Genomic DNA, 118,550 nt, shown 5'->3' on the forward strand with positions numbered 1-118,550 from the left:
CAAACTTGCGACATAGGGCAAAACTCAATATGTATAAATTAATAACAATACGTAATAACCGTTTGTTCCTAAGTGGAGTAACTCATAAAAAAAAACCTCATGAATGATAGCCACACTACTCAGAAGTGGGACACCTATAGCAAGAGCAGACATGGGTCTATTGGAAACTATAGATTAAAAGTGCAATATGACACATTACAATCCATTCAAAAGATGATTGTATTGCAAGACAAAGGTTGCATAGTTTGCCTCAGGACTAAGTAAAATAATATTCTGAAAATGTTAGTTGTGTGCAGCTAAAATGTTTACGCATTAGATATGAGAGAATGTTATAACTCAAGTAAATTTTGACCCAATAAAAATGTCTTGAATGTCCAAAAATCTAAATTTTATTATAATTAAGTTATCCTCAATACACTGAGATAATTTGAAGAGAAATCAAATTTTTTGTCATGGGCACTTTATATTATGGGCAAAAATACTAGAATGCAGCGCAACTAAATACCACTTGAGATTTGGAGAATGTAAACAGTTTTTTTTTTTTACTTCTAGCCTTCCATACTTTGCATGGGGCTCCTTGGCTTGCATATTGAGTGGTTTATATGCTTTGTTTATCAAGGGATACTTAGATTTTTGGCTAGTTAGTTATTCAACTATTATTAAACAGTGATAACATTATGGGTGGAATAAGTCATTTACAGTAGTCTTTTTTGACACTCGAAAGAGCTAATAAGCCACTTGAAAACCCTTTCTAATTAAAAAAGTGACATTATTACTAGAGTAAACCAATAGAAGCTTGCCTTGAGCATAGCTTGTTACTTATTCTTTTCTTTTGTGTGCTTAGAATTGTTATGAGAAAACTACAAAAATTATAGATGGCATAATAACCATCTACCTTGAGTCCTCAATTGTCTATTTTTACACTTCTAATTTACATTACCTTCACATTTATATAAAAAATATATATTTCCTTCGTTATAAATAACTTGCAATTCTAAGTATTAAAGTCTGCTGTTTTCTCTAAAATATGAGTTGTTGAATATAATTCCAAGATAAGAAAAGAAGAGGTTCAATTTACTATAGTTGTCTTCAACCTCTAACAAAAAAAAAATAATAATAATTACAGAACCTCTTAAATTATTATAGTTCAATATATACCTTTGAACTTTTTTTATTATTCACATAAAGTTTCTAAACTAAGAAAAAATTTCATATAGATTTTTCAGCTAAGATAAAAAAAGAATTATGTGAATTCTATCGAGTTTTTTTATCAAATCAGACCTTTTTTTTTTAACCAAAATAGACTCTCTCTCAAATTTATTACCAAATGGAGTCTAATTTATTATAGCCCTAATAAAAACGCTAACCTAATCAGTATTTTAAAAATACTAATTAGTTCAATATTTTTATTATTAGGTAATTTTTACTCTTAACTGTTGAAAGATTAAGTTAAAATAATTTATATATATAAAACACTGAACCGGCGTTTTAAGACTAGACAAAAATGCTAAAATAATTAGTATTTTTACTTAGAGATAAATACTAATTAATTTAGCATTTTTATTAGGGCTACAGTAAATTAGATCTCATTTGTATTAGTTCGAGAAGTAGTCGGTAAAAATAATTTAGAACATGGCTCGTTTAGTAAAAAATTTAATTTTGTCGACCAAAATTTTTATATTTTAGGTCAGGGATCTAGATGGTAAAAGAAACTTTTGGAGGTGTTTATAGAAAATGACGGTACTTCAAAAATAGAAAACAAAATCTCTCGAGCTCATCCGACCGTTCTTCTCCTCACGTCCCAAGAAAGAGGGGCAACCCCGCTTCCTAGTCGACCACTGTGGCGTTCACAGACATGGCGCTGCAGGCTCGTTGCTGGAATCGTCTCGCCGCCTCGCCGCTTCTCCATCGTCTCTTCGCCGCCAGATCCTACCACCAGCCCCCGTACGAAGGTACGCTTTCATCCTTTCTTCTCACCCAAAGATTTTGACAATCAGTCCCCTAGGGCTTTTCTAGGGTTTATGAGGGGCTTTTTCATCTCTGGGTGGGTACCGCAGTCAAGGTGGGGATCCCGGAGTTCCTTAATGGTGTCGGGAAGGGGGTGGAGGCCCACGTGGCCAAGCTGGAGACGGAGATCGGCGACTTCGAGAAGCTACTCGTCACCCGAACCCTTCGCCTCAAGAAACTCGGCGTCCCTTGCAAGCATGTACGCCATTCCGCACTCCCTTTTTAGGTTTCTCGTCCTTGCAACTAATCCTTCATAGATTTTTTTTTCTTTTATTAGTATAGATTCTGAAGCTTAATTGATCCGCAATTTTTCATTGGTGGATGGTTCGATTTAGTTCAACTATAAAAATTGGGTCCTGGTACTAATCTCGTAATCGTGTATCTTAGTGATTCCACTTGTCTGTTGAACACTTGAACTGCGAATCTTCTTTCAGTTCTCGCTAATTTGCCCATCAAGTTACTCTCATTGTCTTTATAACCGACAAGTTTACCCTTCTTATCTGGTTTGACATGTAAGTAATCTTATAGGTGCAAAAAGTAGCTATGTTTATTTTCTTCTAATGCCAAGGGGCTGGGATTTCACTAATTCAAACTTTTGAATTGATTTTCGAACAACTTGGAAAAGATCAAATAATCACAGAAGAACAGCAATTTAAAATTAAATTGCAAGGACACGTGATTTTATAAGGGCATGTTTCATTGGATGTATATATATTTCTGCTTCCATTTCTAAAGAGGTTGAATCCATGGCTTGAACCTGTTATCAGATAGTGAATGGTGGTAAGCCTTGCCATCATACTGATTTGGTCCAGTTCCTTATTTTTCATGATTGAGTCTGTAGCTTTCATTTTGAGCTTCATCAGAAAACATTGTTCCATTGCTTCTTTTCATGGCTCTACATAGGAATGAAAAAATTTGGATGGCAATGTTAATAGTTCAGGATCCTATACTTGTAGATTTTACCTTTGCCTCTATTGCATTTGCTGCATAATATGTAACCTTTCATCCCATCAGTTTTTCTCCAATTGTTAGAGCTAGATGCCTTAATTTCTGAATGGTTCTCTTCGGTATTGTGCATTGCCACCGTTTTTTCTACATTCGCTTGGTTTTATGGGGTTAGTCAGAACAGAAGTTAAGAATTAGCCCGGAACATTATGCCATGTGGATGGAATCATTTTTCTAATGAAGAATGGCGATGAAGAGCTCTAAGTAATTGAACTCTACCCCATTTAAGAGTTTCATTGGATTTTTGTAATATTTGAAGTTCAATTCTCATTACTTACTTTTGGTAGTTGCAAGATTCAATGGAACTTAAATGAACCATTATTTGGTACTTGCAAGATTCAATGGAACTTAAATGAACCATTATTTGGTACTTGCAAGATACCATAGAACTAAAATGAATCATTGTTTGGTAGTTTCAACATTCCATGAAGCTTAAATGAATTGTTGTTTGGTAATTGCGGGATTCCATGGAACTAAAATGAAAACTTATGGACCTTAATATTGGACTCAAATCAACTAGCACAGCATGCTTTTTATTTGGCTTTTGGAAATTGTTGGATTTGCTTTTCTGTCAAAAAACTAGATGTGTGGAACCATAGGGAATATATTATGTATAGACAGTAAATATAGCTCAAGGGAGACTTATCATGCTCCTGGTCCTGATTACTATCATCCAAAATATAAAATATTAATGTGAAGTTCATTATTCTGTTCATAAGTTACTTGATTATCCATATAATTATTTATTGGATTTCTGTACATAGGTGCATGAGTATGTGTTCTTGTTGATTTTGAATTCATGTTATATATTTAGATGAGTATACTCAATGCATGGGTGTTTTGATATTCCAAGTCCCAATAACAGCATTTATTTGGGAATGACCTTTTTAGAAAATTTTATGATCATCTGTAGGAGCCTGGCTAATTTGATTTATAAAGGCACAGCTTGTAGACTAGCTTATTATCATATTGGATTCTGCATTATTCTTCTTATCTCAAATTTTAACATATCATGCGAGCCAAAAGACCCTCAAGTTTAGCAGGGGGCACGTAAAAGAGTAAAAGACCCTCAAAATTTAACATGTTCTATTTCAATGAGTTCTATTTTGGTGTTCCAGTTGCATCACAATATCTCTTATGTCTTTGGGGTTTTATATTAGGCTATTAGCTCTCTGCCAGATTCTATTTCCCTTTATGGCATTTTAATTTAAATATAGAGAAAGAACGGTTAGGTTGGGCAGATATTGGTTGGGAATTAGAGTCTTTATCCTTCATAGATAAAAGAAATATAGCAGCCTCGATTTCTTTAAGAAAAATGGTTCATGCTCAATTTTATGCTGGAGTGCTTTTCAAAAGTGAATAAATTATTTACATTACTTTGTAATGTGTAACAATCTTTGTAGTGAATTGTGTTGCTATTCTACACTGGAGTATTGTTAAAGGTGAACTAATGCGTTAAGATTTGATGCATACAGTTACTCTATAGTATTCCTCTGTATAGAATTATGTTCCTATGTTGATAACTTAAGTTATTACTAGGTGCAGTATTTGGAGCTTTTTGAATATAAATTCATTTTTCCGGCTGGTATTTGATTGGTGCAGAGGAAGTTGATTCTGAAATACACTCACAAGTATAGGCTTGGACTTTGGAGGCCGCGGGCTGAACCTCAGAAGTTGCGATCTGCATAACTTGTCAGTTGAAGAAATCAACTACAAAGTGATGCATTTGATTAGATCATGTGAGACATACGAGGCATTAGATTGTCCCCATGATACTCTCTGGTTTTCTTTTTCTTTTTTCTTTTGTTGAGAGAAGTGAAAACTTAATGATATTCTAATTAAACCAATGTGTTAGGATTTGAATTCAGTAATGCTTTGTACAACATGAGCTGCTTCAATAAATTGAGCACTATCCTATTGGCCATATAGTAAGTCTCTGTTGTCCTTCATAATGCTCTCTAGATATCTTCCATTGGATGACCTTGATAAGAGAAGTTAAAATGCCATAAGACAGATGGTGGCTGAGGATGCTAATATGTGCTTACTTGAAACACTCTGGCAGGTGAATAGTAGTTTGTGTTCTGCAACTAGGCCATGTTTAACACCTGTTAACTGGTGGAATAGGTAATAAGCTTATTATATGATAAGTCTCTTTATATAGCTGTTGTAACTAAACAACTTATCGAAATTTGGTATAATAATTCATCATCCTCTCTTTATCTTATTTCATACCACTTTTAAAAATTAATTTAATAATAACTCATAATTATTATTTTACTTTTAGATTAGATAACACTTAGTTACACATCACCTTAATTATTTAAAAAAAATTTCACTATCTCTTTTGTTAAATATTGGTCATCTTAGCTATAGTTTAGGTTTTCTATTGTATTCTCTTCTTTATTTCTTCTAGTGCATAGTTATTTTATATAGAGTGAGGCTTATAACCTCATATTACCCTATAGTGTCTCTTTATATTCTCTATTGCATAATTATTTTATATTCTCTAATATCTCTTTATATCCTCTAATGTATGATTATTTTATATAAAGTATTGGCTTATAACTCTACATTACTCGATAGTGCCTCTTTATTTTCTCTAGTGCATAGTTATTTTACATAGAGCCTGAGTTTATAATCCTATATTATCTTGTAGTGCCTCTTTATATCATTTAGTGTATAATTATTTTACATAAAATACAGACTTATAATCTCATATTTTCCCGTAGTGTCTATTTATATTATCTAATCCACAGTTATTTTACATAGTATAAGGAATTTTTAACAATAGCTAAGGTGATATGTAATTAAGTATTATCTAATCTAGAGACAAAATAATAATTATGAGTTATTAAATTATTATTTTTAAGTTGTACGAAATAATATGAGAGAGAATAATGAATTACTATACGAGAATAAAATAAGTTATTTATTTACACTAAAATAAGTAAGCTTATTCCAAAATAAATATATTCATATTTCATAAGTGATCGGAGGCTTAAATTCTCGCAGAAAAATGAGTCACAACATAAGAATATTAAACATAAAAATCACGCGTTGTCTAATTAGTAAATGAAAATTAATGAGTAAAATTACCTAAAGTATAGAAGTTAAAGAGATTAAACATCTCATATAGGCAGGGAAATCATAAACACAAAATTTACAGAATAATGGATTGAATTTCCTGAGTAAAGAAATACATAAATCCCACTCGGTGCCAAAGGAGGGGAGAAAATTAGAGCAAAATTGCTTGATGATCTATTGCTAGTTTAACGATTTACATAACCTTCTGTCATCAAGATATCGAATGGATAAAAGAATTAACACTCCCACCCTCGCAAGAATAATGAAAACATACAAGAATGCTTATTTTAGCATTAAAAATATGGGACATCCTTCCAAACATCGCCACCAACTAACCCTTATGTCTTTGCACTGTCTGAGATTCATTTAGAAAAAATGAAGATTGGCGCAGTAGAATTACGCATCTTGAAAAGGTCATGGTAGAAAAAATTTCAGAATCTTCATTCAATTTTACTTTGTAAGCGTTACTTTAAGTTCATGCCCATAGAAGCCCATCAAATCCAATTTCAAAATTCGAAACAGGACTTGCGTCGATATCCTGACACAGTACTTGGTTATCTTCATGTAAGTCTACATATGGTTCCAGTAAATCCGATGACCTCTCGGATGGAATTCCATAATCCTTGAGAATACATGGTGAGGCAGCAGCAGCTGCTTCTCGTTCCAAAACGGCGAGTAAATTGTCTTCGAATTCAAATATCAAGTACTTGTCCTTACAGGCTACACAGAAACAAATAATGATAATGTATACATTGATTGAATATCTGAAAAGAAGTCCTATATTGTATATATTGCATAGCAGAACTTACAGTCAACAAGATGAGCAAGATGACGGATATTTTTTATCGCAGTTCCATTGAACTTGATAACCTGCTTGCAATATTAGTTCATGAAAGTTACTATAAATAAATTAGCATATCAGAGTATGGTTACAAAGGTAAGTAGGAAGATTTACTTGCTGATTGCTCATATCCTCATACCCAATGTTAACTTCATTTGCTAGCACCTAAAAATGAACAGGAAAGAAATTAAGGAATAAAGAAAGCAGAGCTGAATAAAAAACTAGAAGAAAAAGGAAAACAGAAAACTTGGAATATATCAACCCCAGAATAGGCAAAAATATTTTACACTAATCTGTTATAGCGTGGATACATGGTAAGTTGGATAAGACTTAGCTTCACCTCGGTTCATGAGAAAATTTGGAAATGCTATCTTCTGAAAGAACGATTTCTCATTTAATTGCATATTTGGCTACATCTTGGAACATGTGTGCCTGATATCTGCATAACTTTCGGTGGTTGTATCGTAATAGGACTAAGTGTACAACTAACCTGTGATAGAATGACAATTTCTTCTCCCTTGAATCTTGCTAACGAATAACGTGCCTTCGCCAGTAATTTTAACTGCCATAGTACAATTTTAATCACTTTAAGTGTAACAGCAGCAAAGATTCTTGGCATAGAAACATAAATTTGGAAGCATCAAAATAACAGAGGAAAAAAAATTTGTATTATTTAACTCACCCCTATTGAATCTTCGCATTCCTCGCTGTCATTGACACAGCAAAATAACAATAAAAAAAAGTAAATTCATAAATGATAAGGTTTCTGGTGCTTGAAATTTGAAAATATAACATGTAGATAGATGATCGAGTAGAAACCATGAATAACGGGTGATCCACTACTTACTCTATCAAGGGTTCTGACAATGGAGTGAAAACAAGGCCTGCAATTATCAAATATGAAGGTTGCCCTCCTTCAATATGATACGGCACCTTGTCAAGGGAAAAGGAAACCATTAAGGAAATTGGATAGTTAAATCAATAAAAAGAGTAACATCTACTTTAATTACACCAAAAAGTGGCCATGGAGCCTCACCAGATGCACCCTTGGCTGCACAACAGTTTGAACTGTCATGTAGGCACCTTCTCGGATGATACCAAGTTCTGCAACATCACCAGAAAATCTGACGAACCAATACAATTAGAAAGGTCAATTCCTTTTCCTACTTCATGGGGCAACAAAGTGTTATCAAGTATCAACTACCAACCATGGGAGTTTTCTTTAATACAGCTCCAAATCAATTAGTATATGTTCTTAAAAAGGAAACTTTATAGGAAAAAAGTGAAACAAGGATTTGTAATGTGATCAAGTAATAGGACATATAAGGAACATGGCGAGTAAAAACACTCAGAAAATTCTTCAATCACAAAGATATGTTTCTGAAAATTGTAGGACAGAAAAAACTCAGTTCAGCATTGTTACAAAATGGTGTCTCTTCTCTGCATAAACACATAAAGAAGCAGCCATTGACAAATAAACTTAAAGTTCACATATAATAAAACATAGCGAAATAGAAAAATCATATGGGTGAGATCTTGGACTCATACTGCCCAGAATCAACAAAGTTGGAAAAGGTCAGGAGGGCGCCTTACTTTTGACTTATGAGGTAGCGGAAAGCAATTCGCTCTGTGGACCTAAATGGGACAGTTCCTTCGCTCCCTACATGAACACCGTCAAAGCTTACAATGACATCACCCTGGAGAAAAGGAAACCAAACATCTAAATATTATCCGAAATAGTACGCTGGCATTGTTCAGTTCATTCAAATCAAGTTAGTAAACCTGGAATACCAGATGGTAATTGGCAAGTGAAACAGTCAAACTTATACTAAGCTTAAAGAAAAGACAACACCAAACAGGCAAACATGCATAAAGAAGATTTTGATCTCTGATGCAGCAAAGATAGGAAGTCAACCAACTGAACAACTAAAGGCATTTATCAGACATTTTCTATGGATGAGTATTCAAAGATTCACTGCAATACAGAAGATAGAGCTACACGGTCTGATAGAGCTCATGGGATTATAAACTTGCTCATTTAATACCTTTCTAACAAACAAAAAGTACTTTCTTTCAACAAGCTCCTTTATCATAGACTAAAATGAAAAGGATATCAAGCTTCTGTGCTTTACATATATGTGGATGAATATGATACTGCTTGTTTAGCACCATGAGGATGATGAGATGGTTTTGTTTGGTAATCAAAACACAAGTTCAAAAGATGGTTTTACTCAATGAGGATGATGAGATGGAAAGTAGTGTAACTAGAAAGTGGAGAAAAGAGGACAATTAAGTTAGGGTCAACTTGAAGAGTTAATTGAAGATAAATATGTCAAGTATCATTTAAGATGTTTTCACATGTTTGAACAAAGGCTACACAGGGTTTTGGTTATGAGAGGTGATTTATTTCAGGCAGAAGATACTGAAAAGAAAAGGGGATAAAACAAAAGGGAGAAAAGTATGCCACTACCATCATGTTGACATCTAGGCAGAGCTAAATGAATAAAAACTTGAGAAATGCTAGACTACTTTATTGTTATTCAGATTGTTTTAATTGCAACATTTGTCTAATTTACCTTCTCAGGCATAGTCGGCATACAACCTCTGTATATTTCCAGTCTTATAGAGTGCTAACATCATTAACAAAAAAAGCACAACCAGATGATAAAGTAAAACCTCTCTTAAAACAACCCATTAGATAAATAACAGTAATAGGAATATATGGAGTTACAGAAGGCAATTTTTATAGGTTAAGTCAAACTGGCTTGAATTGACTCTGTAAATATTCCCAAGTATACATAGTAAATAAAAACAATAAGCCTATAACTGCTTCATAAATGGCCATAAGAACTGAAAAGGACTTAGAGGTGTCAAGCTTGGCTAGCAACCTAATAAGATCAATGCTGAATATTGAGATTTGCAGGTATAAAAGTATCTTTTATCTGTGGAAAAGAGCCTGTACAGTGTACAGTGTACAGTATCAGCAAGTGTGGCATATACTTATAACTTGGTCTAAACAGACCAGATTTTTTTTTCTACCATTTTATTATTCTACGAATCTACTAAAACTTCATTAGTCAATCGATAGTATTTTTTCTACAAATGCTATCTTGAGACTCTATTTCAATGAGATGGCACCCCATCTAAATGGCCAATCCTGACAATTTTTTCTAAAAATACTATCAGCAAGTTCTTCCACGCACCTTCTCTGGTATAACACAGCAACAAAAATAGAAGTACATAGAATATGGAGTAAACTAGAGAAATTGAAATGAAGCAAGACAAGCTTAACTTTCAGTACAGTTAGCTATGAAGAAATGTCCTCAATAAAAACATAAGAGAATAATTCAGTACCATACAGAATGGTATCAAATGAGATTAATGAATCAGTTTACCTTTTTAAGAACATTGTTAGCTGGAGAAGTAGGTTCTACTCTACGGACCAGTATACCCTTCATGAAGAAAAAATAGTAATCAGAAAAAAGTATAGCAAACTCAGTTTATACACAAAAAAGAAATGAAATGATAATTCAAAACATATAAAAAATAATAATTATAGAAGAAGTATGAAAAGCCTGGTTCTCATGGAATATCTCAGTATACTAAGACAAAAGGTCAAATCTTAGAGAATTAATGGTGTAGAAGGTCCCTGATAATCTGACATATTAATAATATTGAAGTGAAAACTCAGCAAATAACAAGCAGAATTAGTAACCAACTAGAAAAACTTACAAAAAGGAGCATAGGAAGGCATACAACACAGTTTCAGTTACAGCTGAGAAATTAACTGTCCATAATTTTGATAATCTCTCTCTCCAACTCTCTACTCCACTGAGACTAAATAATGATTACCGACCAAAACCATCAAAGATGGTCATGCTGGTCGGGACTATTAGCACCTAGCACGGGATGTGCCAGTGGCACAGCCCCGTACAGAGGTGTGCCGACCAGCATAAGTGCGTGCTGAACTATGCTAGTAGGCACGTTTCGTTTTTAGACTTTAAAACTAATTTAGGACATACAAATGCTAGATCTATTATTTGTAAGCGTCTTCTACATAAATGTAGCATTTTGGTACTAGATCTTGTGAAAATACTATTTAATATGTAGGAATCAAAAGAAAATTTGATTTCCCTCAAAAATAAATAAAAAATCAAAATTAATATGTCAAATTCATTAAAATTAGGTAAAAATTAGTATATGAACATATAAGATTAACTCTATATGAGTTGATTTGAACTCAAATAATTTATGATTGATGTCATTTTCTCATTGGAAGTGGATTAGGTACCTCCTTTTTTTTTTGTCGACATGTTTCCTTGTCCCTAGGCCACATCAATTACTGAATATGCTTTCTTTGCATGAGGATCAATGTCCACAAATGATCGGGTTCTTATGCTGTCCCTACTCCCTAGGCCAAGCACTCCAACCTAAGTTATACCTTAAGAAAATAGAGGCTAATACTAAATTGACAGAAAGATGCCCTACTTATAATGGGATGAACAGTGGATCCATCTAAATCGTGAATAATACTATATAAGATATGTTTTTTTCTAGAAAAAGGTAAGATGCCTTCACAAGAATTCCAAAGAACCATAAATTAAGAGACCATTCAAGAATTGAGATACTTATCATCTCCAAGACAATTTTACATTAGCCAATATTATGGGTCCTAACCCAATGGAGCTCCCTCTATTGCCTACAGAACATAAGTGTTCTTTCCATTTTCATTTCCCTTTCGGTTCTAGGGCAAGCAAGAGGTCTCCTAAGAAACCATTGTTGCACCTTATATAAGGCTGATATTCTCTTATTTGTTTCTTTTCTCCTGTCTCAGCCAGCCATACTGTTCAACTCCTCTTAATTTGAGCCAACGATTGTTGTACAAAATACAAATGGCATGGAAAGTGTCAGTTACACGTTAGCTCATTAATGCACAAGGACATAAAGAAAAGAAGATGGAATTCATCTATCATTTACACTGGCAGGTTACAAGAGGAGCAGAACATACCTCATTGGATGATACTCTTAAGCATGCACGCAATGCTGGATTCTCCAACTTTTGAAGTAGGACCCCAAGGCAAGGAAATCCTATATGATATTAAAAAGGGACGACATGGTAAATTCGGAAGAAGATGTGTCACAGCAAAGAAGTACTATCTATGAATACAATCATTACTTCCATCTTTTTGTCTGTGTTAAGTAGTCATACATGGAAAGGAAAACATATGATGAACTTTCTACTTGCAGACTACACAATAAATAAAAAAGAAGGTCAACAACTGCAGAATGGATTAGAATCAAATAATGAGTATCTTATGTTTCACAGCAAAAAGAAATATTAGTCAAAACATCCAGTAAGATAGGTCAAACTTGGTATTGAAGAAAGAGGAAAGAATCAAAAAGAGGATGATATAGGAAAAAATTGCATACATGATGTTAATCTAAATGGGAGATAAATTAAAAGCAAGAAGCGACATCTATTTACCATCTTACCAGTGTATTTCCCATTTCTTTCATAGTCATTCAAAAAATGAGACACAACGGTAGTGGGAATCACATATCCAATATTTTCAGCTTCATCAGATCTGAAGACCTAAACAAAATTCTTATTAAGAAAAAAAAAACAGATAATGACAAGAAAAAAATATTATTAACTTAGTGTATGTTCAAGTTGCAACAAGTTTAGCAGCATTCCATAGTAATAGAAAATATAAAAGGAACACAATATGAACTTATATACATGTTGTAAACTAGCAAAGCATCAAGATGATGAAAAAGATATGAAAGGCTTCCAGTTCAAAATAGATAAGTTTGTCACACATGTATCTTAGTATTATACAACTTTGATTATATCATCCTCTCACTAATCTACTAGCTAAATTTTGTGTGATCCCAACACACAGGTGATCATCAAAAGCACACCTGCATATGTTCAGGCTCTGCAGAACAAGAAAATGTTTCTTGTTGCTTCCTAATCAACATGTCTCAGACCATTTGATAGCTTTTAAATTTCCTAACCAAATATTAATGGACCATCTCAATGACCAATCAAATGCGGTTACCTTATTCAAGCCCTGGGCAAAATTTGGCCATGGATTGACACAAACTGATAACTCTACTTCCCAAACAGTCACATTGATTATGGACCAACTCAATTCAAGCATTAATAGTTCAGTAATGGTGTGTTGTCAGAGAAATAATATTCTTCCCTCCCCCATTAAACCCTTTACATCTATTCATTGTAGTCTGATATTGGCTAGTCAGTTTTACTACTCTATTTCCAATGTTCCTCATATTTTAGATTTTCAGCTAAGTTGATATTCTTTTCATTATCCATCTATCTCTTTTACTTTTTTCAAGATTATTTTTCTTTTGTTTACGTTTTCTTGCTTATAACATGACTTCCTCATCAAAAACAGATGCAAAGTTAAATAGGACTAGGCATTGTCTGCACTGCATATGCCATTTATAAATACATGGAGGAAAGGAGTGGAACTGATTTCCCTTAAGTGGCCGGTAAATAAAATAGAGTACACTCTAAGTCTCTAACAAAGAAAATCTAGATCAATTTAACCTATTACCTATCATTAAGTCGAAGAAGATAGTATAGGTGTACTCCAATACATATGGCTGCAATTAAAGCAACTTCTTGCCCAAGGTCAGACCAAATTCAATCTGTACTTCTGAACTAGCAATAGTTGGCATTTTCAGGAAAATAAAATGTTTATACAACTATGAGTTAGTCGGCTACTTGAGTAATATAATAAGGACGAAGTACCTGAAACGCTACTCCAATACATTCTCCCTGGTCATTAAAGGCAGGCCCTCCACTATTTCCTGCAGGAAAAGAAGTATAATATATAGCCTCATCAGATGCTGAAAAATACTAGCTTACAAGATTGAGCTAATATGCTCATAAGATAGAGAGGAAAAAGTTAATAACGTATTTCGGAACTGAAAACAGTATATTTAGCCATACCTGGATTTATAGCTGCATCAATTTGAATGCCAAGCAGATCAGATGCTCCATGAGCATATGAAGTAACCTGAGACAGTTAGGAGGACAAGGGTGTAATCACAAGTTTATCAGATTTAAGAACAGCTACATCTGTATAAGTTACACCTGATTGATGGGAATCTAAAGAGCTTTAAACTGGAACAATTAAAAAACAAATCAATGTTTTGTGATAAAAATATAAAATTGAGCATTAAAACTTTTGTTATTAGATCACAAAGAAATAAGATGTATTCTTGTGAGGGCCAATGTTATGAAAAGCGCCCGTATTATGTGGGTAGTAATGCAATTCTATAGCGCATATGCGGTATACGGCTGGCAATGTGATCGTATAGCACATATACGGCATGCAGACACATATGCGTTATTCCAGTGCGCATGCAGTCTAGCAATAAATATGCTACAAAAAACTTATATGCTACAAGATCAATTGGCATCAGAGTTGCTATATTGCACATTCAACAATCCGGCTAAGAATAATTAATTGTGATAGATGAAAGTATCATACGGCCACTTGTCTTTCATCCCTTAGCTAATTAGCCAGGGCAACCAACCAAGTGACCCAAAGGATAAAATGATATGGAACACCACTAAAATTTGATATCACAAACATGAGAGGATCCAATCAAGCAGACAAGACCACAAACAGCCACATGAATCTCAAGCCAACTGTTTGATTTCCAACAAGCCTGAATTATTAAACTATTTCAAGGATGTCAGAAAACAGAGTACTGATACTAAATAGGCAGAGTAGTGTGGTATGCATACAATAATATACAAACAAGTCCTACTTTAGAATAAATTTTTTTCTCTAAAAAACTTGACTGCGAAGCTCCTAAATGAGAAAGCATCTTCTAGTTTGATTCTGAAAGAAAAAAAAAACAATAGAGCAAAATAATGAGAAAATGATATATCTGTTTTCTCGAAAAGATATCAGCAAGTACTATTTCTACTTAGTTTTAAGGGGTTCCTAATCCTATTGAGTGATTCTGCCATAGTTTTTAATTTTTATTATTCTCAACAAAGGATGGAGAAGACATGCATTTTGATTACTGGTGCTTTGGACGTCTCTCTCATCCTCTCTCCCTCTTGCTTTCTCTTGGAAGGACTAGCAATAACGGCCACCATAGGAGAGAGCAACATCCAGAAGTCTGCTGTGACTACTCCTTGGCAGCGGCAACATCTGTCATTGCCTCCATTCAAGGAGCAGTGACAAGTTCTCTTGTAGATATATATGAATATTGTGATGTTATGTAGCTTCTGCATAATAAGGCTGCATTAGTTCTAGGCACCCGCCTAGCACCTAGATGCTGGGCCAACCCCTTGACCGCCCACCTACTGCCTACAGTTTTTGAATCATTGGTCATTGACTAGTCAACGAAAGAAAAAGGGGTCAACCATGCAAGTAGAAAATAATGTAAGTGTAAGAACCTCATTCAATGTCATTCCCTGAAAGGGATTCCATTATCAATATAGGGGCAATAATAGACTTCAAAAAATGAGAACATTTGGATTAGAATCAAGTAAGATCAAACCTCAATACGTGATACAACACCCTTTGTTACCGAAATTGTATCTCCACCAAATGGATATCCCACAACAGTTACTGCATCCTGCAAATAATGACTAACTATTTTAAACAAAGATGAGAGAATAATAAGCTTAGCAGATGATGTGAAAAGGAATGTGGTGCTCCAAAAAATTGTCAAGTGCCCCAGATACAGATTTACTGAGCATATGCAGTTTACAAATAGAGAAAGCGTAATGCCAATTGATCTTGCTCAATCCATTTTCTAGCGATAAATGACTGTTAGCCAATCAAGGTATCTCCAAATCCCATCCAGCGACAACTCATAGAATAAACCTTTGTAGATCTATTAGAAGTAGAATCTACAGAAAAATAATTTAATTGGAAACCAAAACCAAGAAGACATTATTCCATTTCTAAGAATCAGTTAACGACTTTGCATAAGTTCAGTTAGAATGGCCTCTCATTCTAGTGAAACTTGATGACTTAAGTGGGATTCCTCCAACAGTCAGAATTTAGGTATCTGAACTTCAAATATTTATGTGGATTTAATATATATTATAAGTGAAAAAAGTACAACTTCACTAAAAGCTGACAAGCAACACAAAAAATTTAGTGCACTATCCAAAGTGTTATTGCAATCAAATTTAGGAGTTCTGTCCAATCTAATTTAGCATAAATAATTAAATGTTACTTTTAAAAAAAAAAGATTAAAATCATTGCAACATAACCCAAGAAGAGGCAGGGTTTAAATGAAAATAGATTCAGCTTATTTACATATATGAGCTGAATCTATTTTGAAGAGGCAGGGTTTAAAGCAATATATATTATTTCAAACAGAGTTTAGGTTGAAGCACAAAATCACCTGAAGGCATGGCAAACGCCCAAAGCGTAGCGGCTCAGCTCCTCGCCAGAACTCTTCACTCTCCACTGAGAGCAAAGCAATGTCGCATTCTACACCTCTAGCTAAAACCTGTTAATTAGGTCCCTGAGGAACTTTATTAGCCAAGATATAACGAGAATGTTTTCAGAATATTTAAGATACTTTAAATGAAAAGGAAAAAGTTGCAACTATCCTAAATGACTAAGAATAATAGAGGTCATCATACAGAAGAGATAAAGATATTATGGAATCACTAAAGCAAATATATGCAGATCATCAGTGAAGAACCTGTAAGTGGACTAGAAAGAATGTCAAGACACAAATAAGTGTAAAAGGAGAGCAGGGGACAGAGTATCTAGCATCTATCGTGTCCAACTTACTAATCACAATCATAAACGCAAAACCATATATGTATTAACTACTAAGAGTTCAGTTCAGTACACTGTACATGAATTCATGATAGACAGAATGGTTAGCCAGCAGAGGAAACTTGCAGAAATATCAAAAAGAAAGATCATTTGCAAGTGAAAAAACAAGGATGAATACCAGGAACAAACATGGAACATATTGTTTGTGTACTCTAACATAAACATGGTTCATAGTAGTTAAAATTACAGTAATATACCATCTCATAAATCTCACATTAGATAACAAAAACCCCATAGAATAGAACAGTTTTTAACAATTGAAGAAACGGGGATGAATACCAGGTACAAACATGGAACATATTGTTTGCGTACTCCAACATAAACATGGTTCATAATAGCATATTTTAAACAGGTTTTAGTTGCATAGAAATTATATTGCAGTAATATACCATCTCATTAATCTTGCATTTGATAACAAAAACTTCATAGAATAGAACAGTTTTTGAATAGTAAGTTATATAAAGTACCTTAGCTACATACTTGGTGTCATCTCCCCTTCTCTTCACTTTGACCTGTTTCAAAGAAAAATTAGTCGAAGTCATGGAAAGACTGCTTCGGGAATGGGACCAATGGCCGAATTTGGATCAAAATCGAAAGCAAAATTGACCATGGAAATAGAGAAATTGGAAAACAGTGATTGACGGGCGAAGGAGATGTTTTTTGAGTACTGGTGGTACTGGACAAGCTTTGGGGAGGGAGCGCTTTTCTGTCTAGAAGAAGGATTTCCTTTTTTCAATCATAAATGCCTCAGCAGGATAAATTCACATATTTGACACAATTCTAATGGTCATCACGTCTCCTCTTTACGTTATATATTCCTATATGTGATGATGGAGATGGAATACTTGGCATCAGCAGAATTCTCAAACTATGAAACCAATTGGTTTCACACCAGGGAAACAAGATCCAGAGCTACAACCCTAACAGTTTGGAAGATGTCTCGAGAAAAGGTTTTAGCACCACTGCCTCCTATATGTACTCCAGTTTATTCGAAGTATCCCAATGGAAGTTTTAAATTTGAGACATAAATACTGTTATCCAATAATGTAAGAAACATGTGGTTAAAACAAAGAAAATATGAAAATGTCGAGGCTAATTAAAATATTCTATTTCAGCTACTCCACAAATAGACAAATGAGGAGTTAACAAAGCATAACCAATTTGCTTCCCATTTTGAAATACCAAAAAGCACCACAGTTGCTAGAGCTTTCTGGTTTCAAATATAACCTTACAGAACAATGAAAGCTTTCAAGGAAAAATGTTGTCTATAACTAACTGGTGCTTGTGGAAATACCTGCTTAGTTATTCTTTTGTTTCAAATTCTTTGCAACCTTTCAGAAATCAGAACTATTTTCAACATGAACAAGTGCAAAACTTGATCAATGGAACTCCTTTCAAAAGATGTCTATCCTGGGTTCAATTTTCATAGGGTAAAGCAATCCTTTCCTTTTATTTAATGTACAAGGTGACTCAACAAATTACGCAAATTTTGCTTAAAGTGTGAAACATCTTTAAAAGTTTTGGCCATGCTTCTTTTTCATGAAAGCAATTCAGACATGACTTTCCCTTCTGCAAACTCCCAAAGCAAGGGCTTTTCAATTTGTGGACCCATATAAATTGCCTTAAGAAATCCAAATCTTTATTCTTTGAGAAATTTATATTTTCTACATATTTGAATTCTCAATAAAGAACTTCATTGCAAATTACTTAGCCAACCCAACTGTAATGTGGGAATATAAGGTTTTCTTACTTAAACAAAGTAATATACGAGTTCAATATATCAATAAATATGCAACCTATCTCATAAAAGTATAAAACATTCCCAAAGATAAAACAAAAACCAAGCCTCTAACCCAACTATTTGAGTTCAGCCGTATTGGATTGTTTGTCTCCATATTATCTGTTTAGTGCATCACTTTGTGCCAGATTAAGTGCTATGCCTATAAAATATATTCTCTTACCGATTGCCCCCCATGTTAACTTGGTCTATCCTGCCTCTTAAGGAACCCTATATTTGAAGGCACTCCCAGAGACGAATTAGGATTTTGAGACAAAGGTTATCAATAGAAAAGAAGTAACAACATAGATACCAAAAAAATGTGCAATTAAAACACCGTGTTTATATGTACCTGTGTATGATGCTCAACACAATGTGCATTTGTCAGGACCTTCCCATCACCAATCATGAAAGCACTGCAAATTAAGAAATAGTTGTGCAAATTAAGAAACAAATGTGCTTCCGTAAGAGTTAAAAGTTTTTTAAAAAAAGTACTGTTGTGTTATTGACAATATTTCAGCTATATCAATTAAAACATGCCTTCCTGTACTTGTGAATTGCCTTTGTTTTTGCCAAGGAAGTGAGTAATCAGGTGCAGTATGCGTGCAGTAAACCTGAATATTAAAAGTGAGAGATAGATAAAGACTTCAAAGTGCTGACGTAGTAGCAAATTTATCAGCTAAAACAAGATAAGATGCATTAAGTTGCTTCTATAAGTATTAGTAAGATTGAAAAGAATAATAAAGGAAGACAATTAGGAAAACAATGTGCTGCCAGACACAGAACAGCAATTTTTTAGCAGTACTACTATCACATGCACCATAATAGCGACGACAAAGACAAGCTGTATATGCATGGTTCACTTTAAAGTTCCATTTGATTTATATGATACTTTTACCATCCTAAATTCAATTCAATTTTTCACCAGTACTATATAGTAAATTTTCTCTATATTTATAGTTTTCTATTTTTCTATTTTCGTTTTTTTAGATTATCTTAAATTTAAATATCAAATCTAAACTGTCAAAATCAAACTCATAATTGTTAAAATGATTCATTTAGCAGGAACTAAAAACCTAAGCTAAAACCGAGATCCAGAACCATGTTCCTCAATTCCAGCATGTATTCACTACCACCTTGAGTTTGATTAGTAGGTTTAAACTCTAATGTAAAGCTGAACATTTAGCATCTACATAACCATAGATATTTAAATAGAGATTTTCTGGAGAAGAATTTAAGAATTTTACTCGTCCAAGGCTACATTACACCTGACATTAGGATGGAGGGATCTTCCAGTCCATCACGAACCTCATTGTGACATTTAGAGGCAGTTAGTTATGAAAAAACAAATAATTGCATTAAGTCAAGGAGCTAACTCTCTTGAATGACCAAGTACTGAATCACATATCAGCAATTGTGACGTCTTGAATGACGCTAACTTAATTTGGTGTCATGTCGTAAAATTGTAATATTTTGTATATTAGATTTAATTTAAATTAGAAGAATAAAAATAACACCTATTAACTCAATTTTTCGCAATCCATCTGAGATGTAGCTCAAACTCTCCATTTCTTTAACCAAAATGTATCCTTATTTCCTTGAAATTTATGCTCCGGCTTAATGATCTCCAACAATTTCACAGCATTCTAAATTTTGCTAGATTTACCTGAAAAGGCAAGTCTATGCACTTAATTATTATTCACTTCCAACTTATCACTAACTCAATCATGTCCTGGGACCAAGTAAATATAGATTTAAACACCAACGCATTATTTTCATAATGCAAACAACAATGCACCATAGAAAGCCAACTCTCCAGATGTATTGTATCAAAATTTTGTGTTTTCCATTTGTTCTACTATAGGTGAAGTTAGAGGGCATCATTTCGTGTGATGGTAAAGCTTGCCCCTTATATCCAAGAGGTCATGGGTCCAAATCTTGAAACTAAGCTCCTCAGAAATGAGGATAAAATTGTGCACATCTCCTCTCCTATATAACCGAGTCCTATTTCACTTGGAAGTTGTGACTCTTATTCTTACCCTAATCTTAATAGGACTCATATATGACAAAATATAATCTATTTGATGGAATTCCTGCCGCTGAAGTTTGGTCACAAAATAAAATCTCCAAATACCTTATTTTATAGTGAAAAAAAAAAACTAAAAGTATTATTGCAGTTCTACCTAAAGAGGAACAAGCTCATTTGTTCACTTAATAGCTTAGCTGCACCAAAACAGAGATAACACAGATAAGACTGTTCTAGTCTCTTCTTCAATCACACGGGAAGGAAACCACCCACACAAATTATTAATTAGAATAAAAGCTTACCTTGACAACAGCATTAAGAAACGTTGTATCTTGAAGATTCCTGGTGTCACCAGCCTGATGAATGAATTTGTTAGTATTCACTCATCTTATAGTCATCAATCCCATGCTTAGTAAGATGCAATATTGACACAGAAATATTAAGCTACCCTGCATCTACCAAGTGGCAATTCCACGATGCCATTAAAATGTGTTTGACTATTAGCAATAAAAGAATTTACTGAATTTCCTACCATCCTAGAATGTTCCGAAACTTCACTTATCTAAGTAGTGGAATGCTTCCAAATTTGATATAACAAAAGAACCGCCCCTTGTAATTTAAGTGATGAAGCCACAGAGAGATCCGATTACTTTGGCATAGAAAGATTCCTTGAGTTTTGAGACTATTTGCTTTTTTATTCCTTTTGTTTTCGGTTCCATTCAAACAGGAGGGAAGAAAACATTAAATGGGCGGCAAAGCATAGAAGAATTGAACAAGGATTGAACAAGTCAACAAATCACCAAATGCCCATACCTGCTGATCCTTGAGATCATATACGAAGCCCCTGTCCTTCTTCTGCACCCCGGCCGACTTGAAGACGGCCGATTGTGACTTCCCAGCGTCTCCTCTGACACCATCGGGCGGCAAACACGACCTCTCATCCTTACCTCTCCCGGGAACCCTCTTCTGTGACACGCTTTCAATCTAAAAAAAAAAAAAAAACAACAAAATGGCGATAATAGCGTCAAAAGTTTTAGGAAAAATCGAATCTTTTCGGGCTCACAACAAGGTATGAGATCAAACGCAGTGGATGTACGAAGAAAACGAGATGTGCGTTCTTGTCTTTGGGTTACCTCGTCCATGTTTTCGCGTGAAAAGGCGCCCTTTTGGAGAGCATTCCTCCGCGAGTGGGGTTGCTTGGTGGAGCAGGAGAAGGTCGGTCTGCGAAAGGAGGTGGAGTAGGAGAAGGAGAGGAAGGGAGAGGAGTGGGAAGGAGAGGCGAAGAGTGCGGTTACGGCCGCCATCTGAGAGGAGAGAAGAGAGAAGAGAGAGGAGAGAGAGGAGAGAGAGGAGAGCAAGGGAATGGGAAGCGAAAGAGAGTGTTGGGGAGTTCTCTTTGTATTTTGAGGTCTCACTCCTTATCCTCTCCTTTTGCTACCCCCTGCTGCTGTTAAAAATCTACAGAAGGCTATGATCCGACGTGGAGCACGTGCACTTCACGTGACAGAAAATCCAATGCTTTTTTAAGAGTTCTTCTTTTCTTTTTTTTTTACTAAACTAGCTCTATTTTAAAATTCATTTACTAAAAAAAGATAACACATAAACTTAAATGAGCAATGAAATGATTTGATACTAACCAATTAGTTATTAAAAATAATTTTCATCCCTCGATAAATTAAAAGGTATATAAGACATTTTATATATGTGATTAGATTAATCGATAAAAAATAAGAATTTAAGTATTTTCTTATTGCTTATCCTTATAACTGTTTCCTTAATAATATGAGGTTCAACTTCTACTAAGTTTTTATTATTTTTATTTTTTATTAAAAAAATAGATAGATAAGAGAGAGAAATAAAATATGACTAATTTATCCTTATAATTTAGAAAAATGATCGGTACTTCCAATTCATATGATCGGTACTTTCGGTTATTTTTATTTAGTATGATTTAATCTCAATAGTTCGATGAGAAGAGAGAAATTAATAGTTCTTATTGAATCATTTGCCAACTTAAATATCAAATGAGGTCTATTTTATCTAAAGCGTTTCAATAAAAAAGCTGATAAGATTAGCGTTTTATTTAAGAAAATACTTATCTTATAAGTGTTTAAGTAAAATGCTTAGCAGTTAAACGTTTAACTTAAAGCTACAGCAAAATAGACATATTTTAATATGTAAATTTGGGGGTAATCTATTTTAATAAATAAAATTTTAAAAAATATATCTATTTTGATCAACAACTCTTTTTTAACTAGATTTTTATGAACCTCTAAACTATTTTTTCATCACAATATCATTCTTAAAATATAGATTCAATTCAATTGCCCCTTCTGTACTGAACTCATTGTATTCATATTGATTAAGTTAAATAACTATATTCATGTTGATAATAAATAAAGTTGAATGAATTGTGTTTAAACAATTCATATAACTTCAAACACAGCAATATAAATCAAATTCAAAATCACAAGATCCATTTGTAGATAATGTAAATGAAGGAAAATAATACTGAGAAAACTCAAGTCATCTATAATCATATAGCAAAAACAAAATATAATTGCAATTTCCACAACTGTTGATAAATACTACTACCAAGCAAGCTCAAATCACCTATAGTATATAAGAAAAACAAAATATAATTATAGTCCCCACAACCATTGATAGATAGATTGTACTACTAAGTAAGCTCCAATCACTAGAGCCATACAACAAAAATAAAATATAATTGCAGTTTTACCCACAATCATTGTTACATAATACTATTAAGTAAGCTTCAATCATTCCTGACCATATAACAGAAATAAAATATAATTGTAGTTTCCAACCATTAATAAGATAATACTGCTGAGCAAGCTCCAAACATAGGAACTAGCTCAAAAATGTTTTATGAGTGCATGCACAAATAACTCATGAGTTCACCATTTAATAGAAACCATACAAAACAGCAGTTTTCTACTGAATTGTTAAGTTAGTACAAGCATAAGTAAGTTTATAGTTTTGTTCAAATGAATATTGCTTTTATCCTTATATTATTTTTCTTTAAACACTTTACTAAAATTAACATACATATGCTTCTTATAATATTCGTGTTTAACATTAGACAACAATTGTTCAGATGCTTGAATCAAATCTAATAATAATTAAAAAAAAAAAAGATAAAATATATCGCAAATAAAGGAGGTCTTGATATCAGATCCTTAGAGTTTGTCCATCAAGCTCTCATATTCAAGAACAACTAAAAGCCAAATATCTTACCAATGTCTCCTTTGAAAGGTTCCTCATAAATCTAACTCTTCTTGTACATGGCAAAGCATTCTAAATTGCAAAAGCAAGCTGGAGCAATTTATTATTTGGGAGATTCACTCGGGTGCTTCAATCTCTATATTGCATGATCGATGGATACGCAATTTGGATCTGTCATCCTATCGACTGCCTGAAGGTGTCACCACTGTCAATCATCTCCTCCACTTTAATGGCACATAGAATATGGATCTTTTGCATTCCTATTTCCCCCCTGATGTTGTATCCCACATTGTTTCTATCTACGTTTCTGCGGCATTTTTAAACGAAAGAGACAAGCTCCTTTGGACTCCAACTAAGAATAGACAATTCTCTTGCAAATTGGCATACCATACTCCAGCGAGTAGTATTTATGATGCATCTCCTTCCAGCTCTCACGTACGCAAGCTTTGGAGCTCAGTAGGGAGTTCTAAAAAAATTTCCCTCGTACGCAAACCTTCCTTTGGAGATTTCTTTAGGATGCACTTCCTTCTAAATTGACGCTGCACTCTCGTCTACCTTAAGTAGATCCTTGTTGTCTACATTGCCCTGAACTGCAAGAATATACCTTTCATTTATTAGTCGAATGTGCTTATGCTCATGCGATTTGGTTTAGATTTGGCTACAGATGGGTGAGGAATGCATCTAATTTCTTCCAATGGTACTCAAACATTATATTATCTGAACAACAACCATATAATCTTGCTCACATTATTATTGTATTATGGAGTATCTGGAAAGCTAGGAATTCTGCTGTTCTTCGTAATATCACACTTCATCCTGAACAGGTTTCGGGTCGAATTTATGTAGACATGGTACCGCTAGACCTACTACACCAACTCCATTCCAATGAAATTACTACCATTCCTTCTAGATTGGATAATTCTATCATATACGAGAATTACAATATTTGTGGGGTAGTTGCTACTTGGAAAAAGAATTCAGATGGAGGTATTGGTCTTTATTTTTGCTCAAGTACCCTACGTATTTCGATTAAGCAATTTCTTTATCTACCGCATTGCTCTTCGGCACTCGAATAATTATTTTTTCTAATTGCCTTCACTCAATTAAATCTATTCAGAATTGTTCGAACAACAACATCGACTGGACTATTCGTCCGATTATCAATCTAGTTCGGCTTTTGTTCACAGGAGGTGAGAATAATCGAACTTCTCATGATCTTGCTGCTTTAGCTTTATCTTTAAAGCTTTCTTCATTGATGTATGATCTTTTAAGTTCTAACTCTTCATCTGAATAAAATAATTACAATCATTTTCTTGAAAATAAAAAAAATTGAAACTATTAATAACTTTAATGAGATTTTCTAAGAATCATATCCAATTACTTTTGCATTCAATCTCTAACACAGCAATAGCTAAATGCTACATCCCATTATTTGCTTATCTTCTAATAACATTGATAAATTGACTTGTATATAACTTTGTAGATAACAAGCGTCTAGACCAGTTATAGGTATGCACCTTTACAAATTATTTCATATATGTGTCATATGTACAAAATAATCTTCAAAAAATTAGTAAGAAACTCCCAAAGGTAATCTAGAATTATCATTTTTAGTTCTAATTACATAATTAGTAAAGATTTTTATGCTACACATATGCATTTTCAATGTTTTCTTCTAATCTTCAAAAAAAAATTTATTAAGAAACTCCCAAAGGTAATCTAGAATTATCATTCTAGTTCTAATTACATAATTAGTAAAGATTTTTATGCTACACATATGCATCTTCAATATTTTCTTCTTACCTCTGTACACTTACATTATAGATACATTCAATATTTATTCTCTTCTAATTACTTTTTGCATTAATTTAACACTACAATCAATATTATAATTCAACTTGCCAAAATAATTGTTGGATAGCCATAAAGATGACATATTCTTATTGTAATATACTCTCCCACAAATATGAAGTGCATGCAAACTTATGATTTAAAATGATTTGAATCTGCACTATTGATGCATGTAGTCTAAAACCATAATTTTTTTTGTAAACAATTATATTTTTATTGTTTTATTTTTTATATACTTTAATGACTCTCTAAAAGCTAACATAGTTCGATAAACCATTCATTATAGCTTAAGTTTATGACTTTTTAATACTTCGTCGTGGTACTATTAAACTCTTATCCTTTCATTATTTAAGAAATGACTGGTGCTACACTATTATTTTTTCTTTGTATGTTTCTTCCTCTGTTTTTGAACTATTTCTTCGTCTTTTTTAGATAAGCTATCAATTAATCTGCAACTGTTTTTTAACGAGATGTTATCCATTTTTCATCGCTTTATTTATTGTTATTATTATAAAAATTTACTTCCTTAATATAATTTTTTTTCCTTTTTTTTCATCTTTATTTTGTGGGCTTTGAACAACATTAATATGTATGTCATTGCTGTCATCTTTTGCTACTTCATGCGTTTATTCATCGATAAGCATAACTCGTTACTTCAAATGATTGTTTATCTACATTGTAACTTTCTTATCTTATTTTTTTTACCACTTTAAATAAATTTAAATAAATTTAAATAATAATTGTGAGTTTATGTTGATTAAATATTAGCAGCATATCACTATCTGAATGTACTTTAGATAAAATTACCAACATTTATCTAGGATACATGTAATATATTTTAATTGTGGTTTAATAAATATTATTAAATTTGGAATCAACATCACATTACTTCGATGTAATGCTTAAAGAGTGTTTCAATAAAATCTTCCATCATAATGTATAACCAAAAGTGTGACTATAGTCATATATCTATTTGCAACATTATAGTACTGATAAACATTAATTAGTCATTAACATTATATCTTAAATTAGTAGCCAATAAATAAAATAAGAAATATATTCTAATACATGACTAATTTGAAACACGATATTTAATAAATCATAAAAGATTATTTTAGCCATTTATAAGTTTATAAAATAATTTTAAAACTATTTAATGTTACTTGATACGATAACGCATGATAAAATAATTATCCAAATATGTAATACTTTTATGACACAAACTATGATACTCTAAAAACTATGTGAAATAAGGTATTTTGATCACTTAGATATATTTGTTAACTCAACCTTCCATAGGAATAATCTATAAATATTTATTTAATATAAGCCATAATAATATTTCTAAAATGGTACAAAATAATATCAATGACAATTATATATTTTCTAGACTCCCAATGGCTAGAAAAGGGGATAAGTGTCAAATCACTCAACCATCCACTATAAATTAATAACATTAATATTTTAGTTTTACATAGAAATACTAACAAGCTCAACAAATTAGTGAAATAAAATGTTAATCTTATTAGCGACTTATATATATAACGGTAGACTTATCACAGTAGTTTATTTAAAACTGTTTAGGTAAAACATTGATAGATTCAGTTGAGTCTATGTCTTAGTTTGTTTTGTTTAGATATAAATTGTTGATCGCTATCAACATCTTATATATAAGAAAAAAGACGCTGAAATTATTAGTATTTTTAAAAAATAAAAATATTAATAAAATTAAGTTTTACTCATAGAGAAAGGAGGCCTTGAGGGCTAGTTTGGTAAATAAAACTCAACCTCTACTGTTTGCACAACTCTTCTCTTCCCGTTCATCATAGACTCTCTCTTTTACTATTTTGCCGCCGTCCCCAAAATCATCCCTGCGCCCAAATTCTCTCTCTCTCTCTCTCTCTCTCTCTCTCTCTCTCTCTCTCTCCAGCATGTATACCCCCAAACAAGTAAGTCTTTCTTCCATCTTTCTCCTCTTCTCTCCTCTCCTCCCCTCTCCTCTCCTCCGATTACAGCCTAGGGTTCTGGCGATAGTGGCCAAGCTCTTCATTTTTCTCCCTCGCCATCTCGCATGCTTACCTTTGGATTTTAGTGTTCTCTCCCTCGCATTTGCCGCCATTCTTCTCCCTTTTACTCCATCAGGAGGTTTTAGATTTTTCTTTTTTCTTTTTATTTTCTCATTTTTATTTTTGTGTTGTTGTCTTAATCCGTGGAATTTTGTTTCTCTATGGAATAGTCGCTTCTGTGGTTTCGGGTTTTGGTTAAGAGGTAGAACTTTTAGAGTCATTTGATCTCTGTGGTCGTGCGTCTACTTTGAGAAATAATTTTTCCGAAAAGTTTTTGTTAACTTGGGAAGTGATCATTCTGCTTTTGACGTCTTTTGGCTCTGTTTGATACTTTTGATCTCGTAAGAAGTTGAGTTACTCGCTAGTTACTTGTTTTTGAGGGCATCTGCAGAACTGATGGTTGATCGGGATTTTATTCTTGTGTTGTTGCCCATTGTTTTAGAAAACTTCTGTCTTAACGCCTAGGCTCCCGGCTTAGATAGAATATAACTAGGTCCCGCTTAGCTGACCGCCTTAGGTATCATATTTCTAATATATACATTACTCTGAAATTCAAAATTATTCTACTTGTTGATGAATTAGTGGATTCTAATAGCTTACTGTAGTTCTTAACAACAATGCATTGGTATATTGTTCAGACTGTATACATTAATTTTAACTTCTACTCTAATTATTATTTCTTTTTATTTGTTTATTTTTTAACTGTTTTGAATTCTAGGTGACCGTCTAGCATCTAGGCGCCACATGATCCCTTCTCTGCCCGTCTACCGGTTACAGTCTTTTAAAATCTTGCTATTGCCTGCATTCGTAAAGGGTTGCAATATTGGTTCCTTTTTGGCTTTTTTCAAAACAATGAGGAGTTTCCTTTTTCTTATTTATTCTGTTGTAACCAAAGTTGGTGGTTAATAAAATACTATAAGTGCTCCTAATTCCATTTTTAGTAAGAATCTAAAATTGTTGATCTTGTTTGCAGATTCAAAACTGCGTGTCCTCATTGACCTGCTGTATGCCTATAGGTGAAATGGTGAGAAAGTGTGCTATTCATCATTGTTTTCATTATAATTGATGTTCTTGTACCTTCTGCTTGAAAACCTTCTCTATTTTATAGTTTGTTTGGATTTATTTTGTATTTCCTATTTGTAAATTTTCAATTTGAAACATCGGAGGCTTTGAGTCTTATCTTGCTCATTATATAGCAGCGAGGAATCTTATTTGACTTTGCTTGGTTGTGCATGTACCTACTTTCTATGTACAACACACATATACCCACTGTGAGCGAGGAGGTTGGGACCTAGGTTGTGGATTTCTACCTAGATTAGAAACTCATAATCTAATACCAAAAATAGTTCTACAATAGGATCATATTTTAGTTTCCATATGGTGTAGCTTTTGGGACCCCATTCCTCACCACCTTCAGGAAGAACATTTTCTATAAGGAAACATTTTCACTATCAAATACAGAGAATCTTTCTAATATTGCACTAATTATTACTCTTTTATGTAGTTAGTAGTGATTAAATGTGATAGTTAGTGGTGATTAAGTGTGATAGTTAGTAATTATTCAGATTATTCAGATTGGGTCATAATTAGTGTAAGAACATGCGACACCATATCTGTTGATTTGAACCCAAATTTTTTTGAGTTAAAATTTTTGGTGGTAAAATTTCTTTGACAAATTTGGGTCATAAAATTTCAACCCAAATTTGTCAATTTTTACAATTTGGCAGTACACTTGTGTAAATAACTTAATATTAGGACATGGAACATCTTATAGAAGTGAGTATATAATTAGTTATTCTATACAACACTTTCTTCAGGTTCTTCTATGATGGAGATAAACAACTATGACTATGTTATTATTAACCTTCATTGCTTGCACACAATCCTTCATTTTATGAATACTTTAAAAATTCATAATAAACTAAGATTAACAACTATCTTAGAATGCTTCAACTATCTCATGACCAAAAAAGGCAAATGCTCAACTATGTACAACCGAGAATCTTACTTTGCTAATGTAAGACATAGACTAGTGTCTCGGACTACTCTTGTCATTATAGCAGGCATGCAACAAGGATGTATCAATCAATGCCAAGGAACTGCTTTTACACACACTCTCTCTCTCTCTCTCTCTCTCTCTCTCTCTCTCTGTAATTTTAGGAAATCTAAGTCAATTAGTAAACATATTATAATTGATTATGATTTTAAGTAGGCGAGATAGAGATTTTAGGAATTCTAAACCAATTAGGTAGAATATCCTAATTAATTGGGATTTAAATATCTTAACCAATTAGAAAACTTATCCTTATTAATTGTGATTTAAATGAGCACGGGTAAAATTCTGGGGTGTTACATTCTACCCCTGTTAAAGTGATTCCATCTCAAAACTTGTTGTATCTTATATTATTTTTTCATTATTACATCTAGAGTTTTTATTTTGCAGCATTGACTATTGACAAAATTTTAGATGAAGTTTATATTTCTAGGTAAGTTACTACTTCTTGCTTTATTTAAGTCCTGGTAGCTCGTACCATGTGTAATTTAATAATTATCTTTTTATCTCTAGGGTTTTTTCCATAATTGCCATATATCATAAGTGCAACTAAAATATTTTGATTCTTATACCGTAAGTGCCACTAAAATCTTTTGATTATTTTAGAATTGCCATTCTGTTTGTTTTTTAACTGAATATTCCTAACAAATCTTGACTAAAATACCCATCTTTCTTAACGTTGTGTAAAATATTTAGCAACATTTTTTGTCTCACATAAAAGAAGATATTTTTAATTGTACTATGATATTGGGTAAAATATTAGATGGCTTTTATACCATTTAAAATTTTATATGAAAGGGCAAAATAACCTTTTTAAATCCATGTTAAGTTTTAATCATGATTAATTAGATTTAACTAGTGGAGCGACATTTTTGGAAGAGCACAATAATTTCGGTGGCAATTATGATGTTGAAAATTGTAGTGGTAATTATGATATTTTGAAAGCTTTTAGTGTAAATTATGTAAAAATACATTATCTGTAAGGTAAGTTGTTAGTGGATTGCATATGTATTATCTTATAAAATGTGGTTCTATGTCCAATATGACCACATGCAAAACAAGATGACTTTCTTTTTTAATGTAAAGTCTTTAGACTAGATTCATTAAGGCACTAGGTTATAAATTTGATCCAGATCAGATCCAGTCCAAGTTTTACAAGATAGGCTTTTGATAGCAAATTGCGCTAGAGTATGAGCCCTATCGTTGTTTCCTGTACTGGTGTAGCATATTTGAATTTGAGGATGAACATTCAAAATCTCCGTAACCTTGTCCATGATAGGGGTGGATTTGTCAATTAACCTCGTCCGCAAACATCAAATGGTTAATGGCTAGGACACCTCGAGTTGGCTTGATTCCTTTCTTGGTTTCATGGTCTAGCAAATAGGAAAGGACGTCAGTGCCAAGAATAAATAGATAGGTGAAAGAGGACAACCTTGCTGTAATCCTCAAGTGGGGAAAACGAATCCACTCAAGTTTTTGTTAACCTCTACCATAATACTCGTTGAGGAGATGCATTCTATGACTAGATTTGTGTATTCCTTAAAAAAACCAAGATTCAGACAATATTTGATAAAAGATCGTTCCCTTCGATCAAAGGCCTTCGAGAGATCGGCTTTAAGCATAAATGAGCCACACTTACTTCTTGACGCCTTAAGAAAGAAAAGGAGTTCATGTGCCATAATCTGGTTGTTCATGATTTGTTGCCTTGACGCTAATGCAATGCATTCTAAGCTGCAAAAAAAAAAAAAAGAGTTCAGAATGGGCTTCATTCGATTTGCTAGGAATTTTGAGATTAGCTTATAAATGGTATTGCATAAATTTATTGGCTTGTACTCACCCACTCTAGACGAGTTATCAGTTTTAGGAATGAGGATGAACATCGTCCTATTGAAGCTTCAATCCATCTTTCTTGTAATGAAAAAAAACTGCATTGCCTCACAATCCTAGGTTTAAGGTCTAGCTAGAGAGCTTGGAAGAGCCGCATTGTTAAGCCATCCACACCGAGAGATTTGTGAGGTGGCTACAGGTGTGAAAATATTTTTGCAATGTTTTGGTAGCTACAGATGGCGGGCAGTTACCAATTGCCCTAGCATTTCTAATATAAAAAAATAAACATATATCATATAAATATATAAAACATATATATAATATACATTATACACTTATATGTAAGTTGTAACCAAAATAGTATATACAAAAAATTTAATAGTGCACTACACTAAAATACTAAATAAATAATCACAATTCACAATTCACAACCACAATAACACGTTCACAATTATAATGTTCACAAGAAATAACATAAATACATAATTAAAGATTCACAACCATAAGTTCCTAGAATAAGTTTAATCATAACAAATATTATGATAAAAAATATCAAAGCTATAACAAATAACATGATCAAAATTATCAAGTTTATAACAAGTTCATAACTGTAACATAAATGCCCTATTCTAATCTTCTTCACAATTTATGGGAGGAGCTTTGTCTACTCATCATCAAACTCTAGCTCAACCTTATCCTCGTTGTCTGTTTCTTCATCCGACTCAATTAATTGTTCATTTAGAGAAGTGGAAGGAGTGCTACTAATAGTAGCTTGAGTAGATTTAGTGCTCATTGATTTTAAAATTCTTTGGCTTCGATTCTTTCTGTCACTATCTCCCAAGTTAACCATATCACTTGGAAAAATCTCTTGCTCGAGATGATCATTATTCAATCATTTTCTTGCATTATTTCTTTCCTTTGAAGCAACTAAATCCTTCTCTTTCATTATCTTTGGTCCTTCTTTCTTGCATTAAAATTGTATATAAACAAGATCATTCAACTTCTTCACTTCTAATTTATTTCTCTTCTTTGAATGAATTTGAAATTAAAGACCAAAACAATTTGACAATAAAATCCATCAGTTTAGCATAGTCAATACAATAATTAATGATATATTACTCATTCAAAGGAGCTCCAATTCCTTTCACATCCTGAGGAGCTATATGCTAAATTAAAATTTTTAATTGCCATGTTTTTTAAGTAGAGGGCACTGGCTCTATATACACTCCACAATGAGCTAAGTACATTAACACTCTATCTCTTTGTTCTTTTGCAAAAGTTTCTTCTATGTTTGTCCCTATCATCTTTCCTTGCTCTTTAATTGCAACTTCGATCAATAGAGGTGTATTTATCCAAGTGACCTCTACTCCTTGGTTTTTTACTTCTAGCATATAAAATTTTTAGACATTTTTTTCTCCAAATATGTTTACTTTTGCCCTCAATTTTGTTGCCTCTCTTGATTTATTCTCATTTATCTTTTTATTTCTCTATAATGCTCTTTAATAGCCTTTTTTGCCTCATTATTAGCTTTTGGACAAGGTGCAACATCGCTTCTAACATAGAGTAATGTACTTCTTAAATCTACTAACACAATGAAATGTATATTTTATGGGAACGTCACCAAGAGAGGAATTAGTGGATTCATGAAGCATATTGCTAAAGAGGCAATACTGCGGCTTGTCCAAAAGCTAATGATAAGATAAAAAAGCTATACTAGAGGAGAAATCAAGTGAGGTTGTAGAATTGAGGGTAAAAATAAACATATTTGGAAAGGGAGAAGATTTAGAAATTTTAATTGTTAGAAGTACATACCAAAGAGTAGAGGTCCTTTGGACAAATAGATCTCTAGTGATCCATAACTTGTAGTTAGAAAGCGGGGAAAGATGATACAAATAAACATAAAGGATACTTTTGTAAAAGAATAGTAATAAGTAATTACTATTAAGTAATAATATATTAATATAATAATGATTGTTATACTAGAGGGGCACTTTATTTACTTTGGAATGTTAGAGGGAATATTTTAGGCAACTGTCTTTAATTAGCAAAATCCTCTATTATCAGAGCGCTTGTTCACAGATAGACCGCCCTTACAATGCAACCAAATGATGGCCCAATCTTATGAGGAAAACTTTGGCTTGAGATATTATGAGGTTGTGCACACATCTTAAAATATATTCTTGAGATTCTCACATATCATTGCCCTGAAAGTATTCTTTTGTTCCCTTAGTTTGTGTAGTTTAACAAAGTTTCAGAATCTAGAGTAACATCAATGATGCAGTTGTGCCAATGAAACAACGTCTATAATTAGCTCATTGTTGGAATAATGCTTAAAGCTTCACTATATGAATACTAGCATATTATTATAGGAAAACATAATTTTTATATTGTGTTCATTGTTCATGAGCTTATCCTTAGTGTAATTGCAATTTGCAAGCCATTTTGAAATAACAAATGTGGGAGAGTTTTGTGGCCATGAAAATTTTCTGCTATTTAAAACTTATTATGGATTTATTTCTTCCGTTTGATTTTTTGCTTATTCTTTTTTATTTTTGAACTATTGAGGTGCTATTCGAGTCTTCGACGTGTGTTCAGAGGCAAAGCTCTATTCAATTTTTACTGTTGCTCTAGTGGCTTGAATCTAATTATGCCATACAGTCCTACTTTTGAATAGAAAGAAACTCATCGCCAAGTTTGTGTCATTATAGAAAGATAGTTCATATGTTGGCCTCATGTTCTTTTTTTCTTGAAATATTTGAATGATGAAATGTCAGAAAAATTTGAATAAGTTAACAAAAATAAGAATGGGATGGTTTTAGCTTGAGTTATATTTTGAGTGTCTTTTTAATATGCTAAGGCTCAAGTAGGCATTTATAAATTTGGATTTGCAAATAATTTTAGTTGTTCTTACTTGGTAGGTTATTTACACATTTATGAACATTGGTTACAACTTCTCCATAAAGTCTAGTACTGATTAGTTTATTTTATCGGTTAGAACTTGGAAGCAAAGTTTGAATAACCATGTTTTCTATACTATATGCAGGTTATTGAATGTTTCAGTGTGTTTGATGTGGTTGTGTGACAATTTTTTCACCTATATCATCAGAGCCTGGCAGCCTGGTATCTTTTGAGTGGTTCAGATAATAAATTGGGCGGTGAAGGCTCCTAAGGTGTGCGTTCTTCCTTCACATATGGTTTGTGCATGGAAGCAAAGATGAGGATATTTTCTAGCTTCCTATGATCGAAATATCTCACATGAAGGTATTTGGGCGATTCCTCTTGTAGTTTGTGATGGAGTGCAACAAGGAAGAGGCCATCAGAGCCAAGGATATTGCCGAAAGAAAGATGCAAAACAAAGATTTTGTTGCAGCACAGAAGATTGCTCTCAAGGCTCAACAGCTTTTCCCAGATCTTGACAATATTTCTCATATGTTGACTGTTTGTGAAGTGCATTGTGCTGCTGGGCTGAAGGTCAATGGGGAGACAGATTGGTATGGTATTCTTCAAGTAGAGGCGACAGCAGATGATTCATTGATAAGAAAGCAATATCGGAAGCTTGCTCTTTTACTTCATCCTGATAAAAATAAGTTTGCTGGTGCAGAAGCTGCCTTTAAGTTAATTGGAGAAGCACATGTGATATTGTCTGACCGAGCAAAGCGTATGCTTTATGATATCAAAAGAAACACTATCATCAGAACTGCTTCACATAGGCAGGCTTCTCAGCAGTCAAAGAAAAGTCATTCAAATGGGAATTGTTCTAACCGAAGCTTTAACGGTTTGAAGCCACAGCAACAGCAGCCATCGGCTTTTGCTGGAACCCAGACATTCTGGACCACATGCCCTACTTGTAGCATGCGATATCAATACTACCGTAGTATATTAAACAAATCTCTCCGCTGTCAGAACTGTTTGAAACCTTTTGTTGCATACGATCTAAATGGACAAGCTGTTCCTTCTGGGTCAAATTCACATGCATGGACTAGTTCTGGGTTTCCACAGAAGCAGTTTCCTAATAAGCATGCTCATGCTGCCAGCCAGAAAACACAGTTTGGAAATTCTGCTTCTAACATAGGATCTCAGTGGAATGTGGGTGGAACATCAAGGTTAAACACTGAGAGTAGAGATGAATGTATGAAGGGTGAAAGTAAGGATGCTAAAGTGGAGGTTGAAGTGGCAGTAGGTGCTGAGGTAAATTCTGAAAAAGTTAAGGATGCAGAAATGAACAAGAGAAAGCAGGAAACAAAACCTTCAACGGTGAATTCTGCTAAGTTATCAACATCAAATGCAAGCCAGAAGAGGGATAGAAGAGTGATAATAGATTCTAGTGATTCAGATACCGATGATAATGAGGACTTAATTATTGAAGATTTTCCTTCAGAACATAAAGCTGGGGACATGGACAGCCATTCTCCACGAAGATCAAGCAGGAAGAAACAAAATGTCACCTATAAGGAAGGTGGAGGTGACGGTGATGATAATGATGACTTTACACCTTCTAGAAGTAAAAGGTCAAGGAATAGTGCATCATCTTTTCATGCTGACCGAAGCAATCAAGAAATGTCTGATGGAGATGGGAATGGGCTTAATATAGGATCCAGCGGGGCTGATGCTTCTAACAAAACATACAATGAACAGAAAGGAAGCACCCCGTGTGAAGAGAAATTCCCAAATGGAAACAAACAAACAAACAAGGATACAATGCATGAAAGCAAGCAGGAATTTGGTGAGAAAGAGGAGAATTATATAGATGTTTCTGATGCTGATGCTGAGTCAATATCCAAGGAAGCTCCTAATCTTGGCTCATTTTCCTACCCTGATCCAGAATTTTGTGATTTTGAGAAGTACAGGGATGTAAGTCAATTTGCAGTTGGTCAGATCTGGGCACTTTATGATAATCTTGATGGTATGCCTAGATTCTATGCTCGGATCACGCATATCTATTCTCCTGACTTTAAGCTGCGGTTTACTTGGTTAGAGCATGATCCTGCAAATGAAGCAGAGATGGCGTGGTCTGATGAGGACTTGCCTGTTGCATGTGGAAACTTCAGACTAGGAAAGTCAGAAATAACTCAAGATAGGCTGATGTTCTCTCATATTATTCCTTGGAAAAAAGGAAGGAAAAGAAATACTTATGACATATATCCTAGAAAAGGTGAGGTTTGGGCCCTTTACAGAGACTGGGATATTCAATGGAGCTCAGATGCAGATAATCATAGAATTTATGAATATGAAATTGCAGAAGTCCTTTCAGATTACACAGTGCAAGCTGGCATTACTGTCATCCCGCTAGTAAAGATAAAAGGTTTTGTGAGCTTGTTCATGAGATCAAAAGACAATGCATCATATGTCATACCTCAAAATGAACTACTAAAGTTTTCACACTATGTCCTTTCTTATAGGATGACTGGAACTGAAAGAGAGGGCATCCCAGAAGGTTCCTTTGAACTCGATTCTGCATCTCTTCCTAGTAATTTGGAAGCGCGTTTTTCTTCTGTTACTCTTGACAATAATATGATGGAACCTGGAAAATTGGACAGTGAGTGCAATGGTTTCTCTGATAAAACTGTGACTGATAAAGAGAGGACTGGAACCTGTAAAGTTAAGGCTACTGAGAACCTGAGAGCTCAGTATCTTTCTCCAGACGATGAGAATAAAGCAACAACACGTTCGGATGTGGTTATGGGGAATCAGCAGCATTTAGAAAATGATACAATATCGCCTGTAGGAACTGTTAATGAAGAAGGTAACACAGATAATGAGAACGAAGCAAGGAAAAGTTCGGATGTGGTTATGGAGAATCAGCAGCATCTAGGAAATGATGCAATGTCACCCATAGGAACTGTTAATGAAGACGGTAACACAGATGATGAGAATGAAGCAAGGAAAAGATCAGATGTCGTTATGGAGAATCAGCAGCATCTAGGAAATGACGCAATGCCACCCATGGGAACTGTTAATAAAGAAGGTAACACAGATGCATGGGAAAACAATACTAATGAGTATTATAGTTCTCAGCCTGCTTCTCCAATCCCCACTTTCTATGAATATCCTGATTCAGAGTTCTACAATTTTGAAGATCAGAGATCACCTGAAAAGTTCCATCGCGGTCAGATTTGGGCACTCTACAGTGACTTGGATAAGTTTCCTAAGTACTATGGTTGGATAAGAAAAGTTGAAGTGGAAAATTTCAGAGTGCATGTGATATGGCTGGAGGGTTGCCCTCAGGGAGAAGAGGAGATAAGGTGGCTGCAAGAAGACCTCCCTCTTGGATGTGGAACATTTAAAATTGCCAAACAGAACATCACATATGATAACTCTGATGCCTTTTCCCATGTGGTACTTGCCAGACCATTCGGTAGGAAAAATCAATATAAAATCCTTCCTGGGGTTGGTGAGATCTGGGCCATCTACAAAAACTGGAGAGTAGGATGGACTGTTTTAGATCTTGAGAATTGTGATTTTGATATCGTGGAGATCTGTCAAAGGACTAATAGTGGCACCAAAGTTTCTTTTTTAACCAAGGTCAGCGGTTATAGGGCGGTTTTTATGCCTGATAGGAAAAGAAATGTTACAGGCACGATGGACATACCTGAGGATGAGTATTTGAGATTCTCTCATCAAATTCCTTCTTTCCAGCTGACAGATGAAAGATGTGGCAAGCTTCGAGGCTATTGGGAGCTTGATCCTGCATCTGTGCCAGAGATCTTTCTATTCACAAACTCGGTATGAAAATATCAAAGTGTTTAGTCAGCTCTTTTGCGGCTGTAACTTCTATCATAACCTTCGACTTCAGTGACGTCCTAATGGGAATGCTGTCCATGTTTTGCTTGGTCTTTTCATCTTTCAATCTATACATATCTAACCAACTAAGGTTTTATGTGGAAGGCCACTGAGACTACATTCCAAATTTTGATTCAGAAATTGATGCAACACTGTGTTTATCTTGGTTATTGTGGCGAGCGTCCCCTGCTGCCACATATTCGCATTGACAACTTATTAATCAAGTGATTGATATCCAACTCGTAACACACTATGGTGGAAGTTTTCTGCGTATTGCTGCTGTTGTCACTGCTGGTCTATGTAGCCTGCTACTGCAAGCACCCCTTCTCAACAATTGTAATATAGCATGTTTTCTCCTGTTCAGGTTAGGAATCTGCTGCAGTTGGTCATTCAGACAATGAAATTTATAGAAGCTTTCATCAGACTTGTATCTAATCTCTGAAATGCTTATAGCGCATGAGTATATAATCAATTCTGCATTTCATTCTTCTCGCAGTTTGTTTGAATTCGGATATATTTCATGGTGCATGATATGTCTGGTTGATTATTTTGCTTTTACTTTGGTGTTAGATTTTCCAATTGATGTCAAGTTTTTGACTCAGATATCGCCTTCTATTTTCTGTAGTGTCTAATGAGGCTTCATCTTTTCTGCCATTTTGTATTCGTTATCAATATCTCTCTTGTGCTTTTTTATTTTTTTCGTAATCTTGTAATGTTAAGAGTGGAGCCAGCTCGCTTTGGGTACTATAATTAGCCTAATTAAACTAGCTTGGCCTGCCAAACTGATTGCGGTTTGGATTGCCAAGCCTTAATGTGTACTTCGAGATCATCACAACTTTGTTTGGTAAACCTAGAACTTTTTCTCTATAAAACCCTAGCATCCTCTCCTCCTCACTTGGCAGCCACTTTATATGGTGACTTGAGTTTATCTGAATCTAGGTAAACAGATCACTGTGGATTGATTAGAAAATAGTTCTAGGTTAGATCGAAAAAATGATGATTCTAATCTCTCAATAATTAGAGAAAAAAATAATTACTGGTACCTTTTGGTGATTGTAATTAGATTAGTCTCATATTAAGTTTTGAAGTGACACGGAAAATAAATATCTGGGAGGTCTAATTTGATCAAAAACTCTATTTAGGCAACCAAATACTTTTCTTGCTAAATTATACTTTGACCTTCTAAAGTATGACTCAGTATTGTTTATATCCTTGCTTTTTGCCTTTCTTTATGTTGAAGTTGCCCTCATCACCCTAAACTAAACTTTTTAAAGATATTTATACTATCTCCCTCTCGATCTTTTGTTAATCCTCTCCCTCTCCTCTTATCTCAACATTTTTCTCTCCTAATTGCTATTACTCTGCTTTCTCTCAGACTTTCTCAATTTCCCAGCTCCTTCCCAGCCTCATGTTTCTCTCTCCCAGTCTTATATCGCTTAGGATGTCTCTTCTTCCTCGCAATATCTACTAATTTCTCTCCCTCAAACAATTTCTATCAAAACTTCCTCCCTTCTACAACCAAAATGTACATATGGGCAGATGATAATTTTGGTAAAATCAACTTCGTTAATGGCTAACACTATATCTCCACGATAGTTTAGGGATCTTGGTGTCATCCTATTTCTCGGGAGATATCCGTGATATTAAACTATAGTTCAAGAGGTCTAAGTATAATGCTGATGTAAGAAACTTTCATTTCTTAATCACTCAAATGTTTATTATTATTTAGTGGAAGGAGTTCGCGTAAGTTTAATCTTAATTTCTATAAGTGTAATTATCTAGTGTGTTAAATAAAAATTTAGTTTAGTTATAATCTCTAGACGCCGATTTGGTGCTTCTGTCCGATTTAGTTGATTGCATCGATCTAATAACCTTGATCGCGTTGAGAAAAACTAAGAATAGATTTGAGCGAGCAAAATCTAAGCCGTTAGAGAGGTATAATTAATGCATTTACAATGAGTCCGAATAGATAACCCTGTATTTCTTATAAGAAAAATACAATATTTTTTGAATGATAAATTTTCTTAACTTAGGGGTTGCTTCATGTAAATTTCACAAAATAATACAAATATTAAAGAAGGTGTTGATGTTAAGCAAAATTGCTGGTCCCCTCTCCATTTACGCTTAGCCAACCTGCTTCCTCTAAAAACTTTCCCCCAATCTCTCCACACCTCTATTCCTCATCTGTGGCCATCGCCGCTCTGAGTTTAGGATCCTCTTCTAACCTGATTCAATAACTAATTTTTTTTATATCTAATCAAATTTACTCTTTACAAAATTAAAACTAAAAAATAAGACTAACTAATAGAGCTAGAAATTTAGCCTCAAACTAAACAAAAAATACAATTTTTTTAAAAAAAATAATAAATTCTCTAAACTTAGGGAAATAATGGAAATATTAAAGAAGGTTCTGATGTTACCTCTCTATTTACCCTCGCCGACTCGCTCGTTCCCTCCAAAACTTCCCCCCAATCTCTCCACACCTCTATTCCTCATCCCGACCGCCGCCGCTTCCAGTCTCTTCCCCCGATTCACCAGACCAAGATCGAATTTTGATACCACCAGTTGATTGTCCTCTTCCTTCCTGACCCGAGCGCAGTTTTTCATCTCCCTGGATCGTCATTTCGTTCATCTTTGGCCTTTTATTTTCCCCGCCGCTGCTCCATTTCTTGGATGGGTAACCTCTAATTTACCACTCCTATCGTCTTGAATCCTGTTGGGTTTTCGGTTCGATATGTTTTGAATCCATCCCAATGGTCGGCCCCGTCGATAACCAAGAGACCCAAGTTTTGGACACCGATTCCCCTCCATTGGAAGGTAATTTGCCTTCTCATTTACTGTGTGTTCTCGTTTTATTTGGATAGTCATTGAAAAGGTGGTGACTTTTTTTTTTTCCTGGCTCATTCTTGATGGTGGGTATGATCCTAATTGTCGAGTTTTTTTTGTTCATGGGTTTGATCCGCTTTCTTAATTTTAGATACAGGCACCCAATGTGATGGTTCTGAGACCGAAAATGCCGATGACAGGGAGCTCGTAAAGAAAGTTAGTGTCTTGTATGGTGAGACCGAAGCGTTGGAAGATCCGGAGAGTCCTACCATCTTGTCTCATGGGGGAACTGGTGATTGGGGCAAGACACAATTGATCGATGATTGTGAGGAAATGGTCGATGATGATGGCGCTGATGAAGGGACTGAAAGGACTGAGGTTCTGAGTGGGGATGAAGATTTATCTGATGACGGGACTACTCCTTGCGAAGATAAAAAGGATGCGGAAGTCGTAGTATTGGAGGGTCGGGGTGGTGAAGAAAACATAAATACCAGAGAACATGAGGAGAATGAGACTTTGGTAGATTCTGATGCTACGACTGATGAAGAGAGTGATGGAGGTTTGTTACTTGGCTGTGGAGTAAAATAACTTCAACACCTTATATTTCTTTAAAATGATGTTGGCTCTTAATTTACACATTTTTGCTATTTATTTACCTATTTGTGTTCAAACTTCAAAGTTCTCGTAAAATCTATGCATGCTTTAGATCTTTCTAGTATGGTGCTTGCTAGAATGTTTTGAGGACGGAGCTTCTTAAATTCCTTTCTTTTAAATCTCTGTTTAGATGTCTGAAATATTTGCTAAGTTGGTTCTTCTTGCAATATAGACAGATTGCTTGATGTATTAACTATTAAGTTGGTTATGGTGCAGTGGTCATTACTATCTGGATGTTTCTGGTGATTTACCGTAAAGTAAAAGCAACTTTGTTTGTTGCTATAATTGGAGAAGTCGTGGCATATATCTCTAGTTATGATAGGATCATATTGAAATAATCCAGCATCAGATTTTGTTTTATGGCCCCGTTTCATTCATGATAAAAGTAACCATAGTTTGAAATCAGGCTGATTTTGGTATTTCCAATCTGTTCAAACTCGTTCCCTTTGTGAAATGGGTAAGCACTCTGCCAACCATTCTGATCTTGTTCTCTTTTCTCCCTTGTTCTTGCTCCCTCCTTTTACTTTCCTTTATTTTCCTTCTAACATCTTTTCATTATGAGCATATGCTCTCTCACTTTATCTCTTTCCATGGCGATCAACTCACTGTAATTGAAGGCATGTTTTGCTAAAGAGAAAGAAAGAAAACTAACATAGAGTGACAATTGGCTTTCTCTCTTTCCGTAACATTCCCCTACTTAATCTTGAGTAAGGACATGATTATCTTTTCCAACTTGCGCTCAGTCTGTTGCTTCTTAAATCTCTTTTAAGGAAAACTGCTTTATTTGTTATTATCCACTGATCCATGTCATACTGACCAGCAGTAACCCTATTACCTCGTCCTGTCTAGAAGTGAAGAGGTGAAGGAATAAGTATGAGTCGATTGATTGAGCTTCTTCTCCTCATTGATAGTTGCATGTGCTTCTAGGATGCTTAATGTTTACTGAAAGTATAATTACTTGAACAAGGAATGCAAATAGAGTGTGAGCTAGACTTTGAAGTACTTATTTAAGTATATTAGTTACTTGTGGCTTGGACCATACTATATTGTCTCATTTATTCAAAATATTTTCTTTTGAAATGGCAATATGCTAAAAGAATCAGGACAAATGGAAGGTACCTTTGAAAAGGAAGAGAACCTTCTGCAGGGGCATTGATGTTAAATCTGGTTTTCAGTCAAAATCTGGCAGTGTATGTATTAAAGAGAAGGAGGTGGGACTTGGGAGATTGTTGCAGTAGTAATCTCATCAAGTCATGAATATCAATAGTTACTGATAGCAATTTGGAGAAGTAGATTTTTTTAGGGTTCTGGGACACTTTTCACTTTGTTGTGGTGACAGGAAAGTTTTCTTCATGTGCACCTATTTGTGATGAGGCTGTTGCATCCACACATGCCAGGGTTTGCAGAGGTTGCATGGTATGTGTCACAATGAAGGTATATTAGCAAGGAGATAGAAGATTTACACCTTTGCACTCCTTATCCTATTGTTTGACATCCTATAACATGGATTACATTGTACCTCTCTTTTATGATCCAGAGGATTTAAGGCTTCTCTTGATGGTTGTTTTGATAGCAAATATTTTTTTTACCTTCTCTAGTGAGTTATATAAGTTTTTCCAAGTTACTATTAATTTCAGCTATTTAATATTTTTCTGAATTCTATATCAAATTTATGGATTTGTGTACACATTAGAGGTACCAAAATTTTTTAACTCCAAAATTTAAAACCTAGATGGACAAAATGATCAATAATTTTGTTTATCCATGGGAGGAAACAACAAAAAATCTGAAACTTGATTACCAAAGTTGAAACACTCGAATCTAGAACCTAGATTGGCAGAACAATATTTTTTGTTTTTCAGGAGAGGAAACAACCTCAGATCTGAAACTTAGAACCTCGCCAATCATTTTCACTACTCCTTTTCATAGCATTAATAGTTATCAAGGAATGGCATACATTATTGTTTTGTTAGATTGTTATGCAACAGTTTAAGCTTTTGGGTAACTGTTATTTAATGTTCTATCTAAATTAGTTTTCCTGGAGATCTTGAGATCAAATCTTGTCGAGATATTTTCTATTATTTATTGTGGTGTGGTGGGAGGGTCTACACATCCTCTTCTCAATCATATTTTTCCCATGTGATGTACTGGCGATGCATGTGAGGGGGCACATTAAGACATGGTATACATTGTTAGTTTGTTAACCACTTAAGTTTTTTACTACTAGCTATCTAACAATAACATTGAATATCTCCTCTTAATATAAATTTTTTTCTATAAAATATTTTATTCTATTTATGTCCAGAACATTCTCTTTTAGGTTCTATGTACATCTTTACTGAACCTAATTATATTTTCTGCCTTTCTAGTGGACTAATCTGTAATCAGAATTATTAATCTCTCTAGAGTTTTCTCCTACCACTTGGTTCCTTGTAAATAAATTAATAAAGTATGTTGATTCTCCCCAAAATCATTATGGCTACTGACTCCATTCCTGAAAAAATTCCTGTTCATTGATGTAAGCTTCGCTCCCCTGGTAGCTTCTATGCTTGTAATTTAATGGTTGAGAAGCCTTATTACGCCCGGTCACATTTGATGACCTACACAAGGTATTCTACCATTTGCTTTTTGCTACATTTAGATAGTGGAGATGCAACAGTCTCATATACACGACGACCTTATTGACTTTACTAATTTTCTAAGGAACTGCTGTTAAATTATCATGTCTGAGATAGTTGGATATCATTAAACAGTAATCGCAATTTAGCTTGGAACTGTAAACTTACTCTGACATACATATTTTGCAACTTCGTCTATAGGGTCTGTACCGAGGAAATTCACTTCAGTTCGTGTGGCATCAATAAGGTCTTCTGCCCTTGCTGCTGCTCGCAATTACACTTCTAAGACCACTAGTAGTATTTCAAAATTTACTCTTGGCGATGATCAATACAGTAAGATTGACTGTGTTGTTGCAGATAGAGGGACAAGTACTTTGGCCATTGGAATGCATACATTGCCAAGTAGCAGAAAAGATATCACGTCTTGCAGAACCTTAGTTGACAAATTTATAGGACACGAGAATGAAAACAGCCATGGGTGCACACAGAACTTCCACAAGGATGGCACTAAAAACAGAAGTAACAATAGAAGGGTAAAGAAACTTTTCAATGACGTGACACCTGAGAAGGATGGAAACAGAGGTGTAATAGACTCAGGTCATCTTCTTGCAAGTGATTATGGTGTTCCAGGATTAAGTTACATAGAATCACACGAACCAGGCGAACTTTCCCAAGCCACTGCTTTGGAGGTTGTAGATAAGTTGATTTTAGTTAATGATGTTGGGTCATCTCAAGAAGAAAATGTTGGTAACATTGAGAAGGTGAAGTCACCCCCAATTTCTGGTAAGAGAGGAGCTCAACGATTAGCTTCAAAGGCTGACCATAGAAGTCCATTTGGTAAAGCGGGGATTTTTGAATGGGTTGACAGTCTTGAGGATGATAGAGGAGGTGAATTCTTTAGTAAAAGAAAAGATTCCTTTTTTCAAGACACAATTAGTAAAGGGAAATCTCAAAGCTATCCTCCAAAGACTAAGCTTGTCATTTCTGGAACAATTAAAAAGGCTCATGACAGAAGTGGGGAAAAGGAAAAAGCAAACCTCAGAATCCGGGGGAAAATGACAGGTTTAGCTTATTCTGATTCAAGAATAATGATGCAGGCTTCTGCAAGAAGGGATGCAATTCAGGAAACAAAAACAAAAAGGAATATTTTCAAGGAATTAGATGAAAAATCAAATTCAAAGTGTATAGAGCAGCAAAATGAAGATATTAATACTGGGGAATGTGTGGAAGGCATGTACACTATTGGTCCTGACACTCAAATGGCTGTCGAGGCAATAGAGGCATTAGGTTGTGGTTCTCCTGCTAGACCTGTAATGGAGAGGGATGGCTGTGCATTAAATGGAAATATGGGTAGAGATGGCAAAGTTGGAAGGATGAGAACTTTTTCAAAGAGTGGTTCTAATCGAAAGAGAATATCTACTAGTTCAGAGGGTGTCATAACACGATCTAGAAAGAAAAAGATGCTCTGCAGTGCATCAGGTAAGACAAGTGCCATATTCTCCAATGAATATTCTGGAGTTTCAGGAAGCAAGAAGAGTTTACAGAAGAGATTGAAAACAAAAACAAGTAGGAAAAAATGGATTTCAGAGGTAAACATAAGTTCAAAAAGTTTGGTTAATGGGAATGTGTCATCTCATCTTGACAAAAGGGAGCAGGCACAAGTATTGTTAGATGGAAACCTTAGCAAAGGTGTACTCACAACTAATGAGCATCCTTCATCTCAAAAAAGAGATGGGTCATTGGAGTATCACATTGACATTACACCTGTTGCTCATCGTACCAGGCATTCTAAAGGAGGAAACTTGTCAAAGCATTTTGAAATTTCAGCTATGAAGAAAAGAAAACTTCTGATGGATGCTAGTGTTTTTGATCCAACAGTTAGAGACAAACTTGGAAAAGCTCAGCAGCATTCAATTGACAAGGAAATTGTGAGAGAGACTATTCCTGTTAACATTATTCCTGTTGCTCATCGTACGAGGCATTCAGAAAGAGTTAACCTATTGGAACAAACTGAACTATCTTCTAATAATCATGTGAAAGGTAAAAACAAGCTGATGGATGAGACCTGCAAGGCTCTAGAAAGAGAGGATAAGCTTGTTACTGATGAATCTGGACTGGCAAAGGACAACCCTGAATGTCCTAATCTCAGTTACAATCAAGTTAAGAAAGATGAAGTGATACATAAGGTGCGGACGCCCAGTTGTGAGGGGTCACATAGAGATGAACTGAGAACTGATTCTTTAATTAAAGATGCCCTCTGCCACCCCAGACAGAGAAGAACAAGTAAGGTGACCTTAGAAAAAACCTGTATGCGCGATAACACAACTAGCTTGTCTACTTCAGTTTATGTTATGCCGGTGACAGTCATGCCATCATCTAAGAAAAGAAGAATCTTTATTAGGAGTGCTTCTGAGCTGTTAGATAGAGCAAAGAGGCAAAAAAGATCTGCTTTTGCCAACATGGGACTTAAAGATGATGCTTTCCCTTCTGATACTGGAAAATTGTCAGTACTTTCTGGCTCTGGTGTCAAAAATCTTAGAGTGCATTTGAAAGAAGTTGACCAAGCTAAGCAAGTTGCAGATTTTGCTTCTCATGTTGAGGATGTAGAAGAGATTATCAAATTGGATGAATCGCCAAACAAGAAGGTTCAACTATCTGGTAGTGTATCAACAATGCCATCTAAAGTAACAGAAGTGTCACCTGTCTGCATGCCTCAAAATTCTCCAAGAACAGGGAAAAGAGGCTTATCAAGGCCTTCTATTGCAAGAGAACTTCTTAGTTTAGAAATCAAAGAATCATTACCAACTCCAAAGTTGAAGGATTTGCGACGAAGGAAAGATATGACCAATAGTCGTGTTCTGTTTAGCCGTCATTTGGATGAGGACGTAGTCAAGCAGCAGAAAAAGGTAGCTACCTTTCTTGCTAAAGTACTTTAAGTTACAAACAATTGTTTAACTTGTAGGCACAATGTTATTGTTTTTGTGCAGATATTAGCACGCCTAGGAGTCCCCGTCGCTTCTTCTATTTCAGATGCTACACACTTTGTGGCAGATAAGTTTGTTCGTACAGGGAATATGCTAGAAGCAATGGCTCTTGGCAAACCAGTGGTTAATACCATGTGGCTCGAAAGCTGTGGGCAGGCTAGCTGTTTCATTGATGAAAGAAACTACATACTGAGAGATGTCAAAAAAGAAAAGGAGATAAGATTCAGCATGCCTATTTCATTGGCTTCTGCATGCCAATGTCCACTTCTGCAGGTAATGCCAAATCTTTTTGGACTTAACTAGCCAAAATATGCTGTGTGCACTCAGTTTGCAGCTAAAAATACATCCAATTAGATATGGAAATCTCTTTGCAGGGCAAAAGAGTGTTCATAACACAAAATGTAAAACCTAGTCGAGAGCTTATTGGGAGCCTAATTAAGGCATCCGCTGGCCAGGTAATTTCTCCTGTTTTCATTTTAGATAACTTTGTTCCATCAACTTTCTTGTACTCTTTAATACTCTTTTGGTTGTCCATCTTCTCTTTTTATTTTCTGCTAGTCATTTCTTATATTCATGATATTTCTTGATAAGAATGACGTTCAATCAGTTCTTTGTGGAAATACTTTGATCTTGGGTCCCTCAAAGATACATTTGTGGGCTAAATTAACATTAAACATCTTATTGAATCTTCCATGTGATCTAAATAAGTCATTTTGCCTGCTGACCTCTGTATTATTAATATCGTCATTAGTCTTCCTGTAAATCCAGGTGTTCCTTTCGGAAGTCTCTGTACTATTATCATCGTTTCTATTCAAGATCCATCATCATTGTTGGACCATATCGCCATAATAGTTTCTCTCAAATTTTTGAGAGTATCAGCTGTATCCAATCAAAACCCATAATGGATATTGAAATCTCTACATGAAGAATACTACAAAAGTTGTTTATAGCAGCCCTAACCTGAAGGATGTTACTTGTACAAATTTCAGGCCCCTTCCTTTAAATTATACCCCATAACTCATGTGAAAGGACTTGCTTACTTTATTAAATGTGATTTGAAATCATATATGCACCTATCAGGAAATGTGGCCTTGGTCAATGCCAGCACTCAAAAAAAAAAATTGTCTACAATTTGTTTTCAGTTCGAGGTTGGGTGCCTTAGATGTCTGTTTGCTTCCTTCATAAAGTGGGGTTTGTCTCTGAATATGCTCCACTTTATCGAGGCAAGTAAACCAAATGGTGATAAATGGGGTTGATATTAGATGGTGATCACCTTGGAAAAAGAAAGTTAAGCTCTTTTTATTGGAAATATGACTGCCAATTTCACGAAACATTGCTTGTGTAAAGTGACAACTGCCTATCCTTTATCCAAGCTATCATCATTACTCATTAGACTTATTTGTGTTCCTCTACAGGACGCTGATAAATGATAAATGGCTGACCTTACTTAGTAATGATTATGCTTATCCAGAATTTCGTATGAATGAAAAAAGGCCTAAATTTTAAAATGTGGGTTCCCAATTTGAGTTTTATCACGATATTATTTATATAAGCTATTGTTACAAGTAAAAGTAATATATACATTTTCCAAGACGTATGCACAAAATTTGAGATCATGCCATATGAGATTATCCAATTACTGTTTTGTACTTGAAATGGAAGATATGACCTCTTGAATGTTTCTTATGAAGTCTTTTGCTGTTGAGAGAAGACTTAAGATTACAACCAAACAAGCAACATATTCAGTCTTTTTACTCTGTAAATTTTATTATAACTCCTAAATCCCCTGAGCAATCACTCTATATGCGCATCTTCACTAAGAAACCCATTGTAAACACTGTGCAGCCAATGGAGAGGGTAGGTAGATCTGTATTGAAGGAAACCAAAGTACCAGATGATCTTTTGGTCATTTCTTGTGAAGAGGATTATGCAATTTGTGTACCACTACTTGAAAGAGGTAATGGTCCTTTTACCGACTTACATCAAATATGCAGTTGCTATATACTACTATGAAGTAATCAACTTGTCGTACATGTGGATGCAACAGGAGCAGGGGTTTTCAGCTCGGAATTTCTCTTGAATGGTATTGTCATCCAGAAACTGGAGTATGAAAGGTACTTTGCCAAGCCAAGTGCCCTTCGAGCTGATAGACTCAACTTTATTTCTTTCCTTCGCACCTAAATTTGTGTCCATTACTTCCTCAGACATCGGCTTTTCTCGGATCATGTCAAACGAACTCGATCAACAATATGGTTAAGAGGCAAAAAAAGTGACCAGTTTCTTCCTGTAAGCAAAGACATATAGCTCCTTCAATTCCAAGGTTTCCTCTGATGGAGATCAGCTTGCAGAAACATATGTGACTAAATTAAGAGTTGGTGATCTAACTTATTGCGCAGGGTAACTGTGTGTACTGTGTACGTATGTTTCTGCATTGCGCTGATGGTTCATTGCAGATAATGTGTATATTTATCTTCCTTCTGCTAATTCGGATTCTGTGCATTTAGTAGTATAGTTTTTTTTGTCTTGAGAAGAGTTATCTGCTTGCTTTTCCTGCAGAGCCTGTAAATCATAATCTGCCTTTAATAGAATCAGCTTGTTCATCATTGACTTGTAAGTTGTAACTGTGTAATCTCGGATAAAATATGGATCTCATGAACTGCTTCTTGCGGGTCACTTTCTCCCGGTTTAGGTTCGCAGATCCTTATTTAGCATCTCTCAGGAATTTATTGTTGTAAGCTTCCAAAATTTAGATTCACACCCTAATGTAAGGTGACCTACAGGCTACAGCAGAGAGATGCACAATGATAACTGGGACCAGCAATTGGACAGACGCAAGTTCTTAAGTTTTGAGGACAATGGAAAACCTTTGAAATTGTATAAATCCAATAATTGCTGAGATTAGTATATATTGAAAATAATGATGTGTTTCCTTATTGATCTTGTGATCTGTGATTGTTTTTGGCACATCTGAAATCTTGGTTAAACAAACATGTGAATTAGGTTATGCTGATTGTTTTATGTCATCTTACTGGAGCACCCTGCTCTGCCATGGCTAGTTATGCTCTTACAAGTATTAATAATTGATAGGATTTCATAGTGCCAGAACTGGATACTCGAATTTGTGTCCTATATTAATATCCCTTTTGAGTACTTACTATATCAGAAGCCAGGTTGAGGTACAAGAGTGCTCAAAAGTTGTAACAAATTATATCTGCATCCAACATGGGTTCCTGATGTCATAATCTTGATTCTCATCTTATATTGAGTAATGTTCTCTTCATATATTTGGTTCTAATATGTTCTTCTGAAATGATCGTCATGTTTTCTTAACATGGTTGTTCCAATGAATTCTGTCTGCGGCCTGCTTTGAAATGATCTAAATTTGCTTCTTCATATAAACTTCCATGAACTATAATTCCACATCTAATAATATATGTATACTGTGTTTGCCAATTTGATCATTGACAAAAATGTAACCTAGTGCTCTGTTTCATTTCAACACAAAAGATGGCTCATCTCCCACGACTATAGTCTGAAAAGGTTTTTCTATACTTCTTTAATAAAGGTAACAAAGAGAGATTACAAGGGATCAAGCAACAATTGAAGTACAACATGGAACTACATCCCTCATTAACATCCAGGTTAATTGCCCTGCAACCATAACAGTACAACTATGCTTATACATGTGAATATATTCTGATTTACTTCATATTTTGGCCTCTAGACATTTTCGTATCCCTTGGTTGACTGAAAGAGATTATAATAAACTAGAGATCAGGTCTGAACTGGCTTGCAGAATTGCAGGCATAACACCTCAACTAATTGACCTCCATTACCACATGTTTCACTAGATAAATGAGCTGATATAATATTATGAGACCAGCATTAGCCTGATGGAGCAATTGAAATACAAGTCATACAACTACAATTCTGAGATGAAACAGAAGGTATAGTAGTGCCCTCATTTGGATGTATTTGTTATGCCTCCGTTTCCAGTTTTTACACAATTTTAAGATAGCTAAGGAACCAAATTTAAAAGCTCCATCACTCCTTTATCCCCTTCAGTAATCTCCTAACAGTTTAAAAGCTTAATCACTGTCCCAACTCTCATCAATCTTTTTCTTCTTTATTTCGCCTTTTCTATCATTGCTCTCCCTATTGTTATCATCATCCTCATCGTCGCTACTAAGGTAATCGAATGCAGCACGCCCTGATGTTGCTAACCCATGTTCTTTCCCATCATCAGATTCCCACAATCGATCCTCCCCAAGTACATCATTGTCGGAACCGTCATCCACCTCACGAGTCTTCTCTCTAAATCTCGCAGAACCCCTGGCCCTATAAGCTTCCTTGTGACCAATTCTGTTGCCCTTCAGCCTCGAGCTTTCCCGTCTTTGAGGAGCCTCATCTGCACTATCCATGTCGCTTCCAAAATCAGATCTGTTGTCTCTCATTTCATTTTCCGAGTCACATTCATGATCTTCTGATGCCTCAGAAATCTCATTCTCACTGTTCCATTTCCTTATATCCATAGTTCTTTGTTTATTACCAAGGTTTTTCTGATATCTTCCATGGTTTCTATCCTCATTCTCCAACTCATCATCACTCCAATTTGAACTCCTCCGTCGCATTCCCATACCGTCTTTGTCCCAATACCGTAGTCTAGCAGATTCTTCCTTCTCTGCTGCTTCCTCTGCTGCCCATTCCTGGTCTGCTGCATCCTCTATTTCCGCAATAAAGCGGTCAAGCTCCTCTTGGTCACTATCCTCAGAAGGTAGATCTGGTTGCTCCTCTTGTGTGGCATCAGCCTCGGGCATTGGCTGCCTATCGCCACGGAAAACATATGGAGTTCCTTGCTGTTCATCAATAGCACGGAAGAAAGTCGAGGCCACCCTCTGGATGCTGGCCATTGCAACTGGGTCCTCTGGGTTGACACCCTTGCGACGGAGTTGCTGCTCTATCTTCTTGATATTTAGCTTCTGAGATTCAAGAGCTTGCTCAAATCTTGCCTTGAACAAAGCCTGCATGAACAAATGTAGTTACTTTAGTACTTCAAAAAATCTGTTGTAAATAAGCTTCACAATATATGGTGCAACAGAATTCACTTATCTTAGTCTCAAGACAACTGAGCTTATTCTTCATGGTTTTAAATAAGCTTAATGTGACAATAGTTAAAACCTAAAGGAATTTGGAATATCATTAAACAATTGAAAATCAGAAAGGAAAAAACAAAAAAGAGATCTCTTATGTTGAGGAAAATGTTCTGCCTGTCTCGATATCAACAAGAATAATATTTTGACATAGAATGGCAGCTAACTTGTTAAACCCATTGGCCATCTTATAATTGTATGGCCAAGTACATAGAGATAGAGATCTATTTTTATGAATCCTCAATTAATCTCCTCCCTTCAAGTCTATTCTTTCTCTCCCACCACTCACATACATTTCACATGTCAAAACCTAGTTCACATAAAGAACTTCCCCCAAATGAATACTTGCTTGAATTGTCTATGAGGGACATGCAGTAAAATACAATTAACATTAATTAAAGAATTGTTCATAGAAAGACAAATAGCTACAAAGATTGGCAGGATATATTTTTATGATGTAAGACCAAAAAAAGTAAAAATGCTTGGAATGTAATGGAAAGAAGGTTTGGCATTCCTGTCAACACTCAAAAGTTAAGATTCTACACATGAAAACAACAACAAGCTGCTAATCCAACAATAAGGTCCTACACATGCTAACTCAAAAGTATGTGTTGCTATCTAATGAACCAAAATTTAGAGAAGTCAAATACTAGGTTCTATAAACTGACTACATAAATCAATATCAAACTTACAAAAGATATTTGACATAAGTTGAAACACATGCCTCTAAAAAAAATACTTGTTATGTATTAGCAACTACAACAATTAAAAAGTAAAAGCACAAACCTTCCTTTTCGTGAGAGTGTTAATGGGTATCAGGTTCTTTGGTTGGCGATAATTTCTTCCACGAAACATAATAATTGTTTTCACATTATGTACATTAACCACAATGCCACCACTTAATCTTGCTAGCATCGTTGCCATCTCCTTAATTTTTTCCTTAGGAAAGTTGTCACAACAAACTTGCACGGTCTCATGAAACTTCCAATGCAGATGCATATTTTGAACAACACCTCCAAAGACCCCACGCACTCCAACAGGGACATAATTCCTGTTTCGAAAGCCAATCTTTTTGTAAGCCTGAAGCTGTTCTACTGTTAAAAGTTCAGGATCATGTCGAGGAGCTGGTAGCTCTGGTAGCTCATATTTCTTGAGTTTTTGAAGAAGCAAAGCCACCTTTTTCTTGGCCTATACAATCAAGATTAGAAAGGCATTAATAGAGTTGAGAAAAAGAAACCAAAGGTCTATAAGCCCCATCTATGTAAAAAATATAGGAGTGATACTTACCAATTGCATTATCTAACAAGTAACCAAAAGATTGGAAGAGGAGAATCATATGTGAATGGCGCAATTTTCAATGGTTGTAAGGATAATACAGAAATTCATGAATAAATTCCTCATACTAATACATGTGGGTAGTATTAGAGTCAAACTAAAGGTAAACTTCTTGGACAACATGTAGAAAAATAAAAAAAAATCTTGGCTACTAATATAGTAGCAGATATGTGTGCTGCTAAGTGTAATTGAATTTGGAGCATCTAAAACCATTTTCCCCTGTCTCCCTCCCTCCTCTACTTAGAAAAATCAAAATCATTGGACCTAAGGCTAAAAGCATGTTTCTTGACTAAACAAAGGTTCCTTCTATTTGCTCCAGAAGTTTATAGAGGCAAAACATAGTTCTAGATAAAATGATACAATAACAGAATGGCAGCTTTGAAGAATCACAAAAAAATATGTATGGAAAAGAGATGCCAGGGAGCCCTTACTCTTCTTAAGTTGTAAATGAGCCTCTCCTCATCTGTCATTAATTTCTTCCTAAGTTTCTTAGCACGTCGCATCTCTCTTAGGGTTTTCCCTGTCTCTCTTTGCATTCTCTTCTCTACCTTGCTCCGCATAGTTCTTCCTTTGTATGTAGACATAAATCGAGACCCATTAACCGAAGAAAACACAGATGTGGAAGGGGAATAAATATTTCTTGAAGGCTTTGACATGACCTCGTTACTAAATTGCATTGGCAATGATACATCCCTAACAAAAGAACTCCTGGCATGGAAAAAACATAAAAGAAAAATCTATCAAAAAAGAAGCACGATCGGCTATACTCAATAACTACAGATTACAAATCCATGTTAAAAATTTTAAGATGTACATCCACCTGCTTTGGAGAAAGGATAAGGTCTTTAAGCAATGCGTTTGGAATTTCCTCAAGGCCAACATGCTGAATACTAATTTTAGTGCCCTTCTTCAAAACGGTTCTCTAGTTACTTTCTTGCTCGGCTTCTCCCATTGCACTGCATGAAACCAACGTCACAATCCTCCACAATACAATCATTAATCTAAAACATAAGAAAGAACACAACCAATTCTAATCATGCAAGCCAATTTGTAGAAATTGTTCGGAAAAAATGGAGCCTTTTATAACTTCATCGAAACAAGTAAAGATTTTGAAAGCAACAAGAGACTAATCTTTCATATGCCGTATTAAACGTTTGTCGGAATCAAGGTTAAAGCACTCAAAACTAAGAGAAATGAGAACAAAATGCGACTACTGAGATCTCAACCTGGTAAGAGGAAAGGAGGAGGAGAGACTAGAGAAGAGGAAAGAAGGAGGAGATACCGGAGCGGTAGGCGACGGCGACGGCGACGGCGACGGAGTTGGGACTTAGGGTAATAAGAGTGTTCCGCGAAGGCCTTGGAGGGTTGAGGGAGAGTGGAGAACGGAAAAAAATAAAATAAAATAAAATTTCGGATTGTAGACGAAAACTAACGAAACGGGTCCTGATCCGGATCCGGATCCGGATCCGGATCCGGGTCAAACTAAGGATATTTAAGAGATAATTAACGACATTACATATGATATCGATGAGTTAAAGTTACCATGTTAACTCATGAAGGTAAGATTGTCATTTGATGGGGAGGTACATAGTTGAAAGGGTTGAAGTGTCACCAGAAAATATATAATACAAAAAAAGTATACGATAAAAATGAGTAATAATTCAAGAAGCATACGAGTAATTAACCTAACGCTACTAATAGTGTGTTTGCAACCGCAAACATAACAAACATTATATTTAATTTCATAGTATGATCACAAATCAATCACTTTTTTCTTTGTAGAATGTTTGTGTATATATCCAGCTAAATTTAGTATTTATATGTATACATCTCTCTCTCTCGAAACATTTGCTTTTAAATAAAGCTAACATTTAAATCCAAAATACATAAGTCGAATGATAAATGATGGTTTTAGCCTATCATTTTCAATTTATTAGTCTAAGGGTTCATCCAATAGAAGAATGTAGATAAAAACTTAGCTAAGAGGAAAATATAAATCAATGGAAATTTATGGGAGGTGATCTTTTCCAAATAAACCTAATTAAAAATAAGGACAATTGATTTTGTACTATACGTACATTATATATATATATATATATATATATGAAAAATTTGTATATAACACCTTGACTTTTAATAAATTACGATTTACACCCTATATTTTTTTACTATTTATAAATTGGGTCCTATGATTTAATAAATTTATACGGAAAATACTCTGTGATTAGACCTGTTAACTAAACTAAATCCCTAAGATAAGTTAACCATATAAAAAGATTATAAGAATATCGGCTAAGTTATATTTACTCAACTTAATAGAACCCAATCTAACTCAACCTAACCCAACCCAACTCAATCCAATCCAACCCAATCCAATCTAATCCAACATCAACTCAACCTTTACCTAACTAAAATCAGACTAACAAATTCATCCCAACTAAGAAATGTTTTCTTTATAAGAACCAAAAACCTAAGCTATGCGTAAATAAAAATCTAAGCTATATCCAAGAAGAGAGAGGAGCAAAAGTAAAAGAACATCTTTATCCGATCTAATTTGCGTAAGGAGGAAGAAGTAATCACATTGTGTCCTAAAAGAGAGAAGAAGAAAGGATAGAGAAGAAGATAAAAGAAACTAAGAGTATTTTAATCATTTGTGATAAATATATTTAATTTTAAATAAATATTCTTATCTACCAAAAACGGCGTTAGGTTAAATTTAATATATAGTGTTTTCTGCACATATTTGATAAATTATAAAGCTCAATTTATAAATAGTAAAAAATATATTCGTTAAAAGTCACGTGCCATATATAAATTTCTATATATATATATATGCACTCCCCGGTTACATTATATAGTATATAATAGACTTGATTACCTTTTCACCCCTCTATTATAAATAACCTAATATCGTATCTACGAGCGAAAGAATAAAAGCATACAATTTAACTCGCATAATATCTCAAATATAACTTTCTGCACATTTATGTAAAGAGGAGACTATAGTGTTTTACATAGTTCAAGAGGCAAATTGTATGCTCCTATTTTTCAGAGTACAAGATAATACTTACTTATAGTTTTTCCTGGTAAAAATATAATTAAATTTTATAATAATAAGTCCTAACCTTTATTCAAGCTAAGTCAAGCTCCTCAAATTGCTGATTGAGATTCGATGCGAGCTGGTCCTAGTGGATTAGTTTAAACACTGTGATGATCATGCCCTAACATATCGATAGCTTGTATCTAACGATGACTTATACATTATATTGTGAACATAATTAAAATGATCAGTTCGAATGCATGCATCGTGATGACCTCACCCAGAGCTCTCTCTAAAGAACTCCGTAGAAGTACTTCTCCTAATGCGGTCATGCATGAGTAGAGAGAGTATTGTTGGATATGGTATCACAAACCAGATCTGGACTGATCTGAACGAAAGAAAATTATGAACATTTAGATGGTGGTAGCCTCGTGAGATAGGGTTTTAATGACTCTAGTTTCACCTAAATCGGTGGTCGGTATGAAAAGTTAAAAATAAAACAGTGGAGCAAGGTCGAAGGAGGGCAGAATAGTAATTATCCGACGTTACAGCGGTCGTAGGAGGGTGGCGTGGTTGGTTGTATTGTAGGGTGGTAAGAGGTAGCTAGAGTCTGGAAAGTTGGGATGTACGGTTATGATCTACTCCTAGAAAAGTAAAGTGATATAACGGCTAGATAAAATATAAGGACGAAAATAATAACTTGGCTAAACTCAGATTTCTTTAATTGATAATTATCAACACATGTTTACCCTATTTATAGGAGTAAAATTTCTAGCGAATTGTATCCACATGTAGATTATCCAATTTATTTAAAATTTAAAATAATAAAATAAAGCTAAGTAACTAACTTGACTCGAATTAACCCATGTTTACATATCGTAACAGTATCGGTTCAAGAATAATATTGGAATCAAAATTTGAATAGCATTTAGTTTAAACTTTTATAAAATTAGTGATATAAAGTATAAGTTTTATACTTTTATACAAATATCTAATCTAGTTTTTTCACATATATTTATATATCAAATATCTATCTGATTCTTATTCATATTTATACTTAGCAGATAGTAATTAAATTTAGGAAAATTTGCATATAACACCTTGTCTTTTAATAAAATTATGGTTCGCATCCTATATTTTCACTATTTATAAATCAAGCCTTATAATTTAGCGAATATATGCATAAAACACCATGTCGTTAGATTAGTTAGTTAAAATTAATCAAATCTTTGAATTAAGTTAACTATACTAAGAAAATTACGAAAATACCCTAAACTAAGTCATACTAAGGGCATTTTAGTTATTTTAGAAAGAAAATATCTCTACTGAGTAGAATATTCTTATCGGTATTAGTTTAAATCTAACTCAGAGAATTTTTTGCACATATTTGCTAAATTATATGACTTGATTTATAAATAGTGAAAATATAAAGTATAAACTACAATTATATTATAAAGCAGGTATTATATATAAATTTCTCTTAAATTTAGTATCCATTTACTATCTATATATAATTTTCACCCCCTATCACTTGTTTCTTTCTAGAAGCTTTCCCTAGCTCCCCTTCTTCTAGAAGCAAGTGGGCCCGAACGAATAATTAATTATACACGTGCATGCATCCGCGTTCCGTCGAATCTGACCATATGTACACGTACGACCGTCCTCGCAGCCGTTTTTTTTTTTCTCTTTTTTTTGCACGTTCTCCACGTGGCTTATTCCACATAGCATACCGGACCATTTGAGTTTTTGACCAGTTATGGTCGATCGCGCAATCACCGGTAGCCAGGTATCTCCATCGCAGCGAATTCCTGCATCCGAGAAATCAGGGAATCCAATTCCTCAGCATTTACGCCGCGTGCGTTTTTACTTCCGGTTTGAACAACCCCACGTACGTACGACTCACCGAACCAAACCAACCCTTTCATATACTCCTCCTCATCTCCTACTAAGTCCCCGCCATTAGATCACTGCGACGTTCCCTCAACTACCAAATGGATTGGATTTTTACTACTACGGAATCCAGCGGCGACTCCGAGGTCGACGTCGAGGCCGATGCCGACCTAACGTCGACCGTCGGAGCTGACAACAACGACTACGACGACGACGCTGAATCTTACAGCGGCGGCGGTAGATTCGACGCTGGGGATGGCGATGAGGAAGAAGATGCTGACGCTGATGGTGGTGAGACTCATGGAGAGGTTGACGAGAGGTGGATGTCTTGGAGGAGTTGGTTGATGGAGAACGCCGCGAAGTGCGAGGATGACGAAGGATGCAGCAGAGAAGATGGCATGGATTTGTCGGCGGCGGCGGCGGTGGGCGGCGACGTCGAACGTGATAGAGTCTTTTGGGAAGCTTGTCTTGCTCATGGATACTGAGGCCATTAAATCTTGGAGCAAGTCTGGGATGGAGGATTAACATCATCACTTCTTTGTCTCATTAATTTCATGCTTGCAAACTTTCCCCTTTTCTTTTTAGAATTTTATAAGTTGTAGCTTACCATATGGTTATTATTTATCATTCCAACATATTTAAATGAATAAAATAGAGAGAGCATTGGTTGGTTTTCAAAATCAAATCTAACTTCAAATTTGATGGTGTGGGTAGAAATGGGCTTTTAGGATCAACTTTTCTCTTTTTCCTAACAAATAAATTAAGTTGAAACGATCTTCAAAGCTGCCAATATTTAAATAAAATAAGTTTTTATGTGAGAATGAGTAATAGTTTAAAGAGTGTATATATAATTATTCCCTTCTTCTTCTTCTCTTTTTGAAGTTAGGGTATTATGATTATTAAACATGTATAATTATAAATGAGCCAAGTTAAGGGAAGACAAAATATCAAAATAGCAGTCCACTAAATATTTTGATACATATTATTTTATGACCTAAATCGAGCTGAGCTCAAATTGAGCTTGAAAAACGTGGCTCGAGCTCGGCTTGTTTGGCTAAGCAAGCAACCTCGATCGAGCTATATATAGTCGAGCTGAGCTCGAGTAGCTAGCAAGCCTCGAGCTTTATTGACAGCCCTAGTTACAGTAATTCTTTTTGATGAATATTCATATTATAGGTTGTAAATTATGAAGAGAAGAAAGCTGGAACATCAATATATAACATCAGAATATTACTATAGAATTTTTTTTCTCTCTTTTAAGAAGAAAAGCTTTCAACCATGCACCGAGATAGAGAGAACTGAATAAAAGTAAAATGAAAGAGAATGAAAGAGATTTATTTTTTCCCATTTGGATAGAAATTCTAGGAGAGATTCATAAGAGCAAGGGATGAAAAAAATATTAAAAGAAAACATCTAAGAGCCACTTTTTTTTGGGGGGGGCGGGGAAGAGAGAGCAAAATGAAGAACAAAACAAAAAAATTTCTCCTTAATTTTGGCAATATTTACTCATCTTATTCTATTCTTCCAAGACCTTCAATTTCCTCTGCTTCTATAATAAAAATTAGACTCATAATGTGCCAAGGAAATGGCCATTCTAATATATATATATATATATATATGACATGGGTGCATTTGACTGAAATAGACTTATACCAACTTCGAGTTTTTAATAGATATACATTTGCACCAGTAACAAAGTAGAGGGTTGCAATATGAATCAATCATGCATGGATAATATTCTCCTATCTTGAGTACCTGGAATTGCTCACAAGATGCCAATTTACATTAAATAAAACTGGTAAGTTGGACAGAAGTTTTTCAATGACAATATCCTCATGTACTAAATTTGACCCAGTGAACCAAATAAGTTTGCAACTCACCTATATAAGTATATTCTTTGGTGTACAGTCCTACATCAGTAGGAAACTCTTTACCAACCTCCTCTTGGTGCCCACAACACTCTACTATGGTCTATTTCATCTATCATTAAATTTTTATTATTTTTTATCCATTCTTATTTGTTTCCCATATCTACTGTGAAGTTAATAAGTCTGCGAACTGGTTCGCTAACTTAGATAGAAATATAAGCCTTGAGGTTATTTGGGAGGGTCGGAGGGGTCACACTTTCTTGTTGATTATTCTTTTGGCCGTTAATGTTAGCATCACTTTTTGTAACCGTGGCGGTTAATCAATAGATATTTTTATTTTTTATAAAATGAAAAACTTACTTTTGGCAGCCACTTTTTATTACCTTGTACATTATCACACCATATAAATAGTACATCGATTAGAGTTTTTGACCAAACTAGACCTCTAATTTATTTTATTTATTGAAATAGACTATCTCTCAAACTTATTATTAAATGGGGTTTAATTTATTATAGCCCTAACAAAAATACTAAATTAATCAGTGTTTTTAAAAACGCTAATCAGTTCAGCATTTTTATCATCATACAATTTTTTTCCTTTAACTACTGAAATATTAAGTTATAGGAATTTATATATATAAAATGCTGATCAGTTCAATATTTTAAGACCATACAAAAACACTGAAATGATTAGTGTTTTTACTTAGAGATAAAATATTGATTAGTTCAGCTTTTTTATTAAGGTTATAGTAAATTAGACCTTATTTGGTAATAAGTTTGAGAAGTACCCTATTCCGATAAAAATAAATTAGAACATGGATAGTTTGGTCGAAAACTCCATCGATTATGATAACTTCTTTGAAGGCAAACTAATACTAGGGATTGAACAAAAGGTTTGGAAACAGTAATAATAAATACCTTAATTAGATGTGTAAGAGAAAATAAAAAAAGGGGATTAATAATTTGAGATTGATAAAAAGGGGAATCCATTAGCCTACTTTTTAAATATTATCACTATTTTCTACATACATTCTCTAAATTTTTTTCGCATATGTACTCTCTTACCTAAATTTTTACTTTAATTTAGAGGTTCGTATAATTACTTCTTGATAGTTCAAGATGGTATATATTGAGTGTATGTGGGTAATTAAAAAATTCAAAAAATTTATTTAGAAAATAATAATATTTTAGAAGACCTAAGTAAAACTTTATCTTTTTTTAATATAAAAATGATAAAGTTATGGATCAAACCAAAATAAACCAAGAAGGTTGGGGTATATTGGCTTGATCAAGAACCAATCAGGTGAGGTAGGTCTAGCTAGCAAAAATATCATAATGCCCAAAAGATGATCCAAAATTCCATTAGGCTTATAAAAAAAGCTTGGCTCGGCCCGGCCCGGCCCATCGATAAAAATTTGCCAACCTAAGATCTAGCGAAAAAATAAAATAAAAAATAAAACTATATATATATATATATATATATATATATATATATATATATATATATATATATAACTTTCTTTAATTTTAATGTTTCTGTTGATAGAAGCAACATGTAAATAATATTTAACTTAACCTTCTTTTATTTATCCAATGCCAGTGATAAGCAGTACTAATAAGTGAATATGAAAAAGTTAGAGTTTGTTGAGCAATACAACCATAATGGATGTGTATATATATATATAATTCTTTGTTTTCATTGCTAGATATCTATTTGTCAATATATGCATATAAAAAGAAGAGTTTTCTTTAGATAATTGCCACTGGGAAGTTCTAAAATATCATTATTATCATTATATTATATTATATATATATAATATAAATATTTTTATCCTTTTAGCTCTGATGACTTTGGAATTACTTTTCCTCTTGACTAGGGAACACTATTCTAGATAAAAAAAACAAACATTAAATTAACTCTAATTGAGATTAGAAATATTATTAATCCAAATTAAATCTTGTGCCACACATAAACATAATTCTAATTATATCTTTGATTGGACTAAGTTATTTTCTTTCTTTTTCTTTCTCATATTACCCACTTATGTTTACATAAACTAAAAGTGCTTGCACAATATTTTTTTCGTAATTTTTCTACCTATCTCATTTCTCATACTACTTACTTATCTTATTTTTACTCAAGTATGCATTTGATGCTTATAAATAGATGTTAATACATAGTTATTTCATACATAGAAATAGATATATATATATATATAACCATTGCATTGATATAGATTAAAAATATGTAGTCACTGCAAGCATAGAGAATGATGATATAGAGCAACTGCATATGTAAAAAAATGTAGTCATTATATGCATAAAGAATGGTAATAAATATATCAATTGTAAAATAGAGAATGTTAATTATATAGCCATTACATACAAATATAATATTAATATATAGTCATTATAAAAATAGAGAAATTCGTATATGTACCCATTGCGTATAAGTAATAATAATATGTAACCATTGCATAAATAGAGAATAATAATACATAACTATTACATACATAGAGAATATTAATATATATGTAGCCATTCCATACGTAGAGAATGATAATATATTCACACATATCAACTATATTTCAAGCATTAGAAACATAAATTACATAGTGTAAACATTTAAATTTGTATTTTTTTTAGAGTATCACAATTATCACATACCAACATTTTGGAAGAGTTCAGTTATTTTGTTGGTAATTATGATATTTTAAAAATATAGCAATAATTATGATATTTAGAAAAACATACCGGGGAAATTATATAAAATTCCCCAAAAGAAACAAATTATATATCCACATATAATTGGATCATGGGATGCCCAACCACATTCACTATAAGGTTTCAGCCAATTTACTAGTTTAGATTAAAAAAATTCATCCTTTTTTGCCATATAATGACTACATTAGTTAGCTAATACAATATCTTTTGTGAAGGTATTATATTATCCTAAAGAGTTGTCTTAAATTAACCGAAGTCGCTAATTAAGAGAGTTACTTTATAAACCATTTTTTCTGAAAGTGATTTATCTAAATAAACCTATGAGCTACTTAGCAAAAACAATAATAAGAATGGAGAAGAACATGAGATTGGTCAATAACTCCACTAGTATGGTCTTAATTAGACATAAAATAAAATAAAAAACACAACAAACAGATGTTCCATTTAATGATTCTTGGTATATAGTCAAGGTCAGAGTATGTGCAATTAATGCCTCCTTACAAAATTTAAATCTCTATAATCATATTGTTGTGTGTTACTATACTATGCATGTGGAGATGATATCTTAATTCTTAATCAACAAACAGGTAGGTATGCTTGAGCTCTCCATACAGCTGTTGATCTTTACCAACTCTGATAGGATATAGTTGACTCCATTAATTAGGTGGAAAGGGAGGAGACTTTAGTTAGTAGAAGAAGAAAGTGATACTAGACTAGAAATGATAGAGATGGGAACTTTTGATGCTAACTTGCTTTAGTGTATGTTGATATATATATATATATATATAACTATTTTTTACCACCATAGAGAACTATAATGGATCACATCAGTGAATGAGTTAATATGCAAATAGTTCACTTTTTATGTTATTGTCATCCATAATAAGATGGTAAGAAAAAGGACCATATGAGAAATCCTTTTTCTCATAAAAAAGGGTACATAGTAACAAGTAAACTTCTCACAAATCTCTATCATCTATCATCTTACTTGAGTGGGCTATTAAATACTCATCAATGCATCGATTACACATATTCAAACCGAATTCGAGTGCAATTAGAGGCATTATGTTACGGACCAGATTTGAAACGATCCGTCTGTTGGATGATTGTGAAATTTTAGGTGGAGGTAGCCTCGTGAGTTAGGATTCTAATGGATATGGTTCACCTAAATCGAAGGTCCGGATGAAAAGATAAAAATAAAATAGTGGAGATAGATTAGAGAGGGTAAAACTGTAATTTTCGACGTTGTGGCTGTCGTCAGAGGGTGGTGGACGGCCAAGGGTGGTGGTGGACGGTCGTGTAGTAGGATGACTGTTAGAGGTAGGAGGAGGCTAAGTTTGAAAGCTTGAATGAGATCTACGGTTATGATATAGTCCTATGAAGATAAAAATAATATAACAGTTAATATAAAAAAGATAAGGATGAGAATAATAATTGGCTAAACTTAGAATTCTCTCAATGATGATTCTTATCAACTCATGTTCACCCCTATTTATAGGAGTAAAATTCTTAACAGATCGGATCCACATGCGGATTATCTGATTTATTTAAAATTCAAAATAGAAAGATAAAGCTAAGTAACTAATCTCTAGCGGATCGGATCCACATGCGGATTATCTGATTTATTTGAAATTCGAAATAGAAAGATAAATCTAAATAACTAATTTGACTCGACTCGACTTGACTCGACTTAACCCATATGGTCGGATCGTAACACATTAGCATAATCGATGTACGAGTGTGTGTATATATATATATTCAACGGTGTATCTGAAGTGATATATATGTTAACACATATATGTCTATAAAAATAGAGAATAAGGAGAAAATATGCACACACACACAGAAAAAAATTAAAAACAACTATCTAATAAATACATTAACTCCAGGTTATCCAGGAAAAGATTTGCTCAACAAACAAAGGTCTGAATTCATTGTTAGCTAATAACATATTAACAAGCAAATCATCTAGAAAAATTAAGTAGGTATTGGACCACCTATTTGGGTTATCTAGATCAAGAATTTGGCTCCTTTCAGACCAAATAATTTTGTTGAGACTTTTCTTTCAGCAGTCCATTGTATTTCAAACAAAAAAGTTAGGGTATATATACAAAAGAAAGTAACTCTAAATTTTCTACTATTATATTGGATTGTGTTTAATATCATGGTAACTTCTCTTTTAAGGTATGGTATGGTTCATTTTGATAAATAAAATTTGAGGAATGGCAAATTTGGTCCAGCATTTCATCTAATAGTTTAAGCTTTTATGTCATACCTAATTTCTAACTAGGGTTGTTTTAGGTCTATTTTCAATTAGATTTAGACTACCTTATCTCTAGCTCCAACAAAGAGCTCTTACAGTGCAATGGCTGCTATATAGGTTAATCACCGTGTAGGCTAAATTAAATTAAGAGTTAAATATATTTTACCATCATGTATTTTAGAAAGTTTTAAACTAGTCAATGTACATATGATTAAGATGAGATAGATAGTTTATCTGTTGAATTTAATTAAACGGCGCTAAAATAACTAAACTACCATTATCATATATGTTTATTAGATAAGATATGCAAATTTTTGAGATGATGCCGCTAAAGGACTAAAATTGACATGGTCCTCAATTAAATTTGACATAAAACTAATAGTCACATTTTAATCATAAATATATGAGCTAATTTGAAACTTCTATAAGGTAGAGTAATTTTGGTTATAAATATAAGATGATAAAATATACTTAACCCTAAATTTAAAGATATAAATTCTTAAAGGCTTTGACAAGGTTAGGCAGATTTGCAGTAACTCATAAAGAGGTAGGGGGCCCAGCTATTTGATACAGTAATCCAGAAAAAATAAATAAAAGTAGACATGATACTTAGATTTATATGTGAAAGAAAAAGAAAAAGTGAAGAATTGATAAAGACTAGCAATCAATCATGCAATAATTTTACATGCATGCATGCAAATCCGTGATCAATTGTTTGCTAAGGTATCAATATTTGAAAGAGAAAGAATAGTTGATATATAAGAGGATATTATCTGATAAAGATTGATCTTTGAAAGAGGAGGCTTGCAGCAATAAGCCATTTAATGCAGTGGCAAAGGAACTCTTTGTGTGTTCATGAATGTTGCTATGCATTATTGATTCATTGTTGGATTAGAACAATTCTACTTTCTTCCAAACTATCCATTATCTTTCAAACAGCAAAATGCATTCTGAAACCAAATCAAACAAAATCCATCTAAAAAACTAGTTTCTAAGCATGGTGTTCAGAGCTTCTACATAAAATATAACAGCCTAGCAGTGTTGAATTACATCCAAAGCTTCCATATGTCGACTAGTGCTCTCTCTCTCTCTCTCTCTCTCTCTCTACCTACCTACTTCTAACCACTGATTATTTTAAGCAAATCTTAAAATCCATCTCTCTCTCACTCTCTCTCTCTCTTCCACCTTCTTCTTCTTTGCATAATCTAATCTACTTTCTTCTCTTCCTTAGATAGTTTAATGCACTCAATTATCAAACAACAATGCCCAAGAAACCCACTACCTCCAAGTGTCTTCTAAGTATTCATGCAAAACTAAAAACATGTCGAGGGAAATTTGCGTCTGTATTTCTCGCATGTATACGGGTTATATTTTATACGTTTAATGTTTTAACTATTTATCTTCTAAAATGACTAAAATGATCTACTTATTCTTCCCGGGCGCCACATACTCCTCTCTCGGCAAAAATATAAAACCAAGAAGAGGAAAGAATTAAATATAAATTCCAAAAAAATATTATATATAAAGTGTGGAACATTTCAACTGAGTTAATGTAAACTATTTATTAGTTTACTAATCAACAGTTGACCATGGCCGTGATGGGCGCAATTTAGTATTAAACTAACCATGCTTACCTGTATTGGTGCATAATTATATATCATATTCTCATGAAGGGAAAACTCTAGACTTGTCTATAAAAAGCCAAGCAATGTATCTCATCCTTGCATCAAAGCAATAATAGTCATAGTGGTGCTCTCACTAGCTTTAGTCCAAAAGGAAAAAGATAATAATAAGTAGTTAGAAAAGATGAGGTCTAATTGCTTCTATCTCTTGATACTTTTAGCTGTCTCTCTTGCTAGTTTTGTTTCTTCCAGCCAAGCTGCAGGATTGCAACAAAACTTCTACAAGAAGAGCTGCCCCAAGGCTGAGGAGATCACTCGAGAAATAATATGGAATCATGTTGAGAGTAATCCAGCATTGCCTGCAAAGTTCTTGAGGCTGTTCTTCCATGACTGCTTTGTTAGGGTAAGAATCTCAACCTCACAAATAATCTCATGCATATATATACATACGTGATGTTTGTGCTAATTACATGGTCATGGTGTTGTCTGTATATATATATATCTAGGGTTGTGATGCTTCTGTTTTGATCGATTCGACTACGGGAAATCCTGCGGAGAAAGATGCAGGACCTAACAAATCGCTCGCGGGATTTGAAGTCATCGACAAGGTGAAGAAGGCGGTGGAGAAGGCTTGCCCTGAGACAGTCTCTTGCGCCGATATAGTTGCATTGGCGGCTAGAGACTCAGTATCCTTTCAAGTACGTAAATATATATATATATATATATATATCATATACTACATTCTATTGTTTTCTGAGTTAAAAGTTTAACATGGTATCAGAGCTATATTTATTATGTTGCGAAGAAAACAAAACAAAAGAAAAGAAAACAAAAATTGCTATTAAATGACTAAGAATAAATTTTTTTTTTCTTTTCTTGGAGCAGTTCAAAAAGTCACTATGGCAAGTACAGACTGGGAGGAGGGATGGTACGATATCTAAGCTTTCAGAGGCGAATGCCAGCATCCCTTCTCCTTTCTCCAACTTCGCAACTCTTGTGAAGGACTTCTCCAACAATGGCCTCTCCGTTCAAGATCTCGTTGTACTCTCAGGTGAGTTGTAACACTAAACGAAAGTAACAGCATCACTTTGTGTGAGAGTAAGACTAATATTGATAGATTAATTATAAAGTACTAAAGACAATAAGAAATTAAAAACATTGAAATTATATACTATTTCATCAATAGTGATCAGCAGAACGTCTACATTGTAATCAATTCGATGCCTTAGATTAAGGCAATACTTTTCCAAACCTATCCTTAGATGCCCATCTGATGATATAGTAATGGCACAATCCCTCTCTGCTCATCAACAAGGTGTGAATAGAGAGAATTCTATCTCAGGTTATAGAAGTTGGCTAACCAAATATTACTATAGATTCTTTTACTTTACAACTTATTGACATCTAAACAAATCATCTTATGAGATGTGGAATCTTATACTTTATATCCTTCACATATTTATTTACTTTTATTTTCTTAAAACAAATACCCCCAAGTTATCAACAGACTAAGAACTAAGAATATTCATTTCCTGTTGAAAGTGAAATAAAAGGCTGAAATAGAACTGGCTCTCCTTCTACATTAGATAGAGATCGAATGATAAATACCATAAAAACAAAGTAAATGTTGTAAACTCTTAATATTCTTAAAAAGAAAAGGAGGAGGAAAGGTTGCAGAAAGGTTTGGAGGCAAAGACAAAGAGTGTAAGGGGTTTTAGCTCAGCTTTCTCTATCATATAGTTCAAAGCTAGATAGATGTTTGATTGCTTTGGCCTTGTCCTTTCTCACTCCCCCTAATCTTTTTCAAGAAAAATGATGTCCTTTCTCACTTTATGTTACTAGCTTATACTAGCTAAGATATATGGGGGGCCCTTAGCTGAGACAAGGATTGATACAGACCCAACCATATGCTGGTGGAATATTAACAGATATATAACTCCAAAACTAGAACTGTTCAAAGTTCCCTATCATGAAGTATGCTCAAAAGTCCAACCGACACTTAATGGAGGGGAAGAGAACAAAACATTGGGAGATTAACCCAATTGCAAGATCTAAGGCAAGCTGATTTAGAGCATGCCTCAGTTGTCTTATTTAGAGCTCAATTCAACTAGCTTTTATAGTTTAGCTAGCTTTATTAACTCATTTACAGCTTGTTTAGAACTAAATATCAAACCACTGGATTCCAATCTAATAGTTAGAATACTTCTATGTATATTATTTATATTTTGGTTATATCGAGTGGAATATGAGTAAGCTCAATCCTTCTAATAGGTTTACCTTATTCACATTCTGATGGCTTATGGTTGATTGTCAATTTATTTTAAAAAAAAATTCTAAAATTCGGGTTAATTAGATGGACAACTATCTATTGGAAAGTTCTCAAACATTGAAGTTGACATGGTTGCAGTCCCAATAGGGACAGCAGTATCCATATAAACTAGCTAGCTAATTAAAAGGTTTGTTCCATTCTAATAAATAGATATTAATGCATGGGTTTCATTCACAGACTTGTTAGGAATATGTCAAGATCAAACAGCTTAATGTCTCAGACCTAATATCACATTACATAGTTAATTACTGCTTGAAGTTCTGGAGAGTAATTTAAAAATGTTATGAGAATCTTATCATCACATCAAGTGCTTTCCTAATCACTTAAGCTTAGGCAAATTATATTTTACCCCCAATGGTTTAACCTGATTTCAACTTATAATATTGTATTTTAAACTTAAGCAAAACTAACATTTTAAATAACTAAACCACCCTTACCACCGTCGGCAGCATCAATATTTTCGGTCATAAGCAAATTGCTAAATAATCAAACTATCAATAACATCATCAAATTAGACTGTATTTCTACGAAGGTAATTAAGTTTTTCTTTCGCATTTTCTATTTAACAGTTAAAAATGGAAGCCAAAGGTAGACTGTAATTTATCCTTTAAAGAAGTTTTTTTTTTTTTTCACATTTCCTTGAGACTTTTGAGTTACTTCATGCATATAATATTATTATGGAGGTGCACATACTATTGGAGTTGGCCACTGCAACTTCTTCAGCAAGAGGCTCTACAACTTTACTGGAAAGAATGATGCAGATCCATCCCTCAGTCCCTCCTATGCTGCATTCCTCAAGACCAAGTGCACAAGCCTCTCTGATAATACCACTAAAGTGCCCATGGACCCTGGGAGCAGCACCACCTTTGACCCACACTACTATGCCAACCTGAAGCAGAACCAGGGGCTGTTTCAGTCTGATGCTGCCCTGCTCACCAACAGCCGGGCGAGCAACCTCGTCGACAAGCTGACCGATTCAGGCAACTTCTTCAATGCATTCAAGAACTCGATAAAGAGGATGGGGCAGGTCGGCGTGCTCACCGGAGCGGCTGGAGAGATCAGGAAGAACTGCCGTGTTGTGAACTCTTGAGCTAGCAGGAGTGTTCTTAAGTGTTTACAGAAGAGTTGCATGCAGGGATGAAATAAGTTTGTTTTTATAAGGTGTATACTGTCATGTGGTTGCATGTTGTGGTAAATTTGTTTTAGTAATAAAATGTCTACTAATTGTTCTAATCGTGGCGTACAAATTTTTTTTTTTCTACTGGATGGAAGGAAGTGATATTGTTGAAAAAAGATCAAAGGAATTGATTATATCCACCAAATTTCTGGAACAAAATCTGATCATCTTGGAGTAATTTCGACAAGTTATGCATTAGTTAGACATTAATGATGGCATTCTTTTGGCCACCTTGCCTATTTTCTCCATCTCTATCACAACTCACTGAAGCAAGGCTATTCCAGTTGCCTTCCAGAAAAGAAAAATAACTCGTTCAATTCCTTCTTAAGCCAAGATTGACAAACTGAATTAGTAGACACAGCAGCATTGTAGCATCAACTAAATTCAAAAACCAAGATACATAAATTTCTTTCCAGTTTCATCAAATTAATAATCCATGACTTGCTCATAAATACTTCAATAGGCTGTTAAAGATTCTCGCAACACAAGAAATGAAGCCGGAAGAACGATCTTCGAACAAAGCACGTGAAGATATAAACAAGTCATTACTTAGAAACAAAATTCTCATAGTATAACAATATAAAGTTAATACCAAGTTGACAGGAACTTTTATCAACTTTGCCACATGGCATTATTTTGCTTACTCACGAGGCAGCCAAGGATTCAATCAGAAGTTGGTAGCCTTCTGGTACAGTCCCTTGCCTCTGCACACACTCAGCCAGTGCTGGAACGTCAGAATTTACATCCAAGAACCTGGCAAGCAGGAGGAGCAAGTGGAAATCAGAGATCCGCTTGACAAAGGGCAGGTGTTTCGACCGATCAAGGTGATTCTTCAGTGCCTTCAGCGTTACTGTAGTGATCCGATTCTCTATTGGAAAGCTTGTTGAGAGAGAACCCTAAATAGGCAGATGTTATGTGAGGAACAATAGTTATTATGTGAAGGAAAAACAGAGTTATTTCCATTACTAAAATATTCCAATCATATCATACCCACCAATTGCTACATTTACAGAATAAAAGCTTTAAATTAGTCTCATCACAACCCTAGGGGACATATGAGTACCACTTAACCAATGTGTTACTTATTAACTTAACAAACAGAGAACTTTGTGGTAAAAGTTGTATTTGAGTCTACTCCACATTCTCACATTATTTGTTAATGCCCTGTTCGTATTTTCCAATTTTCATGGCAACTCCTCCCCCATCTTGACTTTACATCTAAAACCCATTTTGATTCTTCTCTATTAGAAGGCTGACTTGTTCTGTAACAAGACAATGTTTTGACGGATAATAGTCCTTATAGCAGTGAACCATATTACTATGAAAAAAGTAATTACTTTGGAAATTTATAATTCAACTTTTGAGTATATTCAACCTAACTGAAATTTATGTCAATATGCAACTTCAATTGCTCAGCTGAAGGTCAACTTGAATGTCAAAGTACAATCTTAATTTCAATCTGTATTGGATTTGCTTTAGATCCTTTTTTTGTCGAAAGATAAGTATAGACGAACCTACTTCATAGAGGTCTACCATGCAGGAACACTAAGATTAGTTCAAGTCTTCACATAATGTATATGTCGACGGAATCCATGGAAAAGTATGCAATAATTATGTATTAAAAGCACAACTTGAGCTAAGAATAATTAAAGTGGCACAAGATACTATTAATTTAAAAGTATAGGGACTATGATAAAAGAGTCAAAGAACATTACATAAATCAGACCGAAGATGGAACACTGTTAGACAAATCAACATAGAGCAAAGAGCAGCAGTGCTAATCAAGAAGGCAAGTACACAGGAATATGTCAACTCATGACCACAAGTTCATTATCTACAAGGTTACTGATGAGACACATAAATGCTGCCAAATAGATGTTGCAGAATGCACAAAAAGGAAAGCTCCTTAATACCTACATAATTAAAATACTGAATTCTTCCACATAATCTAATCACAAAAATACGATACAGGACAATTGTCAAGAGCTTTAGATAGAATATTAAATTGGAAGCTAACAAACTATTACTTAGAGATCAAACTGATTGCACTTTCTGGAAATTATCAGAAAGATGATGCTTTAAAGGAACGTTGTAGTTGGGAAACCAAAATCTCCAAATATGACAATGATCATTCAGCAGGAACCAGATACATACCATTAGTCTAGCCAAGAACTTGCCAATCTCAAAATTGAGGTAATAAGAGAAGATCTTATAAAAAGATGATCAAGAAGTATGCCTTTTTTCCCCAAGCTATTCTCCTTTCTTCGAAGAAACAAAAGGGTAATTCGAGCATAATAAACACGTGCAATCTGAGGACTAATAAACATAGAATCAGAAAAAAGGTAAAAAAAACTGGTTTTTGTTGAGATTGGATGCAAGGGATCAAAGGACTAACAGAGAAAGATCAAAAGAAATATGGCTTTCATTGGGGTTGAAAAAGTATTTAGTAATTATTTGCTCCTTAATTTGCTATTACTTAGCTTATCTAGTGTTTTTCTGATAACTTAGAGGCGGCTTAATGTCCACCAATATATTGCCATTAATTTCCCTCTGCATCAGGAAGAGCATCTTAAACTGTGACTCCCTTCTTTGTTAGTCTTGGTATACAAAAAATAGAGAAACTCTGGTTATCAGGGATAACTAATGCAACCATCATTTTAAGTCATTAAACTTCTTTTGTATGAACCTTTTCATCTAAACAATACCTAGCTAGCAACTGCAGTAGCTTTAAGAGCTGTTTGCTTAGAGAAGACATTGTGTTTCCTTTATCCATCACTTCTAACAAAACAGCCTTAACCTTTTTATCATGATATATCCCTTAAATCTTATCCCATTAAAAGGCAATGACAAATACCCTTAATAGACCAAATTGATCGAGTAGGAAATGACATCCCTTCCAACTCTATTTTGTGCCTACAATTCCAAGGTCTAAACTATGTCCACCCTCTCACATCCACTTCCTACTACAAACATAACAAGTTTTTCAACAGGATATGTCCAAATAATTCAATCTTCAAACTTGTTATTTCTCCTTAGAGTTGGAACTTTGTTTCGTCATGAAGAAGAGAAAGAAGAAAAACCAACTGAGATTTTCTTCATGAAAATGAAGCAAAAGGAGAAAAACCAATTGAGATTTTTTGAAACAAAAATCCACCCCTCTCCTATCCACTTATTCTCATTGTGATGTTTAATGAGTATCTATTAGAGGAGTATAATTATACTGCAACTCAGCAGAACTATTGATATAAAATTCAACCCCAAATCCCTACTCATTAGACGTAAACCAATATCTTAAGAACTGTTGATCAGCAATGCAACCCCAAATATCTTCTCAACTGGAGAACATCGGCAAGTTTGTAGAACTATAATAACGACTTTATCTTCTGCCTCTCACCATTTGGCCAAGGAAATTTGCATATCTAAAATGAACTTCATCTCAACTGTATAATACATTGTTGCCATCTCATCATAGTGGATATATAGAAGTACAGATTATCATAGCATAAATTTTGTGAATATTTAAACAATTTGCAAAGAAATTTTCCAACCAAACACAAATGGCTATGATTAGGAAGCATAACTCCTGCAACTAATTTCCCAAACCAGTATTCTAGTTCTCAAACCAAAAGCCAATATTAATATTTGTGACCATCTAATCACGCAGACCAGAACATCTCAATGCATTAGTAGAGTATCAGATTCAAAGGATGCAAATCAATTGAACTAGCTCAAGAAACCATCTATGTTTTTTTTCCTTTTAGGTTTGTTGATTACAACGGTTAGACACAAGATACATAAGTAGATAAAAGAAGATACCTTGCCACCTAAAGGTTCAAATACTACGGAAAGACCTAATCTTATTCTTTGCAGCATAATGTCTAAGCATAACTAGAAAAGTAGAACAAATTATACACTAATTCATCCAACCTTGCCAACGCAGTCAGGGATTTACCTACCAAGACCAGTAAGATGACCACAACCAAACAATAAAAGAAATAGTTTGCCAATTCCGAGATGCGCATAAAAAAAAAAATCAAATTGATGTAAACATTGTAGCATTGTAAGCATGAATTTGCAATAAAAAATCTTACTTGATGATCCGAGATCTTGACAGGCACCAAAAAGAAGTCATTGTCGACCTCCTTCATATCTTTCACACCTACAACCACCTCCTTCTTCATCCTTGAAATCCGCGGATCATCGTCCTCTCCGAACTCCGTCACGAAAAGTCCCTCCTTTGCCAGCCTGACGCACACATCACTCATCTGGAAAGCCTCGAAATGCACATCCCCGGCCGTGTCTAGCTTGACAACGGCCGTGACCCACTCCTTGATGTTCCCCTCCGCTTGCAACTCCGCAGCCTGCAGCACCTCCCGGCCAGACATCGTGTACTCCCCCGTCTCGCTCCCCTTCCTACCCACCGCTTGGGTGAACACGAACCCCACCCTCCTCATCCCCATCCCGGCCGCGATCGCTTCCACGAGCCTCTCCTCCTCGGGGTCGCGGTGGAGCGCGAGGGCGTCCTCAGTGCCGCTCTGCGGCGGTTCGTAGATGAAGTCGACAGCGACGACACCGTCGGAGGAGACCTTCCCGTAGAGGAAACCCCCGCGCTTGACGGCGAAGGCGAGTGAGTCGGAAACGTAGAGCTGGAAAGCGTGGGCGGCGTCGCGATCGAAGGAGGCGCCGGCTGCGTGGGGGTCTCCTGCCTGGAGACGCGGATCTGGCGGGCGACGAGGTCTTCGATGGTCATCTTGTTCCGGCCGAAGGAGCCGGCGGGTTGGAAGGTGGGGGGAGCCTTGGGGAGAGCTGTGCGTGGGGCGGAGGAGAGGAGGAAGAGGAGGGAGCCGTGGGAGAGGTTGAGGGAAGAGAGTGGGGTGGAGGGATCGGAGAGGAGGGGGATAGGGTAAGAGGGGGGAGAGGAGAGGAGGAGGTTGGGGTCGGGGGAGAGGGTCTGGGAGGCGTAGGGGACGCCGAGCTGGGACTCGATGAGGGAGCGGAGGGTGGAGACGGTTGCGGAGGAGGGGTCGGGGACGGTGACGCGCTCGAGGCCGTCACGGCTGCGGATGCGGATGATCATGACGACGGCGGCGGCGGCGGCGGCGGCGATGGCGGTGGAGGATGTGGAGTTCTCGAGAGAATTCGAGATATAGAGGAAGACGATGTAGAATAAGGAGGAGAGAAAAGTAATCAGGGAGAGGCGTGAAGTGGGAGGGGAAAGTAGAAGAGAAGATTAGTAGTGGATTCGAGGAGTAAAGTGGGGAGGATTCGATGATTTCTACGGCAGTGGTGAGATCAAGAGGATATTTATTTATACCCGCCTTTCTCTTTTGTTACTTTGTATTGTTGGTTCGGGGCTCGTGAATCATAAAAGGAAGGCAGACTCTCGGTTGGATTCCGATTGAGATTTGCTTAGGCTTGGTTCAGATGATGACGAGTGTATTGGTCGTATGAATTTAATGGCTTTGATTATCTTGATATCTTTTGTGTGCCAATTAAAATCATCGGATATATTGTGTATCTAACGAGACGAGCACCTGGACAACTTGTACAGATTGACTTGCCAGTGATACCAATAAGGAAGACCAAATACTTATTAGGGTGTAATCACAACTCAGTCAAAATTCACCGTGTTTTTAATAAAATTTTTAAAGAAAAATAAAAAATATCATTTTACCATTTCACTCATTTTCATCTTTAATTACAGTTTTTGACCAAACTAGTTGTGTTACAAACTTTTTTACCAAAATAGATTACTCCTTAAACTTATTACTAAAATTAGTCTATTTTACTATAGCTCTAAATAAAATACTGGACTCATAAGCGTTTTACTGTTTCATCCAAGCGCGGACCGCTTCAATAGCATTTTTATATCAAATCGAAATGCTTAACAATTAAATGTTTATTCACAAAAACTTTATTCCTCTAATTCTAGGTTAACCACTTAGAAGAAAACGTCTAACCTTAACTAGTAAAACACTCATCATTTAAGTATTCTTACGGACTTTTTCTAAACCCGTGAGGAGTCATTTTGTGGTCTAAAATTTGCAAAGCTGATCTTATAATAGAAAACGTTGACTTGGACATCATCTTAAATAACTTAAAGCGTGAATTGTTGAACTCATTAGTGTCTTAAAACACAGCCAACCCTCTTCTTCTTCTAACTTTAATTTTGCCAAACACTAGCACAACAATAGCCTCTTTCTTCTTCTTTGCTTTAGCACAAAGGTTATTCTTCTTACCGTCTCTCTATTTTCCATCTTTTTCAGAAATTCCTGGCACGAGACATTATCAACACCAAAATTGATTTTAGTGGGTAGAAATTTCAATTAATTTTGATGGAATGTGGTAGAAGTTTTAGTTAATATTGACTAAAATCATATGAAATTTTAGTTAATTTTGATTTTAGTGTGTTTAAATTTCAGTTAACTTGGATATTATCGGATGGAGCAACAGTGACGAGCATCAATGAGCATGATTATTGACACATACGATATCTAATTGCATCACTGGGTGCCAACTCCTACAAAGCATCAGCCAGTACCACATCCTGTAGATAGAGTTAGAGATAGAAAAGGAGGGATAGATAGAAGGTGAGAGAGAGAGAGGGGGTGGTGGAGTAGACTATAGAGTGGGCGGATAGAGAGGAGGTAACTGTAGAATATTGGTTGCAATAGGGTCTATGCTCATATGCTCAAATGCACTTGTCGAATGGAGTAGCAGTGATGAGCATCAATGAGCATGATTATTGGCACGTATGTTATCTATTACAGATGATTAATGAGTCGAGATGCTTACATGCTCCTTTTACAATGCATCACTCGGTGCCAACTCCTACAGAGCATCAGCTAGTACCACATTCTACAGATAGAGGTAGAGATAGAAATAGAGGGATAGATAGAAGGTGTGAGAGAGAGAGAGAGAGAGAGAGAGAGAGAGAGAGAGAGAGAGAGAGAGAGAGAGAGAGAGAGAAAGAGGGACAAATACCGCGGAGTAGACTATAGAGCGAGCGGATAGAGAGAAGGTGACTATAGAATATTGGTTGCAATAGGATCGAGTTAGCTTGAGTCATAATAATACAACCATTTATTAAAGGAGTCGAAGTTTCTAAACATGAACATAATCTATTTATCAACGGGTTACATGGGTTATAAATGGGTTATTAGTTGACATAAGTTAATCAAATTTTTATAAATTATTTAGATTATAAACATGTTTATTTGGGTTGTAAACAAGTTTATTCAAGTTGTAAATAAGCTTTCTCATATTATAAATGAGTTAATAGGGTCATATATGGGTAGTGGGGTTCTGAATAGATTAGTCGGTTATAAATGGGTTATCGTGTCATATACGGTTTGACGGGTCGGGTCATAAATCAGCTAATCGGATTGAGATAATAAACACGAACACGGCCCATTTAATAATCGGGTTAGACGAATTGACTTATCTATGACCCGAACTCAATTAGATTAAATCTTTGCCACCTCTACTATAAAGAAGCCAATTAGAGAGGAGTAGACTACAGATGCGTCTAATGACCTAGGATTTTATGTACCCAGAGGGTAAATACTTGTTTAGGAACTTTGAAGTTTGAGGAACAATCAAGTTTGGAAAACAACCAAATTTGGTAAAAAACTGGGGATGTTGCGGGTTTACACTGTACCCTTGGACTGGGGCCGGGTCATATTCGGGTTGGCCCTAATTCAAAGCCCGAACTGGTTTGGAAAGAATGTTCCGTTGTTCGTACGATTATTTGATCTCTCGTGTTCCTTCCCCAACCCTCGTCGGTCTCCAAAATCCGACCACTCTCCTCCTCTTCTCACTTTGCCGTTGTCGTAGTGAAGCCAAAACCCTACTCCTCGTTCCTTCTCTTGTCCGGGAATCGCCGAGGGAAAAGGAAAAGGTACCTCTCTCTCTCTCGCTCGCTCGCTCGCTCTTCTCTCATCTCCTAGGGTTTTCTGTTGCTCTTCTCTATTCTCCTAATCCCTTCTTCCGGTCACAAGTTTGAGGCGGCTCGTCTCAGTTTAGGTTTTAGTTGCCTCTCAGAATCTTTAATTTATTGGAATGGTGGTACCTTTACAAATTCTTGTTTCACTTCTTGCGTGATGATTTTGTTAGCTTGAATTGGTTTGGCCAGGATGATATACACTGCCATTGACACCTTTTACCTCACCGACGAGCAGCTGAAGAATTCGCCTTCGAGAAAAGATGGGATCGATGAAGAGACGGAGACCACTCTTCGGATCTACGGATGCGATCTCATACAGGAGAGCGGCATTCTGCTTCGACTGTATCCTCTTTGCTATATATTGTCATATGTGGAATCACCAAATAAAGGCTATTTCTTTGTAGTAGTTTCTTGTTTTATTTTCCTTATACTGTGGATTTCTTGACTCGTATAGACCTCAAGCTGTGATGGCCACAGGGCAGGTTCTATTCCATCGGTTTTACTGCAAGAAGTCTTTTGCTCGATTCAGTGTTAAAGTAAGAAGCCGTGATTTTGCTCCCATTGGTGCTTGGATTGTTCTTTCTTGTGTTTTATTGAACTAATATGTGGCTTTTGGTGCTAATTCTAGAGGGTTGCGGCGAGCTGTGTTTGGCTGGCTTCTAAATTGGAGGAGAGTCCAAGGAGAGCAAAGCATGTTATTATTGTCTTCCACAGAATGGAATGTAGGAGGGAAAACCTTCCTATAGAGCATTTGGATGTCTTTTCAAAGGTATATGGTCTTTCCTTTCCTGTCTTTCTTCTGAATAGATTTGAGATTTGAGATTTGAATTTGGAAGCTTTATTTGGTTTCCTGCAGGTGATGATTTGTTATTTCCGAATTTTTGAAATGCAAAATTGCTCATATTGTTTCATCTTTGTCACAGAAGTATTCAGACTTGAAGAATGATCTGATCAGAACAGAGCGACATTTGTTAAAAGAAATGGGGTTTATTTGCCATGTAGAGCATCCTCATAAATTTATATCAAATTACCTCGCAACTCTTGGGACCCCTCCCGAGTTGAGGCAGGAAGCCTGGAATCTAGCCAATGATAGGTATTTTTTCTGCATAAACTTCTATCTATTGATTCAATGAATAGGTCAATGTTATAATTTTCTTCCAGCATCTTATATTGATGAGCTTCCTTATATTTGGAAATTCTCTACTTTCTTAGAATTGTTAGCAGGCTTGTCTTTCATGTACTTCAGCTTAAAATTCTCTTCGGCATGTCAAGTTGCTAACCCCTTTAACTGATTTATTGTAGAGAATTCATGACTCTATTGCTCAATTATGGCGAGCAGAATATTACCTTTAGACTTGAGGTGTCGGTTACGGGTATGGAACCCATTTTGATGTGCCTGTGTCACCATGAGAAACCATATATATTTCAGTTTACATTGATGAAACCATATTGCAGATCTGGTTGCTATGTACTTATGTTCACAATATTATTGAGTAGCTATAGAGGTTTGCAACTTTGCGTGGCATACGTCTTGTGGTTCTAGCTTGTTTAATGCTCACGTTCATTTTTAAGATAGTGGAATGATTCTGCAAAGATATGCTTTTGCAAATCGTTGCATATGTAAGTTTCTGATGACCTTTCAACATTTGGTTTATTTTAGATTTTTAGTTTCTAGATGGTCATGTTTATCCAATTGGATTAATCTTAATTTAGCTCAAAACTTCAAAAATGATATGCTTGTGACAGTATTTATTAGGTTGAGGAGCACAAATCCAAATATGGATTGAGAAGGCAGTGAAATATAAATAGCAGAAGTTTAAGATTCCAAGAGATTAATGCTGTAATGGATAAATGCTGACATAAGATAACAAATTGGACCAAAATGTGAGTCCTGGACAGAAGTTTAGAGAAGGATTCCAACAAAAAATAGGTGGATGATGTGACATGGATTATAACAAAAAATGAGTATTCAAGAATTATATAGATAGAAGTTTGTGAGGAGGATCATTTATATGCCCTTAATGTTCTAACTTACTAATTATATGCCGATCTTACAATACAGGTTGATGATCAATTTTAAGAAGGATTACAGCAAATGGCCTGGGAAAAATGTATGTAGATAAGAGTGTGCATGTATGAGGTTCATTGCTGGACATAGTTAAGCATATATTCAAAGTTTAAATTTATGACAGAATATACAAAGAAAAAGTGAAAGAACTGAGGCTTGCATAAGTAATTAATTACATTGTAAGAAGTTTCCAACTCTAGTCATGCTATTTTTTTTTAAAATTATGTGATGCAACAATTCGTTCTTTTTTCTCCCTGCTGGCAGATAGTTGAATACAGAATATCAGGATATCAACATAGCATTTGTTAGAGTGTGATGGAACAATTGGATCTTCTTTCTCTCTGCTGACTGATAGTTGAATTTAGAATATCAGGATATCAATATAGCATTTGGTACAATGAAATACGGTTTATGTACGGTTTTGGATTTTTTGGCCGTATCTTCCCATATTTGTATTTTGCTATTGAATATAAAATATCCAGTTATATAAAATTTGTGTCCAGTTTTATTTCTCCTTGTAGGCTCTGAATCTAGAGGATAAGTTTAGTTGAGAGGCAGTAAGGGCATAAGGGGGATGGATCCTGCGAGAAGTCCATGAGAGGATGACAAGATGATAGATTAAAGGGTGCATTAATTCCTCTAACTGCCTAACATAACATATTAACATATTAAGATAGAAAATTGAAAAAAAAACATAACAGTTCGGTCTTTGCTGTGGTGGAAAGGAGTGGAAGAGAGTGAGAAAGTGAGTGAGAGAGAGAGTGGGAAAGAGGATCATCGTTTGCCGTCTTCCTCACTCATAGTTGCTCAAGAGAGGAGGATCTAGAGAGCCGTAGAGGAAGAGACAGCCAAAGAGGAAGAGAAAGAGGATTGAAAGAGGAGATGGTTTTTTTATACATACAACTTACCTTTACTCACGTCCAACCCGACCCATTTTCATTAGTTTTAAGATTTGGTGGGCCGAATGGCCCACTTGCCAAATCAGCCCGCTTGGGGCTTTTTCAGCTCCTAGGCGACTTGCAAAGGCAGGTGAATGCTTTTTCATTGCTAATCGAGAAAGTGGGGCGGCTGCCATGGTGGGCGCCAAACGTGCCATTCAAAATATTCGTTTAAATCAATCAATTAGTCATTTTCTTCCATATTAAATTCCTCTCTTTCTCGATCTCATATTATAATGACAAAATACTAACTTCTCTAATATCTCTATTGGCAATCTATTATAGGTTTATGTGATAAAAAAGAAAGTAATTTAATTTCTTTTACACTACGATGAAGACACTATTTGATTTAAAATCTTTGCTATTGGTATTAAAATTAATACCTCTATCTATAAGTGGACCACTATTTTAACTGAAGTATTATGAGATATAGCTGCAATAACTTTTACAGTATCGACGCACCCATCTCTCAATTCTATCTCTCCACATGAAATATATTATTGCATGCATTTTATAAAATATTGATTGGATTGAAACTTGAAACAAATAATAATAAAATCATCTTAGTTGAATTATAACCCACTTCTCTATTGTAAAGGATTCGTTTATAAATGTCAGAGTCTAGTCTATTGATTACATTATTAACTTCCATCAAAATTTCTACATCATTAGTGACATTTTCACAGAATTGGAATATTGGATTAAAAAAATATCTTGTAAAGATTGTAATTTAAAGCTTGGAAGCATTCAAAATTTTAAAATATTTATCATAAAAGTAATCTTTAAATTACAAATATGTCTACCATTAGCTTGTATATCTTGATGTAGCTCTTTGTTCTATCTGGAGTTAATCAACTTCTACCACTTGTAATTTTTGTCCATAATTTTTTGGTTATGTCCATAACCTTATACAAGAAGCCCATCTTTGACTTGCTGTTAATGTTTATGAGTTATTCTAAAATATATTTTCAAGAACCATGCTCTTCAGCATTTTACTTAATCTTTGATCCTTAGGTTTTATATTTTAATTTTTATAGACTGTTCATTTGATGGAATATTCAGTGATTCTTATATCACATGATACTCTTTAATGCTAGAAAATAAGTGATAAATTTAGTGAATTCGAGTCTAATGATGCCCATACCACTAGTCATCTTTCATTTATCACTTTACCAATTTTAGGATGTTTGACAATATCCTCCAATATGAGATTAAGATAATGTGCAACACACAACGTTCAATTTGAATGCTATCTCTTCAATATAAGTAATTGTTCAACAACCTTATAATTTATCACATTATCATTAATCACTTTGATTATCCTTTTGTCTCACCTATTTCTTTTACTACATTATCTATTAGTCGGAAAATATAATCTGTATTTTTTAAATTAGTGTTAGTATCAATAGACTTAAAATATTATCTCCATACTTTAGTGCACTAAGAAATTAATTATATATTTTTATTCTATGTAGTCTATTTATCACATATGAGCATACGACCAAATTTATTCCAATAACTTTAAAAGAGTTTGTTCGTGATAACCCCTCTTTATCCTAGAATTTGACTACTAAACCATTGTTGTTGGGATAAAAGAAAAATCTGATAAACGACATTTCTCCCACTCTTTTATCCCAAAAGAAAAAATTACCAATTTTTTTTATTCTAATATATTCTAAATATATTAGAAAATATTATTGAGTTATGATGTGACTAGAATATAATTACCGAATTGTAATGAGATTATGATACAATATAGTAGAATATGTTTGTAGTGAAAATGTTTTGATATGAGATATCAATTTATAATGCTATTTGTGATGGTATCTATATTTGAATTATAATGAACTAAGTTAAATTATTTTGTTGCCAAAAATTCTAAATCTAATCATGATATGATGATAAAATAGTTGTAAAATTAAATTGAATTTCTAGTTAATTCTAAACCTATTTCCTATTTTTCTCCAAAAGAAAATAACAAATATCTATTTACATTAACTAGGAAAAGGGCAATAGGGGCAATTTGATCATTTTTATCTCTTATCCCAACTATCATAACAAAACACCATCTTATTCCATAATTTTATTCCAGCGCTTATCATTTTTTTGCAACTAAACACCCACCAAGAAATTGGGATAAAATTTTCTTTTATCTCGGAATAAGTTCTCATTTTATCCCAATCCCAATTTTCTTTATCCCGGTACCAATTTAGCCCTAAATAACACATAAAAACAACTGAAAGGTAACATACATCAACCCTCCTCAATTTCAAATATGGGCTCTTCTGGACTTAATTAAAGCAAATGTTTCATGAAGAAATTGTAGTCTAGTATCTTGAGGACCATTTGAGGTGAGTTCATGTGAACGAGTATATAGACCCACCTGCTACGTTGGCCTCTTATATCATTAAGGCAATCTTTAAGACCATGTAGCCAATATACTTGCTACTAGGCTATTAGCTTGGTTTACTTCACATCTACCTTCATTTATAGCCAACCTGTTCATAAATACTGCACATATTTAAAAATTATAGGATCATTCTTATGCCATCCACTAGGAAGTTCAATGCTCTTAATTGTTAATTGACAACTTTTCCCTAGGAACTCAAAAGCATGGTTCGAATTTCGGTTTTTTTTCAGTTTTGAGTGTTTTGACCTATAGAAAAAATAAATATTTTATGTCGAATCGTGGTGCAAAATAAATGTCAAAATTAGAAATCTTCATAGTTTCAGCTAACGTTCCAGTTTCGGCCAATTCCAGTCCTATTCCAAACTAGTTTGTTGGTTGGTTGGTTTCAGTGGGAGTATTGGTCGATCAATTGCATTTCAGCTGTTTTGACTAAAACTTATTGAAACTATGTATTTTGAGTTAAATGGGTCAAATCCATCCGTGACCCGGCCCATAACAAACCTGTAGGGTTGTCAATATAATTGAACGGCTCAGGCTCGGCTTGGCCGAAGCTCGAGTCCGGCTCTGCTCGGTTAGAGATGAGTCGAGCCCGAGCATAACCGGCTTGAAATTAATATCGAGTTGAGCCTGAACTGGAGCCGGCTCGCTCAGGTTCAGCTCGATAGGCTCAGTAAAAAATGGGTGAGAAAAACACCAATTTCCAAATCCCATTTCCATATCCTCGCCATCTTCGCTGCGGTGTGTCGGTGCTGCCTCATCCTCCTTCGCGAAGCTGCCACTGCGGTTTCGCCTTGTGCCTTCGTCCTCCTTTACCAAGCTGCTGTTGCGGTGCCGCTTCGTCAAGTTGTCGTGGTGCCAGCAAATCTCTGGCGGATCAAGGTGGATCAACACCTCTGTCACGTAGCTCTCCGGTAGGTCCCCCAACGCTGTCCCGTAGGCCCCGATCTTCTTCTTCTTCTTTGGCTCGGCTTGGGCTCGATCTGGCTTGGTCTCGATCTGGCTTGGTCTAGCTCAATCCGGCTTAGATTGAATGAGGCTTGATGATAAGCTCATTTCATGTTCGGCTCGAGTGGAGTTGCTCGGAGCTTGAGCCTAATTTTAAAGCTCGAAATTAATTTCGAGCTGAGCCTGAGTTGGAGCCTGGGCGAGCCGGCTCGACTCTTTTACACCCCTACAAACCAGGAAACATTAGTTATTTGATGCCCCCGCGCCCCACTCTCATCCCTTTCCCCCTCTCTTTCTCAACTTGTCAATCTTTTAGCAGTGCTCTCTCCCTCTTTGTTCTGCAACAATCTTTTTGCTATAGTAATAGAGTGAGGAAAAAAAGAGAGGAAAAAAAGAGAGGGAGAGGCTAAAGAAAGAGTAGAGAGGAGAGAATTCCCTCTTTGTTTTGCAGCCCATAGTAACATAGAGAGGAACAGAGATAGAGATTAATTCAATTTTCACTTTTGGACTTTAAAATATTGTCCTTCATTTTTTGAATTATATTCTGAACTAAATCTCTGTTTATGTTTGATTTATGCTAAAAATTAAATGTCTCTAGGAGATAAATTATGATACTGATATTGAGTGACAATATTGTAAAACAATTAAGCAAGATAAAAGACATCAAATGTGATTGATGTAAAAAGAAAATGAGAAAAGATGCTAGCGTATGAAAGCACATTTAGCTGGTAGACAACCAAATATAGCAATTTACACTCTAGTGAGTTTAGAAAACAGAAAACAAATATTAGCTTATCTAATAGGCAAATAAAAGATATATATTTTGCAAGACAAAAAGAATCAATGGTCTATTGAGAATTGATGCCATGGATCCCAGTTTTAGCCGATCCCGAGTGGGATCGGTTGAAATGGATCGAGATCGGTCCGAGTTGAAACCAGCCGTTTCTGGCTAGGATATATCCGATCCATTTTAGGTCGGGATCAGCCGATCCCACTCGAAACTGCAGCTGTCGTAGCCTGTCAGCCTTGCTGCAGCAGGCGCAAAAAAAGGGGGGGGGGGAGAGAAAGAGTAAGAGAGGGAAAGAGATTAGTGATAGTTAGAGAGAGAGAGAGAGCGGGATACAATAAATTAGCAATAAGAGGGATGGGAAGAAGAAAGGAAGAGAGATTTATAGGCTTTATATGTGAGTAATTGTTATTTTCTTGTAATTTGTTTTCTAAATTTTAAAAAATTTATCAACATTTTAAAATAATATTTAGAATTGTGGAAAGTCTTAGTAGAAGAATTACTAAATAAACATAGACGCTGATTTTGCTGAAGAACTTCTGTAATCTTTTTCTCTTGTAAAAATGATCTTGTTGATTTTAGTTGTCGATTTTATTTGGTTGCACTTGTTTGGTATTCCTTATTTTTGGTGGTACTTGATATTTTATATTTCTTCCCTTATTCCATCTTCTATTGGAAAAGAAAGAAAAATCTTTTAATCCGGAAATTATTCCACATCAAAATATAGTCTTTTAGGTGACTCTAGAATTCAAGAAAGTTCCTTTTGTTTGCGTCCATTCCCTTGTTTATAGTAGTTGTCATATCTAGTAGATATTGTTGTTGGCTTTATGTCCTAATTATTCTTTGATATGTTTGGTGGATCCAGAATTTTGCAGTCATTTGGATCTATAATCCTACTCTCCCATCAGATGTGGGCCTTGATTGGGGCTGAACTCAAAATTAAGAAGGCTATTTTAAGAGGTTTAGCTGGTTATAACTTGGAAGTTGACAATAACGAAAAAAACACTAGGATCCTAAAAATTAAATCTATGAGCCACTTGACAATAGGGAGGCCTACCTGTTGGTTGCATTTTTAACCTATGCATTGAAGAAGGAACGTTTTCAATTTTGATACAAGAAGTTTAGAGACCGGAGGAAAGAATATTTTCCTTTACATTCATCATGGCAGAGAACGAAGAAACATTTTTCGTGAGAGAGACTCTAGTAGCTATTTCTAATGTATTTACTCAGACTTTGATGCCAATGGCATGATGAATACTAGTGAATAAACTTTTGTGATGCCTGAAGTGTCATCATTGGTTGCCGTTATTTCATTTGGGGACCCCGTATCTCTACTGGTCTGCAACGAGAACTATACAATATGATAATTTATTTTGTAATTTCTTTCCATTTTGATGAATTTTAAATTGCAATGTCGACAGTGTCCTGACTATCTGAATGAAAGTATTTAACTGTATTGGTCTGCCTCAAGAACTATACCATATGATAATTCTGTTTTGGCAATATTTCCAGTTCATGGATTTTAAGATGTAATGTTGATAGTGCCCAGATTATCTGATTGAAACTATTTGGCTATCTTCTGTTTTATGATAATGTTTGAAGAGGTATTCATTGGCATAGAGGTGCATAGATGGATGTAGACTGCTGAACCATGGGTGAATGTAATCCTCAAGTGATTTATGATAGTTTTGATTATTCTGTCGATTGAAATATACTTTCTTAAGCTAAATTTTCATGTTTCACCACTTGTAATTATAGAGTACTGTTCTCATTAACACTCACTTCTTTAGATATTGCCTAGAGATTCATATATGTTATTTATCAGTATTATGCAATTGCTTCTCCTAACACTTGCCTGCTTAAATTTAAGTAAAATGATGCATCAACAGGTTCCTTTTTATGATTAATCATTTGATTGGAACTAGCAAAGCTTTGTCATATATCAAATGAGGGTTCACTTGGTGTGACTTAAGGCTTGTCTTCAAGCTCCCTCCAGTACCTGGGGTGAGACTGCATACGTCTTTCCCTCAGACTCATTATTGTGAGAGCTTCGTGCACTCATCTACGGTTCTGTAGAGTGACAGTAAGGGTGACTTATCTGTCAACTTTTCCACTATCACCCCGAAAAAAACCAAACTCTGCCTTGCACTAGAAGTTTGGTACCTTTTTTGTCTTATGTCAAGTAATGAAGGAAAAATAGCTTTTCATTTTTTGCATCTATAAAAAAACATTAATCTATTGACCTTACATCCTTCTGGTCTTTGTGTTTGATCTTTGATTAGTTTATCACTCTAACTTCTCTATTGAATAAATTTATTAGCTTGCGGACTACATTATGCGTTCGATTCAAGAGCGAAGTAGTAGCATGTGGAGTCGTATATGCAGCAGCTCGGAGATTCCAGGTTCCCCTTCCTGAGGACCCACCTTGGTGGACAGTCTTTGACGCTGATGAGGCTGGCATTCAGGAAGTCTGTAGAGTTCTTGCACACCTCTACACTCTTCCTAAGGCGCAATATAATCCAGTTTATAAAGATAATGATTCTTTTACTTCATTAAGTAAAACTCCAGAGGCACCTGTCCCAAAGGTAGAAATTCCAGTATCTTTTTTCCTTTAGTTTGCAACCCGTCATGTGAATTGTAGCAATGGTTATTTGATTTCCTTTTGGCTCTTTCTTGCAGGAAAATATAGTTAATGGTAATGCAAATGATACAAGCACTCCCAAGGAAGTGGCTTCTAACACAGACACCAGTTTATCAAAGGATGCTTTGATCAAGGCAGCATTGGACAAACTGAAGGACTCAAAGAAAGTTGATGATGATAGTAAAAGTGCTCCTGCTGACCTTGATGTTAAAGAAGAGTCAACAGTGAAATCAAAGATTGACTACAAATCAGATGTTGAAAGGAATAGGGAGAGAGAAAAAGAGAGATCTAAGGCTAGAGACCGGGATAGTAGGGGTAGAGACTCCGAGCGTGATAGTAGGGGCAGAGATTCTGACAGGGAAAGGGAGCGTGACAGAGAAGTAGAGAGGGACAGAGAAAAAGACCGAAAACATCGTCTGAAGGATAAGAGCTCAGGTATATCATTCAGATTTTGTGAAATTCTAATATATATTGGTAGTACTTGCATTTTTGACTGCTCTCATTATTGCTGACAGTCTGAAGAAAACCATCCTATCTGCCAACCATGAAAGAAATTTTCCCAGAACACAACTTAATGCTTGGTGTATCATATAAACATTTGCATCTGAAAAGTTTCTCTTTTTTGCAGGGCATTCAGATAAGTCAAGACATCAGTCATCACGAGGTGCTTCACTGTTTAATTGCATTTGTTAGTTCTTCTCCTTGAACCATGAGCCCTAATTCTGACACTTTTTTTTTCTTCTCCTTCTACATTCTTGTATACAGACCGCGGCGATTACCACAGCTCACACTCATCGCGTGACAAAGATCGACACAGACACCATCCTTATTCGTAATGGCCAATCTGTTTGCTCCATAGTTTTCTTGAGAGTGAATCGCCTCATCATTGAACTTCGGAAATCACTTGAACTCATTAATGTTGTAACAAGAAAAATAGCAGTTTCAGTGGACTTGGAACAAACAAGAATATGATGTAAACTAGCTTTTCAGATATAAAAGATTACACCCCAGCAGAGGTCCATATGACCAGTTTGTTGAACAGTTAAATTGGCTCTTGTCAGTATGACTGCAGATTTTATCTCAGATAGCTCATATTTCTATGCATATTTAATGACACAAATTGTAGCTCCAACTCATGGTTTTCTCTTTCTTTCTTTTTTCTTTGCAAGAAATTGGTCTGGCCCAGTTATGCAACTTGTATTTTATTTGTCAGGGAGCTACAGAGAGATGTAAAGAGAGAGGGGCACTCCTATCTCTCAATCAGTTGCCCTATTATGCAAGATTGCATTTCTATGATCCAACCTTTGGAAAGTAGAAATTTATTTTAATAACTCAGAATCAGTTGGTTATTTACAGACGAGATGTGTAACACTTGATGATAATTAGGTGGTTGTTCTTAGATTGGGCTTAGAAATTTATTCCATTATGTTGTATTTTTTATATGTTTATCATTAAGTCAACAATAAAAAAAAATTAATCAAATGAGAGAGAGTTTTTGAGATTCAGGAAATTCGTGAGAAATAAGTTGTATTCAGAGTGGACCTGAGAAGAAGTTGTATCGTTAAATTTCCATATCCAATTAAATTCCTGAGATTTGGGTATTTAGGTGTCAATGAAGAAGAAGACTGGAGTCGAACACCTTCCCCTCCTCCTCTTCCTCCAAATGCTTCGTCTCCTTCCTCCTCCTCCTCTCCACCGCCATTTCCATCTCCATTCTCTCCTCCTATTTGCGGCAAGAACCCTCACCGCCTCCTCTTCTTCTTCCTCCTCCGGCGGCTCTGACGAGGGCTTCGTCTCGATCCTCAGCAACATCCTCCGCTCGGACTCCAAGCCGACATGGGACGCCTCCCTCTCCTCCCCCTTTGTCTCCTCTCGCCTCTCCCCCACCACGTCGAGCTCCTCCTCCTCGACTCCCTCGACTCCCCCCGCCTCGCCCACCGCTTCTTTTCCCACCTCGCCCTCCGCTTCCGCTTCCCCCACTCCCCACTCTCCTTCGCTATCCTCGCCCACGCCTTCCTCCTCCTATCTCCATCCTCCTGGCTCGCCGCCTCCCTCCTCCACTCCCTCCTCTCCTCGCAGCCCCACCTCTCCCCCGCCGACGCCTTCCTCACCGTCCTCCGTGCCCGCCACCTCACCCGCTTCACGTCCCCCCTCGGCCTCGACTTCTTGATTCAGGCCTACCTCAAGCTCCGTCGTCCCCTCGATGCCGCAACCGTCCTTCGCGCCTCCATCGGATCAAACCTCGCTCTTGAGGCGAGGACCGTCAGCGACGTCATGTTCGCGCTCATCCGGTTCCGCCGGTTCGCTCTCGTCCGCCATCTGTTCGATGATTTGCCGAGCTGCAGCATTCAGCCCGACGAGTTCGTCTACACTGCTGCGATCAGGGCTTTTTGTGAGTTGAAGGATTTGGACGGAGCAAAGGAGTTGGTTTTAAGGATGGAGGCTGATGGGGTTGGCTCTAGTGTTGTTCCTTATAATGTGTTGATTTATGGTCTGTGTAAGAGCAGGAAGGTTACAGAGGCAGTTGGGGTGAAGAATTCTTTCAAGGAGAAAGGGATTGAACCCGACGAGGTGACGTACCGGACTTTGATGTACGGATTGTGTAAAATGGAGGAGTGGGAGATGGCGGTGGATGCAATGAGGAAGATGATAGGGTTAGGGTTCGTCCCAACCGAGTGTAGTTGCTCAGCGGTGATAGACGGGCTTAGGAAGAGAGGAAAAGTGGAGGCGGCTTTTGAGTTAGTGGATAGATTGGGGGAGATGGGCATGATTCCGAATTTGTTTGCTTATAATGCTTTGATTGATTCACTGTGTAAAAGTGGAAAATTTGGTGAGGCTGAATCTCTTTTCGTGAAGATGAAGATGAATGGCTTAGTTCCAAACGAGGTGACTTATTCTATACTGATCCATTGTTTGTCAAAGAGAGGGATGATGGATGATGCGGTCCAGATGTTTGGTAGAATGAGAGAGGAGGGAATACAGCCAAGTATTTATCCATATAATTCATTAATATATGGGTACTGCAGGATGGATAATTTGAGCCAGGCAAAGGATTTATTGAGGGAAATGTTGGATAAAGGTTTGGCTCCAAATGCATCAACTTATGCTTCCTTGATAGCTGCGTTCTGCAGGAAAGGGTCTTTATCTAGTGCTTTGAAGCTTCACAACCAGATGCCTGAGAAGGGTGTTGAATGGAATACTCACACTTTTACAGCACTCATTGGTGGTTTCTGCCGAGCTAAGAAGATGGAGGAAGCAGCTAGTTTGTTTGACAATATGGTTAAACTTAGAGTGATGCCGAATGAAGTGACTTACAATGTTATGATAGAAGGGTACTGCATGATAGGAGACACAGCAAGGGCATTCCAACTATTTGATTGCATGGTGGAAAGGGGTCTTTTTCCAGATAATTATACTTTTAGGTCTTTAATAAGTGGCTTGTGCTTGAGCGGTAGAGTTGCTGAAGCCAAGGAATTTATTGATGATCTTGACAGTACACCTTTTGTTTTAAACAACATGAGCTTCAGTGCACTTTTATATGGATTCTGCAGAGAAGGACGAGTAGTTGAAGCATACAATGTTTGGAATGAGATGAAAGGAAAGGGACTCAAATTGGATCTTGTCAACTTTAGTATTCTTATAGATGGAGTTATAAAGCAGCAGGATAATTCAAAGTTCTATTCATTGTTGAAGGAGATGCATCAGAATGGTCTCAAACCTGACAATGTATTATATACAAGTATAATTGATGGATATTCTAAGCTAGGAAATATCACAGCGGTTTTTGATTTTTGGAATAAAATGACTGCTGAGGGTTGTATTGCAAATTCTGTGACATATACAGTACTAATAAATAGTTTCTGTAAGGCTGGGATTTTGAATAAAGCAGAGCTATTATGTAAAGAAATGTTAACGAGTGGCTTCCTTCCCAATAAAATTACTTATGGTAGTTTTCTTGACCATATTGCAAGAGAAGGAGACATGGATAAAGCTATGTATCTTCATTCAGTGATGCTTAGAGAATCTTTAGCTAGCACAGTAACTTTCAATATTTTGATTAGAGGGTTCTGTAAGGTTGGAAGAATTCAGGAAGCTGCTAACCTTATAGGTAGCATGACTGACAGTGGTTTCCTACCCGACTGTATCAGCTATACGACACTTATTTATGAGTTCTCCAAAAGAGGTGATATTAATAAAGCTTTTCAGCTGTGGGATGAGATGATAATTAAGGGATTAAAGCCTGACATAATAGCATACAATCTTTTAATACATGGGTGTAATTTTAATGGTCTACACACCAAGGCTTTTGGATTGTATTATGATATGATAACAAACAGCATGCAGCCAAATTTGGCTACATATAGAGCTCTTTTTCGTGGAACTTGTTTGATGGGGAAATAGGATACAAACTCCAGAAATATAAGAGGTAATATGAGTCACTCCCAGTATGATTTTCAAATTAACACTTACTCTTTTCTTTTTCAGCTATCTAAATGATTAATGGTGTAGTTCTCTTTATCCAAACTGTGGTTAGTATACCATATTACCACCTAATCACGTCTCACAAGTACATATTTTTGTATGTTCGACTCGCACATAGACCAAACAAAGCTTGTTTCAACATGAAAATGAACACAATGGGTTGGATCTGGCCATGCTTGACAAACTATAATGCCTCATGAACAACATGATCTTATAATGGAAGCCCACCCAGTTAATTAGGTGGTAAAATTTAGGACTTCTTTAGATATTTGTCGACCTGACCAGACCCCTTTTCTGCATCTCCAGGGAGGAATTGAAGAAAGTATAAATTGCACACTTTTGTAGACTGTATTTGATGGTCTCTGGGGGGAAAATGCTATTAAATGATTTAATGACACTTTCTACATTATCTTGGCATCCTTTATGCTTGATGGTTCATATACATTAGGAGAAAAAATTGGCAGGTAGTGAGAATAAGATATGCCGGATGAACTGAGACAAGAGAGGGTAAAATTCCATGGAATATAATGATATTGGACATCAATTGGAAAGGTTGTGAGAATGAGAATGCTTTTGTGATAGCTTGTTCATCTTCACTAGAAGAAAGTTTAAAAAATGTCAGTTTAGTAACTAGAAGGAATTACAAGTCCTGATACTTTTTTTTCTTTCCTTCTTTTTTTTTTCCTTTATTTCTCTAGGTTAACTTGGTGATCATCTGGCTAATATTTTTCATGAAGAAACTGATCTTGTATTCTAATGCAAATAATGGAAATTAGTCTAGCCTGCTTTTTTCTCTTTATACAATTAATATGAGAAGATTCTAATAATTAACTCCAATGCCAAAAATGAGACAGCCGCATGATATTTTACTTCTCTTACATAGGAAACCATCTTTAATGAATATTCAACTCCAATGCCAAAAGCTTTTGCATGGACTAGTCACCAGGGGCTTATACTCCACTAATCCAGGGGCTTATACTCCACTAAACCAGGGGCTACAAGCTGCTGTGAGTCTGTGACTGTGTGGAAGTCCATTACCTGATGATGATGGAGAGAGAAAAGCATGATGCAACTGTTTGGTGGACATCAGCTCTGGTACAACATATTGTTTTCCTAAACTCTGAACTCTGAACTATGAAGTTTACTTGTACAGTACATGTTTGATTTAATTCTTGCTTTCATCCATATAAAGCCTTCTCTTTTCTTTTGCCAGCAATGCAGAGAGATTGTATTGTAACTGGGCTAATTTACGCTCAGTACATCGTACATCCATTTTTAATACGAAAACTCACTTAGATGAAGGACTTCCAAAAAAGTCAGGGCATCAGTCCTCACTCCTCACGAGGTATGTTAGAATAATGATGCTGTTCAAGAGTTGTGTTTCTGATACTACTACTTCTTAATTTCCTTATTAGTTCACATTGATTGCTACAGCTCCCACTCATGACACATCTAGTGACAAGATGGACAAATACACCATCCATAGTCATAATGATCTATACATGCTCCATAGTCTTCCAATGGAATTTGCCATAATATTAAGGTAACTTCTGATCCTTGTTTGGTGCTTGAATTTACTAAAGCTGTGACAAGAAGATTAATTCATTTATGTGGAAGACCCAAAAATATCATGCCAATTAGCATTCCATTCTAGGTGAAACAAAATTAAGTATGTCAAAATTAAACTTGACTATTAATTGATTGAAACAATTGGTCAGCACTTTTACCTTCTCGCTTGGTAGTTCCTCTTGCCAATATCATTGCAGATTTTGTCGCAGCATTCGTCTTTATCACGCCCTGATTTTTAGGTTTTAATGATTTTACAGTTTACAACCCACTACCTATAAATTGAACCTGATACTTTCAAGTAGGTCCCCATAAAACACCCTGTTTAGTTCTGTCTTCTGCATTTGTCGAATGGCCATCTGTGGGTGTATTCCATTAGTTTAATCCTTTTGACTTGACTACTCAAAATACCCTTTGGTCAAAAGAGGATTTTATTCCTTTTCCCTAGATTGTCCAGACTGAGTGAGGAGAAGGGCCTTCTTTTTCTTGTTTCATTTGGCGCTGCTGGTGTTGATTCACTTTACAGATATTCCTACCGCTGCTCCATTCTACCAGTGGATCATCCTGTTCCTGAACCTCCCCCAATCACGGAATGGATGGGTAGGATGAATAAGCACAGAGATAGAATGACATATTTGAGCATGAGCTTGTTCATGGTCTCAACCTTCATGACCTTACTGTATACAAGCATGGTTGCCCTTGGATGGACCAGGGATGATGCAGCACACATACAAAGCCGGTATTATTTTTGTCTTATTGGTCCACTCTACTATTGGATTATCCTTTCGTATCTTATTGGTCCTTGTGTTGTTTAAATCTATCAGTATCAAGTATCAATAATAACCTGTTAGGTAATAATCAAAGAAGAAACTTCCTTCTTGCTGTCTTTCACCACTGCATAGGCTGGTTATGCATTGAATTTCTATACGTCATTGTTAATTTCTGTCTGCAATTTAAGTAACATAGTACTATGGGAAATGTACTAGTCCAGTTGTGGATAGACATCTTTGTTTTATCAATTTCTACTAGTGCATCAAACACTTTCGCCTCATTTGGTTAGAGTATAAGTCTTAAATGCGAGTAAGGGTTTTATGCATATTTTGGTAGGAAAATGGTGTGATAACTTTATTGCAACCCCTCATCTGAGATAGAAAAGCATACATAACTTAAAGTTATGCATATTGATCACACTTATGCACATTTTCTAGAAAGAGGGAATAGTGTTTATGTGCTGTTTACAAATTAGGAGAGAGACTTATGCACCAACCATATGAGGCCATCATTTGTTAAGTCTCCCATGTTATTGTTTATTTTGGATTCAGTTATGTGAAAGCTGCTATACAGTGCACTGAACCAAGCATTGAAGTATTTAGGTGGCAAAGTTTTCTTTAATGGAAAATTATGCTTTACTCTCCTTCCTAATTAGTTTAATTTGAATTTTGTTTCAGTTAATATGAAGATCTCAAGAAATAGGTGGAGATGGGCAAGTTTGGCATGTTTAGGCCTGATATTCTACTTTACTTGGGGCTTCTAGAAGATGTCGATGTTTATGGCATGGGGTCTTTCTCTGGAAGGTAGAAAACTTCATTTTATGTTTCCAAGGGAACAAAAGCGCAGTATTTCATATCAAGAATCAACTTTTGGTGCTAAAAGAAAATGCAGGACCCAATTGGAAAATGATCTCTAAGGCTATGTTCACTCGTGGAATAAGGCTAGAATAAATATTACTATTCTAATTTTTAAATTAGAAGAAGAGAGCTAATATTAGTATAAACTATTCTAATGTTTAGTTCAATACTAGTATAAGGAGTAATAATTAAATTTGATGTGACATAAAATTAATATTAAAGTATTAAAAAATAATGGAATTGTATTAGGAATTAGTGATTCGTTAAACCAAATGATGGAAATACCCTTGAGTATATGTTAAAGTAGTAATAGTAAATAGAGTGTTTTTTTTAAATGATATTATTTTTTTATCATAACTGCGGACTTAAAATACCATATTTAGCCACATTATTGAGGAAATAACCATGCATTGCGGAGTTAATGTGGGTTTATAAGCCCATATTTTATGTAAAATAATTATGCACAAGAGAAAATAAAGAGGCATCGCGGGGATTATAACTCCGCACTCTATGTAAAATAACTATGTACTAGAAGAAATAAAGATGCATTGCATGAATGCGAGGTAATGTGGGGTTATAACTCTGCACTTTATATAAAATAATTATGCAATAGAAGAAATAAAGTGGCATTGCAAGGTAATGCGGAGTTATAATACTGCACTTTATGTAAAATAATTATGCACTAGAGGATATAAAGATGCATTACGGGGTAATATGAGGTTATAACCTCACACTCTATGTAAAATAACTATGCACTAAAGAAAATAAAGAGACACTGTGGAATAATACGAAGTTATAACCCCATAACCATGTATTGGATGAAATAAAGAGGCATTATGGGGTAATGCGGGGTTATAACTCTGCACTCTATGTAAAATAATTATACACTAGAAAAAATAAGGAGACTCTGTGGGGTTATAAGCCTGCACTACGAAAAAAGAGTGCAGACTTAATTTTTTTTTAAATTTTTTGTAGAATTTACTAATAAAAAAAAATGGAATCTCAACTATAAGTAAGATGACCAATATTTAAAAGAAGAGATAGTTGAGAGAGAAAATCTAAATTATAGTTGAGATGACTGGTATTTAAAATAAGAAAGGAGAAAAAGGGAATCTTAATTATAATTGAGGTGATGTGTAATTAAGTATTGTCTAATCTAGAGACAAAATAGTAATTATGGGTTATTGTTAAAATTAAAAATCGTATGAAATAAGATGAGAGAGAATAATGGATTACTATACCAGAATAAGTTGTTATTTAGTTATTATAGTGGAATAAGAAGCTTGTTCTAGAGTAAGCCTATTCCTATTCCGAGGGGGCTAAATGCTCAATTGATAGCTTATTGCATCACCCTAATTATCCTTGTAATGATGGCTCATTTCAGCCTCTCAACATGATATGCTTGTAAAATGGTCAATATTATGGTTGAATTTTACAATCAACATAATTAGTTCTGTTGGCCAAGTCTAGGAGCCCAATGGATAAAATATTTTGTTAATTGATTGTTGCAGAATTTACTAACATGATATATAGATATATTCTACTGATTATGAACAGTGTATAATTTTCACATATGATATGAGTAATTGCACGTGCATCCTAAGTTTATCAGCTTGAAGAAATTATCTTCTAGAATTGAGAACATATATGAAAATGAATACTCGAGACACATAAGAAATTGTATTATAATTATGCACTACAAAAATAATGACAAGATGCTAGTCCCAAATTTTAAACAGCATTCATCACTATGAAATTGGTACTTAAGGATTATCCGTAGCTGTAGACCTTAGACAGTATAGAACGAGAAATGTAAGCCAACATAAAAATGAAATATTGACATTCAAAAAGAAGAAAAAGGGTCCCTCCTCTTTCTGTACCCTACATAAAGAACAAAATTGCAGCTTAGTTTCAATATTTGTCCTACTGAGATAATAATATGGATGGGATGCATATTGCAAAAGTTTTCCTCTTTTATATATGAAGTATCTGGAATATGTGCATCATGAATATAAATGTTATCTTGTCTCATCAAGTGGAAATGTTGACTTGTCTCCTTTTCTGTAACAACCAGGCCTACAATAATTCTGTACAGAATTCCGCTTAAAGGAAAGAGAGAAAATGATTCTATAATTTCAACTACAGATCTCTTTCGGGTACACGGTATGAAGTTTTCAAATGCATTTGTCTCCTCAAGTTGTTCTGGAACTGAACTAGCATTCCACCTTGAAAGTCGATCATACTGATAAACAACAGTCCAATCTGCAGCTTGGCTTTGACCTTGAGAGATTATACCTGCAGATTATCTGAGTTCTATTTTGGACAGAGTGGGTCTGGAGATATGATATTTTTGCTGATTTAGCATCCTAGTTGTTCGCCAGATGTACTCGGTCATTCTGAACTATCAACTTAGTTTTGGACTACCCAGTTGAATAGAGTTCAAAGAGATGTATGAGGTGCATTTGTTGGAAGGTGATTTTTGGTCGCACAACAACAGATTACTTTGATCAAAATGTGGATTTCAACCATGGGCCCAGAACTATGCAGATTTTCTGCATAGATAGTTTATTACATGGTTCTTTATTTGTAATTGCTTATAAAAATGTTAGATAGTTTTGACTGGCCTAAGTCTGCACACTAATAAACAATGTAAGTAGGTGCCTTACATTGTTCTCCATGAGTTAATTTTTATAAGTAGGTGGCTTATAGAAATGTTATTTACTCCATGAGTTAATTTTGGTTCACGTGAATGCCATGTAAGATAATATGTACATATCTCCAAGTTAGCAATTTTATTTGATATAAATTAACTTTTATGTATGTAATTTTGGCTATGTATAGATAGGAAAAAATTACTAGTAAAGCAATCTTTTAATTAGCCGAGTACTAAAAACTACATATTAAGCTAGCGATTTTTATTGAACAAAAAATTGGTATGTCTTGAAAGCAATTCTCCTTGATGTATCTACATGGATTAAAAGTCATCTGTTCTGTTGAATAGATTTGTAATTCAAATATCTGGTATTATATTTGGTGGCACAAAATGACTTTAATGAGCCTGGGAAATGGGATTCCTCTATGCTTGGCTGAATAATCCCCAGTGCATGGTTCAAGGAATCCAAAAGGCATTGCATTTTATAAGATTAAGCACCAAAACCTACATCGTATAAATTGCATAATCTATTTGGGATTGCAACGAGTATTTTTTATTTTATTTTTATAAGTTAGATTAAGAAGTTGTTAACTAAATCAATATTTCTAAAATCACATTGTACCTAAATTATATGTATATATGTATATATATATATTCTGATAATGTTTTTATTGAATTTTAACTCTCAAATTTGTGAGGAGAATTAAATCTATATTTTTCATTATGAGTTTAGTGGTAGTACTATTACCAACCATTAAAGAGTGTTAGTTTTGAAGTTTTCACCAAACTAGACCTCATTTTAAATTTTTTTTAATCGAAATAGACTATCACTCAAACTCATTATTAAATGAGATTTAATTCACTTTAGCCCTAACAAAAATACTAAACTAATCAGTATTTTTAAAAACGCTAATTAGTTTAGCATTTTTATCATCTGTCAATTTTTTTCTTAACAACTAAAAAATTAAGTTAAAAAAATTTTATATGTATAAAATACTAATCGCGTTTTAGGACTAAGTAAATTAAATTCTATTTGATAATAAATTTAAAAAATAAGTATATATTTTGGTAAAAATAAATTGAAACCCAGCTAGTTTGTTCAAACACTCGTTTGAGTTCCAATTCTCTCTCCATATATATATAATTATATATACACACAAAACAAGCGGCAACGAATTAGGATCGAACAGCTTCTCATTCCTCTCCACTCCCCTCGTATCTCTTTCATCTCCACTCATCCCGTGACGGATTCCTAAACCAATCCAAAAGATTTATCCCATCTCTCTCTCTCTCTCGCGCGCGCCAATCTTCCACCTCGAAAACCTAGTGCGGTACCTTTCTCTATCCTACCGAATGCAATTCGCTCTCTTAGTTAGATCTTTTACTTGTTACGCCGTTTTCAGTTTTTGGTCTCAATCTACTGGATTTGATGACCTGAGCACTAAGAAAAGATGCAATTGATTTTTATCTTTTTCGTACATATAATGGTATGTTTTGGGGATTAAATTTGCAGGGCCAGCTACAATTGAGATAAGATGAACAAGCTCGATGCTCCTGCCCGTCTTATGGTCGTCTCCGATCTTGATCACACGATGGTGAGGTCCAAAGTTAGAAATTTTGATTTTGTTGCTATGTAAATTTAATTCTAGGATGATGTTACTCAGATGTTCGTTCAATTTGGCTGGTTAATGCTCCTTGCAGGTTGATCATCATGATCCTGAGAGCCTCTCCTTGCTTAGGTTCAATGCGTTGTGGGAATCCGTCTACCGCCAGGATTCTCTGTTGGTTTTCTCGACTGGGAGATCCCCTACGCTTTACAAGAAGCTGAGGAAAGAGAAGCCGATGTTGACTCCAGATATCACTATCATGTCTGTGGGAACAGAGATCACTTACGGCGAAGCAATGGTGCCTGATGATGGATGGGAGGAAGTTTTGAATCACAAGTGGGATAGGAATATTGTTCTTGAGGAGACAGCCAAGTTCTCTCAGCTCTCTTTGCAGGTAAACTTCAGCGATTGTTTTCAATTGTTGTTCCTTTTTTATAGAAACAAAATTGGTTGCTAAGATATTCTAATCATCTAATGTACTTGTGTATATATATATATATATATATATATATATATAGTCTGAAACAGAGCTGCGGCCACACAAGATTAGCTTTTATGTTGAGAAGGCGAAAGCACAAGAAGTGATAGAATCTCTTTCGGAGTGTCTCGGAAATCGTGGGGTAAGATAAGTTGTGGTTTGAAGACATTAATCTTCCATTGGTGGAGCTTCTGTCCAAACTGAAAGATTGATTTTACTGACTCTTGCTGATCTTTGTTCATGGCCAGTTAGATGTGAAAATCATTTACAGTGGAGGCATGGATCTTGATATATTACCGCAAGGTGCTGGAAAAGGACAGGCTCTTGCTTATTTGCTGAAGAAGTTCAACTCGTGTGGGAAACGACCCAACAATACTCTTGTTTGTGGTGACTCTGGTAATGATGCAGAACTCTTTAGCATTCCAGGTGTCTATGGTGTCATGGTGAGTGGAAAAGAAACTTGTTTGGTTCTTTAGTGGAAGAAATTATTTTGCACGAATGTGCTCAACAAATATGCCAGCTAAAAAATTGGAGAAAATTAATTATTTTTCAGGTCAGCAATGCCCAAGAGGAATTACTCCAGTGGCATGCAGAGAATGCAAAAGATAACCCTAACATAATTCATGCAACTGAAAGATGTGCTGCGGGTATAATCCAAGCTATAGGTCACTTTAAACTAGGCCCTAATACCTCCCCTAGAGACGTTGACTTCTCATCTTCAAAGGAAGACAGTGTCAAGCCTGCATATGAAATAGTCAAGTTTTATATGCTTTATGAAAAGTGGCGTAGAGCTGAGTTGGAAAAGTGTGGATCAGTCATCCAGAACTTGAAAAGCATTAGTGTAAGTATAATGTTATTCTACTTTCTGTTCTCACTTATTTTATGTCATTTCTGTTATTCAGGATAAAAGTCAGAGTACTTATTCCTGTTCCTGATAGGTCATGGATTTGCCTAGTAATAATCTAAAGTTAACTTATGCTGTCTTGCATAATAAATACCAAACCTCAGAGGACATTTATTTTCTTGACACACACACACACATATATATATATATATAGTACTGCCACCTCTTTCCTGTTCCTGATAGGTCATGGATTTGCCTAGTAATAATCTAAAGTTAACTTATGCTGTCTTGCATAATAAATACCAAACCTCAGAGGACATTTATTTTCTTGACACACACACACACATATATATATATATATAGTACTGCCACCTCTTTCCATTTTAAGTATCTTTGGGAACATCAGCTGTTTCTGATTGTAGGATTTAGCTGCTGCATAGAATGCAACATTTTCTTTGTGAACATTACTTGGTTCTGTGTTGACTTCTTACAATCTGATTACTGGAAATGTGGGTTTGATAGAGTCCAACTGGAGTAATTGTACATCCTTCTGGAGTCGAGCATCTGTTTCAAGAAGCCATAGATGCTTTTGGAGCATGCTATGGTGATAAACAAGGAAAGTATTTCCGAGTATGGGTGGATAAAGTTGTTACCTCACAGATCAGTTCAGATGCTTGGTTAGTAAAGTTTGACAAATGGGAATTGGATGGTGAGTTCTTTTTTAAGTTCTACCAAAAATAGGTTGCTTTTATTTTTATTTGCCTTCTGGTCGTTTTGATTCTTTGTTTTAACCATTTTCTAGCATTGGGGCTTTTATTATTCATTTCTCAGTTGAATATCAAGTATGATGCATTTCAACATAAGAAGATTATAAGGATCTTCTGTTCAGTTAAGAATTAAGATCACATACATAACCTTTCACATCCTTCATGTATCTTTTCTTTGTCAAATTTGTGCTTTTAAACATGCTAATTTGATTTTTAGCTGATCGTGTAAGTGCAGCACCAACTCTTTATCACTAAATAAAAGAATAAGCATAATTCCTATGCTGTGGAATGTATCTTTTGCATTTGTATGATTAACTTAAGATATATAAGGTATTTTAGTAGGCAAGTATGCATCTTACAGGAATGGGAAAAGAATAAAAATATTTAATGACCGAGGAAAATTCATGCCAAACCGTGGTACAACTTGGCAAAAATTTGTCAAATAAAAGCCTTGATGTTAAATAGATAACAGTTATACTGATGATTTCGATTTCTGGCTAATGCAATAAGATCATTCTGAATTTCATTGATTGTTGCCTTGTTGGTGTATGCTTCTTATTTAGGTATATTGCTTCTAAGTAAAAAAAATTATGTTCTCCTGTAATCCTCCATAACTTTTTCAATGTACGAGTTGTCAACATCTACATAGTAAATATATTATATTACCTTTTTTCTGAAAGATTATTATGTAGACTAAGTTTGATTTAGGTTCTGTGAATTCTCACTCAAAACCTGATATGTTCATGCCTTGAGGTAGCCCGACCTTGCTGACCAACATATGTTGGTGAAATATCTACCCTGTTCAACTCGTATTGATTGATGACCCATTAACTAAATAAATTAAACCAAAGAGTTTCCTAGTTGAGCTTTATTCAAGATTAGGGTTTCTTTTCCCCTAATATGCTTATGAACCCATCCTGTGGCGATACTTTTGATCACCTTGTTTATGCCACCAACTATTAAAATCCATTTAATTGAGTATGAAGGCCATTGTTTTGTAAATTTGTTAACTCGTAAAATCTTTATTTCTTTCTATTGAAGCGATGAATATACACATATGGAGAATATAGATGCATTGCAGAAATTAACTCTAAAAGTACAGTGGAGTAGGTATGCCCATGAATACATACTTGTGTATGTATATCTCCTATTTATCCAAGATGATTGATATATTATGAATAAGATGCAATATCTACATATATATACACTTCATATCTCTTGCATTATAGGCAGTCAAGATATGCGAAAGAGAGTTAAGTGAACATGCTAGAGAAGTGATCGGAAATATAATCTGATTTTTTACATTGTTGGAACATGGGTTTAGTGTTTGGCTTACCACAGTAAGTACCACATGGACGTATCCAACTGCCAACATGATAAAGTTGGGAAAAGGCTTCAATTATGATGATGATGCTTTTGTGTTTTTATTATCTATTTTTTTCTTAACTTGAATTTGAACTCAACTTTGGAGATTCATTGTTTCATAGTTTTCATTGGATGTAATGCAAATTGTAAACAACGGATATGTGCTGGCAATATTGCTTGTTCACCAAGTAAAATCTCGGCTACTACATTTAGAAAAGTGCAACTCATGAGTAGATTCACCAATGACAAGTTCAGTCTTTCAGATTATGACGATTTGGTAGTCCTGTACTTGCACCTTAATGGGCAATGACAATCTTGCAATTCTCAAAACTATCAGGAAACTGTTGTATTTCTAGATTCTCATACGTTTGGCTATTGAGAATGAATCCTTTTCTGGTTTTACCATTTCACCTTTACACACTCTTATCGCAGGTGAAGAGTGGGAGTGTTGTATGACGACTGTTCTGCTGAATTCAAAGGTATGCCTTCGATATGAGTTCTCTATATAGATTTTTTTCCATGATTCTAGATCAACCTCTAAACATCTGATACGATTAATGTCGGTCTTCAAGTCTGAGATACCAAGTAGCTTTATGTGGATGCATGCCCATCAGACATGGCTAGCAGGATATGCGGCAAGGGACCAAGAAGCCTGGATCTTGTAGGTCATCCATTTCTCACGACAAATACAAGAGGATAAGTTCCACACAAAATAAAATAGTATCTTGGGATAATTTCAATTTTGAGATTATTATTTCCAATTATCTATTAAATGCATTTCCATCAGACTGTTGTCTGGGGAGCATTCCAATATTCTGGTAAAATATGCTCAAACTGCAATCTATAATGCAATTGTTCTCGGCTTAACTTGCAGCACAGCAGTGTATGTTCAGCTATGGATAGACAAAGATTTATGACCCAAAAATTTGTCCCTAATTAAAATATATACATAATTGAGTGTTTTTTTTTCTCCTTTTTTCTTCCTTTTTTAGAAAGAACCATATTAAAGAAATTTACAAAAAGAAAGAAAATCTTTTTCACAGAAAATCAAGATGTCTCGATTTTATAGTAGGGCTTTTGCGATTAACAATGTTTGATTTTTTTTATTTGCAATAATAGACTTTAATGTGCATCGTATATATAAATTTTATATACTATATCATAAAAAAATGTATATCGACTATAGAAAATATCTGTAGGTTTGTATACTAAATTAAAAATAAAAATAAAATAAAATTACAAAAGCCCTTTTTGCAATTTTTGTTCATTAAAAGCTTGTGTTTTCTTTGTAACAGTTATAATCATGACATTTGATTATACAAGTTTTATATCACACAATCTACATTGATACTGGGAAGATCTATTCATCAATTTCAGTTAATTACAAACCAATTATTTTGTGTGACATGTTTTAATTACAGCCTCCTTTTAAACCTGCCATCAATTAATTAAATGTCATCAGGATGATTGTACTATAATAGAGCCACCTTATATACTTTAATAGTATATAATTTAAATAAACTTAGAAAAATTATGATAAAGTAACTTTTATCTCTTCTTTTATTCTCATATATTTATTTTGAATGGCTCATTCGAGTAAACCAGAAGAGCTAAGATCATACCCCATATTGGATGTTGAGATAGAACCCTATGCAATCTAAGCCCTATATTGGGTGTTGCCAAGTGAACGCATGCAACTATCATGCACGAAGAAGTACTATGTGAGAAGGATAACATATCAATCCAATTGATAATTTGCTGCAGAATTTCTTAGCTTCGGTTTGCAAATAGAAATATCCTCATTGAGGTTACTTCAATTTCAGTTCATAAATATAAAGCAAATATAGTACATTAAAAGTGCTTTCAATCTTATCCTATTACGTGAAATCATATTAATTCTGAATCAAATTAGTCACACTTTGTTGTATACTAAATTTAAAATGAGCACAGATTTCATCAAATTGAAAAAGACTATATGTAGTAACCCTGCTTCAAATTTTCAGATTTCAAAGTTTGCAGTTTGTGACCTGTCTCATGAAATACAACGAATAAAGATATGCTAGACTTTAGAAATTAAGAGAAGTACAAGTTGCAAATCTGCAAAAGATTTGAGTATACAAAGAGTGAAACAAGGCCATTAATCTTTGTAAGATAAGCCATCACACCTCAAAAATTACATTTGATATCTCAACCTTGTGGAGATTTCCTTTTCAAAGATTAGAACTCTAAACTGAAACAATGTTTGAAGCAAGGAGTGTATCAGTAGGGCAGCAGAGTCCGTTGTCCTGTCATATAGATCTATGCCAAAATAGGGGACAATTATCAGCTAACTGGTTTCAAAGATCAGTTTTCATGTCGGCGGTTGCCATGTTCCTGGTTTAAAAGATTCGCCAGATCCTGTTGGTTCTGAGGACCTGAATAAAACAATAAATAGTTTCATAGCAGCAGATTTTTGTAAAAGTTCAGCAATTAAAAAATGATAGTTTATATTATTTAAACTGCAAATTAAAACAGCGGATACCAAAATTGAGTCCAATAGGAAGTGTCTCTCAAATTATAGATTTCAGTAATTCAGTACCGCACCAAATGATAATTATCTTACTGGTTAGTCTTCCTATATGGTATCCATACGATGAAAGGACAGAAATCAGCAGTTCTCAATAAAACAGGTATGGTCGAAAGAGCTGGAAAACAACTAAATGTCAACAAAAAGATGACCTATTAGAAGAAGAACATTTAGTTTGAGCTTGCTCAATAGAATCAAGTTCGAAATACACCTGTCTCTGTTGTTGATATCATCAGCTGTGTCAGTTGCACTTTTGGAACCTGTACAAATCAAAAGAATGCTCAGTGGAATACGAGAACCATGCAAATCCAAATGAATCAACGATCAGATTTTTCTCACAGCATTCATTTTACAGTATGTCAAATGTTACTGTATGCAGTCTTTATGTTCTTTCTACGTCAAAACATTTCTGAAAGTCTAAATCAGTACATCAAACACATCCATTCATCTAAGCTAGCAGAAAAAGAAGTGATATATATAGAATTGTAAGCCTAATTATAGAATCCTTGGCAAGAATGGAGATATCTATGTATTTCCTGTAATGTAAAATAGCCACGGCTAGGGTATCAAAAAGCCTTTGGTTAGAGAAAATCAAAGGATATTACTGCTAAAAGAGATAAAACTTACCTCTATTTTGGTCAGAAGAAGCATCAGGAAACTGCTGGATGAAACTTTTAAGGTCTGGAGATCCAACTTTACCTACATTCATAGTCAATAAATATCTTAGTAATCAATTACATATTAACTTATTATTGTTTGTTGTCAAGCTTACATATTCTCATGGAGGTATAAGATAATTTTTTCTTGGTTCTAAGAACCAGAAAATAATACTACAGAAAATCTCTTTCTTCTTGGTGCAAGAGGAATAATAAAAATAAAAATCCATTCAGATGTAAAAGGGGGCAAAGACAAACTGAAAAAGGAACCCAATAAGACAAACCTCGGTAATCCCTGTATAAACCTCAGTTATACTTCCCAGGTTATATATAATGTAGGAAAAAAATGGGATAAGATTGGCATACTCAAGCACATCACAAAGTATATTTCACTTTGAGTTCCTTGCTAATGAAATGACAAACTGAACCAAACAATAGATTAAACTCCAAGGGCTAAATAAGGATATAATAAGAGAACTTACTAATAAATTGAGTCCCAGACTTTCTTTCCTCCTCTTTCTTCTTCAGAACTACAGTAAATAAATAAAAAATGTCAAAATCAAGTACCATGAAGGTCATCAAATGATTGAGAAAAATGAAAAAGAAACAGCTTAAGAAGAAAAATGAGTTTTATAAGTTGCCTTGTCAAATTGAAAGCTCAAGAATAAAGCAGCTAGTGGATTATCTGACACATACGCTCAACATTTTGTTTAACATGCTCCCGCTTGGCATCCAGCTCTATCATTTCCTGAAGATACGAAAATAAGGCAATCTAACATCTTAGTGAATCTTCATTAAGAGCATGGGGCTCATTTCTGGAGAATCATGATGCACAAAAATAAATATTGTAACTTTCAAGACTCATGTGACAAATTGAATTTCAGTCCAAATAAAACTATTAGTAAATATTAAAATTTTATTTTTAATATTGGCATTACGAAACAGCATTGAACGATCTCAAGTTGGTTGGTTAGATAATGCACCGTGTCACTAGAAATATAATCAGAAGCTTCCAGGAAAAAAAAATCTTTTGCTTATTTTTTATGAAATCCGGAATTAAATGCATTCTTACCTCTGGTGTTGGAGCTTTCTTTCTTTGTCCATTCAACCAGCAAATCCACTCAACTGCAAACATCATACAGCAAGGATAAATTTCAGGAGAGAGCTGTTATAAGGTAAAGATTTTAATAACAGAAAGGCTTCCCATTTTGGGATCTCGGGGTGGGAAAGACTTGCATGACCTAACCTGCAAAACTTGAGAGGCTACTTCTGTGACTTTCAATATGCAATTCTATGATGCACAATGAAAGTCCTTACCATATTTACCATCATAATGTCCTTGTTTGATAAATTATAATAGCTTTAGGACAACACTAGCAGAAAGATCTTGGAATGAAGTTTGTTAAAACTTAAAATGTGTCTGAATACAGCCTAAAATGTGAAATCAACTAAAATTTCCAGCAGGGCTTTTCACAAGGAAAGCAAAGAGCAGAAGTTCCACATAACTATTTTGAACAATAGAAGTTGAGAAATTAACAGAAATAGAAACAATAAAGTAGCAGCAAGCCAACCTGGGATGGAGGTCGAATCCTCTTCGCCCTTGAATATGACCCATCTTTTCTCCTTCACTGGTGCATAATGAATAAGGTTTGGTATTATGTCTCAAAAGAAACAATGAAATATATGGCAACCCATAAATCACTCAATTTACTGCAGCTATTCAACTAGAAAGCATAAATACCACTAAAGTGCAAATATTTAATCTTGTATGTCCTGTCTGCCTCATACTATATTGAGGCCCTTAGGACTACGCAGAAGAGTGATCATGAAACTAAAAACAAGTTGAGATTGCTACGTAAACAGTTATAATACTCCTGACACTATCAACACAATAATTGTATTAATGACTTTTTAATCCTCCTAATCTCCCACCACCGTGATTAACCTAGAAAACACTGGATTTCACTGGCAACAGTAATCAATAGACTATAATAATCAAATTCCATCCGCAAGTTCAACAAAAAGAATGGTGGGCATATCCGCATCAAGAATTTACCGAAAGTTTCAGAGTAAGATCATCTTGTGATAAAATATATGATATGAAAGCAAGAAAATACCCGGCAGCGTAAAAAGATCGTAACTTTGAGCATATGGTTACATATTAAGAGTAACCCACGTGGCAGCGACCAGATGAATCATGAAATGATGAATCCGGAAGAGATTAGAAAGGGGGAGGTAGACGCTTACAGATCCCATCGATCTCCTCCTTCCGAGTGAAGTAACGATTTCCGGCCTTGTCGACACCCACCTGCGTTCTTGAGATGAAGTATCCCGCTAATCTCGAGAGTAACTTGGACATTTCTCCTCTTCAATCGATCCAACTCCGCCGCTTCATCGCCTTCGGGATCGTTCGATGGCAGTGGGGAGGAAGCCCAAGATCGGACCCGTCATAAGAGAGCTACGAATCACAAGTGATCGAAACTATATACTGCGCTGTACAAAGATAGCCTCCCGACTCTGGTTAAGGACTCACCTGGAATTGGGATTGGGATTGGGATTGGGATTGGGATTGGAAAAAAAAGATTATATTATTTTTTGACAAAATTAGCATCTCCCAAATTTTATTTATCAAATGTAACGCGCTATAAACTTAACACTAAAATAGATTTATTTTACTATAGTTGTTAGTAAAATTTGAACTTTTTAGTATTTTATTTAACAAGAGGAAGCACCAACAAGTTTAAAGTGATGTGATGGGCTTCAATAGAGTTAGCAAACTTTCATAAAAGATTATTTTTGACCAAATTAGCCGTCTCTCAAATTTTATTTAGCATTGTGACGGCACTCTCAACTTAATTAGTAAAATACTGAATTTTTTAGCATTTTATTTAAGAAGAGGAAACATTAACAAGTATAGCGTTATTTTCTGATATATAAATCACTATTCTTATGAGCGTTTTATGTGTGGCAACCAAAACGAAAAAATTAAGATAGATTTAGTTAAATAAATCAGCGTTTCATATGAAAATTTAAATCGAGTACCCAAATAAATCGCCGATAAATTCATCAATTTATTTTGTTAACTTACATAAGTAAAATTTACACATGACTATTGGGGTGGGCTACTTTGATCAATGCTTTCAGTCTGAAATTTATTAGGGTTATTAAATCTATCAATATTTTTTACCCTCGTTATAATAAGTTGATTGGAAATATTAAATTCATGGCAGAGTTACTATCATGCTTATCTATCACTTACAATTTTCTAGCGTAAGTCTTAATAATGCTTGAAATGAGATAAAGAGGTTTATAAATCCAACTTGCTCCTAAAGTCAATGCTTTTATTTAGAGGCTTGTTTGAAAGAGGCTTTCCACTACTGATTATTTGTATCACACTTAGTCTCTACCATATCTACTCTCCGGTAGGAGAGTTGGTTAACCACTTATTTTTTCGAATGTTGTTATACCTTTCATTTCTAAACAACCTTGAAACTAAATTAGACGTCCAATTTTAGTTTAAATCCTCTTGGATAGAAGGTAATCGGATTTATAAACAACTCTTGCTACTACTGTAAGGTATTTGTGGAAAGTTCGTAATAAGATTATATATTTAAGTTGTGAAACTCCCTTCTGTTTGCACTTTGATTAAGAAAATTTTAGCTTTCTACTATGACCAATGTAATATGTCCTATCCTCCTTCCTTAATTTATTTCAGTTAGATGGTTTCTTTCCAGTAAGGAAACCATTAAAATTAACTCTGATGTTTCTTGGGCAATGGAGGTGCTAGCGTTTGTTTTTTCTTGTTAAGAGACTCATCTAGTAATGTGATTTTTTTAGGTGCTTGTTCCTAATCCCGTGATCTCAATTATGTTTAGTAAAGATTGAGCTTTAAGAACTAGGATATAAAAAAAAGGCTAGGGATTTGGAGTTTTTAAAAATCTAAGTTGAAAGTGACTCCAAAATTTTTCATTGACATCAACACTAAGTAACTAGAAAGACCTTGGATCATCAACTCAATATAGTATATCTGCTAAAGGAACAAGGGAAGAATCTAACCAAACATAAGAAAATTAGTTAAAAGGGATGAGATTAAATTAACTCAAAAAGAAGAGAAATCATTCATACTCCCTACTCAGATGTACTAACCAATTTGTTGGTTGGTTAGCTTCGCTTAAAGTAGTTGATAGAATAAAATAATACGATCCAAAATACGGAATTAAATTCTATAAAGGATCGAAAATTAAACTCCCAAAAGATCATCATACCTCCGGCCATTGGTGTACTTCAAAACTTATGATTTTTTGCAAATTAGCTTTGGATCTTCTAAGCTCTCAAACACTCTAGTTTGATGGTGTGACTTTTCTAAATTGAGTGAATAAGCTTAGGGACCAAATCCACTATATATAGCCTAGCTCCCATCAAGCTTTATGGCTATGAGTTACCATATTGAAAATAAATGTTCATCTTATTTGAAAACTTTTATCTTAATCAATAAGAAAACTTCCATCTCAATCAATAAAAAAAACCTTAATCTAATCAATAAGAAAACATTCTAACCATTATGAATGTTAGTAATAAGAAAGGGAAACGTTTGGACCCTAATAAATTGGGTTAAAAGAAAAAAATGGTTACATTCTCCCACTTGGTCCATACATTTGACCTGATTGATGCCTTAACTTAATCTCATTGATCATACTTTTTAAGAAATAAACATACGAATCATGGTGATAAGTCCTCTGATAACAAGTATTATCTTCCATGCATTACAATATGTTTAGTTCTCAAGTATTATACTTTATGTGGTAACACTTAATGAATAAACCTTATGTTTATTCTTAGTCCTATAAATTTTCTCAAATACTTAAGGTGCACATTAATATGAGAAAACATCATAATTAACAAGAGTTTCATTCATAGATTGTATATATAATTACATAGTGAAACCAAGTTCCATTTTTTCTACATGATTCTTGAATTTTAATGGTGGCATGCCCTTAGTCAAAGAATCAGCGATCATTAATTTAGTGCTTATGTGCTCAGTGACTACTTTATTTTCCTTAATACATTCCCTTATGGCTAGATAATTAATGTCGATATGTTTATTTCGACTTCCACTTTTATTATTCTTAGCCATAAAAATAGCAGCTGAATTATCGCAAAAAATTCTTAATGGCTTAGAAATAGAATCCATAACTCTAAGCCCAGATATGAAACTCTTAAGACATACACCATGTGAAGTAGCCTCAAAACAAGAAACGAACTCTGCTTCCATAGTAGAAGTGGCAGTCAAGGTCTGCTTGACACTCTTCCATGATATAGCTCCACCGGCTATCATGAAAATATATCCAGATGTTGATTTACATGAATCAACACAACCAGCGAAATCAGAATCTGAGTATCCAATCACTTCCAAATTATTTGTCTCTCTATACATAAGCATGTAATCTTTAGTTCCTTGAAGATATCTCATTATTTTCTTTGTTGCTCTCTAATGGTCCATATCTGGATTACTCTGATATCGTCCTAATATTCCTATAGCAAATGCAACGTCAGACCTTGAACAGACCTGAACATACATCAGGCTTCCTACAGCAGAAGCATATGGAATGTTCTTCATTTGTTCTCTCTCAAGATCGTTCTTCGAGCATTGGTTTAAATTAAACTTATCACCCTTCACAATAGGAGCTACACTCGGTGAACAATCTTTCATCTGAAATCTCTCCAAAACTTTATTAATATAGGTTTCCTGAGACAGACCTAAAATACCTTGAAGTCTGTTTCTATAAATTTTAATGCCAATGACATAAGACGCCTCACTCATATCTTTCATATCAAAATTTTTAGTGAGAAATTATTTCACTTCATGAAGTAAACCATTATCATTGGTTGCAAGTAAAATATCATCCACATATAGAACAAGAAAATATATCTTACTCCCACTGACCTTTTGATATATGCATTGATCCATGGGATTTTCAACAAATCCAAATGAAGAAATTACCCCATAAAATTTAAAATACCATTGATGGGATGCTTGTTTTAAACCATATATGGATTTATTAAGCTTACAAACCAAATGCTCACCTTAACTAGAGAGGAATCCTTTAGGTTGTTTCATATAAACCTCCTCTTCTAGATCTACATTAAGAAATGCAGTTTTTACATCCATTTGTTATAACTCAAGATCAAAATAGGCTACTAATGTCAATATAATTCTCAAAGAATCTTTCTTAGACACAGGAGAAAAAGTCTCTGTGTAATCAATTCATTCTTTTTCAGTGAATCCCTTAGCAACAAGTCTCGTCTTGTATTTTTCAATGTTGCCTATTAAAAAAACAATTTACAACTTATGGCTTTGGCACCATCAGGCAACTCAACAAGATCCCAAACTCTGTTACTTTTCATTGAACTCATCTCATCTTTCATGGCATTGTACCATAACTCGGATTCTTTGCAACCCATGACTTATAAAAAAGACTCAGGATCATTTTCAGCTCTAATATTATAGTCAGATTCTTGTAGGTACACTACATAATCACTAGGAATTGCTGACCTCTTAATTCTAGTAGATCTTCTTAATATTATACTATCATCTTTCTGAGAAGTATGAGGTTCAACTTGTTCAGAAATTTCAACAACTTTATCTACTGGACTATTGTCAACAACTTGAAGACTTTCGATGATTGGTTGTTCAACACCAGTTTGTACTTAAAGGGTGCTGTGAACAATTAACAATCTATCACCTAAAGTGGAAGGTTGAGACTCTAAATGATCAGTATCAGAAACTATATTCTTGATTTGATTGCTCCCACTCATTAAGTCATATTCAAGAAATTTTGCATTTCTTGATTCCACAATCCTAGTGCTATGAGATGGACAATAAAATTTATAACATTTAGACTTTTCGGTATATCCAATGAAATACCCACTAATGGTCCTTGGGTCAAGCTTTTTATCTTGTGGATTATAGATCCTAATTTCAGACGGACATCCCCAAACACGCATATGTCGCAAACTCGATTTCCAACCTTGTAATAATTCAAATGGTGTCTTTGAGACAGCCTTAGTTGGAACTCGGTTGAATATATACACTGCCGTCTTTAGTGCTTCAATCCATAAGAAGTTAGGAAGATTGGAGCTGCTAAGAATACTCCGCACCATGTCTAATAATGTTCAATTTTTTATTTCTGCCACACCATTCTGATCCGGTGAACCAGACATGATATATGAGCAACTATCACATGCTCTTGAAGAAACTTAGCGAACGAACCAGGTGCTTGTCTATCTTCAGTGTATCTACCGTAGTACTCTCCACCTCTATCTGATCTCACAATTTTAATTTGTTTTTCGCATTATTTCTCTACTTCAGCCTTAAATATCTTGAAGACATCTAATGCTTCATTCTTATTATGAAGTAAGTAGAGATACATATATCATGAGTAATCATCAATAAAAGTGATGAAGTATCTCTGACCATATGAGTCCGCATCTGGACTACATATATCAGTGTGTATGATTTCTAATAAGCTTGAACTCCTATTGGCACCCTTTTTGGACTTATTGGTCTGCTTTCCTTTAATGCAACCAATACATGTCTCAAAATTAGTGAAATCTAGAGTACTAAGTACTCCATCATTCACTAATCTCTTAATTCTTTTTAGGGAGATGTGTCCTAATCTCCGGTGACATAACATAGAGGAGTCCTCATTAATATTACACCGTTTAGTGCCAGTGTGAATATGCATTGAATCATAAGTGATATTATTTTGCAAATTAATACTATAAAGACCATCAGACAAAATACCATTCCCAACACAATCAGAATTGTAAAATAAACTGAATGATGTGTTTGAAAAATTAAAGGAATATCCCAACGGTACAAGTCTAGAAATTGAAATCAAGTTTCGTGAAAAACTTGGAACATAAAAGGTTCTATTTAATTGCAAAACAAAACCACTACTTAAAGTTAATAAACATGTTCCTATAACCTCCATATGTGAACTCATCTTGTTCCCATATAGGATAGTTTGCTCATTTCCCACTAGCTTCCTTAGGTTTTGCATACCCTACAAGGAGTTTGCAATATGAATTGTAGATCCAGAGTCAATCCACCAGATGTTAATATTAACATTAACCATATTAGATTCATAACAAATAAATGAGGTTGGATTACCTTTATCCTCAAGCCATTTCTGAAATTTGGCACATTTCTTTTTCATGTGTCTTTTCTTTTTACAGAAGAAACACTTGGCCTCTTTTTTGATATCAGCTTGGGGTGGTGTTTTATCCTTCCCCTTTTGATTAGCTTGAGTCTTTCCCTTCCTACGGGTTGTAGTCAGCATTGCACTTTCACCTAGCTCCATCACCAACCTCCCTTCTTCTTGAACACACATGGTCATTAACTCATTGATCGACAATTTTTCTTTATGTGTGTTGTACAAGATCTTAAATGGCTCGTACTGTTGTGGGAGAGTGTTCGGGATATAGTGCACATCATGCAGACGAGGGACATTGCGGCTCAACTTAAGAAACTAGAGGTTGACATTAGTGAGCCTTAGAGAAGAGAACTTCATAATTAGAGTGCTTGCTAAAGCCTTTTCTGAAGTGATGAACTAGTCATCAATGGCCTTAAGCAAGGCTCGGACATTTTCATGTTAATCTATTGAACCATGAATACTAGCAGATATTTTAGTCTTAATGAATACCACGCTTAGACGATTGGATCGCTCCCATCGTTCATAAAGCGCAATATCCGCTGAAGAGCTAGTAGCAGTGATTGCAGGTGGTTCATCCTTTCTTATTGCATAATCAATGTCCATCCACCCTAGATGAAGAAGAACTCTCTCCTTCCATATTTTACAGTTGTCTCCTTTCAATTCAGGAATATCACAACGGATATCAGATAAATTCTCAAGTCGTGAAGCTGCATTCAATATTACATGCTTATGTTAAATTGAGGCATAAATAAAATTATGTTTTACCAATGTAAATCATACTTGAAAAAATGAATCAAATGACATAAAATTTATCTCTCGGCTAAATTTTATTTATGATAGAGTTTCTCAAATTATCTTAATTCATGATTCTATGGGTATATTATGAGCATAGTTTGATATATATATATATATATATATATCTTAAACTTTATGATAAAACTATTAAATTATCACTTAATTCATAATTCATGTGGGTAAGTTATGAATAATTTGATATCCTATCCTAATTAATTATTTAAATATAATAAAATTTCTTGTGGGATAAAATTTATTATATTTAAATAATTAATTATAATTAATGTCTAAAATTATTTTATGTGATCTTTAAAACTATAAAATATAATTTTATTTAATTAAAGACGCTGTGGCTATTGTTTAATTAAATAAAATCATATGTCACATATTAGACATAATATTCTTTATTGCATATATTATGCATGTTATGATAATTTTAAAATTCATCCCAAAATTGTATGCATTAATTTAGAACATAAATATTAATCCATGCAATACATAATGAGCATAATCGATCAATTTGCACAATTTAATTCAACTTAAAATTACATATATTATTCTAAGCATAAATAGATAACATATGCGAGCAAAATGATGGGAAATATCATTTTTGCAAATTATGGTCATCTTCAATCTTCATCCAGGTCATATAAACCTAGTTTAGACCCAGAAATTCCTGCACCACAACTCAGCATAAATACAATGTTTTGATGCTAAAAAACTTCTCCCTTTTTTTTAATTAAACATAGAATATTTAGAAAATCAATATCTTAAGAATTTCTAACTTTATTTTTTGCATAAAAAACAACTCAAAATGAAACTTTAATTTATGACAAAAATCTTGGCCGTAAATAAAGAAGAGCATAGAGATTATTCATAAACACCAAGGCAGAGATTAAAAAATGCTATAATACCAAATTATAGAATAAAAGAATACGATCCAAAATACAAAATTAAATTCTATAAAGGATCGAAAATTAAACTCCCAAAAGATCATCATATCTCCGGCCATTGGTGTAATTCAAAACTTATGATTTTTTGCAAATTAGCTTTGGATCTTCTAAGCTCTCAAACACTCTAGTTTGATGGTGTGACTTTTCTGAATTGAGTGAATAAGCTTAGGGATCAAATCCACTATATATAGCCTAACTCCCATCAAGCTTTATGGCTATGAGTTACCATATTGAAAATAAACGTTCATCTCATAAGAAAACTTTTATTTTAATCAATAAAAAAACTTCCATCTCAATCAATGAAAAAACCTTAATTTAATCAATGAGAAAACATTCTAACTATTATGAATATTAATAATAAGAAAAGGGAAACGTTTGGACCATAATAGATTGGGTTAAAAAAAAATAGTTACAGTAGTAAGATAGATAAAAAGGTAAAACATGAAACTAAATAAAACATATCGCCAAATGTGTCTTTGAGTTGCCACGAGACAACTTAGAGATAATGCTGCAGTATTTTGGTAAGGACTTTAGAGTATACTTCAATAGTTATTTTGAGAAAGTTGGCATTTCAAGCTTTGTGTAAGGCTAATTTGAGGGCCTAGGGAACCAACCCATCATTAACCATCAAATCACAAAAGGAGTAAGCCCCATCGGAGTTGATCTTGATGATGTTGTTGACAAGGCCTAGGGAACTTGGTTGGTTTTGTTTTATAGTATTCTTCATGTACGACTAATAGAGTTTCATCTTTAAAACCAATGATCTATAAAGGAGTTGGTTGGAGCTACAACTTTTTATTTTCGTTCATGCTATTATGGTGTAGCCAATACAGATCCAGCCTCTCTCTCTCTCTTCTAGTGTTGCTTGAACTTGAAATAGATACATAAATATTATTCCATCCTGTTTCACATCTCACAAGCCTTACCACCGATAAATAGTAGGTGGCTAATAATTTTAGTCTCTATATTGCATACAGGGTAAATGTTAAGGGGGCAAGAGATAGGTTGTGAAACGAAGCATTTATAGGTAGTCGATTTCATACAATCTTCCATAGAAATCTTTTGATTTCAGGACCAAGTGCAGCCTCCAGAGAGTCTAGCATAAGATTGACTAACAACTTTATTACTTCTATTGAGCAAATTCATGACCTTGGCCCTAAAAGTCCCACCCGAGAATTTCGCAGATTGCTGAGACTTGAACTCCTTTCCCGTTTACCTCTACAAAAAGGAACGAGCAACCCTATCCACTTTATAAATCGTTGGACGACCCTTTGCTTACCGAAGTGTAGAGGATTTTAAGTTCGCCCTGTGTGATCGATTAAATACTATAATTTTCTTGATAT

At 34.8% G+C, this 118,550-nt stretch overlaps 13 protein-coding genes across 38 annotated transcripts; 9 read left to right on the forward strand and 4 right to left on the reverse strand.

Annotated features, from left to right (window-relative positions):
• The first annotated feature begins 1,778 nt into the window (after positions 1-1,778).
• Positions 1,779-4,936, forward strand: LOC140799420 (uncharacterized). The gene is made up of 3 exons (XM_073153760.1): positions 1,779-1,952; positions 2,058-2,206; positions 4,615-4,936. The coding sequence occupies exons 1-3, from the start codon at positions 1,856-1,858 to the stop codon at positions 4,699-4,701; spliced, it is 333 nt and encodes a 110-aa protein (XP_073009861.1). The 5' UTR covers positions 1,779-1,855; the 3' UTR covers positions 4,702-4,936.
• A 1,224-nt stretch (positions 4,937-6,160) lies between these two features.
• LOC140799302 (protease Do-like 2, chloroplastic) lies at positions 6,161-22,012 on the reverse strand. Its single transcript, XM_073153570.1, has 21 exons — positions 21,728-22,012; positions 21,408-21,578; positions 20,897-20,950; positions 19,109-19,182; positions 18,921-18,984; positions 17,259-17,303; positions 16,346-16,453; positions 15,488-15,565; positions 13,917-13,983; positions 13,716-13,774; positions 12,431-12,530; positions 11,946-12,025; positions 10,333-10,389; positions 8,531-8,634; positions 7,974-8,061; positions 7,785-7,870; positions 7,620-7,644; positions 7,428-7,499; positions 7,052-7,102; positions 6,906-6,966; positions 6,161-6,816 (listed from the first exon to the last, which is right to left on the reverse strand). The coding sequence occupies exons 1-21, from the start codon at positions 21,896-21,898 to the stop codon at positions 6,572-6,574; spliced, it is 1,860 nt and encodes a 619-aa protein (XP_073009671.1). The 5' UTR covers positions 21,899-22,012; the 3' UTR covers positions 6,161-6,571.
• LOC140798878 (putative ATP synthase protein YMF19) lies at positions 17,534-17,806 on the forward strand. The gene is given in 1 exon segment (XM_073152963.1): positions 17,534-17,806. A coding segment is annotated over 1 exon segment (273 nt).
• Positions 22,013-27,494: 5,482 nt separating the features above from the next.
• LOC140799058 (uncharacterized) lies at positions 27,495-38,905 on the forward strand. 7 transcript variants are annotated; one of them, XM_073153192.1, is made up of 6 exons: positions 27,516-27,640; positions 28,476-28,571; positions 28,731-28,781; positions 30,201-30,243; positions 34,681-34,807; positions 34,923-38,905. In XM_073153192.1, the coding sequence occupies exon 6, from the start codon at positions 34,929-34,931 to the stop codon at positions 38,364-38,366; it is 3,438 nt and encodes a 1,145-aa protein (XP_073009293.1). In that variant the 5' UTR covers positions 27,516-27,640; positions 28,476-28,571; positions 28,731-28,781; positions 30,201-30,243; positions 34,681-34,807; positions 34,923-34,928; the 3' UTR covers positions 38,367-38,905. The 7 variants fall into 7 exon arrangements, with proteins under 7 accessions (XP_073009287.1, XP_073009293.1, XP_073009288.1 ...); XM_073153187.1 differs by having other exon boundaries at positions 34,681-38,905; XM_073153189.1 differs by lacking the exon at positions 30,201-30,243 and having other exon boundaries at positions 34,681-38,905.
• A 1,917-nt stretch (positions 38,906-40,822) lies between these two features.
• LOC140799178 (uncharacterized) lies at positions 40,823-50,102 on the forward strand. Of its 6 annotated transcripts, none has more exons than XM_073153355.1 (9): positions 41,680-41,802; positions 42,995-43,331; positions 44,717-44,762; positions 44,873-47,421; positions 47,503-47,772; positions 47,874-47,954; positions 49,345-49,456; positions 49,547-49,613; positions 49,704-50,102. In XM_073153355.1, exons 4-9 carry the CDS (start codon positions 44,902-44,904, stop codon positions 49,801-49,803), a joined length of 3,150 nt encoding a protein of 1,049 aa, XP_073009456.1. In that variant the 5' UTR covers positions 41,680-41,802; positions 42,995-43,331; positions 44,717-44,762; positions 44,873-44,901; the 3' UTR covers positions 49,804-50,102. The 6 variants fall into 6 exon arrangements, with proteins under 6 accessions (XP_073009452.1, XP_073009453.1, XP_073009456.1 ...); XM_073153356.1 differs by having other exon boundaries at positions 42,995-43,313; XM_073153351.1 differs by lacking the exon at positions 42,995-43,331 and adding an exon at positions 40,823-41,234 and having other exon boundaries at positions 41,395-41,802; positions 44,717-47,421.
• Positions 50,103-51,347: 1,245 nt separating this feature from the next.
• Positions 51,348-55,383, reverse strand: LOC140799120 (CRM-domain containing factor CFM9, mitochondrial). Its single transcript, XM_073153270.1, has 5 exons — positions 55,267-55,383; positions 54,805-54,940; positions 54,416-54,692; positions 53,436-53,837; positions 51,348-52,520 (listed from the first exon to the last, which is right to left on the reverse strand). The coding sequence occupies exons 2-5, from the start codon at positions 54,864-54,866 to the stop codon at positions 51,588-51,590; spliced, it is 1,674 nt and encodes a 557-aa protein (XP_073009371.1). The 5' UTR covers positions 54,867-54,940; positions 55,267-55,383; the 3' UTR covers positions 51,348-51,587.
• A 3,598-nt stretch (positions 55,384-58,981) lies between these two features.
• Positions 58,982-59,594, forward strand: LOC140799109 (uncharacterized). The gene has a single exon (XM_073153257.1). The coding sequence runs from the start codon at positions 59,016-59,018 to the stop codon at positions 59,397-59,399; it is 384 nt and encodes a 127-aa protein (XP_073009358.1). The 5' UTR covers positions 58,982-59,015; the 3' UTR covers positions 59,400-59,594.
• A 7,893-nt stretch (positions 59,595-67,487) lies between these two features.
• LOC140798568 (peroxidase 3-like) lies at positions 67,488-70,953 on the forward strand. Its single transcript, XM_073152439.1, has 4 exons — positions 67,488-67,794; positions 67,898-68,089; positions 68,277-68,442; positions 70,404-70,953. Exons 1-4 carry the CDS (start codon positions 67,576-67,578, stop codon positions 70,808-70,810), a joined length of 984 nt encoding a protein of 327 aa, XP_073008540.1. The 5' UTR covers positions 67,488-67,575; the 3' UTR covers positions 70,811-70,953.
• Positions 70,954-71,276: 323 nt separating this feature from the next.
• Positions 71,277-76,232, reverse strand: LOC140798569 (NPL4-like protein). The gene is given in 3 exon segments (XM_073152440.1): positions 71,277-71,793; positions 74,989-75,596; positions 75,599-76,232. Coding segments are annotated over 3 exon segments (1,236 nt in total). The 5' UTR covers positions 75,975-76,232; the 3' UTR covers positions 71,277-71,541.
• A 2,374-nt stretch (positions 76,233-78,606) lies between these two features.
• LOC140798597 (cyclin-L1-1) lies at positions 78,607-89,678 on the forward strand. 4 transcript variants are annotated; one of them, XR_012110862.1, is made up of 9 exons: positions 78,607-78,797; positions 79,013-79,184; positions 79,297-79,378; positions 79,471-79,611; positions 79,766-79,935; positions 88,311-88,575; positions 88,670-89,066; positions 89,147-89,295; positions 89,397-89,678. XR_012110862.1 is itself a non-coding variant. In XM_073152491.1 (9 exons), the coding sequence occupies exons 2-9, from the start codon at positions 79,033-79,035 to the stop codon at positions 89,465-89,467; spliced, it is 1,314 nt and encodes a 437-aa protein (XP_073008592.1). In that variant the 5' UTR covers positions 78,607-78,797; position 79,032; the 3' UTR covers positions 89,468-89,678. The 4 variants fall into 4 exon arrangements, 2 of the variants coding, with proteins under 2 accessions (XP_073008592.1, XP_073008593.1); XR_012110861.1 differs by having other exon boundaries at positions 79,032-79,184; XM_073152491.1 differs by having other exon boundaries at positions 79,032-79,184; positions 89,260-89,295.
• A 503-nt stretch (positions 89,679-90,181) lies between these two features.
• Positions 90,182-99,019, forward strand: LOC140799240 (uncharacterized). 9 transcript variants are annotated; one of them, XM_073153450.1, is made up of 7 exons: positions 90,182-93,057; positions 93,997-94,208; positions 94,327-94,458; positions 94,548-95,418; positions 96,128-96,253; positions 98,382-98,470; positions 98,576-99,019. In XM_073153450.1, the coding sequence occupies exon 1, from the start codon at positions 90,468-90,470 to the stop codon at positions 93,030-93,032; it is 2,565 nt and encodes an 854-aa protein (XP_073009551.1). In that variant the 5' UTR covers positions 90,182-90,467; the 3' UTR covers positions 93,033-93,057; positions 93,997-94,208; positions 94,327-94,458; positions 94,548-95,418; positions 96,128-96,253; positions 98,382-98,470; positions 98,576-99,019. The 9 variants fall into 9 exon arrangements, with proteins under 9 accessions (XP_073009551.1, XP_073009546.1, XP_073009545.1 ...); XM_073153445.1 differs by having other exon boundaries at positions 94,548-94,656; positions 95,128-95,418; positions 98,382-99,019; XM_073153444.1 differs by having other exon boundaries at positions 94,548-94,656; positions 95,206-95,418; positions 98,382-99,019.
• Positions 99,020-100,123: 1,104 nt separating this feature from the next.
• Positions 100,124-104,888, forward strand: LOC140799172 (sucrose-phosphatase 2-like). Of its 2 annotated transcripts, none has more exons than XM_073153340.1 (9): positions 100,124-100,291; positions 100,474-100,555; positions 100,662-100,961; positions 101,086-101,187; positions 101,294-101,488; positions 101,599-101,886; positions 102,412-102,598; positions 104,454-104,500; positions 104,594-104,888. In XM_073153340.1, the coding sequence occupies exons 2-9, from the start codon at positions 100,496-100,498 to the stop codon at positions 104,684-104,686; spliced, it is 1,272 nt and encodes a 423-aa protein (XP_073009441.1). In that variant the 5' UTR covers positions 100,124-100,291; positions 100,474-100,495; the 3' UTR covers positions 104,687-104,888. The 2 variants fall into 2 exon arrangements, with proteins under 2 accessions (XP_073009441.1, XP_073009442.1); XM_073153341.1 differs by having other exon boundaries at positions 104,636-104,888.
• Positions 104,889-105,997: 1,109 nt separating this feature from the next.
• On the reverse strand, positions 105,998-109,843 carry LOC140799265 (uncharacterized). 3 transcript variants are annotated; one of them, XM_073153501.1, is made up of 9 exons: positions 109,491-109,843; positions 108,815-108,871; positions 108,316-108,368; positions 107,940-107,991; positions 107,726-107,773; positions 107,215-107,286; positions 106,799-106,847; positions 106,624-106,716; positions 106,095-106,435 (listed from the first exon to the last, which is right to left on the reverse strand). In XM_073153501.1, the coding sequence occupies exons 1-9, from the start codon at positions 109,600-109,602 to the stop codon at positions 106,372-106,374; spliced, it is 600 nt and encodes a 199-aa protein (XP_073009602.1). In that variant the 5' UTR covers positions 109,603-109,843; the 3' UTR covers positions 106,095-106,371. The 3 variants fall into 3 exon arrangements, with proteins under 3 accessions (XP_073009603.1, XP_073009602.1, XP_073009604.1); XM_073153503.1 differs by having other exon boundaries at positions 109,385-109,694; XM_073153502.1 differs by lacking the exon at positions 106,624-106,716 and having other exon boundaries at positions 105,998-106,435.
• Positions 109,844-118,550: the final 8,707 nt, after the last annotated feature.

The sequence above is a fragment of the Typha latifolia genome, chromosome 12, assembly GCF_019914945.1.
Source record: "Typha latifolia isolate L0001 chromosome 12, TyphaL0001v2, whole genome shotgun sequence".
Taxonomy (NCBI): Eukaryota; Viridiplantae; Streptophyta; class Magnoliopsida; order Poales; family Typhaceae; genus Typha; species Typha latifolia.

Coding starts and splice junctions, on each gene's coding strand:
- LOC140799420 (XM_073153760.1), top strand. CDS start 1,856: ATGGCGCTGCAGGCTCGTTGCTGGAATCGTCTCGCCGCCTCGCCGCTT. Junction 1,953..2,057: donor CCACCAGCCCCCGTACGAAG/GTACGCTTTCAT, acceptor TGGGTACCGCAG/TCAAGGTGGGGATCCCGGAG. Junction 2,207..4,614: donor TCGGCGTCCCTTGCAAGCAT/GTACGCCATTCC, acceptor TGATTGGTGCAG/AGGAAGTTGATTCTGAAATA.
- LOC140799302 (XM_073153570.1), bottom strand. CDS start 21,898: ATGGCGGCCGTAACCGCACTCTTCGCCTCTCCTTCCCACTCCTCTCCC. Junction 19,183..20,896: donor TTCTTAATGCTGTTGTCAAG/GTAAGCTTTTAT, acceptor TTTAATATTCAG/GTTTACTGCACGCATACTGC. Junction 7,500..7,619: donor AATGCGAAGATTCAATAGGG/GTGAGTTAAATA, acceptor GTACTATGGCAG/TTAAAATTACTGGCGAAGGC.
- LOC140799058 (XM_073153186.1), top strand. CDS start 34,929: ATGGAGTGCAACAAGGAAGAGGCCATCAGAGCCAAGGATATTGCCGAA.
- LOC140799178 (XM_073153351.1), top strand. CDS start 41,171: ATGGTCGGCCCCGTCGATAACCAAGAGACCCAAGTTTTGGACACCGAT. Junction 41,235..41,394: donor CGATTCCCCTCCATTGGAAG/GTAATTTGCCTT, acceptor TCTTAATTTTAG/ATACAGGCACCCAATGTGAT. Junction 47,422..47,502: donor TAGTCAAGCAGCAGAAAAAG/GTAGCTACCTTT, acceptor GTTTTTGTGCAG/ATATTAGCACGCCTAGGAGT.
- LOC140799120 (XM_073153270.1), bottom strand. CDS start 54,866: ATGTTGGCCTTGAGGAAATTCCAAACGCATTGCTTAAAGACCTTATCC. Junction 54,693..54,804: donor TTATCCTTTCTCCAAAGCAG/GTGGATGTACAT, acceptor TTTCCATGCCAG/GAGTTCTTTTGTTAGGGATG. Junction 53,838..54,415: donor TCATTTACAACTTAAGAAGA/GTAAGGGCTCCC, acceptor TTGATTGTATAG/GCCAAGAAAAAGGTGGCTTT.
- LOC140799109 (XM_073153257.1), top strand. CDS start 59,016: ATGGATTGGATTTTTACTACTACGGAATCCAGCGGCGACTCCGAGGTC.
- LOC140798568 (XM_073152439.1), top strand. CDS start 67,576: ATGAGGTCTAATTGCTTCTATCTCTTGATACTTTTAGCTGTCTCTCTT. Junction 67,795..67,897: donor TCCATGACTGCTTTGTTAGG/GTAAGAATCTCA, acceptor ATATATATCTAG/GGTTGTGATGCTTCTGTTTT. Junction 68,090..68,276: donor GAGACTCAGTATCCTTTCAA/GTACGTAAATAT, acceptor TTCTTGGAGCAG/TTCAAAAAGTCACTATGGCA.
- LOC140798597 (XM_073152491.1), top strand. CDS start 79,033: ATGATATACACTGCCATTGACACCTTTTACCTCACCGACGAGCAGCTG. Junction 79,936..88,310: donor TGGAATCTAGCCAATGATAG/GTATTTTTTCTG, acceptor TAAATTTATTAG/CTTGCGGACTACATTATGCG. Junction 89,067..89,259: donor TCTGAAGGATAAGAGCTCAG/GTATATCATTCA, acceptor TCTTTTTTGCAG/GGCATTCAGATAAGTCAAGA.
- LOC140799240 (XM_073153443.1), top strand. CDS start 90,468: ATGGGACGCCTCCCTCTCCTCCCCCTTTGTCTCCTCTCGCCTCTCCCC.
- LOC140799172 (XM_073153340.1), top strand. CDS start 100,496: ATGAACAAGCTCGATGCTCCTGCCCGTCTTATGGTCGTCTCCGATCTT. Junction 101,887..102,411: donor AGAACTTGAAAAGCATTAGT/GTAAGTATAATG, acceptor TGGGTTTGATAG/AGTCCAACTGGAGTAATTGT. Junction 104,501..104,593: donor CTGTTCTGCTGAATTCAAAG/GTATGCCTTCGA, acceptor TCGGTCTTCAAG/TCTGAGATACCAAGTAGCTT.
- LOC140799265 (XM_073153501.1), bottom strand. CDS start 109,602: ATGTCCAAGTTACTCTCGAGATTAGCGGGATACTTCATCTCAAGAACG. Junction 108,369..108,814: donor GGATTCGACCTCCATCCCAG/GTTGGCTTGCTG, acceptor TGATGTTTGCAG/TTGAGTGGATTTGCTGGTTG. Junction 106,717..106,798: donor GATATCAACAACAGAGACAG/GTGTATTTCGAA, acceptor GTTGACATTTAG/TTGTTTTCCAGCTCTTTCGA.